The following is a 144179-nucleotide window of genomic DNA, read 5'->3' as shown; positions in this document are numbered from 1 at the left end:
GAGCCTTTACTATCTCAGTTTTAATATTTTAGTATACTATACCGCTATACTACTACTAAACATTAGTAGTTATGCTTGCACCAAATGACTGCATTGCTTTTCAAGCCAATTTTCCATGTTTTAATTAAGGATTAATATTACTGTAATTTTATTTTATTTATGAATCACAACTTTCTGATTTTGTTAAATTGAAAGTCAGAGGGTGAGCTTCCAGCCGTCCATGCCTCAGTCTATTTTATTCCACTTACCGTATTCTAGGTTGGGCAATGGTGGTAACAGGCTAAGTAAATATCCTTCAACCAGAAGGACCTAGAAACCATTTTCCAGGTCCTTCTGGATGATTCTCACACATTCAGTCTAGATTAGATACATAATCCCTCCAGTGAGTTTTTGGCCTGCCCCGGTGCCTCTTCTGGGCTCTAGATAGACAAGATTTTTTTCAGTTTGACGTGCCTGGAAAACTTCCAAAGGCATTCAGAAGGCATTCTGATGAGAAGCCTGAATCAGATCAATTGGATCCTTAGCAGCAGCTTTACTTTAGGCTCAAGATGTCTCAGCTCCTCACCATACTGTATCTCTCAGGCTGAGTCAAGTCACACTAAAGGAAACTCCTTTTGCCCATTTAAATCTGCCACTTCATTCGTTTGGTCACTTCTTAGAGCCTATGACCACAGTTGAGGGTTTAAACATAGATCGATCAATTTAATGTTTTTATCACAATTTCCAGTTACTGGTAGAATATTTCACTTTAGACTGACTGACCAACAGAACAGTCGCAGAGTTATACATCTATACATTACTACTTCAACTAAGTCAAATGTTTTGGAAAGGTTTAAAAGCTTTTTGTTCAGATGATTCCCTCTTTCACAAGTTTCAGACAAAATAAGGCAACTGGCTAACCCTGTCAGAATAATATGATAAGTATTCTTAATTTTGTAAAAATTCAAATATGCTTGGGCAGCTGTCATTGGAGATGTAACGAGCAACCAGTGCTACACTTTAGGGAACAGATGACTATCCTATCTGGGCTAACTCTCTCACTGGCAAAGAACTAAGGCCCGATTTTCTATCCAGAATATACCAGAAGAGAACGAATACAGCCTGATAGCACTCACTGAGGATATTGGAGTACAGATATGTGTGCAAACAGAGGAGCCCTGAAGGTAGTGTTTATCTATATTTGACGTCTTTTCTAAATTGTTCAAAGCTCTGTAAAAATGAAGCACAGTGTGGATTTATTCTCAAGTCTGCCATGTTCTCTTGAGTGCCTGTAAGACTCAATTATTCTGCTTTTAATTAACTGATTAACCACTAAATAAACCAGTTAATTAAGTCATTACTGTGTGGCACTGTGCTGAGGCGCTACTGATGGATGTCTGCAGTCAAAATGAATAAGTCCAGCCCCCCGATGAAAGGAAATGCATTTCTCATTAGTGTCCAAACCAGTTATTTCTCACTGATTCTCAAATTGTGGGTCATAAAGTCAATGAAGGTTGGGGTGTGGCGAGCTAGGAATAATATGAAGTGAAGCTAAAACATTTTTAAGAGGAAATAAACACTGAATGGTTGTTTCAGCAACCTCTATGTGATTAAAAATGTAATGGTATGCATTTTCTTTCATTTTCTATAATAAATAAATATATTTTGACACAGGAACATAAGTTTGTACTTTGAAAATATGTGTGTACATTTATTTAACTCTATAATCTTCAGAATCTTCTAAATTACATCGAGGAAACTAGAAATAAGTGCTGTTAAGGTTAAAGAAGGTTAAAGAAAGGCTTATATTCCAGTCTAATTTCTGGTCTTGTCATCCAGCCACATACACCTCACTATAAGGACAGCCCTCAGAAATTCTCAAACTATCTCACATCGTATTATCGACTGTTTCCACCAGTGTTTCTCCCCATTATTGCCATTTTCTCATCAAGAATAGGAAATAAAAAATAAATTACTCCCAGCCTGAAGTACGGCTTAAAGCCGGATTATTTACGCGTGGCTGATCGGGGAGCAATGTGCATCCGTCTTGGAGTGCATCTTTTTTTAAAAGCAAAGCTGCAGATTATCGGGTAACTTATGTAAAGACCACAGTATTGCCAAATTTGCGTCAGTGCACCACGTCAGGGTCTCCGCTCGGCTGTAACTTTCCTCACTTTTTGTTTCCTCTGTGATGCCAGACACACTGTAGATGTGCATATGCACAAATGGCATTACAAGGCTGTGTGAGTTTAACTGTTGTCTGCCAAATGATGATGCAATGCTGATGATATGATTGCAATGACTCTGTTGTGTGGTAATGACTGGCTCTGAGTCTCTACTACAGACAATGCTCACTTTATGAACTGATGTGACAACCGCCACTTGATTTTAAACGTAAAAATTTGACTTGAGGAAGATGATGGACCATAAGTATAAAGGGGCAGCAAAATTGTATGAGTATAAAACAGATTACTATCCTCAGTGCATAGAGAGTTCGTGCAAATCCAAGTGTCACAAGCTACCTCTCTAATATAATTTTCTTAGCCTGCCTTGAATTTCCCCGTCTTATCTTTCTTTAACTTACTCTGCTACTTCACCGGCTGCTTTTATTGTAAGAAAAAAAAAAGGAAAAAAAAGCGCACAGGCGCAAAACAAAGTGGTAGTGAATAGTTTCATCATGTTTTATTATTTCATTCTACATATGTACATTTATTATATTTATGTTTATAAACAGTGTTGGTCAAGTTACTTGAAAAAAGTAATCAGTAACTAATTACTGATTACTTCCTCCAAAAAGTAATCCCGTTACTTTACTGATTACTTATTTTCAAAAGTAATTAATTACTTAGTTACTTAGTTACTTTTTAAAAACACGATTTACAACCTGAATAGGTGATAAAGCGATAGATCTTTCAGCCCAATTCTACTTTTTCTACATAATCCATCATACAAAATGTAATCAAATGGAAAAGTCCCTTTTTAAAACTTGTTTTATTAGTTTTAATCTTTTAACTTTATGCATCAAGCAAAAATTTAATTATATGCACCATTCTCTGACTGGAAGAAATTTGTTTAATATTTAAACCTATTTTCTGCACATTCCAGCACATAAAATATTGTTTTTGTGTGCGTTTACACTCACTCTTTCAAATAGATGCAAGTAAAACACAGCAGAAAATAAATAAAGTCAAAGACTCAGCGGTCCTTTTGCTCTATTTTCACCTGTAAAGCAGGAGTCGGGTAGGCGGAGGTTTACCCTGGTGCAGGTGTGCCGCAGCGGTCAGTGGAAGAATCCGCGAGTTTCTCTTTGAATTTCCCATTACGTTGTAGCGCACTCGGTGCTTGCTTGGAAGTTTAGGGGGGTTTTTTCGCTGTAAAAAGAAGTTTTCTTCCCACGCACAACGGACACTAATGTTTTTGTCACTTTTTATGGAATCAAACTCAAAGTAAGGTCAGTACTTCCACACTTTAAACGGCGCACGCTCATACTCTCTCCCGCACTCGATATATTATCCATTGTTGCTCTGCACACAGCTGTTTTCACGAACGTCGCACTCGCTTACGTCACTGTTATGAGACATTCTCGCAAAAAAATCACAGTTTTAGTAACGCAGTAACGCAGCGTTCCTACGGGAAAGTAACGGTAATCTAATTGCCGTTTTTGCAATAGTAATCCCTTACTTTAATCGTTACTTGAAAAAAGTAATCTGATTACAGTAACGCGTTACTGCCCATCTCTGTTTATAAATATATGAATCTTAGGCATGTAGACATAGTGAAAATAACCTGATGAATTTTAAGCTCTTGTTAAGAATGAGGAAAAAGGATTATTCTGTATGTGCTGAACTTAGAACTGCTGATCTACTGAGAAAATGGTGTGAAAAGGCAAAACTGTCCAGTGAGCAGCAATTCTCTGGGTGAAATTGCATTGATGATGTCAGAGGAGAATGGCCAGACTGCTTTGAGCTGAGATGAAGGCAATACAAACTCAAATAACTTGCCATTACAACCAAGCACAAGAGCAAAAGAGCATCTCTAAGCCCACAACACATCAAGCTTTGAAGCTGAGAGCAACAGAAGACCACAGCAGGTACCATTACTGTCAGCTGAGAAGAGGCAACTGAGGCTACAGTTCATACAGGCAAAGCTGGAGAACAGAAGACTGGAAGAATGTTAGCTGGGCTGATAAATCTCAAACTCTGCTGCAACATTTGGATTGTACGGTCAGAATTTGGAGTAAGCGTGGAACCATCCTGCCTTGTATCAGGTTCATCCCTTTACAGCCACAGTGTACCCATCTTCTGATGGCTGCTTCCAGCAGGATAACGTGCCATGTCACGAGGCTTAATTCATGGATGGATGGCTTATCACATCATCGATGTGAAGCTGCCGAATCTACAGCAACTGTGTGACACTATTATGTCAATATAGACCAAAATCTCAGAGGAATGTTGAATTTCTCCTAAGGGACAATAAAGTATATTTTAAAAATAGTAACTGGTGTAATATGTCACGTAAAATTTTAATGCAACGCGTGCTTAAAGCATTTTTTTTACACTCTTCTGAATCCTTAGTTATGTACAGATTATTTTATGGGCTAATTCAGCTCAGACAACTTCTTCATAAGGAGTAAAATCCTTCCAACTCTTGCAGGAGTGAGGACGAGCAATTTTAAAGAAATATTAAATAACTGGAGTGAAATCACGATGTTGGTTTTATAAGCTGATGAGTCGATTTGACAGGTAATTAAATGTTATTTAGTCTTCTGCCTGCAGCCAGAGTACATTTTCTGTCAGAAAAGAGACTGTGAGTGACAACCTGTCCCAGGCCCACTCAAAATACATTGTGCTCTTTGTTGTAATATTGATGTCTAACTGGCAAAATGGCAGTGTGGTCATTGACGTGACACGTTTCAGGAGAGCAAATAAATCTTGCACATCAATACATGATTCTTCCTTATGCCTACGAGCACTCTTATACTCCCCTGTTATCAACTCTTCTTTTCTTTTAAGACGCCGTTTCAGTGTCTTTTGTTCTTTTCACACTTTATGCTGCTATTTTTTTTCACTTGCACTGTTTTGTTTCCCACCAAAACAAGATAACATTTCTACTACAACCTCTACTTTTTCTGCATGTATGTCTCAGTATCAATGTTCCAAAAGCTATAACTCATCTGTGTGAAAAACAAGGTTTAACACTAAGTTATTTCTTTAAACTTTCTCTTTCGTGGTCAGAGGTCATGTCAGTTGCACCATTACTCATATAGTTTTGTGATTGATGCATCTGTGATTCAATAAATCTCAGATTTGAGGAAACATTTAGAAAAAGACCTCAAGTTTTGTTTTATTTGGTTTTTGGGGGGGAGGGGGTCATGTTCCCTGTCAGTCAGACTGAGTGTGACGTAGCAGCTAAAGCCATTAACAGCAGACACGCTAAGCTAAATCAATTTCCTTTCTCAATGCATCTAATCACCTGAAGTCAATTGACGTTGGAGGTGACTGACACATACTTACACAGAGGTCACACCAGACTGGTTTCCCAATGATTTTTCTTGTTATTATTGCACTTTTTTCAAGTTATTACAGAGATTCACTGACAGATGACTGAAATGAACAGGTCAAGTTGTGGCTCAGACTGCACGCCCTATCACCAAATTTCCTCAGTAAATTACTAACTCCTGATTTGGAACATGGATATGCCAGACATAATTTCCCTTGAACTTAATTTACACTTTGATCTGTAAAGTCAAAGCTGTAGATCAAGTTCCTTCAAAACCAGATTTTTTCCCTCTTTCACTGCCTACCGATTTACTACAGCATGATGTCTTTCACAGTAATTTGTAGTAGTAGTTTGAAAAGTTTTAAAAATCTAAATGTTAAAATGATTTGTTAATAAGTTTAACAAATGTTTATCATTTGTTAATAATAAAAAAATTACTGTATAGTGTTTACCTGTTTATTTATTCATTTTTAATCTTTTCTTGTTCTATATTATTATGACTATGTTAATTTAATTACAAGATTAATTAAAATCTGACAGATTCAAAAGGTATAACAGGCTGCAGGAGGTGATTGAGGTGGATATGAGACATACAAAGCACTCAGCTTTCTTGTAAAAAAAACATTTTTCACATCCTGCCTCCCATCACTGGCTAGTATTAGGCAACAAATATAAAAATAAATAATTTTGCCTGAGGCTTGTACGTCATGCATAATAGCATAGAAACGTATCATGTTTCAAATCTTCCCCATATCAAAATGTAGCAGCAACAGATGTAGCAGGAACTACAAGTAAATATTGCAATGCAAGATTGAATAGTAAATATATTAACAATTATTTGTTGCTTGCCAAATGCACTAATGATCAAAGCTTTGTCGTTGCCGTAATAGATATAAAAAAAAATCGAATTGCATTTATGTCTTTCTGCTCTTGCAATTTAGTTTGAGGAAGCATGCAATTTCAAGGGAGTAGGCTCATCATTTGCCACTAAGAAGGTCACATCCAGGTCTTTTAATATATCCACGTGTTAAGACAGAGGGAAAGTATGGAGACTGTATCTAGACAGCAATAATCATGACTTCTAGTTTTTTTCTTGAGTAGATATCGAAGAAATTAAGTAACCTTAAGTAGGGTTTTCTTCCTCAACAGACTGTATCTGACATGAATCATTTCTATTTGGTGTTGAAACAGAGGGGAAAAGTGGAACACAGCAAGACGATAAGGAGAGGGGTCTGTGAAAGGATAGATAAGCATAAAAGGATGGCTGGAGATCCTGCTGTGTTAGGAACATTGCATCTTTGGATTAAGTCCACACGTTCACAGGCAGTTCAATGCTGCTGTCAGAGATGTGTACCCCGCCACTATGCCGTGTGACCTGTGATCCAGCAATCATTTCCTCATTCCATTTTCCCCTTCTACCCTAAATGAGAATGTTTTGTGAGTGTTAACGACGTGTATCCATATAGAATAGAATAGAATAGAATAGAATAGAATAGAATAGAATAGAATAGAAAAGAAAAGAATTAGAAAATAACATGTACAACAAAATTGTAGGTTCTTCACACAAACTGTGCTGGAATAAAATATATATATCTCACTATAAAAAATAATGATATTGTGGAATGTATTTAGTGATAGGAAGAGAACTGTGGATTAGAAGGGATTTACAAGCCAGGAGAAGCATTATATTTGATGCATTTGGCTGAAGGCGTGAGTTGAAAATATTTCCAATAGGGATAAGAAATGTAAGAAATTTTCTTGTCTGAATAAAAACTGAGAAATTAAACTTGCAAGACAAGCTATGTCATGAACAAAAAAGCTCAGAGCTCCGTGAGTGAGCCTACTTTTGTCTCTTTGGATTGATTCTACAATGTTTAAGATAGCTGTCTTAGATATTTCAAACATTTTGTTTGCAATTACAGTTTGTTTTGAAATCCCATCTCTCTCACTATCTCTCATTGTCACTTTGGCAGTGTTTGTCAGGTTGTCTGCAGGTACACAATGAAATCGCCCACAAAATGAAAGGATGTTCATCACTACAAGATTATGTGTTTCACAATGGTACAACTGAGCTACAATATAAACCTCATTTTGCATACATCAGTATCTCTGAATACAAAAGCGTGTTTACCTAAAACCACCCACACCAAATCCTCAACTTCTTTTCAAAGTATTCCTCAAAATGTAAGCATTACATTTTTATAGTGTTATTTAGTGTTCATGCAGCCTCACCAAAGACATTCCTTATCTGGTTTTATTCAGTCAACGCAAAACACCTGCAACGAGACAGCTATAGGAACATCTTCTACCCTGATCTGTTGTACCCACAGGAAATTTTGCTGTGAAGTGTAAGAAAGCAGACGCTTCTTTATTATTATTTTTATTCTTTTTAATAGCACTGTCTGTAAACATATTCCTGAAGATGAATATAAACTGACACAAGACCAAGGATTAACAGTTGTTAAAAAGGTCTTTAAACAAAAGTTTACTACAGAAAATTCAATCATCAGTGTTGCCTTTGTTTAAACAATTTCTTTGAAGGTCAAAGGAAAAGTGTGCCCCAGGCTAAATATAACCTTAGGCTAATTATTAATATGAAAAAAGATATATTCAAATTTGTTATTGACTTTATAAAGATTTTTTTTTAAGAGATTGAATAAATGCAGCTCTTAGTAATCAGTTTATTAAATGCCTAAAGGCACAGGAAGAATAATATTAATAAACTATGTAAGAAGGAGGCTGCTGCTATTTTAGTACTACTAATGCAAATAAATGACAGAAAAATAAGATTCATGTTTAAAATTGATTGATTAATAATTAGTTACAATGATTAATAGTAAATTAATTATTACATTTGTTAGTTAGACAACATGATTCATTAATTAAAGAAAATTAAAAACTATAATGGATGATGTATGTGTCATCAAATTGTCATTTGATAAATCTGATAAAAGATCCAACCATTTTAATCAATCCTATTAGCTTGATTCATTACTCCAGCTCTTGAACGGGGTAATAAAGAGCATTGAAGTCTGGAGCAAAACGATGGGCCAGATGTGTCCAGGTGCCTTAGATGTCAATAAAATCTATTTATATTACTTAATTGAACCTTTTAGTCTCTATATTTTATAAAGGGAGCTGAACAGCTGGTTCTGAATGACAACAACAAAACAAGCTTGAGACTTATTCACAGTTGTTGTCAGTAAAACCCTTGATTTCTGAGCCGCTACCTTTTAAAGTAGCAATGTTCATTCCAAATTACACCAGTGACTCAAAATAAGCTGAGAGCAGTCTATAAGTACTACATGAGAGCTCATACTGGTTAATGTTCATGTAATTGTTTTGGTCATAATTAACCCAAAGTATTTTTACTTTAATGAAGAATGTGGCAGAAGCTGTCATTAAAAACAACATAACCTTCAGGCAACTGCGTCAAAAAAAATCGAAAAATATTCCTCTGATGAAGGGAGTTCTGCAAAATCTTACCCTCATTAGGCAACATGAGCTCATCCAAATTACCTTTCATTACTTCAGATGAACCCAAACAACATATCCCTGCAAAGAGTCCCCTTTCATTCCTGGATCCTATCAGCTGTGAATCAGAGCTTGATGATTAATGACAAATCATGACCAGCAATTTATGACCTTTCTATCTGCTACCTGCCAATGTGCTTACAAATTAAAATGCATGTGTACTCCTCAGATGCAGCCTCTTCACGTCATGCTCTGTGTTCTGTACATAACTTTCTGCTTTTTAATCAACACTAATAGCTAACTTCTTAATCATACATATTAAGGAACATTGAGGTCTGTAGCTGCTCTTTAAGAGCAGATGCATTGACTCTATTGAACACAAAGTGTTTAACCTGAGGTACTGTGTTAACTCACACTGTCACTTACAGTTTGAGATATTTTTTATATATTTTTTTTCAGTGAGATTAGGCTCAAATGTCAGAAGGTAACGACACAGAAGTAATTATTACTCAGTAATTATTAAAGTAATTATCCTGGGAGACTCCAGCAGGTGTGGGTGACAGAGTAGCAATGAAGACACGTACTGACTGGGATAATAAAGCTTTACTCTTAAAAAGGACTCACTGGTTTCTTCTTTCTCCTGTTTATCTTGTATTTTCTGCTAAATTTAGATTTCATTGTTATCTTTTGGGCTGTCTAAACAGGGCTTGCAATGCAACATCACTCACCCTTAAAGGAACTAAGACGAGTCAAATGAATGTAAATGTATAGTTTCTATGGGGTTTCTTCAACAATACACACAACAAACGGTTAGTGCATGACAATACTGAGAAAACTACAAAGGAAAAAATTCTTTATATAAAGGTCAGAGGTCAAGCAGTTTCTTTTCCTCCTGTACTACTCCCTCCTGCTCGCCAAGGATTCCTTACCTGTCCTGGGGCTGCCAATAGGAGGTCCCTTGGGTGAATGCAGTTTGTCAGCGTATGATTCCTTTCTTCTGTCTCAGTGTGGTGTTTCTGGCTACGTGGAGGCTGGAGGCAGCTGCTCTTATAGGGACCCACCCCTCCACTTCAACCTCCTCCTTCTGCTGTCTCTCTTTCTCTCTCACTCTCTTTCTTTCAAAAATCCCTCTTTCATTACTTAGAGAGAGAGAGGGATGGACAAGGGAGGAGGAGGCAGAAGATGGGGGAGCAAGGAGGAGTCAGGAGGTAGAAGCAGGGCTGCAAGGAGAAGACGAAGATAGACGAGAGATGGTAGATTAAAAAAAAACAAATGGACAACGTGTGTGGAAAGATGGAGAGGCAAATAAAGCTGAGAAGAAGGGAGAAAGACGTAAAGAGGAAGGACGGAAGACATATGTCTGCTGTGTTGTCATTTTCAGAAAATTGACGTCAATACATTTAAATACTAATAAAACAGAAAATACTAATACATTTAACTCAAAGATTAAAAAGATATAATATTCTTCTTTCAAAAGGTATTCTACAGTTATTTGATACTATAATTACAACTACTACTGCTTCATTAAAAAAATACATAAATAAAAAGTTAATTTCAAAAGTTTAATTGCTGGATGCTTGAGGCATCTTGTGTGACAGAGGGCTCATCCTTGGTATATGTAAACGTGACCCTTCCCATGCCTGCATCACACTTCTGCAAGATGAATTCCATAAATGGTGACTTCAGATAAAAAAATCTTTTTTACATACTCTATGTATATTTAGCTCTTAAACAAATGAAATAATGTGGACACAGCCCCCAAGTCTCTTATTCTGATGTCTTTGCACATACGTATTCAGCTGGTTCAGATTATTTTAGTCATTTTGTGTTTCTTTTAGGACACAGATGCCGATCACACTGTGCAACAGGTTGCACTTCATCCTCCGATATAGTTGTTACTATTAACTGATTCTCGTATTAAACATAGTCACAGTTTCAAATAACATATGTAAAAGTAATCTCTGTGAACCAACAGCTCAGGCTGCTTTAAACACTGTGTTTCAAACGTTTTTTTCTCCATAGACTTGGATCTATCTGATATTAATTAACCAATTAGATCTATTTTAACCCAGCTACAACAGCTGCAGGGATCAGAGGTCTCATTTTCTGACTAACAAGCTATCTCATTTCAATGCTGCAAAGATCACAGTAGGTTCCTAACACACTGCTTGACAGACGAATGAATGAGTCTAATCAGCGTCATCACCCTAAATTTATATTGCTGTTTGCTACCGCTGAGTAACCTAAAGTGAACACCACAGTCCAGGATAGTGCATCACTGTTCTCTCCCAGATCCATCTTAACCTCTGTCCATATCCCACAATATTCCTGGTGTTTATTTTAATACATGGTAAAAATATATAGCACTATAATTACTTTAGCTTAAATATAATATTTAAGCCAAAGACAAAAATCTGTAACATGTTACTATTTCTGTAACATAAAATACAAAGAAAGTAATTCACAGGGAAATAGTGATCCAAACAGTCTTGCTTAATATTTCATTTGAGCTGTTTGTTGTTTATTATCATTATATGAATGAACTCCACCACCTAAGTACTGTTATTTTCTTATAAAAAGAGATAAAACGTCATATTTAATGTGCAGAGTTGCTTTGAGGAGAGGTTGGAGGACATGTGACTGTCACTCCTCCACTATGTTGTGGGAGTGACAGTCAGATGTCCTCCAACCTCTCTTCAGGCAGTGGCAGGACTGCATTACTGTCACTCTGCTGAAAAAAAGAAAAAAATATTCTGGGCTGAAAACAAAAGAATCACGACAAGCGTGTATTTGAGAGCTACTTATTATGTGTCTGTCCGGCCTTCATTATGGGGAGGATGTGTCCTGTTTCTCTCTGATTAGAGCTGCTCTGCTTGGGCCATGCGTTCGCCTGTCGATGGAGGATGGAACACAATGAAACACAGTATCGCAATAAAGAAATAAACAAGTGAGGAAACAAGATACTGTTAGGGTTACTGTTCTGAAAGGACCAATCAAATGCAGGACACGGAAAGAGGCAGGTTGCAGTACCGAAGCTGTGCTTTACCTTTAAGCTAATATGAAATCAAAATCTTACATTAGCATAGGGAGTGAGGATGTACATTAACACAGGAAGCCAAATTAGAGGAAATTAGAAATGTCAATTTAAGACCTAAAAAAATGTAGTAAAAAGCACTTTGAGAAAATTGCTATATGAGTTCAGATCTAATTACCAAAGCACATTTTACTTTAGGCTGGGCCTATCTTGTGACTGATAGGCTGCTACAGTATGGGCTGTCCCTAACATTTTAGCGAGTTGGCGCTCTAAGAATCCTGAATATTAACCCACTGAGGGTATTGTGTGTCGCCCCTCGAAGAGACCAGCAGCAGCTAATTTGTGAAAAACCTGAGCCAGTTGTGTGCTGTGCGGTAGAGGTTAATGATTATTTTCAACATACTCATCATTTTACTCATCGGTGTTACTAAAGGACAAGATCAGAGAGGCTAAGGACAATTACAGGAGGAAGCTGGAGTGGAAACTCCAGCAGAACAGCATGAGAGAGGTGTGGAGGGGCATGAAGACCATCACTGGATTCAGGCCAACCAACAGCAGGGGAGCTGAGGGAGGTGAGAATAGAGCCGACGAGTTGAATCTGTTTTTCAATAGATTCGACACCACAGTGTCTGCTCCCACCCCCACAACCTCACCTGCAGTCAGCCTGGAATCCAGAGCCACACCACTGTGCCAGCCTCTCTCTTCACATGTTGCCTCCTGTGAGATTCCTGACACCCCTCCCCCACCCATCACCTTCACTCAATACCAGGTTGAGATGCAAATGAGGAGACTTCACTCAGGCAAGTCTGCTGGACCAGACGGAGTGAGTCCCCTTGTCCTCAAGACCTGTGCCCCCCAGCTGTGTGGAGTCTTTCATAAACTGTTTATGCTGAGTCTGAGTCTGCAGAGGGTCCCGGTGATGTGGAAGACATCATGCCTCGTCCCTGTACCAAAGACGCCTCGTCCCAGTGGCCCCCAGGATTACAGGCCCGTGGCACTGACCTCCCACATCATGAAGACCCTGGAAAAGCTCATCCTGGACCAGCTGCGACCCATAGTAAGACCACATCTGGATCCCCTTCAGTTCGCTTATCAGCCTCGTCTCGGAACAGAGGACGCCATCATCTACCTGCTCAATCGTGTCTACACCCATCTGGACCAGCCGGCGAGCACTGTGAGGGTCATGTTTTTTGACTTTTCCAGTGCTTTCAACACCATCAGGCCGACCCTCCTGGGTGATAAGTTAGCAGCGATGCAGGTGGATGCTTCTCTGGTGTCCTGGATTGTTGATTACCTGACAGGAAGACCACAATATGTACGTCTCCCACAGTGTGTGTCTGACAAGGTGATTAGCAACACAGGGGCACCACAGGGGACTGTCCTCTCCCCCTTCCTCTTCACCCTCTACACCACAGACTTCAGCCACTGCACAGAGACCTGCCATCTTCAGAAGTTTTCTGATGACTCTGCGGTGGTTGGATGCATCAGCAGGGATGATGAGACAGAGTACCGGGCTGTGGTCGACTCCTTTGTCACGTGGTGTGAGCAGAATCATCTGCAGCTCAACGTGGCAAAGACCAAGGAACTGATCGTGGACTTCAGGAAGACCAGGAAACACTTGACCCCTGTTTCAATCCAGGGGGTCAGTGTTGACATTGTGGAGGACTATAAATACCTTGGAGTACACATTGACAATAAACTGGACTGGGCTAAAAACACCACAGCACTTTATAGGAAGGGCCAGAGTCGTCTCTATTTTTTGAGGCGACTGAGGTCCTTCAACATCTGCCAGAAAATGCTGAGGATTTTCTATGAGTCTGTGGTGGCCAGTGCGATCCTCTATGCTGTTGCATGCTGGGGGAGCAGGCTGAGGGTCGCAGATGCCAACAGACTTAATAAACTGATCCGTAAGGCCAGCAATGTTGTGGGGATGGAGCTGGACTCCCTCAAGGTGGTGTCGGAGAGGCGGATGCTGTCCAAGATAAAGACAATGTTGGATAACACCTCCCACCCACTCCATGACATGTTGGTCAGCCACAGGAGCACGTTCAGTGAGAGACTGAGATTACCGAAAAGCACCACTGAACGACACAGGAAATCATTCCTGCCTGTGGCCATCTCCCTGTACAACGCATCCACTTAACACACTGTTTGCTGCTACAGCTACACATGTTTCTTTTCCAAATATTTATTTATAAGTGACTTATGTATGTATGTATGTATGTATATGTATATATTGTACTATTCTTAGTTAGTGTATTGTCTGTCTTGTCTTAATGTTGGTTTAAAATGGAGCACTGTAACAAAAAATAATTTCCCCCAGGGATCAATAAAGTATTCTGATTCTGATTCTGATTCTGATTTTAGTAAAGATGTAGGTAATTGTACTTACAGCTGTAAAGTGAATTAGCATTGTCCAGTGTACTGCTGGGCCAAGCCCAGGGCTGGACATGCTGATCATCAAGTATAACTTTACAGGTGAAAAACGTTTTCAACCATATTTTTCAGGGAAAAGCAATTTTTTTAAGTAGTTTTATCAGAATGGACTGGACCATCTACATTACGTGCAGAAATTAAAATGTGGCTCTCTGTCATCATCCCTGGGTTTTGTACCCAGGACTTTTTATGGGTTCATGATTCCTATTTGATTTTGATTTGTATTTTTGTATTTGTATATAAGTTTTGTTCCTTGTTTCTCTTGTAATAACTTGTAATGAATAACTGGATGAGGCAGTCGTCCCTTGAAGAACTTTAGACGACACACAGACGCACACAAATATACTGTGGACGTTTGAGTTTCTTCGCCCTGATAGGTATTTTCCTATAAGATTGTGGTTGTGTGTGAACCAAAAGCCTGTGAAATACTTATATACCTTAACACAGCCCTAGTGTTTCCTCTAATGTGAGGTGGTTCATGGACCTTTTCTTCCTTTGAGACACTACCACACAGCCTCTTCTTTTCTCAGTACTCGAAGTCTTGTGTTCTTAATTTATCAAATTCTGTACCTGTGATGAAGCTGCTTTTCTATCTCTGAGAGAACAAAGCTTGACGTATTGATCTTCCAGTAGTGTGTTACTTTTGCACTGCCTGATCGTGCTTTGGATGCAACTGATCCAGTTTCTGCAAAGCATTTTAGTGTGCCATGCGCTGCCCTGTAGGAAACCTTTAATCTAGCCAATATTTGATGCTGAGAAAGCATCTCCTTACTTACAATAAAACTTTTACTTCTTTCACTTTCTCTGATGCCTGGTTTCCCAATATCACAGTGTTACTTAGTCAGCAATGTTCTGCTGGAAACCTCAGGTACAGAAATAATTTTAAGTAATAATAATAATTCTTTAAGTAAACACACCCTTAAAGCCTACAACAATACAGGAGATAAAACCAATTAAAACTGCCAAAAATCTTACAGAGTCCCAATAGTAAATAGAGCTTTTGGATAAATAAAAAAGGGCCTTTCTCAAAATGTAGGCTATCAAGAACATGTAGTGCTGTGGCTTTCATTGTCATGATACATTGTAGATTTTCATGGATTCCACGCTGGACATGCTTCCACGGCACACTTAATTCTGCCAGATGCTTGGAAAAACATCTATGTGGCTTCCAAGACATTTCTTCTGGTTCAACCTCTTTTATTGTCCTCCAAACTACATTTGCTTTTCACAATCTCTTTTCACTTGTGGTTAAAAAAGCATATTAGTCTACCACCAAATATAATGTGTATGCCAGTGTTGCCCTAAATTAACAATCTAGGTAGTTTAAAAACTCATTTTTCATGCTTCTGTAATGGTTGCTCTACCAGCATGAACACGCTCTTTAATCAAAATGGTATTTTTAAATCTAAAATAAAATTATTGTTGTTATTCATGAATTTTGAATAAAAAAAAATCAGAAATAATAGTGAAGCACATTTGTATTTCCATCCATCCATCCATTCGCTTCCGCTTATCCTTTTCAGGGTCGCGGGCGGCGCTGGAGCCTATCCCAGCTGTCATAGGGCGAAAGGCGGGGTACACCCTGGACAGGTCGCCAGTCTGTCGCAGGGCTAACACACAGGGACAGACAACCATTCACACTCACATTCACACCTAGTGACAATTTGGATTAATCAATTAACCTATCCCCACAAGCTGCATGTCTTTGGACGGTGGGAGGAAGCCGGAGTACCCGGAGGGAACCCACGCAAACACGGGGAGAACATGCAAACTCCACACAGAAAGACCCCGGCCTGATGGTGGAATTGAACTCAGGACCTTCTTGCTGTGCGGCAACAGTGCTAACCACCGTACCACCGTGCTGCACATTTGTATTTTTTAATTAAAATTACCATAATTTATTTGAATTCTTGTTTAAAAAACAATGTTTTTTGAATGATGTGTTTGAATTGTTTCTTACATTTCAGACAAGTCCAGTGTGCTGGCTTAAATTTGGATATAATTTTTTTTATTATTATTATAATGTTTTTCAAATAATTTTAAATTATAAACAAGATTTTGATAGATTCCAAAATATTTGTGTTTTTCTTGTTCTTTTTTTTTTTTTAAATGACATCAGAAACAGCAGTATGCGACATTACGTGATGGCAGAGCTTCAGTTCATCCTTTGTCATTTTTTTTTTTTTTTTTTTAAATAAATAGGACAGGGGGGATGAATGAGAGAAAGAGGGGGAGAGAAAGAAAGAAAACCAAAGGGGAGAAGAGACGGTGAGAAGGGGGGGGAAGAGAGAGAAAAAAAAAAAAAAAAAAAAAGAACTCCTGGGTCACCTGTATGGAGAAAAAAAAAAAAAACAAACAAAAAAAACAAACAGAGGAGACAGCAAACAACAAAGAGTAACATAATAATAGAGAAAACAAAGCACCATCACAATAAACTAGCTAGTCATAGATATCAATATTTACTAAATAATAAACGATATTGTGCAGCACGCAAGATAGACAGCGCACAGTGTGCTTTGAGGCAGCAGCCAAGAAAGCTTTAGTCCGCGTCTGTGAATACCCATGTGTGCATACCTGTGTGGATCAGCATGCTTGCATTCCAAAGGTTTCTCCATGTAATGATCTGCTAGGGAGTGTGGGGGGGCCACAGCCCCGTCCTCCAGGGTGTGAAGCGGGTATGGAGGAGATCAAAACTCCAGACATCCAGAGGCCCCCCAGTAATAACAGGCAATCTAACAAATGTGGACAGGTAAATGTCTTCTATGCTAATGGTCCTAGCCTAAGGGAAGCTTTCCTTGATTGGCTGGAAATCACATTATGTTGTGGGACTGAACCAAGCAGATGTAAAGTGTCACGAGTAGGAAGTAAAGCAATATCAAAACAAGAAATTTGTACAATAAAGGAATGCATGGAATACATTCATTAATATCATGCAAAATATAAAATATTTAACCAAAAAGCAAATGATAATAATAAATATGCCAAACATAAAATACAGTATAACTGCTTCCACTGGATGACAATTACAAATGCAAAACCAGCATCGGGAAAAAGAAAAGCTGCATGCTTCAAATATTTCGAGTTTAAAAAATACGCAATTTACCAGAAACCAACAAAAAGCAGACAGCAGCCATCAAAAATACACTCTTTATGATCAGCATGATTACAGGAAGAACAGAACAGAACTGGTATCACACCCCTGCTGATTCAATTACACTGACTCTCTGAACTGCAACAAATTAACTTTAAATTATCATTAACATTTAAGGCTCTTCTTTGTGCTACATATCTCCCTGACCTCCTCCAGACTTACCTTCCCTCCTGCTCCCTGCAGTCTGTATCGATAGATCAAGTGGCAGCCTCAGAGCTATGAGTGCTAGGACCTTCTTCTGTGATGTATTGACACTCTCATTCACACACTGGACTCCTTAACAGAAAAAAACTGCCTTATAATCCTGTCTTTTTAAACTATCTTAATCCCTTTTCTGTTTGACTTTTTTAATTAACAATACTACTTTTAACTCAGTGCTGAGCCATGCTCACTATTATTGTTATTAATAAAAATAAGGATTTCAAATAAGGTATTTTTTCTAAGTTGCCACAAAAGCTTAAAGAGCAGACAATTAAGGTCCTTTCCAAATTTTTAGTTGAGTTTCAACAATATGTGTACTTTCAAGTACCATAAAGCATATGCCTACCGGTCCTTTTAAGGGGTCATGAAAGGATACAGTGTACTCCATCTAACACTGGACAAAAGCTGGGGTCAATCATGGAACTGAATAGGAGCTCAGGTCAATTTGGGTGGAAGCAACTTAAATAGGTTTTGTCAAGTGATCATTTCTTATGAGGATCCATGTCAACCTAGTGAGTTGGTTTACTGTTTCTGGAACGTTTCCTGCCTCCGGTCCATCGTGTTTGGTTTCCTTGAGTCAACAAATGCCCTGTGAGATGGAATCTAAAAGCTGCAGCAGGGTGTGTTTCGTCAATCCTTGTATGCATCCAGACTTTGCAGCACACAATCTCCGCTTTTCTGATGGATAGACATTTCTGTTTGTTATTAAAGGGACAGCTTAAAAGGCAGAAAATACCCTTCAATTCATTCATTTTTGAGTTTAGCTTAGCATAAAGAATGATGAAACAGCCAAGCCAAATCTGCCCAAATGCAAAAAAGTCTTTAAGTACAGCTAAAACTCAACAATAAACATACTATAGCATCTAATTTATTTATTAATATGAATGGCAAGGCATTATACCATAAAATGCAGATTTTCTGGAGGCTCAAAAAGAAACAGTCTGAGGTGAAAAAAAGGTTTATACGGATTAAGTAGATGTGGTCTAATGTATTGGTCAAAGTTGCCAGAGAGATAACTGAGTCTTGGATCCAGCTTCCGTCTCTAATTAACTAGTTTTCATCCCCAATTGTGACATTTCATCAGAAGCTACAGGCGTCACGCAGGCATGCACTGATGCACCAGCTGACACAATGTTGGACAGCAACAGCAGCTACAAAGTACGCGTAAAGGGTGAATCACAAGTTTAGGAGGCTTCTATTTTGCATTTTGTTTTCACTCAGGGATCACTTTAACTTTCACGCACTGCTTAATTATGTTCCTTCAAGGAGCTGGTTGTGGCTAGGAAAGGATTGTAATTTGGGTTGAAATGCCAACATTAACGCCACATTTTAAAAGGCTTAATTCATTTGACAGTGGGATCACTTGGGAATGACGCTGTTTCGCTACTGCTAGGCTGATGCAAGAATCCCAGCTCTGTGGCATGAAGTCAAAACTCTGAGTACCAACAAACCAACAGACAGACAGAGGTTGTTGTGGGAGTAAATGCAGTCTTCTGGAGGTCAATAGGCCATTATTGTGTTTGTCTCTTCTACTCAAAGGTTCATTAGTAGATAGCCATCAGAGGAGAGAGAGCAGCTTGGTCAAAGACTTTTCTCTTATCAAAACACAAATTACAGTGCCAACTCCCCTAATGTTTCCATCCACTGTACTGCATTGTATCATGACACACTTGAAAGTGCCAAATAACCATTTTTATTTCTGTAATATTATTTTTCTTCTTTCATTCATATAAATCGTGATCATCTAAAGTTCACTGTAGATTACTGACATGACTTCACTGCAAAATACTGCACTTTTTAATGCCTTGTCATTACCTGCATAATTACTTTTTGAAGTAATCACAGAGAAGGGAATGAAATTTTCCCCAGATGATCTTAAAAAACTGACAGAGTGGTAATTAGTGCTGACGCAGGCTGCGGTGCTAGCTATGTTGTCAGAAAAATGCCAGAAAGAATGACATAATTTCACTTGATTCAACTCAGCCAAGCTTAGCTCAAATCAAATCAATACTGAATCAGCTCACACACAAATCACATTAACAGAGGGCAGAGAGCATGTAATAATGAGAGCAGACAGAGTCAACAGATACATATATCCTTCACTTCAAAGTCACACTCTTGTCCATCTTCGTTTAACCTAAATGGAGGAAATAAACCTCTGCGACACAGTGATGGTCTACATTGCCGACTTATTTGCCCACCCTTGATTACACACTCTGGCATTCTGACAATCTGAAAGGTGACACAAAACGCTAAATGAGCAATTGGATTGGTTTGCAGAGCCAAGTTCCTCTAGTTGACCGCTAATTAAACCAAACCGGATGAAAGGTAACAAATGAATCTGTGCGGAAGAAATCTGAGAGATTTAAAGAAAGGTAGTATTGTCAAACACAAGGTGGCAAATGAAGACAACGACTGAGAAACAATTAAAGTCACTATTGTGTCTGATCTCAGTGTCCAATTCATGAAGCACATTTTCCTCCACCAAATGAATCAATGTCATTAATTAAATACTCGTTAAGACTTTTCCTGAGGGAAATGGCTGATAGCTAAACAGTAAATTAGACAGAACCACAACAGATGCTTATTTTAGCCTGCTACAAAACAACAAGAGGGAAGGAATCATTTAAAGTACAACAGTCACTTACATTAGCATGTCTTGCTGTGACTGAAATGAAATGATTATTTATTGACCAGTTCCTGTGCTAAGCTCACTTGCATTTCTTCGACAGGACGTGTGAGGTCATATAGAGCATACCTAATAGGCTAATCACCTGTAAGCATGCCCGCAGTAACACATAATTATTTGTAAAAAAAAAAACAAAAAAAAACCTTGTGTGCCTCACCTGTCTATGTTATAGGATTTTATGAAAATTTAAATAATGTATTTATCTACTGGAGATAGTGATTTTTTATTTTAATGCCGCAAATAAACAGATTTAAATCTAGATCAATACAGTGTGTTAGTAGTATCAAGTTTGGTATTTTATCTTTTTATTACTTCTATGTTAGATAATAGACCAATTGCTTCCCCCACCATTGCCCTTCCAAAGAAAATCAATGCATGTGATGTTTTCTGCCATGTAAGTAATGATACGTGTCCACAGGTGTGTTTTGCACTCTATGGATTGTACTGCTTCCCTCCATTGGAGAGGCTTATGATAGGTGATTGACAGACGGCTTCTCCGTCGCATTGTTGCACTTGGACAAATGCCTCTCATAGGCTTTCTGCTCCTGGATTTCAGATCAACTCCAAGATAGAAGCTTCTTTCTAAACTTTGTCTTACATTAAGTCCCGCTATTCAAACTCCAACCTCCTTCTGAAAACAAAAGGTGAGGCTAGATGAACTGTGCAACTGCTAAATCTGTTTTCATTCTGTTTTCACAGGCTTCAAGTCACACCTGATAACTCTGATTTGCCTAAAACTCCACTTTATGCAAGCAAACCACTTAAGTAGGCAACTAGACTATCCAGTTCTCAAAATAAAATACAACAGTACTAGAATGCACTGCAAGGCTAGTTACATCATCAGCAAAAAAGAATGGCATTGACACATCAAGGAGAACCTGCAGTGTTGGTATGACAGAGAAAAATGCTTGGGATAAATTATTAAATGTCCATTTTTGGAATGAATTTTCTGACCTCTTGCAGGAAGTGGCAACAGGAAGTCTTGGTAACAACGTTGTCTGCATTCTTGTTCACTTATACTGAGTAGGCCACTAAAAAGCACAATCTTAACTTCAGCCAGTGGAGCTCTCATAAGACCGGGAGCTTTTTAATATTAAGACCATTATTAACTACATCTCTGTTGATTTTGTCTTCCATCTCTTTTATTCACTTTCCCCCATCTACCTGTCCACTCATGGGGAGGACAGAGAGAGGTTGCAGAAAGAGATAACGGGTCTTATCTTCTCCCCGCCAGACGCTCAGAGACCCAATCCAATCGAGACCTGGTTAAAACAATTCATCGACTTTTACGCAAAAAGCCTCAGTGGGAAATAGGTTCATGAGGGAGGGGAGACATTCTTTTGTTAAAAATTTGTGTCTTGAAGGAACAATGCATCGATTAGGTGAAGGGTGAACAGGGCATCAGCGTATAGAATGAGCAAAGTTTTAAATCTATTTAAAAGAGATTAAAACCAACCAAATGAAAACAACACGTGTGCGCATGTTCTTTTAGGCCCCACATATTAGCCATAAAATGACACTTTACTGATTTTTCCTGGTAACGCAGCTCAGTTTCAGTTTGTGCTGCGCTAGGGAATTGGTTAGCATGTTGTTCATCAATAGGAAAATGTTTAGCTAAGACAGTAGCTAAGTAGCTACTTGAATACCATTTCATAACACCAGGCTGCACATGGATTTTATGCTCCCAAACCAGGTAAAGTAGCAAAAAGTAAAATATGTAGCTGTTGTGTTTTAGGAGGTTAAAAACAATCTTAAAATTTTTCTTCTTTTCTTTTCCGAGCCATGATTTTGTTTGGTTGCTGCTCTGGGGGCGTTTCACAGCACATGTAAAAACCTCTCTGTGGACCAAATGTCACAGAGGTGATTCATTCTGCAAGACGTCAGACCATGTCATTTTCCTACCCTCCAATGTGTCAGAAAGGTTACCGAGACTGCCCCTTTCCTGTCCACTACAGACCACAGTTATTCTTTCATGTCTAATTTAGACACTTTCTATTAGGCCTAATGGTCCTCTTGCCACTACCAGCATTACACCTGATCAAGTGTTCACTGCAAAAACCTCTGGTGTACATAATTTATTAAATAACTCTTAGTAGAAAACAACCATTGCTTAGCTAAAATAATTCCAGTGTCATGATCGTTTTTTGTCTGGATTTGTATTTTTTTGAAAGGAGGAGATCATCGTGTCTGAATGTTATTTTTTAGGTTATCATGAGTTTTGTGATTGAGCCTCACTCATCTGTTAATGTTCTTTATGGCTGGTTTCTCTGAGTGTTCTCTCCGCTTCATTTCTTTGTCTCTCCAGTCTGTCGTTTGTCTCCATGTCTCTATATCCCTGTGTACGCCCTGTCTTACTTTCATAGTCTCTCGCCCTGTGCACGTTCAGTTTTCTCATCAGTCAGACTAGTTTCAGACCTGTGGTCTGTTCCCTCATATCCTCTGTGTATTTATGTTGTCAGTCTCCCTCTGCTCATTGTCTTGTCGTCCACTCACGCTGTGTGTTTTCTAGTGTGAGTTCTGCCTAACCTGCCACATAGCCAAATCGTGGCATCTAGACTTATTTCAGCTGCTTTCAGTGAAATTTTGCAAATTTCTGAGTAATTCTGAACTAAAAGGATGCTCTGACAGTGCCTCTGAGCTCCGCCTCTCTACTAACTTTCACCAACCGTGTCGTGGTAATTTTGCCTGACAGACAGATAAAAAAAACAAACAGACAAGCGGACAAATGATAATGAAAACTCCACCTACAGCTTTGGTGACTGGCTTTTATTTAGCAGAAGATATTAGGGTTGGGGCCAATTAGAGTTCAATTTCACTTCTCTGCAATGGCTGATTTATCAGCCTTTAAAAGCCACACCGTAATGGCCACATCGGGTTGAACTCACGAGCAGATGGTTGAATAAATATATTTCTCCATCATTGTCTTGTGATGGCCCATTGCATCTAAGAAATTAAAGATGACTGAGAGCTGTGATAGCGCTGTAAACAAAATGCAAGACCCATAATTCATTGCAAAAAGTCATCTGCTGGTCAATGGTCAGAGTGTCAATTATCTAGCCAGAGGTTGTTCATTTAAGGAGTAATGCAGAAAATAAGGTGAATAAAAGGAGGAAGCTTAGTCAGAGAAAGAGAAGGAATTTAACACACACCTCAGTTCCAAGATAAATCGGCTTGAGGGACCCAACCGGGAAATTTACGTCAAATGGTTTGATTTGCTCCCTCCCCGGCCAAAGAGCTCCTTATCTGGATGGAGACAGATCAGTGATAGAGCTGAAGGTCTCTATTAATAGGCTGAGGTGGAAGTTTGAGGTGGCATGCTTACCAGCAACAGTTCTCAACCCAGGAGGCAAGTCTAAGCAAGAGAGTGAGGAAATAACTAAATAATATGTCCTCTTAAACAACTGGAAATGATTCATTTTAGTTTATTTGGTCATATTTACTAATTTCACCATAAATATAAATGTAAAAAGGAGAAGAAAGAAGAAAACATGATTTCTGTACATGAATGCACAATTTGGAAGGAATAAAAGATACGTTTTTTTAAAAATTGACTTCTTTTTTTTTAATGGTAAAAGTTACAGTACAGCACTTTGCATTCTTAATATATGATACAAAAAGTGAAATGAAGTATCCATTGACAGAAGCAGTAGTTGTTTTTCAATGAACTACAAAAATTCTCAGGTTTGATCTTTTCATTTTATGCATTTTCAGATCAGGATGTATAGCAAGTCATTTACTGAGGCAATTCATTACCCATCAGTTCTTGGATCCTTTCACACTTATGTTTTGGTTCATGTTCCCACAGTCATTGATTGGGTCAGAGCTTTGGGGAGCATGTTTCTCTCTCTCTGGTCTGATTTCACTGAGCCCTTCACACATTCAAAACAGTCTTTCGAGCTGCCTCCATAGTATTTCATGTTGAGGGCAATGTTCCTTTCTTTGAAAGCTGTCTCCCAGAAGCATTGTGACTTGTCAAGATGCATTTCAGCAAACTCCAGTCAGGCTTTGTCATGTGTGTCTCTCAAAAATGGGGTCTTCTCGAGTCCAGTTTCTCCACAGTGCCCAATTTTGTTCAGAAAGCAAAAATCCTACCATGATCCACTGTTATTCCTCCATTTTTTGCCACTTTGGATCAGTTTCTGGCTTTTGGCCATACACAGAGACGTTAGGAAGGGTACCATGAACCCTGCAGAATTGGCAATAGGGACTTGAGGCTGTTTCAGAGTGATCTTGTAGTCATTTCCTTGACCATATCTACAAATTACTTTTTTCCTCTCTTCTAGTTTTCTTTTTCTCTTTCACACCAAACAGTATAATGTTCAAGTTTAGATATGTTAACTGATAGAACTGGGGAAGATTTGGGTTCAGTAAATTAATCAAATCAATTTTAATCATAACAGTAAGGCTTCTAATTGACCTCTGTCTTTCTGTTAAAAACATGCTCTTACATGAATTATTTGCCAGGAGGAACAATTCTAGAGTCTTACACATTATTCTTTCTATTATTCCCAGCCATTATCATAATATTATATAAGTATTGTAAATTATTTTTCCTACTAGATGACATCTTGTGGACTTTACAGCTTTACAGATACAGCTAAAGAAAGTAAAAGCGTATTTCTTGTAGCAACATCATGATATGCTGCAATCTTTTAAGTTATATCTACAAAATCTTATGTGCCATTTGTCACCTCACTGTTGTGTCATAAGCTCTCGATGCTGTGTTGATGTTGGCAAAATGAGGTTCAGGAGGAGCAGATAGCTGAAAAGAAAGTGTTCGTTCAAGAAGCAGGAAGAGCCGGGAACAGAACAGGAGGAGAGCGAAACGTGAAGAAGGACGGAAGAGGTGAGTCTGTGAGGAAAAGGGGCACTAATAGAGGTCATAACCATTAGCTAAGAAATCTGGATGTGGACAGAAGGCCAAAGCATCAGGGACTTAGAGATACACAACCTAGTGGTTTGCAGGGTTTTACTTCTACCTGAGGGTCAATCCAAATAAAAATGAGAAAAGTGACTCAAGGACAGCTGGTTCAGCAATACTTTAGAAATATTTAATACTTTTAAAATAGTAAATGCTTCTTTGTCACACAGCCCTTCATGGAGTTATAAGCACACACACACATTCACACATTCTCCAGTCTGTTTTCATTCCTCTGGGTTTTATCTGAAAGGGAAAGTGATTGGTATTCAGTAGAGCGGAGAACAGAAACACTCTGTTATCTACCAGTGTTCCCTGGAAGCTTCACTTCTGTCATGTCTCTGCTGTCTAACACACTCACGCACGCAAAACACTCACTGACTTGCAATCATGCACAGATTCAAGTACGCACACTCCCACATGCACGCACACATAGCGGCCACAGCCTGAGTTTGGTAAGCGGCACTGAGCACCTAATCTACAGTTAAAGCCTCTTTAAAGCATGAAAACAGTCTAAAAATGAAAAACTGACTTGGATTTTAAAGCTCAAACAATGTCTTCAAGTAATTGTAGTAAAAATCATTAATTTGGACAATAGTGCAACGGTTAGCACCTTTTCTTCACAGCAGAAATATTCTGGGTTTAAAAGTCTGCGTCAGAATTTGTTTTTTGCACATTACATTGGTGATCATGAGGGTTTACTCCAGTTTTGTACCAAAACAAACCTGCAAAAACATTCATCTTGGGATAATTGGAGGTTCGAAATTGGTGGTGGGTGTGGATGACTGAGGATAAAGCTAGTCCATTTGTGTCTCTGTGTCTTTTTCCAAGGTGTGCCCATTCTCTTTCCCTGTGACAGCTCATCAAGGCGCCATCCCCCGCAACCCAAAGTTAGATACACAATCAAGAAAACTGACAAAAAATCTCTTTGTGTTTTTAGCCAGCTGTAACTGCCTCATTATAGAAAATGTTGTATGAGATGTTGTGGCTTTCCAACTTCTCACTAGAGTATAAAAGTGAACTTTAGCAAGTAATACATGAAGACAACATTATCGATAAATTATTAATGACTACTGCCCTTAAACTAACAGTGACAAATCAGTCAAATTACTATAAACGTTACAACAGTACTGTAAACACCTTTGCTTATGCTGTTCAAACTCACGCATCCTTCAAATATTGCGCATATGTTCCACAATATGAAGTTACTGCTAAAATATTTATAAATTTACATGTGACAGCAAGTCAAGTATATGAAAGATTAATGTAGACAACATGGTATCACCCACTGGTTCATGGACTCGTTTTAAAGCCTCAGTGTTAGCGTTTTAGCCATCAGCATGTTCATTTTTTTTCTTTCAAAAGTGACTATTTGACTATTTGAATTGAAAAGTAGAATCCATGAGCTGCATGCACATGCACATAATTTGTGGGAAATAGAATGCAAAAAAAGTGAAACTGTAAATGCTAGAAATAGGATGCACAGTGATGTAGAGGTTAGCACTTTTCACTCACAGCTTTAAGGTCACTGATTTAAATTCATCAACCAGCTGGGGGCTTTGTTCCGTGCATGTTTGGTTTACTTCTACAGTCCAAAGACGTGTGTTTTTTAACTACAAATTAAACAAATGTCTAAATGTGACTGTGAACGCTGTCTTTCTTTTTGTGTGTTAATCTTTTATTGTCATTTGTGATTCCTCTTGGATGTGAGTGGCATAAATTTCATCATTACATGAGGGCAAATATCTGTGCAGATGTTTGCATGTCTGGCTGTTTTTGTGAAGATACAGACACATCATCTAGGCAATGGGCTTAAAAGAAACTTCAAATAAGTATAAGGGGAAAGACTACTTAATCTCCACGTCTCGCTGTTTGTGTCCATGTCCACAACAGAGTAGGATCGAAGCTTTATACTGGTGACCTGCCGATGGTGTACCCTACCTCTTGACCTATGACCACTGGTATGGGTTTCAGCTCCCTATGACCCTGAACTGTATAAAGCAGACTTTTTTGGATGGACTGCTAGTGAAATTAACCTCACAGCAGTCTTAATAGTTTGTCACATAACTCCAGGTAAAAGCTATAAACACAACAAACACAAGTGAGAGGTCCGGCTCAGTCGTGATTGTGCTGAGGTGAAGTTTGATAGACAATCACCACAGCCATCATTCACAGCTGACATCCCCCTAATGATTTATAACTTTAAGCTCTGAAAAAAGGTAACTGACTCAAAAAAAACCAAACAAACGTCATCCTTATTGAGCTTTTTTTGTATATGGTTGCAAAAAGGTTTTGTTTGTTTTCTTGCTTGTTTTTTGGCTCTAAAGTTAATAATTTTAACATGGAAGTGGTGATGGACTCGATTCCAGAACTAGCCTCTTGTCAGGGACCCTGGGTCGCTCAGACCCAGGGTCCCTGAGCAGTTATGGACATGTGTGTTTTTGGAGTGCTGTCCCTCGTTCTCCCTGCTTGCAAGTATGTGTGTGTGTGTGTGTGTGTGTGTGTGTGTGTGTGTGTGTGTGTGTGTGTGTGTGTGTGTGTGTGTGTGTGTGTGTGTGTGGATGCCGGTGTTTCTGAGAGCACCTGGTCTACAACTTAAGAGTGCGGTGGAGCTCTCTCCAACGCTGGATCATTGCGTGACTTCACTTTAGTCTCTTGGCCATTCAGTACGGTTAGTCTGCCGCATTGTGTGTGTCTTACGGCTGCCTGTTTGTTATCTCCCACAGGAGAAGCGTGGAGACGAGAGGTCAGCGAGCACGGGGTGCTCAGACACTGAGGAGCGGGGACAAGAAACACTGACACTGGGAAGAGGACACGTCACGGGAGTCGGAAACGCAGTGAGGATTTATTGTTATTTTCCATTTCACTGTAAATAAACGCATTGCTAAGCACACAGAGTCCAGCATTTGGGTCCTCCTTCCTCACATCCCCACGGTTGGCCAGTGTCAACCGTGACACCTCTTGCCACCATTCAATCAACTGTAGTTTTTGATACTGATGCATTAGCACAATTTGTCAAGCCGCCACTTTGTATTTCTATGGCATCAGCTGGAAAGAACAACAGGCTGCAGCCTAAGAAACAACAGAACATTCTGCCAATTACATTTATTAATTACTTTTTAATGCAAGTTGCCAAAGCGCTAAATGACCCACTTTATGTGGTTCTAGATTAAATCAGTTGCTGTGACGCTCTGCTCCTACCCTGACCACCACATGCCTGTTCCGTAACTTCTAGACCACTGTGTACCATCAAACCGTGGGTTTAAAATAACCCTGTCAGTGGTTGATGTGTGAGATGAACCAAACAAACTCCTGCAGCTCCCTATTGAACACTGCAGACCCAGGAAGCATCGGCCTGATGAGTCAATGCAGGAAGAGCTGATCATGATACTGCTGCTGTTTTTCATCACTGTCTGCCTGCCTGTTCATGGGCATCTACGCAAAACACATCCACTCACAATTATAGACATGTATACATCCAAAAGGTCCGCAAAGCCAGTGCATATAAACCAATTTTTTATTTTTTTTTTGAATTGTCTAAAATGCAAATTGAATCAAATTTATATTTAGACGGTACTCCAGAGACACTCTTAACTGAAATAATTGTAAAATATATAAAAAAAATGTAATACTTGGGTGAAAATCATTTACAGTTAAAGGTACCTGAAGCCCAGGGCTCAGCAACACCACCAAATGCTGTACTGATGCTTTTTACTGTGGCCACCTTCAGTTGCTGCTTCTTTGTGGGTCTCCAGTAACTCATGAGCATCTTTTGTTGGTTAGAGATCAGGTGACTGACTTGGCTGTTGACCAATGTCGTATTTCTTTGCCTTGATTGTAGACTTTGGCAATGCCGTACTTACCTCATTAACAGCTTTTTTCATTTTGCAAGATGAACCAAAGAAAGAAATTCCTTTCAGGTCTTTCTGTGTTGCAGAGCTGGCCAGTGCATTCAGTTTTAAGGCGGTACCAGACTGCTGATTTGGGAACTCCTAGAGGATTTACTATTTCTCATATTTATTTATTCATTTATTTATGTTTTCCAGCTAAATGACGGCCTCCTTCACTTGCATTGACATTCCCTTGGAACTTTAAGATTCCCAGCGAACAACAACAAAACACAAATTCAACATTTGAAATCAATTGGAGATCTTTTATCTGCTTAATTTGTGGTGGAATAATGAGCAAACAGCCCTCCCCTGAACATGAAACTGCATATCTAATAACTTTTGAGCCTCAGAAAATGTCCTAAACAATGTCCCCAAACAGTTAATGCAATACATTTATTAAATCCCTTTAATTTAATCTATATTCTGGTCTCCCATCACATCCGCTGTAATGGACAACAGAGGAAAATGGTTTTATTGTCCAAATACTTACTGACCTCAGTGTATTGGAATAAAACTATTGGGTAGCTTAATCTGGTTCTGAGTTGATCAAAATTAGAATGCAGGTATCAAAGATATTATAAAGCCTCATACAAGTACAATGCAGTACAGGATGTATGTATGAATGTACAGGTGAATCAACTTAATTATGGCTAGAGCTACAACACAGAAACCACAATATCTCCCAGGCTGTACAGGGAACACCCTCGGGTCCATTTTTACCCACAAACCAGTTTGCTATGTCCATGGTCATTGGTGCGGCTGATGATTAGATTGGCCTGTCTAAGTAATGAGCTCATGCCCATAAAACCGCTAAAGTCATTAACCTAATAGAGCTCACTGTAATGGACGGCCATCTTCTGCCATGGATCCCCGCCACCAAGGCCATAAAGTGCAATCTCTGATGTCTCCTGCCAGAACTCGGCTTTTAGCTTCATACCTCTACCCACCCCACCCATTAGGTCACATCCAGCAATAACTGCATCCCTACCATCCACCGTGGCTTCCACAGAGGCAATAAAGACAATTATATTAAGCGACCATTGAGATCCTATTAAGTTTTGGTTGGTTAGAGTCTTTTGGTGTGGGTTTGCAAAGTGTGGGAGGCTCTGATGCACTGCCACGTGTAACTGACATCACATCTCTCAGGTCGTGACTGTCTGCAGATGGACATACTCCAGGTCAGGTCGTGTCCGGATGTTAAACGTCACTGAATGCTCTTCCTGAGCTTCCTGAGCTTGGGAGTGACAGCCAAAACTGGTTTGTGTCAGAATAATGTGGACTTAAAGCCCTTTATGTAAGGACGTCTGAGACCATCCACTCGTTCACTCTCTATATGCTATATTCTCTATATAATCCACTCTCACTAGTTCACTGAATGGAGTTAACCAAAATGTCAGATGATTCAGACATTTATCAACACTGACCACATAGTGTACATAGCTATATCCAAAATTATTCCTTTTCATCTATTCTTACTTTCTTTATAACAACACTAAACAGTCTTCTAGCAAATTTATCATTCATTATCACTGAAAGTTGGTGCTGTCATTTTTGAGGACCGTATAACATTCACAGAAAGTAGGACATGACGTGATTTTTAATAGTTTAATTTTTAAGGCATTATATAGCGGATGACTGACACATAAATGATCCAGACACTGAAATAAAATCGATAAACGCAGTGCACGTTAACGAGGGAGTGGTTTTTGACGCAGCAAGAGTCTCACACAGCCTTTATTTCGGCCTTAATTGAGTGAGTCTAGAGATCGCCTCGGGGCTAAAAAGTACAAACAGTTTTCAATGTGAAACATCATTTAACAAAAGCTCTGAAGAGAGTGCGTGCTCATGTGTGTGGTTCACTGCTGGAGGGTAGCACCACTCAATGATGTCTCTATCCCGCCTGGACTTCCCGGATTCTTTTGGGAATTCAACCCAGCAGCACTCCAATCACCAGCTGGCTCCTGTAACCTGCTGCGAGTGCTAGATGTCTGCTGCAGACAGCCCAGGAAACAAGGATTACTGGTTAATGTCCAGAGTATGTGAACCATTTAATACATCACATTATCACACCCTGCACAGGGAGAAAGAATGTGTAATGCCCTCCTGATTTTTAGTAACAACTATCACCATGCCCATGAGCAACCTAAGCAACCGACTAAAATCTAAAAACATTTAAAACAGGGTGTCTCTCTATGGGAGCTGTAGGCCAGAGCAGTGCATCTAAATGAAGACAACAACCCCACCAGTGTTATATTAGGTACAATCCTATATACACCGATGTGCAGGGTTGAACCTTCAATTGCTTTCAGACCTGCCTTATTTATTTGTGGCATAGATGCAATAAGATGCTTGAAACATTCTTCAGATATTTTGATCCATATTAACATGATTGCTGCTGACTTGTTGACTCCACATTTATGATGCAAAACTCCCGTTCCACCTCATCCAAAAGTTCCTCTATGAGAATTTGTGACTGTGAGAGGCCATTTGAGGACACTGGGTTCACTGTCATGTTTAACAAACGAGTTTGAGATGATTTGTACTTTTTGACATGGCAGGTTATCCTGCAGCCATCAGAAGATGGGTGCACTGAGGTCATCAGAGGATGGGCTTGATCACCAACAATACTCGGGCTACTCAGGTAGGCTGTGATATTTAAATGATCAGTTGGTACTAAGAAGCCCAGTTTGTGCCAAGAAAATATCTCCGTAAATGCACTGGGTTCCTGACATGTGATTGGCTGCTTAAATATTTGTGTTAACAAACAACAGAACAGGTGTACCTAACAAAGTGGCTGGTAACTGTATGTTCCCAAGCAGTAAAAGGCACATCAGGTGAACTGTTTCTTCTTGATTCTGAGGTGCTATATCAGAACACTACACTCAAAAAATAACTTTTGAATGAACATTAAAAAAAATCATGGAACGAATTTCCATACAATTAAATTGCTTAATTTTAGCATTATGCAGCTCTGTTATTTCAACTTAATGTATTTGAGTTGGAGCTGATCCAACTCATGCAAATTACGTTAGTCCAATAAAAATACTTAATGCTAATAGAAAGCCATTTGTTAATGTGGAAATCCTTTCCATTATTATTTTAAGTTCATTTAAAGAGTTCTTTTTTTTTTGAGTTTTCAATAAAGTCTGGTTAACATAAAACTTTAATAGATTTATAACAACTTTCACATAGTTGTCACTCCAACCATCCTCTTGTCTTTATCAAGGTTTATCAAGGTTGTTTGTGGTTTAACCTCATCTTTGGCAGGTTAAACCATAATAAATAGCAATAGTATACACATGTGTATGCTTTTCTGCCTCTTATATCCCCAGTGATTCTGCTGTGGTTTGAAATCTCACGTGATCTTGGACTCTCACGAGTCCAGGCAACCACTCTAACCACTCTTGCTACATTGTATCATGTAATCTCAACAAGAATAAATAAAGATAAGTTGTTTAATTTCATGCAGATCCTACATGATTTAATTACGTTCACCATAGAAACATGAAATTATTTTTGTTCAAATTACTTGTTAAGAGTCTTGTAAATGTAACAACCACCCATTTTTTGGAGTGTAGGCCAAGCACACTTGGACTAATTCATGAACCATTTGAAAAAAAATTTAACGTTAAAAAACAAAAAAAGGAGCTTTTTTAAAACATAAATAAAAGAACAGTTTTCACCACAATTCAGCGCTACTGCCAATAAGGTACAAAGCATAAGAATAAAAATACCTGATATTGGTGTACCCTTAAATGTACAAAAACTACTTTATTTATTATTATTGCACAATTGGAAATCATGACCCAATCAGGTTCCTCGAATACCTATTGTGTACGCCAAAATACAACAGGTATGCTTGTGAGAATCTCCAACACCCATCTCTCAACTAATCATCACGCACAATGAAAACACACACAAAGCAGGAACATACAAACAAACACACACACAAACCATCTCCTGCACTGGCCTGATTAGTGGCCGGAACAATTACTGCAATCATGTCATCTTAACAAAGGAACAGATAAGGAGTCAGTCCTTCCCCCTCCACCCTCCTCTCTTATCACTCAAATCACCACGCTCATGTTTACCCAGGCACACACACACACAAAGCCAAAGAAACACTGGTGAAAGCATCATTTCCTACAGATGTCCATCATCCTTTTCAGGTTGCTTTGGACATTTCAAGCGATTTCACCTAAAGCTGGGAGAAGAAACAATGAAACAGTTTGACAAAATCTACCTCACACAGTGAATTAATGCAGGACACAAATGTATCAATCTAATATCTGTAGTCCCAAGATGATACTGTACTTCCTGTTGATGATAGGCAGCTGACTTCTTCTGTAGCATTTGTTTTTGGTGATATATGACAGACTGGTGTGAAAGTAAGTTGAGACATTCATATCGTTCTCAGCAATAAAAGAAACAAGATTACTGTGAAAAAGCTTGCGTTTAGGTTAAAACAGGAGTGTGACTGTGTAGCCTACAGTTTCAGAGTTGATAACATGGCATCTTGGATGTTATAGTTAACATTTTGCCCTTAATAACTCTGTCAATTTGTACCGGGTTTACAGAAAAAGGTTATAACTACAGTAAATGCTAAAAGAAGTGAGACAACACAAAACACAAAGGAAGCTTATAAGTAAATTTCAAGGGAGACAGGAAAGCTCAAAAACTACATACAGTATGCTGCCATAATTTCTGCTGTGAACTTTGACTAGCTTGCCTTATTAGATTATTCTGTTATTATATGTTACCTTATATATGTAATCAAAGTAGTTGAATTAGAATACTGCTGTAGATCACATTATACCCTTTAATATAGAGTGTGTGAGCTGTATGTAGTTTAGTTCTCATTATACTTTTGAGTTAACAGAACATATTCACATATTAGTTCATTAGATAAATGTGCATCACTCTGTATCCTTGATCTGCTGGGAATGTGTGACACTGTTTTCTTGACATGCTTAATTGTTGAATCATGAAGAGAAGGTTGTAAGCAGGAGACTCTGTGTCTAAAGACAGGGGAGATAGATAGACCACATTCCACACCCCCACCTTACAGAAAGCAGAGAAACAACTGCCGAGGTCATAACTTAGGCGCTGTAACAGAGAAAAAATGTGATGTTTTGGCTTTTACGACTAGCTGGGGGCCACTAGAGACTATAAAAAGCTGAGCAACCCGTCACCATTTTGAGACATGTGCCTGACCCTCTGGTAGCATCTCTCCCGTCCGGACGTTGTAATGCTCTTATTGTTGAATTGTATGGAAATAAATGATTGTTGATTGAGCATTTATACACCGAGTATTGTCCTTCCTTCAGCCCAAAGATTCAAAGAATTGGGAGATTTCAACAACTTGGTGCCGTGTGACCCGGATCTTTGGTGTGCTGAGGAGGTGCAGATTTGACCTTTGGTGAGATCGTGAGGCGAGGTGAACAGAGGACCGGTCCAAAAATAAAAAGGTAAGCACAGCCTGTTGTATTATAAATACCAAATGTGCATATTGGGCTTTCCAAATTAATCTGTTCGCTGAGTCACATGTATTTTCACAGTAAATTTGTCGGTGTCTGGTTTTTGGCGCAAGATACTAACAACATAAGTTGAGGCTGAATTCCAGTGTGTTAAATAAACTGCTTCTACCGAGATACTAATAACATACTACGTTGGACTAGTTGCAGTAAACTGCTTCTACCGAGATACTAATAACATACTACGTTGGACTAGTTGCAGTAAACTGCTTCTACCGAGATACTAATAACATACTACGTTGGACTAGTTGCAGCCACTTTACCTTCCACATTTAATTTTGTCTAATACTGGCTTCTGTAGCAATAATACATTAGAATTTATTCTGAAGACGCGGCCATTAGTCCAGTACATTGAAGTCGAGGTTTGTTTATTTTGTTTATGGTGTCAGTGACGTCCTGGCTTTTGCCGGCTATGAAATAGAAGTTGATTTAAGGAAAAGCAGATGCTGGCTTCACGGTGCAGTTGAACGCTGGCAACGCGAGAGCGAAACACGTCCGTAGGTTTGGTTTATGATACGGCGTGTTCCGGTGGTGCGGCCGTGAAGTGCAGTATTGGTTGGTGCTAGTTTTAGTACATTTGATAGAGGTTTTGACGGTAGTTTGTGGCGTCAGTCGAGTATAAAGGGCTGCGGTCATAATACAAAGTAAAAATTTAGTACATAGCAACACCTGGTTTATGATGTCAGGTATAACTTCGGGGATGCAAGCATCACTTTTATGATGCGACTTTGCCCCGTGGTGGCGGTCATAAGCGCAGAGAAAGGGGTATTTTGGTCTATGGTGCAGTGTGCTTTAAGAAGATCTAATAGTTGAGCTCAGAGGTTTCTGTGTAAAATTCCCGCTGAGGAAAAGTGTTGTGGGTGAGTGTGAAAGCGCGCTCTGGGTGAGAGAGTGTGTGTGAAGCTGCGAGGCGCGCTCTGGGTGCTGTCTTGTGGGTAAAGCGCGCACTGAGTGAGAGTGTGAGTGAGGCGCGCTCTGAGTGTGTTTTTTGTGTGGAGTGTGAAGCGTGAACACAGTGACAGTGACGGTTGATGTGTTTGATTAGGAGGACATTAGAGCAAATACACATTTTAGGATCAAAGGTTGATGCCTAGTGTACCTGTGGAACATTTGCCTATGGAGTAGCGACCCTCCTGTCCGTGGACGCGTGGCCAGGACCGGCGTCGTCCGGGTGCTGAGGTGGTGACTTGGGGAGGTGAGGGCCCCCGCATAGCCACGGAAATAACACTGGAACGGCCGTGTAATCACGGGTTCACATTTATTTCCGGACTAGAACAAGACACATTTTGCGAACAAACGTTGAGTCTAGATTAGTAAAGAAATATAAAAAGGTTGAATTCCTCGTTTCAGTGGTTGAAATTGTTGTGTGCCTGTCCCCTGACGAGTGTGAAATTAAAATAAAGAGGGAATTTGGAGCCACATGGAGATAGACGGGCATAATTGGGTGTATTACTCTGTGGTGTAATAAAAATAAAAAGGAGAGATAGTAAGAGGTGTGCAGTGGAGAATTATGGAGGAGTACAGAGAGGAATGTGTTGGGAGACTGGCGTACAGTTTACGCTGTCAAGGTAGGCGTGTTGCCTGCTTATCGGTTTAAAAGTGATGAAAATGAAATTAAAATAAATCTCTTAGTGTGTTAATACAGGAAGCTGCGGACCTGGACCAACTGCCCCCACAAGCACAGCGGCCGAAGCAAAATTATAGGTAATGGGAACCACACCCAGCACGAATCAGCAGCTGTGAAAAAGACAGCAGCGAGGAGAGAATTAGAGGAGAAATTAAGAGAAGTTTTAACACATAAAATTGGGGCCAACGGACTTGTGGAGGTTGGGAAGGCGTCCGGAGCATCACAACAAAAAGGTGAAACAAAAACACACAAGCAGAGAAATCTGAGAGAAAGGCTCCTTTTAAGGTAACGCCTAGTTTGAGAAAAGATAAAATTAACCTGCTTTTATACAAATGCACATACACGCAATGAAGAAACAGCTTACACTCATGAACACGTGAAGATTTTCCAGCAAGGTTAAAGAAAAATTAACATACTTAAATGATGAAGTCTATACATTACTGACAAAGAAACCCTCTGGGTTGCAGGACAACAATTTAACTAAAAAAGAAAAAAAAAAAGGAACACTGGTCTAACCAACCAGGCAAGACGCAACAAATTTAGTGGTAAAAAGAGTCAAATTGTGACATGTTTTCTGTTGATTGATTAATAAAAGTGATTACTGAATGAAAGAAAGTTCCTTTTTGGGCTTTTAAACATGATCTTAAGAATTTTAACATATACCGGTGTTGTCCTGTCAACTTGGTGGGTTAGGAGTTGATTATATCGGGAGACAAAAAACAAAAAAAGGGGGAGAGAAGGCTGACACAGGGCCTGGCCCCATTGTCTCCCCTCTGAATAACACAGCCAACACAACATCATTTTCCTGTTCGTTTGTTTTTGTTTTTTGTTTTTTGTTTGTTTTTGTTTTGTTTTGTTTTTGTTTTTTCTATACATATTTAATTACAGGCTGCTTTGCCGGCCCTGAAAGCCGAGGCTGACTGGACTCCTGCTCTCCCCCATACGTGACACTGACCAAATGCTGCAACAGCTGGACCCACAACAACGACCTGAGAATGTCAACAGACCTGCAGGAATGTGATCTCATGCAGCCGAGACGGAGAGCACTAAACCTAAGGCCCGTTTCACTACACGGGGGAAAAATTCCCAGACTGCTGACAGAGCTGTGACGAGACGCCCGCCAAGCCCGAATGAAAAGTAAGGCCGAGCAAAAGAATGCTGACCTTGATAACTTTGCATTCACACTGTGCAGGACAGTGATGGACCAACACGGATGATCGGGTGGCGAAAAAGGGCGTGACCGAGACAAGAGGAGTAACTGAGGACAGAAGGCACCTCAGAATGGACAAAAACACAGAAGAAGATGCAGGTTTCACCTGCGGTGAACATCGACACTGGAGAAAGGACTGCCCCAATTGGGGTCAGAACCAGGACGGACTGAATTTTGAGCAGCAGCAGCAATGGTCGCAAACAAACTGAAAAGGAGGGGGGGCAGGACCCCAGGGCATGCTTCAGGCCGTGGTTTACCCAGAACACCAGAACAGGAAAGTGATGAACACACACACACACACACACACACACACACACACACACACACACACACACACACACACACACACACACGTCTCCAAACACACAGATTCAGAATGAAGTGAAATACACACAGGAACACGTGCACTCGTTGAGTGAGTGAGAAATGACACACACACACACACACACACACACACACACACACACACACACACACACACACACACACACGGGAATGTTGATTCACTGAGAAGTGATGCACACACATACACATGCACACGCTTGTGCAATGAAGAGTGATCCACACGCACACACACATACACGCTGATGCAATGAAGAATGCTTTGCTTATGCTGATATGCAAAATGCTGCACACAAACATCCCAATGCATAATTTTTATGAGGAGCCATTGATTACCATTAAATACTTAGAATGTGTTATATGTCACCCAGAGGGCATTTATGTAGATTTTAGGAATAAGGTCTAAAAAAGTTTGGTTATGAAAACAATGTCTGTGCGTGATGTCTGTTTATGGCTCAAGGCCTTGACTGAATTCTTTGCTGTGCTTCACACAGCCCTGATGAGGAACAGTGGCACAGAGTGAAAATGATGAATTAATAGTGTAAGTTTAGGTCGGAGTACGGCATTTTCTGTGATTGAGTTTTAATTCAAGGAGGAACAAAAGGTGTTACGGCACCTGAGGTTCTCATTCCCACACAATATTGTCCCGGCAGGAAGCAAAATGTTCCTGTGAATTTCTGGTTGATTGTTTGGTTTTGTTTAGCGCTAGCTTGATTTTATCAGTGAGCTTTGGCTTGTGTTCTTTCTCGTAAGCGAGAGAGGGATAGTTTTATGCTTGGACATGTCTGCAACGGGCCCTAGTTTGTGTTATTTTAGTAGTATTTTGTTGGTTATGTCTGTTTTCGTTTTTGTTACAGTGCACTGGAGAAAAAACATCTGAGAGGTGTGATCCACCGGTGGTGATATGTTGATATTTTGTGAGTTCATGATTTAACAATCAGCTCTTTAAACAAGGCCTGAAAGATTGAAATTTAAAGCGCTATAAAATATTATTACTGTAAACAGTTGCAAAGTGTGCTTCTCCATGATTGTAATTGGCTTGGGAGAAATTCACTTATAGGGAACACTGATCTAAAAGGATTGCACCGAGTCAATCCAGCCCAAAAAACAACAAGGAATTGTTTTCCTTTAAAATGATGACGTCATCTTGCTGGTGATGGAGGCTCGAATAGGTTGCGCGGGAGACTCCATTATCAGCAACATCTGGTATGAATGTGTATGGAGGTATGCATGTGAATGGACTGTGATGGACTGACAACTAAAAGTTTTGACTGACTTGATACTGAGACAATGACTGCACCCACTTTAGGATTAGTAAATGCCAATAAACAATGCATAAACAATTCACCCAGCCGACAAGAGAAGGGTGGATGCTTCGCTTTGTTTTGTTTTGTTTTTTCAGGAGCAGGAGGATAAGAGAGACTGGAGGAGGAGACTCTAGCTTCACATAAGTATGAACTGCAGACTTAACACTGTGGTTGCTGATTTTGAGTTACTGATGTTTGCATCAAGAAAACTGTGCTATATTAACTGTGTTTTGATTAAGGTATCATGTTATATTATTGGGAATGCCAAATGCTACAGTGGAGAAGACTTTTGATACCACTCATGACTGGAATATGTTACTATTAACCACAGCAGGCCACTGTAAAAAGTCAATTAAATTTTATAGAGGAAAATCGCCAAAATTGAACAATACCTATGAATGACTGGCCACATTCAGAATAGAGATATGCAATAATAAACATTGGTCCACATGATTTAGGTTCTCACTTGAAATAGTAAGTTATTAAATGTAGAATATAATCGACAGGGACATTTGATAGGATGTGGTACTGCAAAAGAACAAGAGCAAAGTAAATAAAGAAAATATTGTGTTTAGTTTGGATAAATTCAAATTAAAATGTACCATTACACTCAGAGGATCAATATGAAATAAAACATATGCAAAATTTGTAGGAAGTACATGACTGATAACTGTTCTGTCCTGAGCGTTTGTTTCTAGAGCACCCACTTGACCACACCAACAGTTTCTCGCCACCGAGGAGGGGTACTTGCAAAAAGAATAAAATAAAAATCTGAGTTTAACAAAACATTTTAAATGTAAATATCAAAATTACCTTTCTTTTTCCATGAAATGTGCTTGTGGGCACGCCAGCCATTTTGAAAAGGTGGGCAAAACAATTGGCAAGGCCACACCCCCACACATGTGATATAATTTTAAAGGTACTGTTGCCCTCTCTAAGAAACATCAGGAATTAGAGGAGTGGCAAGTAGAGTATGCGAGCTACAAGCAAAAACTAAAATGTGTACTACAGTGTGCAAAAATGAAATACTGGGTCATCAGGGGGTCATGAGGGACATTTATAAAACTAAAAGTCCCACTAACCTTAAAGTGCACTTGAAAAGCCCACACAAGAAGGTTAACCTAGCTTACCTAGAAGACCTCATCAGGGGGAGCACACTCCCCCTCCTTGAAGAGCTCACCCACTCAACCCGCATCCCCAGAAAACAGCTAACCCCAGATAAGGCAGCGTGATGTATCCCGAGATAACAGGACTGGGACATCTAAATAAAGGTGTGAAACAATCGCCTTCAAAAGGTTATCAATTAACTTTAACCAAAATTAGGACCACTCGGTGCGGCAAGAGTTAATAGTTATTAGTCTCAACACCCAAGGATAACCAGAAGAGCATGACTGATATGATGGAACTGGGATTTTGTTACACTTAATTTTTGCAAAACACAAACAAAACTAAATTGAAACTAAGGATTTTCAGAAAATAAAAACTAAACTAAACTAGCAAACAATTGGTAAAAAACTGATTAAAACTGATGAAAATTGCAAAACTATTACAACCCTGGTCCAGACTAAGATGGTGTTGGACATCTTCAGGGCAGAAAAGGGTTGGTGTGACCAAGGTGTGGTTTGGCTTGTTGTATGTACATTTCAAAATGTTACAGCTCTGGATGGACCAGTTACCAGGGCATGGAAGGATGACAGACTTTATTACATGAGGAGAAGGGACATTTTCGGGATCGAAGATCCTCAGGGATGACAAGGCTGGAGCAACGGTACTCGAGAGAAGAATTTCTGATACTTTCTGAGATATGATGTCACCAACCTTCTCTTTTAATTGTCTAGCTCCAATGAATTGACACATGGGAGTGTGTCAAAAAGGGGGAGTTGAGTTTGAACATCAAACAATGGTGATATGAAAATTTCTATGAGTTTATTTTTGTGTTTAATAAATTAGCTATGGTAAAACTTAAGCTTATAATGTGTTAGACTTAGAAAGGGTTCACTAATTTTTGATTTCTTTTACACACACATAGATTATGATTAGAATAAGTCCTGAACATAATATTTTAAACCAAATTTGAATCATTAGAAGAACAATGGATAACAATATTAGATTATCAAGGCTAGGGAGAGAGGTGTTTTGGTTTTCTGTCTCTTGCAGAGAAAGGAAGAGACACCAGACGGGGACCCGGAGATGTGAGGACCCTTCACAGCAGGGACAGATGTAGGGACTGCCGAGACAGCAACTGGGGTCAAGTGTCATGACGTTTGGGCTCCTGGAGAAGATGGATCCCACAAACACAGCAATAACCATGAAGGGGTTGGCGAAAACCAGGAACACCAGACCAACGAGGTTCAAGAGGCTCTTGGCAAAAAGGGGGACACGCCGGTGAACCCAAAACACACAGATCCTTGTTTGAAATCGGGGCAGAATAATCCCCAGAACTGTGCAATGACTAAAGGGTGGTCTAACCCCGGAGGTCGAAGAAAGAAGCTGAGAATCACCCAACTGGAAGACACTGGTAGCTGCAGCAATAAAAATAAAGGTTAAAAGCTCCTTAGACAGAGGTTCTAGTCTAAGTACATTTGAAAGGTATAAGGTGGCATTAAAATGGGAGTGGAAAACTGGAGCACCAAAATAAAGTTGTGGGAGAATTGGGGAGTGATGGGAGAGTCATCTGTAACTGCTGTTATGGTTGTAAATCTAACTTTGCTTGCATCTGAACTGCGTGAACACAGAGGTCATCCCACATATGGTCCACCCGTTAAAGGGGGACAGAGGGCCTCAGGATCAAGGAAACTTGGACCTTGCAACCCTGGAGTGCATGTTGTAAGTGATCTCTTTCAGAGATCAAAAGGGGGAATTATTAGATTATTCTGTTATTATATGTTACCTTATATATGTAATCAAAGTAGTTGAATTAGAATACTGCTGTAGATCACATTATACCCTTTAATATAGAGTGTGTGAGCTGTATGTAGTTTAGTTCTCATTATACCTTTGAGTTAACAGAACATATTCACATATTAGTTCATTAGATAAATGTGCATCACTCTGTATCCTTGATCTGCTGGGAATGTGTTACACTGTTTTCTTGACATGCTTAATTGTTGAATCATGAAGAGAAGGTTGTAAGCAGGAGACTCTGTGTCTAAAGACAGGGGAGATAGATAGACCACATTCCACACCCCCACCTTACAGAAAGCAGAGAAACAACTGCCGAGGTCATAACTTAGGCGCTGTAACAGAGAAAAAATGTGATGTTTTGGCTTTTACGACTAGCTGGGGGCCACTAGAGACTATAAAAAGCTGAGCAACCCGTCACCATTTTGAGACATGTGCCTGACCCTCTGGTAGCATCTCTCCCGTCCGGACGTTGTAATGCTCTTATTGTTGAATTGTATGGAAATAAATGATTGTTGATTGAGCATTTATACACCGAGTATTGTCCTTCCTTCAGCCCAAAGATTCAAAGAATTGGGAGATTTCAACAGCCTTAAGAGCCTTTTCTTTATTGAAGAACCAGCAGTAGAAATAACCAAACAAACCTCTGAAAACTCAGTTATAAAATGTGAATTATTTTTCTCTGTGGTCTCTTCCCAGCTGACAGGAAGTCAGCTGACCCCTGACCTTTCATTCCTCATTGCCCTAAATGGAAGGTGTTGATTTGAACTGAAAAATGTACACAGTAGGAGTGTTTTAATATTCTTTAAAACTCCTGCCCTTTGCCTAAGAAAACCCCTTAGTGGTCTTAATCATTCTTGGCCCTCCTAGTTTCTTTCTGTAAAATAAGTAAGTAAATAAGTAAACAGACGGGTAGGACATTAAGTAGGGTCCTTGTCCTTGTCCATCCTTGTCTCCTCTTCTCCTCTGACTCCCACCTCTTCTGTTTCTTGTGTCTGCTATTTCCAGTTCTCCTACGTATAAGAGGAGGGGTTTGTTTCGGTAATCATTTGACATCTACTCAGTCACTCCTGCTTAGCATTTACGTAGACACATACGTCATATGAGTGGCAAAGTGAACGGATGGAATAGTGGAGCAGAGTGCTAAAAATGAAACATACGCACGCCTTTTAACTGAGAATAATAAACAATAAGTCCTGTGTTTTCTTATACTTATTTATCAATTGATTTTCTATTATACATCACAATTATAAAAGGTCACAATGAATTCTGTGTAACGCATGCTTCCTGGGCTAGCATGTTATTGGAGAGTCAATTAAATGATGACAGAGGGATTCAGAAAAACTGCAGAGAGATACAAAATGATGAGACAGTGAAGCAAAACAATTACAAATGGACATAAAGAGACCACCATAACATTAACAATTACAAAGAAGCGCAAAACAACTACAAAAGATTAGACAATGATGAGACACAAGAAAAGGAAAAAAGAAACACAAAATTGCCAAAGACAATAAAAAAAAAAATTAAAAAGAGACACAAAATTACCACAGTGATAAAAACACAACAAATAAAGCCGAATAATCAAACAACTAGCAATTAAGATGGTTATGCAGACAAAATATGACTTGAGAAAAACAGAGAAGAGACACAAAAATACCAAAGCCATACAAAAATCAATAACAGACAAAAAATAGGATAAAAAAAAACTTTAAAAAAAAAAAAAAAAAAAGCAAAACAACCTTTTCGTATCATTTTGTGTTCATTGTTGTGTTAGCATTCATATGATTTATAAAACATAATGAAACCTCAGGCAGCTAATGAGAAAGAGGGGAGAGAGGAGATCATCATCAGAAGGTCATATAAATGCCCTTCAGCAAGTTTCCCATTTTACCAGTCTGATCACGCAACTTTGGCTTTGCTGAGTTTTATGGTAAAATAGTTGGTGTAATAAAATGTTTCCTGTACATCTGATTTATTTCATTATGATTAAAGTGTTACAAGTGTCAAAATGATCATAGTGGTTGTCAATCAATATAACATTTCAGCCTCATGGCCTTCATCAGAGCATAAGACAAGTTGGAGGTCCTGTCACTTCCATGCACTTACTTACATTTGACAGGTAGTTGGCTGAAAGAGTCACCTGGTAATTCACAATCTTTGAGAACTCAGCATTGGAGTTACATAATCTCCATTTAGTACAGCATCTTTTTCACAGATTTCATTTCTAAATGTCATTTTTAGCGATGCTTTAGGTGTGTGTTTCCTTCAGCACCGTGGTACATGTATTCTATGAGGCATTAACAACAAGGAAAAAAGAAAAGTCTTTGAGATGCTAGTAACGACAACAGATGATGGTCGTCCTAGTAAAAATTGTCAGTATTGCTACTTACAATTTTGCATTTACTCTGACCTTCTGATAGCTGCAGACCAACAGATCTTGTTAGCTTATTCTGATTGTGAAGGTCATATAATTTAAAAATTTTCTCATACAAAGTTAGAGTTAGTAGAGACAAAAGAAACCATAAAATCAGCTCAGCAAGGTCTTGTCTGTTCTCCAGTGCCTCACCTTTAGTGCTGCCACATCTTGAGGCAGGGCATCCTCTAGTGGTCTGAACCATACACCACTGATTTATGTTGAACGACCATAAACAAGAAATGAAACCCCAGACTTCACTTTTTATTGTTGTTTTTTTGTTGTTGTTTTCTTGTTTGATTTTGTCATTAAAAGGCATGAAGCCTGAGCCATCTTAAGCTACTTTTAAAATATATTATAAGGCAGACACATTGTGAGAAATTTGGTTGGAAGAACATATGAAGATACAGCTTTCTTTCCAAAAAGTAAAATGATTGTTCTTAGGAAGGCTCAAATCCAGAATTGTATTTAAAAGTCTTTTACAGTCCTCACTATAGCCGGTGTCCTTTATCTCATTTTGCAAACTTTAGCTCCACCTAGATTCAACTCCAGAAACTTCCTAGCAGCCACAGTGGAAGCAGATCAACCAAATTTCTTTGTATAAACACATCTCACCCTTTGGCAGCCATGTTCAAATGACCATTCTGTAATAGTGTGATCCCAAACAGAATGGGGACACACAATCACCCCCACTATTTCTACCACTATCTTTGCTGTTCCACATTTCTCCCTCAGATTCAGTATTAATTTAAGTGCCTTATGAGGTCTCTGGATCAAAGGTTTCAACTTTATCCTTTCAGTTTCACAGACCGAATGTAAAAATGAAATTATTCACTTACAGGATGATGTAATATAGTGTCATATTATGCATATCATTGTACAGTAATTAAACTATGGTGTCATGAATAAACAAATAGCTGTTGTTAATATAAGTTTGACTTTTTAAAAATTGATAATAATAATTTGACACAAATTATTATTACCAACAGTTCAGGCGTCCTTTTTTTGCTTGCAGCTCCACCTGTGGCCACTAGGTGTCAGGAATCTTCCAGCACGTTCAAAATCAAAACTGACAGTCCTTTGTTCATTTATGGATGTGAACTGACTTCCGTTATAAGTTTTTAAAATTAATAGTCAATCAACCTCGTTTTTTTGTTTTTTCTTTTTTGCAGATTTTTTTCTTGAGGCATTACACACTAATAATATGCATAGGCCTTTCTGTATATCTAATATAAACTATTCACGTTGATGAAATTTGTTAATTGTTACTGGTTCTGCCTGTTCAGTATTTTCCACGGACGTACTCAGATAATTACCACCGAATTATTTCTCATTAAGGTTATTAATTATGAAGTGCTGTTTGCTCAGTGTTTGGACAGGCCATCTATTGAGCAGGTTCTTACAGAAAAGCTGATCGCTACACTGATATTTGGGTACAACTGTAAAATTATTAACTGTACTGCATAGCTAATATTTGAAGACATTGCTTTCTGTGTTAGCTCTTAAATGTTAACTGTATTTATTGATTTTGCTTTGTTCATTTGTCGCGCCTGAATTTAGAATTTGATTTTGTAACGTTATGTTATGATGTGACTTAGGAACATGACCCGAAATTGCAATGAGTGTCAAAAGGAGTTGTCGTGTTATATTTTGGAAAAAAAAATATCGGAAGTATTCCGTATGCTGCGTTTAACTTGACGGTGACCACCGGAAGTGTCGCGTGACTGACTGAGTGGCCGGGGTATTGAACCGTTTTGGTAAAAAGTACTTTTTTTTATCAACAATTTATCCAAAAGATTGTGGCATTTGCTGGTATCTGCTGTATTCACGCTGGTTATAGTTTAAAGTCACAAGTTAGTATCTTAAGAAGGGAGCTTGTTGTGTGGCTAGCGTGCTGTTAACGGACCCGGCTGGGCGTTTTGATGACGTACTCATGGCTGAGCGAGGAATGAACTTTAAATGATGAATAAAATTAAATTGAAGCCCACTGATGAATTTGTTAAAATCCGGCGCAACTAAAATGAGTTTGTAAAGTTTATACGTAAAGGTAATTGGCATAAAATCATGAAAGCAGGCGTAAACTGAAGCAGCTGAAATTTAGTTGTCAATGTGTTTGGTATTTTTCCTTATTTGACCTTTACTGTCAGTTCGTTATTTTAAGATAATTCAGTGTACTTAGTCGATGTTTGATAGCGGCGGGATAGAACAACACTTCGGGGCTTTTATTATGAAGGGAAAATAATTAAGCGGAAGGGCGGATGCTGCTCGGTGTTTGCAACTCGACGCAAAGGGAGGACAGCGGATTCCGTTGGGAAGCTGCATATCATCGGCAGGCAGTTCTCATCGGATCATTTCGCTTTAACTGACAGGTTAACGGTGTCACATCTGGGATGAATTCCATTAGGTGTGTAGCTCGTAGACTGGGTGTTGTTTTGGCATGTTATGGAGTAAAATGGTAGGAAAGATTCAAAACTTGCTCTTTTCCTGCCGCTGCTCCCCTTCAGTTTGCCTGGCAAATTAGCTGGTTAGCCCCCCTTTTTCTGGCTTTGGAGATAGCTTATGTTTGCTCAGTCACAAACCCCAGCTACTGTAATATCTTGCTTGATTTACATTTCTCCTTCCTCTTCCAGCCTCCACGCCCCGGCGGATTTAAATTAGCCTGGAATATGAACAGAAGAAGAAAATAAGCAGCAGCGGCGGTGGTGGTAGTGGAGGTGGCTGTCTTCCTGCAGGATTTCACCCAGGCTTTTTGTTTTTTCCCGTGGACATGCCTGGTCTGTGGAGCAAAGCTGAGAGAGGCTAGCCGGCCCAGAGTCCGGCTAGCGGAGCATTTCCCGAGTTTTGGATGATTGTTCAGCTGAAAGGCGGATTTATTTTGGACAAGCGCTGCTTTCCCTCCCCGGGTAAAGAGACAGCATGGGGGAGCCGAGCCTGGACGACTCCAATGTCAAGGTGGCTGTTCGTGTACGGCCCATGAACAGGAGAGGTGAGAGGGTGGCTTCAGTCTGCTATGACTGGGGTTGATATCCATACAAAAAACTTTTATTTCATTTCTCACATTGTTGTCCATCCCAGAGATATAATCAGTTGCTCCAGTGTTTCTAGAAAGAGTGGGTAGAATCAGTTGGCTGACACATCAATTTGAAACATTTGGTGTGCACTTGTGTCTTTGAGGCTTCATCAGAATCTTGAATGCATCTCTGTGTGCCACCTGAGTCTTTTTCAGCTGCAACACATGTTCTCTAAAAGGAGGGCTTTTGACATCTCTGTACACATACAGCATGATTGCTTGTGCAGAGAAATTAAAACACTGACACTGCACATGATTCCTAGTTCTTCTTGACATACAGTAATGTCATGTTGGCAGTCTCACACTTTTATGCTGTATGGATTATTCACAGGAACCTGGGCTGACTTAACTGTTCCCCTTTTTCTGTTTTTTTTTTTTTTTTTTTTTTTCCCCTTAGGAGTAGGATGGCAGTCAGAGATTAGCACCCATTAGTGAAATGAGCTGGATGGCACATGTTTGTACAGTGCTGCCATAGGGCTTCCCTGATGGCTGCCTGCCATCCAGCCAGATTTAAAGCTGAGCTGCTGTGTGAAGATCTACTGTTTGGAAGTCTAGACGCTTTGTCTCCTTTACTGGCTGATACAGATGTCCGTAGCTTTTTGGCTTCAACTGTCATATGCTGAGGAGGCATGTTTTTGGTTCATTTAATGTAAATAACCCAAGAAGGCTGACCTAATGATGTTGGAGCAGAAATTTAGGCTTTTGTCTTTGCATCTCTCACTGTCTCTCCTGGGCTGCTAACATCTTAACATCTACATCTTGTTACATCTCTAATTTTAGAAAAGCCCAGATAACAAAAGCACAGTATTGCACAAATCTTTTGTGCATGCTCGAATGCGCCGGTCAAATGCATTCCAGATTTTTTTTTTTTTCCCTGCACTGCAGGAAGGAAGACACAGATGACATTTCCTGGTCAATTTCCAATTTGTGTTTGTGCCGTGGGATACCATGTGTCCCATAAAAGGAGGAGAAAGAGGAAAGCTGCTGAGGTAGAGTGGTTGACCAACAACCGGCAAAATGAATCACGTGTGTCCTCCCCCTCATTTGAACTGGAGATGTCGGTCACAAGATCAAGGCAGTGGATCACCACACTGATCTCACTGTGAACTCTGATGTAGAGTAAACTCTGCAGGGAGAAAGATGATTTTTTTTTTTCTTCACTGATGGCTCTCTGTAAAATTAGAAGTAAGTTTTCCACTTTAAAAAGTCCAGTTTTTCACCAACAGCTGCAAGGTAGTTGACAGGGAGTGAGGGGAATTTACTTGAAGTTCATTTGTCCTGTTTTGTCTTAGATTTCTTCAGTTTGTCCTCATTCAGTTATCCCTTTTCAGTGTGATATCTGACCTAACGGGTACAGCTGATATCTATGAGGGGATTTTATTGATACTTGGAGCACATTCTTTAATGCTCTTATTATTGATTCCATAAATAATAAAGGCTTGTGCAGCATTTTGCTGAGAATGGAGAAAGGCTTACATGTGAGTCAGGTGTGGAAAAAACAAACATAGTTTCTAAAGTCACAGTTACTTTACATGATTGCTTGTAGACTTGTGAATTTGTTACACTTAACAAAGTGAATTTTAATTCAGTGGATTTCCTGAACTTTGACAACATGCCCATCAGCCACAGCCACTTTAGATACACCTGTTCAGTTGGTGGTTAACATAAATAACTAATTAGCCAGCCAAGACAGCAGAAGATTGGAAAAAGATTCCCTGGTCTGATGAGACTTGATGTTTGTGGTGACATTTGCATGGTAGGCTCATAATTTGGCATACACAACATAAACATGGAAGCATGGCTCCATCCCGAGTCATGTTAATGGTTCAGACTGGTGGTTGTGGCTGCTTCCAGCTGGATAATGTAATATGCCAGGTCATAAAGCTTAAATGATCTCAAATTAGTTTCTTGAGCATAACAATGAGTTCACTATACTCAAATGGGCTTATATTTTCAAACCACTAAAAGCAACTTTCAGAAGCAGATTTAAAACTAGATCAAAGCCAGCATCCAGGTCTAGTAGTTAGTTAATGTTGTACATAAACCAGTTCCTGTATGCATCCTCTATCTTCCAGCAAGTTGAACCAATTATTATTTTGGCAAAAAAAGGAACAGGCAGGAAAATTGAGAGTTTGCTAAATGCAGTGGGAATAGGTTTGGAACTGGCAGTGCCACGTTTCCATAAGGGCCTTTTTGATGGTTTCTCTGTCTGAATGGAGTTTCTGTCCACATCTACCAGCATTCAAGTAGTATTTTTTTGATTTCATAAAAAGCAGTGGGCAAGAGTCACTCCAGGAGAAGTGCACTCACAAATCCTCTCAGATCTCAGAAAAATTGCTCTGTGTGGTTTTCCAGTTCACACATTCGCACCTTTGATCTGTTCAGCCACAGCTCTTACTCTGTTCTCCACCATCACACAGCTGTTTCTGGAAACAGTCATGGTAGTTAAGGGAGAGCACTTTCCTCTCAGCTTTCCCTAGCTGGTGTGGTGATTCAGAGTCTGAAATAATAAGCAGGCCCCTTTAACCCAAGGCCACTGTCCCCATGTATCCCAGGTTGAGGAGGAGAGGTGCTGTAGCTGCCTAGCTGGACAAAGGCAGGAAGGGAGTGAGTCTGAATGAGTATTTGCTAACGTTGCATAATCCTCCATGTTCCCATGGCTGTGGACTTCGAAGAACAGAGCAACCTCAGGCGTAGCAACGGCAACACCGCGGCCAATCAGCTTCCTGGCTGATGTCAGTGCTGTGGTGCCAAACCTCAGCACCGGTAGCCCAGGGAAGGCCAGTGGAAAGTGGGAGCTGGTTATGGAGCAACGAGAGGCAGATAACAATGGGTACATTTATCCTCTCAACCATGCTACATCACACTTTCCTCTCTGCTGAGCAGAAAGTACAGCTGCTGCACATGGGGCACATGGGTAATGTAGGCTGCAGTAACAGAAGGAAAAAGTAGAACAGAAAGTTTGCATTCTAAAAGCTGTATGTCTGTGTCAGCCCCCTTGTTTAACGTTTGCTCTTTCTGTCTGTTATGGGCTCTCTGTTGAATCAACCTGCCGTTTTTTCTTGCTTTCCTTTTTTTTGCTTTGTACTGCCCTTGACAGCAGAAGAATTGGAGCGTGATTCAGGTTCTCTGACCTTTGACATTAAGTTTCCATGGCTCTACCCTCATGCCTGAAACAGTAGTGCAAGCTCCACAAAGCAGACAGTTCAGCTTAAAATACATAATATTTCTAATTTGAATGACCACACTTGGCCTCCCCATCGGACGTCAGTTTTTCCAGCATACGGTAAACTTTGGTGCCGACCAGACAAGTTTTGCCCTTCCACCCACGGAAAATCACAAGACCTTTGATTTTGAACATCTTTGTAAGTTAGACTGATTTTGCTCAAGCATAAAGTACACGTTATTTGTCAAATTAACAAAAAATTCTGTAAAATGCGCTGACTTCTTTTAAGTCGAGCAATACAGCCTTCTTGTGCCTATGTGCCTTGGACCACAACTGTATATGGTCCAATCATGCTCGCATCCATAACCCTGTCCGCTTAAGCCAGAAAAGCCTGGAGATGTACAACTACACACATTGGGATTCCCATTTGTATTGTATGTAAGAAATTGTACCATCTAGATAAAGTGACTATTTGCATCTTGTTTGTTAGGCAAAGGCAGCTATGCTAATAATTCAGCATGTAAAACCACATACAACCTATTCACCAGCTACACAGCAATTGGAAATGCCCTTTGCTAAAGCGTGTTTTATTGCTTTATTTAACAATAAAGCTAACTTTTCATACTTTGTCACCAAACCATGAGAAAGGCTACTAATGTCTTCTGTGCACTAGGGTTATAAATATTCTCAAACTGTCTTACCCTCCCAGCTTTTAATTCTGTGAAATTAATTAATGTTTAAAGGCCATTCAGGTACCAATTTACCTAGAAATGGATTAGAATAAGCAAGTTTATTGCTTTGTGATCCAATCAAGTGGATTAATTGTGCAACTGTGGTTCAAAAATTATTTTATGGAATTTGGGAGATATTGTTGCACTCCTCTCATAGTGATATTGAATTGTTGGTTGTGAAGCTATGATTTGGCACATGGTGAGCGAGTGTATGCGTCACCCTGACTTGTTGATTATACCAGCAGTCATGACTTGGTTACAAAAAAAAAGAAACGACTGAAGAAACAGCACTTCTGTAACGCTACTTTAGACAGTTCTTGTTGCAGAAAGGAATTGAAACCACAAACTGTTTTTCCTGTCCTAACACATTTGCTGATGATCGAAACATCCCTACATGTTCTTGCAAGCCTACTGCACAGTTGAGAGGTTATTGACAGTCGTCTATTTCATATACTGTTTGTTTAATAAAAAGTCTAACAGCCCATATCTAAAGATTTGGCTGAAGTATTTACTGAATATGGTGGTAATTTGCACAGCAACAATGTAATAAAACTGCTACTCTATCATGCATATGTACACATGGCCTGAACAAGGTCATATGGTGGTGGTGGAAGGATGGTATTTATTATCAATAAAAATGACCTTGAGCAAATACTGATTTGCATTTTAAGGAACCCCATTGTGACCTCTGATCACAGGGTAATTTTATGATACTTTAAAGAGGCTATCATTACCAGGGAGAACACAATTCCCAGCCATATATTTATGGTCTTAACAAATATGCTTCCCGCTGACACAGAAAGACATCCTATTGATGTGGTATGTAGCTGTGTTATTATTATGATTAAACATTAATTTATAACAAACTGACTAATTATGTTTATTCAGTATTTTGTGGCATGTAACCACAGTCTTAACTATAGTAATAATGTATAATTGTACACACTTGTGATTTTTTTTTATTCTCCTATGAGTACATGTTTTTTTTTTTTTAATTCAAATAAACAAGCAGTTCTGTCCGATGTTGGAAGCCCAGGATATGCTGGCAGCACCTACCATGCGAGTATGCAGACAACTATTATTAGGTCTCCTAAGGACGGCAGATGAATGGAGAGACATACCAGTCTCAATTATTTATTGTTATTTTCCAGTTTGGTTACTTTTACAGCTAGCTTTTTTCTTTTTTATAAATGAAAAAGGCATCAAGATCAGTCCTTATGCATGCTTTTAATTTAATCTATATAGTGTCAAATCATAACAAGTCCCCTCAAGTTGTTTTATATTATAAAGTTATGGATCTTACAGTAATAGCGAGACAATCAAACGCCAAGAATCGACCCACTTTTACTATAGTGTGTCATCTGATCTAGATTTAAGTATAGCCTTTATCAAACATGTCTAATCTTAAAAATAGAGAGAGTGTCTGTCTCCCGACAGACATGCTGAGTTGGAAGTGGGCAGTGGGTGGTCTGAAGGCCAAGTGTTACGTCACTGCACGAACAGGCCACGGTCAGAATGGAACGTCCTTAGTTCTGTATGTGTTTGTGTGCCCAAAATAACCAGGGTATTGATTAGCCAAATGCTTACTCTAAAGTAAAAGGTCATTTTTTTTCTGAGTCTGTGATTGCTTTTCTGCACACACAATTGTTTAAACATAACGTTTGTTCCACAGGAAATTACGGCTAATATCTAATGCAGTTTAACTCCTGCTTGTTATGCAGGGAGGACGTGGCTATCAGAGCAGTGTTAATAAAAGTTACTTGGTGTCAGCCATGTATATAACACTAAGGATTCTGGGTCCAAATATTATGTTTGCTTGTGAATGGTTGCATTGACTGGGATGTGTGAGGTTTTGAGCTTCAGTCGTTTAGTAATAACACTTTGTGTTTTCTGATCCACAGAAAAGGAATTAAACACTAAATGTGTTGTGGAAATGGTGAAAAACCAGACGATCCTCCATCCTGCAGGAGGTAACCTTGGAAAAGGAGACTCTAGGTAAGTCTGTTTAGAGTGTGACTCATGTCAACAGCTGATGTATTTTCTTCACTGGCACCTAATTCCTCCCCCCCCCCCCCCCCCCTTTTTTTTTTTCTTTCTCAATGAGGGCAGCAATGCATGTCTTGTGCAGCAGTGAATGAAAACAGTCATTTTGCATTGTTATGTGTTGACACAATTCAAGAGGATGTGGGTGGAACAGACTTGAGAAATTCTCAGAAAATGTTCTGAGGACATTACCTACTATGACCATTACAGATGTACATCCATAAATGATTTTAGTAATCAATGGAAAAAAGTTGGCTCTTACAACTCTAGAACCTGCTTGAGAATACCCCTATTTGACTTTTATTCTGACAAAACTATCCAGGGGTATTTAAAAGAAAGGAGCAATTTTTAGCCTGGGTTTTTACCAGGAAGTGAAAGTTTTTTGAGTGTCCTAGGCCAAAATAGGCAGCATGTTTTTTTTTTTTTGTTTTTTTTTGGTATTGTGGCAGAGAGTGGAACTCCCAAAGAAATCCCGTACAGGCATAATGTTAACTCCACTCCAGTGGTGTCACACATGTGACCTAGTCATTACCTACTGTAAATTCATCAGTTAAAGTGCAGTATCATGCCTTTTGTGGTGATGTCAGCCTTACTAAATATGTTTAGATCTAGAAAAGTTTAAATCATTAACACTTAAAAACTATTGGTGTTTAGGGTATAGGTTTCAGCACTCACACCAGGGACCCAAGTTCAAGTCATACACTTTATTTGTCATTTTAGAAGGTTTCAAGCTCTGCTGTCTTGACTGCAACAGCTACCTGTCCACACTTTGTCCATTCTAAACAAAATACATGTTGCGGACATGAAAATTAAATACCTCCGTTACAAAGTTGCACGAACTGTAATGTAATTTTGTGTTTATTCACTTGAACAGATTGTTGTTTTGTGATATTTATTTTCTCTCTTCTTTATAAGTGAGTTAACTCTACACAGAAGGGTCCTGCCTGTATTTGAACCTTTAGCTATGAGGCAACATTGATAACCACTGAGACACCATGCTGATACGGGCTGAATAGACATACTTTTAATGGTTAAGCCAAATTGTAAGAAAATAAAGGATAAAATAATATTGATGTGCTTTCAGTGTCTTACTTTTAACGGCCTTAATAGTCACACATCTCATGAGCTGCCAGTAGCCCTCTTTTATTGCCCTCATACAGATTTATAGTTGGCTTTTTTTCTTATTCTTTTTTTTGCCCTTTTGTCTTCTGAGAGGTTTGCAGTGCTTTGGGAATTTTCTTATATCCTCCCTCTAATTGCTGTTTCTCAAGAGGTCTTGTCTCAGATTTGTCTGGAATGTCCTCATGATGTAGTTTTTGGCAGGAAGCAGACCAGCCACCTGTTGGGCCTCTTCAAGGCAGGTGGATTTTAACTCACGCCACTTGTCTCTTGTTTTCCACTCTTGGCTTTCCCTCCCATCTTGTTAACCAGCTGCTGTTGGTGGTAATGGCATAACTGTGCTCGGGGTGTCTGAGTTCCTGTACTGAAGGAATTAAGATGTGTTAGATTTGGTTGTAAAACACAGAACAGGATTGTGTGTGTGCTGTTAATTTGTGTCCAAGTTGTTCCAGACTAATGGTGAGATCGCTCAAACTGCGTCTCAAATTGATGGGAAGTAAGCGATTTTAATTAACCTTTTTTCGTCTAGTCTGATGGTTTGAGATCATCTATTAATCATTCTTGACTACGGATTCTGACTACTGACCATATTGGTGGAAACCAGCTGTGTCAGAAGAAAGACCTCCTTGTGACTGCTGAAGCCGACTGCAGACTGCCAGATCAGACGCGGTGAATAATGGCTTCAGGCTGACGTTCATGAGCAGACAGCAGCAGTGTGTGTGTGTGTGTGTGTGTGTCTGTGTGTGTCTGTGTGAGATATGCCTAGAAGAAAGACTGCACCATCGAGATGCACGCAGACAGAGAGAGTTGTATATATAAAAAGACAGACTTGACTCCTGCTCAACTCCTTGTGCCTGGGCTTCCTCCCTTTTTCTCAACTCTTCTGTTTCCTTAGCAACGCACGAGGAGGTTAACTCTGGGTCACTGCCAGTGACCGTAAAGCCCCTTCCTTGATTGAGGAGAAGATGGAAGAGGGGGGGAAAGCCTCATTTACACGAGCATCTGTCGCCCATAAACTTCCTAGAGGTGACTTTTATGGTGGCCTGAACAAGAGCAGCGCTGCCGCTTCTCCCACTGTCTGTCAGTGACAAAGGACTAACGAAGTGACAGAAGGATGGGCTGAGTGTTGTTTGCAGATGCTGTTTTTATTTTGTTTGCTTGGGTCCAGGTTTCATTGACATGGTGTTTACATTTGAGGATTATCTTTTACTCACCAAGTTTCCTGGTTGTTAAGGTTTCGAAAGACTGGAGTGGGTGCAATAAAGGTTAGGGTGTTGCAGGTGCACACTATTTGTTTAAGTTACTGAGTTATAAAGGTCCTCTGTTTAAAGCTGGGCAGAAGATAACGTCATCTTTACTGATAGCTTTATCTGCACAAACTAGCTTTATTATTATTATTATTATTATTAGACTCTCATTTAAATTTATTTACTTTAATTGGCATTAAGTAGAGTCTTATTACTGCACTTGTTAATATAATTCAAACAATAATAACAATGTTAAACAAATCACTACAGACTGTCAGAACTGTGGCTTACACTGTGTAAAAGCACTTAGTGTGGAACAATAGGCAGCTTGAAAATTGGACAGGACATTTGCTATACAAATGAGCTCAAGGAAGGAAGTTTTAAGTCAGAGGTCATGTGACATGTGGCCTTCACAAAAGGATTGGGATCATTTTGCTGGGCATCTACAGAGCAGTGACAGGTTTATTTAACTTTAGGGTAGCTCAATATGCATTTATATACAGCCCACTAGTACAATATATAATCAGCATAGTGTTGGTGGGCTGAAGGATGAAGGCTGGTGTATAAGATAAGATAAGATACCTTTATTAGTCCCATGAGTGGGAAATTTCATGTTAAGGCTGCTGACCTATTGCACGCTATGGCGGCGCCATCTTACCCTCCGACCATACATACATTACACAAAAACATCACATGGGGAAGACAGGTCAGAGAGGTATAACAATGGAAAATGCACCACATGAGGAAAGATAAGGAGAAAAAAAATAACTCCCCCCAGACTGAGCTTCAATAGGGAGATCAGTTTGAGAACAGAAACACCTCTGCACATAGCACATGAAAAAACTCTTAATACACCAAAGAAACACATGACAAGCAACAGGGATGGGTAAAGGGTGAGAGACAGCCAATGTAGACAGTACATCCGGGCCTGCAGCAGCGCTGGACTCCTTGATCCACCATCGGCATGGAAGGGAATAAGCGTCGAAGGCGTTTGGAGGGGGAGGGGGGATGTGTGTGTGTGTGTGTGTGTGTCCAGAGTTATTCTCAGTTTCCTTAACCTAAGGTTGCTTTCTGACATACCGTTAGCTGTGCAAGAAAACACACTGCCTTGTTATTAATTAAAAAAGAAGCTGAAAACTTCACCTGTGGAAATGTTCACCTTCTAATGTAGTAGACCCCTAATCTCTGCCGTGAGACAGTTTTCAGTAACGTCTCCAGAAGTGTTTTTGTTGGGGGTTGTTGCCGAAACTCAGGATTAGTTCTGTTTAAATACAAATGAAGGATTTTCTTCTCTTAGGTTGTCAGGACCTGTGTTTCTAACCAGGCAGATAGGGGAAAGTCATGGCCACTGATCTGATTACTTGATCTGATATCTAATGGTAGCTTGGGAGCACAACTTTCATTTAAAAGGTATCTGCTCTCAAGCTTACTCCTGATTAGTAAATGCATGCATCCAGATGGACTTGGTGCTGAATGCCTTACAGCTGATGCACAAGCACCTGTCGGTTGTTTCAGTTTAGACATATACCTCCAGTTTAATGTGGGTCAAAGCAGAGGACACTTTTTTTTTTTTTTTTTTTTTCCAAGGCTAAATGATGATTACTTTTTGAAGACTTGTAGCTTATTGTGTAAACCGATACAGACATCAGCATATAGAAATATAAGGATTAGGACTTTTCCAAATGTAACTTATGTTCTCATTCCTGACTGTCTTGTTCAATGTGGAAGGAAAGAAAGGCAGCCAGCAGACAAGGTTGTGTACAGGATGGGTGAATAATAATAATAATAATGGATTGCATTTATATAGCGCTTTTCGAGACCCTCAAAGCGCTTTACAATTCCACTATTCATTCACTCTCACATTCACACACTGATGGAGGCAAGCTACAGTTGTAGCCACAGCTGCCCTGGGGCAGACTGACAGAAGCGAGGCTGCCATATCGCGCCATCGGCCCCTCTGGCCATCACCAGTAGGCGGTAGGTGAAGTGTCTTGCCCAAGAACACAACAACCGAGACTGTCCAAGCCGGGGTTCGAACCAGCAACCTTCCGATTACAAGACGAACTGCCAACTCTTGAGCCACGATCGCCCTAAACCTTAAACAAAATTAACACAACAGAGCTTGTCCTTTCTATTTAGGCTTACTTGCAGCCTCTTTACGACAGCCTGTACTACAATAAAATTATTAAATAATAAAATTATTAAAGCACAAGTTTTCTCTGCTAGCCGTTTTTCAACATTGGACTGAAAAGATGCACCTCAGCACTAAGACGGTTCATTTACAGGGTGTTCACTTGCCCGTTAATGACTGTGTATTGTATTATTATTGTAATTATATTTTAAGTTAAAAATATTTTATTACACTACTGGTGATTTTCTTTCTCCCCTGGGTAAAACCTTTGAGGGAGGAAACAAAAACAACTAACAAAAATAACCAAAAAACAACTTTGCAGTGCGGATACCAACTACAAGTATTTGAAAGGACTCAGCAGGCATTTCCTTATTTTTTCCCTTTCAGTTGTGTGTCCTGTGTGTGGGTCTGATTCAGTTCTTCCTGGGCAGACCACTTTAGTTGTTCAGGGGACCACTCTATGACTCATATGTCTGTGAAGGTTCTCAGTCATCCAGGTCATCGTAGTCAAAGGAGCTTGCAAAGAAAAGCGTCTGGACTTCTTTAAGTTGCTTGAAGACGTTTCTCGGATGAGAGGTGAAACGTCTTCAAGCCAACTTAAAGAAGTCCAGACGCTTTTCTTTGCAAGCTCCTTTGACTCTATGACTCACTATAATGGTGATACATTTTTGATTGAAGTTGGAAATTTCTTGACCATCAAAGATACATTAATGATGTAATTATCTACCTCCCTATTCACTCTGTCAACCAAGGTTAATGAGTTTTTTGTGGGGGATTTTTTTGGTCTTTTTTTCGTCTTATATTAAATCTCTCATTAAACTTAGTATCCTTGGTGTTTTTCCATGTGTCCTTTCTCACCAGAGATGTCCTTACCTCCAGGATCTGCATTGCTTTGCCAGGGTACTTTGCACTTGTGTGTCTGATAAGCAGGCAGCTAACTTCCCTACAGCCACGTCATCAGTCGCTGCAGTTTGCATGATGACCTGAGGCTGTTTGCTTTGGACTCGTGAAGCTGAATGTTGACACACTCTGACAAAGATCTGTCTCCCATCAGATGTCAACGAGGCAAATACAGGCGGCTTGGTTTCCAAGGCGATACACAAAAGTGGCTATGTGGCCCCTTATCTTGAATTGATGCTGGATGAGGTGTGTGTAACACCATATGTCTGAGGGCAGTATACATTGTGCTTGTAAGAGTGGTTTTATTGTGCTCACTAAGATTTGTGTTGGGAGTGAATGCTCTACAGTGTTTGTGTTAATGTCGAAAAGATGGCACTTGAATGTAAAGTAAGGGCGGGTGCTTAACTTGTTCAGTGTGAACCAACCATGTGTTGGGGGTCCACTAATAAAATGTCTGCATTAGAATCAAGATGGAAAAGACTGACACACTGGCTTATGACTCCACATTATTCCTGCTCTTGCAAGTAGAGGTGATACTGATGCATTGGCTTTGTGAATTGGAAGGAAAATGTTATATAGTGTTCATTTTCTTTTTCCAAATAACAATCTAAAAAGTCTGGTGTATTCAACCCCCTTTACTCAGACAACCCTAAATAAAATCCAGTGCAACCGGTTGCCTTCAGAAGTCACCTGATTAGTAAATAGTCCACCTGTCATACTTGAATCTCAGTATAAATACAGCTGTTCTGTGACAGCCTCAAAGGCTTGTTTGAGAATTCAGAATTGATTCAGTTTTTCATTTATATAGCACCAAATCACAACAACAGTTGCCTCAAGGCTCTTTATTTTATAAAGAAGCCAACAATCTGATGATCCCCTATGAGCGAGCACCTGGCAACAGTGGGAAGGAAAAACTCCCTTTTAACAGAAGGAAGCCTCTGACAGAACCAGACTCAGGAAGGGGCAGCCATCTGCTGCAACTGGATGAGGGTGATGTGTGGAAGGCTGGACAAAAGGCATGCTGTGGGGGAACCCCCCCAAAAAAAGATTAATAATAACTAATGATTAATAGCAAATGGCATCATGAAGACCAAGTAACACACCACACAGTTCAGGGATGAAGTTGTGGAGGTTTTAAAAACGTATTCCAAGCTTTGAAAATCTCGCAGAGCATTGTGCAGTCCATTAAAGCAAACCTACCAAGATATGGTCATCCACCTAAACTGACAGTCCAGGCAAGGAGCACAAAGTAGAATTTCCAGTAGTACAACCACACCAAGCCTACAGTCAGAACTACAATGTTGCATATTACAAGCATATTTGTGTTAGAATGGCCCAAAGTCCAATAAATCCTATTGAGAATCTGTGGCAAGACTTGAAAATGGCTTTTCACAGACGCTGTCCCTCCAATCTGACTGCACTAGAGCTATTTTCACAAAGAGAATTTGGGGTGGAGCTTGTGTTGTCGTTGTTGTTATTTTGTTTTTGTTTTTTTGTTTTTATAGGAGGGACAATGTACATTAATAAACATTGCTGTAAATGTATCAGATTTAGCCATATGCTAATTTTTATCTATAGTCACTGCCCAAATCTTAAAAGTAGATACTTAGCAGTTGAGAACTACCCCCAAAAGACTTGTAATTGCCAAAAATTAAAGGTTCAAAAAAGAATTGGCTGAGGAGGGCTAAATACAAAAATTTTATTTTCTTTCCACTTCACAGTTATGGGCTACTTTGTGTCTATCACATAAAATACATCTGTTTGTGGATGTAACAAGAGAAAATGTTGAAATGTTCATCATCATCACTTTATTTCCAAAGCGCTTTAAAAACAACATAACAACTGACCAAAGTGTCAATATAACAATTAATCAGCTATAACTTAATTCATAGAAGATGGCCAAACATTTGAAATGGTAACGGTACATACTAAGGGTAAAAATTTAAGATGGATAACAACTTACTCTTGGTTGAAAGCCAAGGAGAAAAGATGTGTTTTTCAATAAGTTTTAAAAGCAGCAAGAGATGGAACCTGTCTGACCTCCAATGGCAGGGCATTCCATATCTTAGGAGCCAAAACTGCAAAGACTGTCTCCTCTGGATGTATAAAATATCTTTGGGACAGTCAAAAGCATCTAGTTAGCTGAACTAAGAGCATGGGATGGTGTGCAAGGGTGAAGCAACTCAGAGAAATAACAAGGGGCAAGACTATTAAGAGATTTAAAAAAAAAAAAAAAAAAAATTGAGGTCAAAGCTTCATCTCATTGGAGATTTACATTCCTATCAGATCATTTTAGTCATCTTTTGCAGTTAAATGAAAACCTTTACCAAACACACAAACAAAAGGTGTTGGTAAAGGTGGTGTTAAATACCTCCAAACTGTTTCTTCTTCACTGTTAGCTTCCTACATTAGCTCTCCTGCTAGCTCCTGTTGTCACATGTAATATAAAAACAGAATACATCAGTGCAAAAATAAGTACATTGTGACCAGTATTCCATCAGCTTTTGAATTTGGGTCGAGCTGATCTTTTATCCGAATGTCAGATAGGATTTAACCAATAACAGCGAAGTCCAAGCTAACACGTTCATTTGCTTTTAGCTTTAATATTTGAGAAGAGAATACAGAGTTGGGTCCACAGCAATCTTTAATCCATAAGTTTTGTTGTCTGAAAGTGACAGCCATAAAAACTAAAATTAAAATGTGTGAGAAATTGAATTGTTTTGGTGTACTGTGAGCAGTCGATTGAATATTTGACTTTTCCATGAACATCTTGGAGATAAATGGACTTTGTTTGGCCTGTAGTGCAGCGATAAGAAGAGAGCTTAAATGTAAGCACATCAATAAATTGAGCATACTTTACCTGCTTAGCACCAGAGGGAAGCAGGAGAGCACTGGCTGATCGCACAAATATATAAATAGGCTGCGATAGTCACTGCCACCTTTACTATATCCTCTCCCAGCTGTGGATTTTAGTAGTAGTGGTAAACTAACCCTGAGTGTATGAGATGGTGGAACTTAAAAAAAAAAAAAATCTGCAGCCTTAATTTCAGTGTTCATATCAAAGCCAAGCCGCATAAACAGCTTGGTCTGTCTTATTTGTGTACAAATTGCTCTACTGTTCAGTTGCCTGATAATACAAATGATGCAATCTATTTATATTTTGTAGGTCAAGTTTTCTGTCATATTGCTGCAAAGGGTTGAATGCAGGCAGGGAAAGTAACCATCCAGAACTCCGCTGAAAGTGCATCACAGGGATTGAGAAACTGAACTAGATTTACTTGGGCTTCAATTTGGTTTGGGGCTTAATGTCAGCAGTACTTACATGATCACTGCAGACACACTTAAACTACAGTGAGTCTTGAATGTATACATTTTCAGAAGGATTTTTTCTGGCTTTATTTTTTTTTTGGGGGGGGGGACTTGATACATCTAACTGGTTAATTAATTACTCATTCAGAACATCGAGCAGTAAGAACTAGGACAGAAAAAGCAGACTCTCTATATTATTTGACTTTTGCTCATCGGAAGAATAGCAGGTTGCTGTTGCACATATACAGTGAATGTGCAGAGGTTTAAAATGTGCTATGTATAAAACATTGTATGCTGTCTGGAGAGTACAGTTTGTTAATATAGGAGGATAAATTCAGGTCATTTAATCATTTACACACCATGTGAGGGCCAATTGTTCTATAACATACCAACCTGTGTAAACTGTACTAAAACTGTTGTCATGTGCCATCAGTATGTGCCGTGTTGCTCTTATGCTCTTTGTGCTTCAGCTTAACATTCCAGTCTCAGACTCAGGCTCTTTCCTCCTTAAACCCCTTGGCTACCTTCAGCCTTCTTTCCATCATCCACTCCTGTTCCTCCCTACATCGCCATGGATGGTACAGTCCGAGAGAGAGAGAGATAGTGAGAGAGAGAAAGCAGGAATGCAAGAACAGAAGAGAGAGAGAGAGAGAGGAGGGGGGGAAAGCAGCCATGCATTAAGTTATTTTTTTAAATGACGGCGATCAGAGCAGAGGAGTAGGCCGAAGCAGGGAGGGACTAATAGAAGTGCACGAGGCGGGTTCACAGCTCTCCTGACCGTCTCATTCTCCTCGCTCATTGGTCAGGGGGGGTCCCTAGCTTCATATCACGCAAAACATGGGTGACCCTTCTTGCCAGCAGCCTTTGAAGCAATTGTGACAGCTGTCATCACTGTGTATGTCAAAACCTGTCAAGTTAGCTTCATCCTTGAATTGGAGATGCATCTGCAGGGAGACTTCTGAAAAGCCCCCAAGAATAGGATTAAAAAAAAATAAAAATCTGAAAATAAGGGTGTGGATGACAACTATAGTGTATAAAATTACTCCTACCTCATCCCCTTTTTTGTGCTTTAAGAGAGTAAATGTTATTAATGAATTTTAACTTGGGAACTTAAATAAACTTCACTTTTTAGCATTGACAAAACCCTCTAAAACATTTGTAGGAAGTCCTGATTGGATACTTATTGAAGAATAGCTACTGGTATCAATTACACAGCAGATAGGAATCGGTCTGCGTGCATCTGCTCTCTGAATGCAACACATCAGCAGTGAAACGTCTGTGAAATATGAAGTGTTACAGATTGCTGGCTGGTTTGTGCAAGAACTGCAGCTATAGTGGTTTATAAAGAATGTGCATGGGTAAAAGGAAACAGGTGTGAGGATGTCTTTGTGCAAGTGTGTTTTCTCGTGATGCCATCTTTATGAGGGCCTAAATGTGTTTCAGATATTTAGACAAAGGATTAATGCTAATGGGAACAGTTCGGTTAAGCAAGGTTTTCATTGCCGAATGTTAAGCTGTACAGTAATGTGTTTTAGAAGGAAGCCGGTGAAAGGTTGTAGGCCTTGGTGGCAGAAGTATTTCTGAGTGTGGGTTTTTAAACCGCTAGAAATCTCTTTCCTCAAGCCATCGAGTCAGATGATGATCTGACTTGATGCAGCTCTTTGGCTGACAGCTGCCCTCACCCTTTGGGCAGCACCACCACTGCACTAATGGAGGAAGAAGGTGACAGGAGAGGAGAGTTAGGATGAATAGAATAAAGGACAACAGACAAAACCTTATTGCATTTGAAGTGAATATGAACTATGGTAGAAGGAGTCACAGGCACTGCCAGAGACTCCCTCTCTCAGGGAACACCAATCTAATCAGTGCTTGTGGCTTCACACTGAACAATCTTGATCTTGAAAAGAATCTGCAGGCCTGGGTCACACTAGTATGCTTTGAGAGTTCGGCCTGACCCTAACCACAGATTGGTAGTCCTGTGTAGCACTGTGAGAGGTTCAGGGTAGGACATTTTAATAGATAAATCCTGGGACAAAATTCAGACAGTGTCAAATTTAGGATGACTGTCTCATGCTGTGAGCCCTGGTTTGACCCGTGTCGACTAACAAACCAATAGGAATGCAGCGTGAAGTGCAATGCTGATCAAAAGAGATTGGCACTTAGAACGGGTGTGAGTAAACCATATAAAACAAAATGATTGCGATTCCTCCAGAGTAGAAAATCCAGTTGAGTTGCTGCAGTAGAATGTTTTGTGTATGGCCTCCAGCTCTTTTTCTTTCTCACTAAGTAATAACGGCGTCTTGGCACCAATTCAGCAAATGCGTCAAATGCGATCGCTTGCCTAAGTTTAAATGATCCATCTTGTAAAATGTGGCCTGAAGTGAACTTGCATAATTATTGTGCTTAAGCACCTTAGGAGATTTGACAGTTAAGCTGGCTGCTAGTAACCTTACACCAGGCTTGATTTACCAGTATTCAGTCATACTTCATATTGTAATGACAATTCTAAAATGGTTGGTTTTCTCTGCACACTCAGATTCACACATTTTGTTGTGTTTTTTGTGGGAAGTAAGAATTATTGAATTGATTGAACAGTCCACTTTTACTCCAAGATGTGGAAACTGGAATCACATATGTGTCTGCACACAGTTACAGACACATACTCATTTACTTCATGCATATAATAATGTAAAACCATGCTCTAATTTATGTATTTCTTATAATCTGTGGAGCAGGTTGATGTCAAATGTTTATGCTTCTGTAACTTAGTTATTGATTTGCCAGCTTAAGAGCTTATAATTCATTTTCAGCACATACTATTTAAAATTAGGTTAGCCTGTACTGACATTTCCTCATATGCAGAGAAAACCAGATGGAGTTCCCGTCTGTTTACTGGAGGAAACCATTTTGAAGGACATAGCTGTTGGCTAAAAGCTCATGATGTCTGTCGTGTGTATGACTGAGGCTGCTTGTGTATATATTTCCTTAGTTTTTCTGTAAAAGCTTGCACAGATATACAGAGCTGTTCCACTTCTTTTTAAAGGTTAACACACTGCCAGCTTCAGTACCCCTCTATCTCACACATCTAGTGCTATTCTCACACACGCATTCCTGAAACGATTTACTACGCCCTCAGAGATGAATGCAGCGCCCACCCTTTTTTTTTTTTTTTTTTTTAAATGACATCAGAAACAGCAGTATGCGACATTACGTGATGGCAGAGCTTCAGTTCATCCTTTGTCATTTTTTTTTTTTTTTTTTTTTTTTTAATAAATAGGACAGGGGGAATGAATGAGAGAAAGAGGGGGAGAGAAAGAAAGAAAACCAAAGGGGAGAAGAGACGGTGAGAAGGGGGGGGAAGAGAGAGAAAAAAAAAAAAAAGAACTCCTGGGTCACCTGTATGGAGAAAAAAAAACAAACAAACAAAAAAAACAAACAGAGGAGACAGCAAACAACAAAGAGCAACATAATAATAGAGAAAACAAAGCACCATCACAATAAACTAGCTAGTCATAGATATCAATATTTACTAAATAATAAACGATATTGTGCAGCACGCAAGATAGACAGCGCACAGTGTGCTTTGAGGTAGCAGCCAAGAAAGCTTTAGTCCGCGTCTGTGAATACCCATGTGTGCATACCTGTGTGGATCAGCATGCTTGCATTCCAAAGGTTTCTCCATGTAATGATCTGCTAGGGAGTGTGGGGGGGCCACAGCCCCGTCCTCCAGGGTGTGAAGCAGGTATGGAGGAGATCAAAACTCCAGATATCCAGAGGCCCCCAGAACACAAGAGACCATGGAAGACCAACAGAGGGGCAGCCGCGCCACTATTCCAGTAAGAGCTGAGGAGAGTCCCAGATGAGGGCTCGCCCAGCAGCCGCGGAGCAGAAGTCAGGGGGAGTTGCAGTGACGCGCCCGTGAGCTCCGCCGGCCCCCAGCTGCGCCTGAGTGACCGAGCCCCAGGCCGAGAGGCCGGGGGCACCCCACCTCCAAAGGGGGCCCGAGCGAGCCCCAGGCCCCAGGCCCCGACAAGCGGCCGCCAAGGAGTGAGCCGGTGTGTACCCGGACGCCCACCCCCAGACACAAAGAACCACCAACACACCGACACCTGAGGGAGTCCGCCACCGGCAGGGGAAGTGGTGGTGGGTGGAGATAGGCCTCCAAACCTTGGAGGGCCTGAGGTGTCCCCAGAGAGGTGGCGTCTGATACCCAACCTGACATATAGACACAGACATACAGGCACACACAGACACAAACATCCATTCCCACCCTCATGCTCTCATATGCACTCACTCCACACTCAACCAACGTGGAGACAGACATAAAGAGACGCTGTACACACAATCACACTCCCCAAGCGTACTCTACAAACCGGGTCTAGGTACCCTTGCCCCTGGAGGGGGGAATTGCACCCAGACCCAGGTGGTGTTACCCTTTTCCCTGCGGTGGGGAGAGGCAGACCACCCCGACTCCGCAGCAGCAGGGAGGCCCCACACCCCAGACCGCAGTCGGACGGCCAACTCCTCCTACTAGCCCTCCCGCTCCAGCAGGCCGCAGAGAATGGGGGTGGGAGAAGACTCCAAACCTCCCTCCACCCGCTCATTGTAGTGTTGATGCATATGTGTTCTAAGGTGCAATTAAAACCCAGGAGGGCATGGAGCTACCTGCCATGGAGCAGCAGGTAAGCGCATAGTCCCTCCTGCTAGCCCTCAATGACTAAGTGTATTTAAAATTGAGAGGTGGGCAACGACGTCAGGGGTGAGGTATACACCCTGATGGTAAATTGGACTCCGTGATTGTGCCCACCCCCAAGATCCTATATGTATGTGTAATGAGAGTGTGAATAATGTGAATGTCTAAGTTGTGGGATAAAATTGAGGCAGAGGCAGCCAGAAGGGGACGGGGGGGGGGGGGTAGCCTCCTCTGCACCCTGGTGACATACCCCCACTCCAAGGCAGCGCCCACCCTAACACCCAGATACACACCCAAATCCCCCGGGAGGCTGTTTTTGACATGTGACACAGAAGCTGTAAACAACTACAACAATGGCTATGTTTTAAAGTAAATGTTAAAACAAGGAAAGCCTAAAGCAAATGACATTAATCCAGTCTGCCTGTCTGTCCACCCACATATAAATTTCTTTCTCTTTTTATCTCTGCATGCTACACATTAGGGTCAAAATTAGCCTTGAAAGCCCATCCTACTGCATCCTTTTAATTTGCACTAAATGCCGTCTTTCTGTCTTTCCACATGTTCCCGTTGACCTCGATCCTCCCAACATCATCAGGAGTCAGTCCAAGGTAACGGCACACAAATACACACACAGACATTTTCAACACTAATTCCATGGTTGTGAATCATCTGTTTTAAACAAAGGCACCGCTGTACTACTTCAGCTCAGTTTCTGAGCTGTGTGCAACCATACAGGCAGCGATATAAAGTAATGATTTGTAAAACCATTATTGCCAAAATGGTTTGTTTAATTTATGAACCTTTATTTTAATCCTGAGGCAATACTTGTTCCCTAGAAACTGAATGTTTTTTCCCACTGGTTCTCTTTGCTGTGTGTGATTATTTTTATCGTCGTTTGAGACTTGATGGTCGCTATGATTACACAATTTGAGCATTTGAGCATTTAAAAACACAATATACACCTTTTTTTTTTTTTTTACTGTGGTGGCTTGTGCGACTACATATTCCAGTATAACATGTCATGGTGGTGCTGTTTTGTCTGTGTGTTTACAGGTTTTTGCCTATGATTATTGTTTCTGGTCCATGGATGAGACAGATAAGGAAAAATTTGCAGGTATGTAAATTTTTATTTTAATCATTCAAAAAGAAATTGCATTAAAATATCACTACCAGATGTGTTAACTAAATATATACTTCAGTTATACAGACTATGTCTGTTTGTGCCACTTAACTGCAGGTCAGGAGGTGGTGTTCCAGTGCCTTGGGGAAAGTCTTCTCCACAATGCCTTCCAGGGCTACAATGCCTGTATATTTGCCTATGGACAAACTGGTAATTTACACTTGGACAACTCACATATTTATGGTGAATCTTATTTTATGACAGAGCGTCTAACTTAACAACAGGGGTTGGTTACAGTATGTGGCAGATTTCTATCTATATTTTATTGCCTTAAAGCTTTTTTAGGAGTGTCTTTGTGGACTACCACTTGTACCGACTTGCATTTCTTCAGTACAAATAAGACACAGAAGTTAAAATACATGCACATGTTTCAGATATCTCATGTCCCATAATGTGTAGAGCGCTTATCATACTCTTACTTTACATATAATCTTGACCCTGCGACAGCAAGTTGGAGCTCATAAATTGATCCACTGTCTACACATGAGTCATAATGAGTCGAACCTTTTACTTGTTTGTCAGGTGAAATCATTCTTTAATAATTTCACAATCGTACCATCATTACTTTGTGTGTTAGTGGCAGTGTTTTGTATCAGCTGCCACAAAGACAAGAAATTATTTTACATTTAACTATACCTGCTGCAGTCAGTCTCCTGAAACTGGAGTATTTGTCTCCGTGTTTGCAGGCTCGGGAAAGTCGTACACTATGATGGGCTCAGTGGATCAGCCAGGGCTGATACCTCGACTGTGCAGTGCTTTGTTTGAACGGACACAGAAGGAACAGCGGGAGGAGGAGAGTTTCACTGTTGAGGTCTCCTACATGGAGATCTACAATGAGAAGGTCCGAGATCTGCTCGATCCCAAAGGGTATGATTTCATTCCTCAATCAGCCCTTTTACAAATGTGTGGGTGGTTTCGTTTTTCATTTGAAAGGTGTGGCAGCTCTGATAAATCCTAAACAATTCAGTAGTTGCCTTTGGTTGAGTTCCCTTCCACGAGCCAAATTTAAATCAATAGAGTATTAGATTTACAGAACGTTTGTCTTTCGTCTCATATCCTTATAATGCAGATTCTGCCTTTCTAATATTAGTATCCTATTAAACTAGATTCAGCATCTTAGAGCTGACTCACTGTAAAACCCACAAAGGTTGTAACAGCACCAGCAGGTGTAGAATTACATCAGTCTTCGGTGTATTTTCAAATGCAAACTCATTTTTACATATTTAAAAGACTGTAAACACAGGCACTGAAGAATAAGAACACATTTAAATTTATTGTTCAGTTTATTAATAAGTTGATTCTTAGGAAAATGCATGTGAAACTGTTTTGAAAGTGTAGAATTGTTCAAGGCATTCTTCAAGCAAAAATGATTGAAGATATTCTGCATTTGACTTTATTGTATATTGAATATCTGGAGAGTTTGACCTGCATGTCAGGCACAACCCCTGAAATTGTTCTTGGAGAAACATTGATAGAAAATGTTTTATATTTCTAATATTTTAGACGCTAAATGTTTTATTTCCAAATAATTTGAAAAAAAAATGCACATTAATAATGATAATGACAATTCCAATAAACTAAAATACATCTGCTGTAAGTCTACTTTTCTGGTTAATGACCAGCTTGCAGCTCTGCTCTAACATAAACTCAGATTAGCTGATAAATCAGTGAAAGTCTGTCATTTGTTCTGGATCCACCAGCTGCTGTGGTCAGTGCATAAAAAGATTAGCATTCTGCCCTGCAGTCACTGTTTTTGTCCGGTTCGTGTCCAGCAGGTCAGCTGTAAATCAGGACCCCAGGCCTGTGCCTGCTGTCCCAGACACTATAACCTTTGACCTTCACTCACTGCATGACTTTTAACCTCAATAAAACGGACCAAAGACTAGCAGACCATCTGACTGCCATATGCGCTCTGCTGTGGGTCAGATAATGATGAAGTTCTTAGATCTGCGGCAAGTTAGAATTGGGGTCAGAGAGCCAAGTGCTCACAAAGTGTGAACTGTGCACTGTGGACTTCTATTGGTTACCAGAGCAAGCCTAGCCTCTACTGCCTCCCCTGCTTGGACATCATTGTTCAAGCATTGGATGCAATTGGTCACGAGTGACCATGTTGCGTGTCTTTGTTTTAAACCTCATTTTCTTCTATGCCCAGGGGTAGGCAAACACTGCGGGTGAGAGAACATAAAGTTTTGGGTCCATACGTGGATGGCCTGTCTCGACTAGCAGTGGCCAGCTACAAGGTAAAAACAATTCACTGAACAAAAAAACCTTTCATGCATTTATGTCACCTACTACCCCAAACATCCACCATGCAGCACTGCACCACACATCCTGTCTGATCAGTTCTTCAGATTTTCTGTGACACCTGAACAGAGTTTCTTGCTGCCATTTCCTCTCACCGTCCTCTTTGAGTATTTATATCACTTGAAGTACCAAATGTTAGTAGTCTCACCAACCAAATCAAAAATGGTGATAACATTTTGTTTTTTTATATTGTGATTTTCAGGCGATTCAACCGCACTAGTTATAAATTATAATCATTATAAAATATAAAAATAGGCGAAGAATGTGCCGTGTAATTTATGGCCATGTTGACAACTATTCTTTGGAGTGAGGTAAAGCACGTTCAAATAAAAGTGAAACAAACAATTTTATAATTTACAGCTAAATGTCATGGTTACAGTATCTCTGCATCCATCCATCCTCACTCATGAACTTGTCGCTGCATAAGTATTAAAGGTTGGAGTTTGAGCTTTGTAATGATGCTTGTCACATTTTCTCTTTTATGTGACAAAATAGTGGTTTTTATGAAGGCATGGCAAAATATTTTAGCATTTTCTTTTTTTAGTAAAATACTGTCATGTAATCTGTTTTTGAAATTAAAGCAAAATGGGAAACTATGAAAATGATTGTATTGTTTGTTTATTGTGTCTTCTTCCTTCAGGACATCGAGTCTCTAATGTCAGAGGGCAATAAGTCACGCACTGTCGCTGCTACCAACATGAATGAGGAGAGCAGTCGATCGCATGCAGTCTTCAACATTATTCTCACACACACACTCAAAGATTTAAAGTCTGGGGTAAGATATAACAACACAAACACACACATGCTCACACAAGACTGGTCTGTTATTTATAAAGATGACTAGTTAACATCTGTTCCAACTTGGATTCAAACCATGTTCCCTCAGTCCCCATGCCATAATCTCATCCCTGCACCATCAAGCTGCTGCATCATCCACCCACTTCTAAGCTCTCAAATATGCTCTACACTGTCTAGCCACATCAATCACACATAGATTTTCTTCAAAAGGCCTGCAAGGATTTGCTGGGCACGAGAAATCTAAAGCTTTAGAAATGATTGAGACTTTACTTTTTAATCATTATGATTGCTGAACTTTTTTGGGGTGCGATAATGTTTCTGCTATTTTTAATAATATCTAAACCACAAGAAAAAAGAAAGCTACCAAAAGGGATGATGTCAGCTCCGCCATGTGACCAGGCACTCTTAAGAAAAGACTTAAATGACTAATTCTCCGTCCTGACTGACCCACTTAGTCTCTCCTGATCCTTGCTCTTATTTCCAGCTAGAGTTGCTACCAGCAAGTCCTGTTAATAATTCACAGACATGACTGTGAGTTTGTCAGTTGATACAGCCTGCTCTCCTTTCAAGTCACGCCCAGAGTCAGTCACTGAGTTGGCCAGACAATTCGCCGGTAGGTTCATCAAGCTGAACAAAGTCTAACAGACAGCAAACGCATAAACTGTGTAGTCAGTGAGTGAATCACTTAGCTGACACATCCTTCTGCTACTTTTAACACTATATTTTATTTTATTATCCCGTCATAAGTGAACATCAGATTAAAAATCTCTACTGGTTTGTGTTATTCCAAAGAACACAATTTTGACCATTCAGTGCAATTTGAGTAATTTTATTTCTGTTTTTGCCGTGCTGACTGCAATATTTAGGTTGCTTTGTGATCCTCTGACTAGCAGAGCATTAGTCATTAGGGAGTTGGACTCGTTTCATGGCACTGAAACCCTGTTAGGCAGTGGTAAGCAGTATTTCTGAGACCCTGAGAACACCATTTAAGGTAGTCAACTTCAATATTCAACACGTATTTAAGCTTCCAAGTTTCTTCAATCTAAATATATAATCTGTCCCCAGTTTTAAAGAAATAGTGACCGTTGATCTTTGAATTGGAGCTCATCTCCGCCCTCAAATGACGCAGCCTGTGTTGGGGGCAGGTTAATAAGAGGCAACCTTTGACAAGTAGCAGAATCACCTGTTGCTGGATGAGTCATTCTGACACTCAGAATCTTGTCACTGGTTTTCCTTTCAGTATCCTGTCCTGTTTGGACTTTTCAGCCACGCTTTCAACTAAAAGGTCAAATTTGTTTGCGCTTTGGCCATGTGTACCTATCTATATCTCAATGGTTTCCTGATGTTTCTCTGTGTCATAAAACACTTTGCAGGCTGTGTAGTATAATGCAGAGTTTTTAAAATGTATTCCAGCAGTTGTTTTCTGCACTGCAGAGTTGACCCTATTTCTTACCATGTGTATCTGTGTGTTGATGCCCCGACACTCGTTTTATGAGCAGACACATTACAGCATTACATTTGTTACTGACTCGAGTATCAACTCCCCTGCTTTAATAATAAAGTATTTTCCTCTTTTTACTATTCGAATAGCTAGTTAGATGTTAAGACTCGAACAAGACAAAAGTGTCAGGGTACTGTAGACTTTTGTGTTTATCTCCAAGTCTTATATTTCCGGGCTACAGATCCTATCGTTGATGATGTAGTAAGGAGCTAAAATTACTGAATTACAAAAGGTTGTGGCTTCTCATGTGGTAGTGCTATTCAGTCATCAGCTTTGCCTCCCCGCTCTCTGTAGCTGTCTAACATGACTTCTCAGTTCAGGGCATTATTTAAAAAAGGTCTAGTTTTCTGTTACGGATAAACATCTCTTGTTTGTTTAACAATTTGCTCAGTCCTGGGGGATCTACACTTGTGCTGGTGTGAGGCTGATCTGTATCACTTGTCCCTGAGGGTGAGCTTTATCTCATAAGCGAGTCTTTTCAGAATTCAAGTTTGAGTTTACTTTACCTGAGATTTCAAGGTGACAATGCAATGCAGCTGTTTAAGATTTAAGATTGAACTTATCCGCTTCTCAAGATAAGGTTGCTTTGCTTTCCAAGCACAATGAAAACCCCTTTAACAAATGTTTATTTTATAGTAACACATACACATTCTCACAACTACAAACAAACTGCTGCGAAATGTAGTGTAGAAAAAATGTAGAAAAGCTTTTCTGTATGTAATAAAAGAAAAACATGTAACAGAACACATGGCTAAAGTTAGCTTATTATGATTTTCCTTATTTTCTTTCATTTATATATCCTGATAAAATAGGTTACAATAGTGTATTCTCATATTAGTCATGGTTGTATTTCTAACCATGACATCACCTTATATGCTCGAAATCCTTCTTAGCCGAGATTTCAGATTGCCCTAAACTCTGTTTCAGAGGGTTTTTTCCTGCTCAGGTGCAGCTTGGCCAGTGAGCATAGCAGCCCCTACGGCAGGGGTGGGCAACTCCAGGCCTCAAGGGCTGGTGTCCTGCAGGTTTTGGATGTCATTGATCCAACACAGCTGATTTGAATGGCTTGAAGTTCTCCAGACGCCTGGTAATGAACTAATCATTTGATTCAGGTGTGTTGACCCAGGGTGAGATCTAAAACCTGCAGGACACTGGCCCTTGAGGTCTGGAGTTGCCCACCCCTTAACTATGGCCTGTTGTTCAGACTTTGGTTGTTTTTTGTTCTTGGTTTTTCTTTTGTTTTTTGGGGGGGGAAGGGGGGGGGGTGTTTTTTTTTTTTTTTGTTTTTTTTTTTGTTTTGTTTTTTTTTGCTTTTTGTTTTTTTGAGAGTCAGCCATTCAGAAAAGACAGAAACACAAATAACAATATTGGTAATACTGTCAGATATATAGAGCATCAGTTTTTTTGTTTTTCAGCTTCTAAGTTGCTTCTAATGGCTTAAAGCAACGGTCCCCAACCCCCAGGCCACGGACCGGTACTGGTCCGTGAGTCGTTTGGTACCGGGCCGCGAGAGTTGAGGCTTGGGTGTGAAATTTATGGTTTTCAAGGTTGCTATTGTTTTTTAGCATTATTTTTTTAAAAATCTTTTTTTATCATTAATTCTGTTAACCCTGGGTCTTTTCCTCTATGTTATGAATAAATCTTCTGGTTTTTTTGGCACCAGTACTGGTTTTAGTTTGTTGTATTTATCCGCGACACCTTAAAGACTGGTCTGTGAAAATATTGTCGAATATAAAGCGGTCCGTGGTGTAAAGAAGGTTGGGGACCGCTGGCTTAAAGGATGCTAAAGTCGCTTGTTTCAGACAGTAGGCGAACCAGATTCAATAAATCTCCAAGAATAAAAGCTAAAAATCCTCATAGTAGGTCAGCTTTAAGTCTCAATAGTCAAGCTTGTTGAAATGTTGAACAACTTGTAAAGATTTTGATGAAAGTTTAGAATCAGAAAAATGATGAATATACACTAAAAAGAAAGAGCTTGTTTTTGTTTTAATTAAAACCAGTGATGTCAAAGAATAGTTAGGATGGTGTTTGCTGAAATGTTTCTTTGCAGTCCAGAAGAGCCTAAAGGTCACAACACTGAAACTAAAGCAGTAGAAGGTTAAGTATATTTGGCTTCACCCATAGCACAGTGTGAATCATGTAATGAATTTGGCGTTTTGTGTACTGGGGTTACTCTTCTGGTAAGGGAGCAGGTAGTCTCATCTTGTGAAGTTGGCTTGTTGAGTCTGCAAGGCTGCAACTGAAGTGGAGCAGTGTGGACTTGATAGAGATTTATGGAGTTATGTGGGAGTGGGAGTGAACCAGTTCTTTTACAAGAACACCATTATCATTGTATCTGTGTGCACATTCAGCCAAAACCTTTTGGAGGCTCGACATAAGAACACCTGGTAAAGTTCAGACATGTCACACCACAGATCATCAGCCGCTTAGCTGATCAGTAATTGCATGACATTGTATGCGACTTTGTTAAAACATTGATGTGTGCAGAAAAGCAAGGTGGCTTGACAAGTGCACAGTTGACACACACGGAGGACTGCATCTGCTGATATTTAGCTGATGGGCTGCTTTGGCTTGTCAGCAGGTGTTGATCAGGTGTTAGATTCAGCCTTGTCAGCTGCTGACCTGTCACAATCAGGAGTGGATGTGGCATACAGATAGAGATGTGATATCCACCTCTTCAACAGCCCTTGGGAAGACACAGAGGGAAACTGTCATCAAGACACTGAAAGATAACGGTGTGCTCTGGTTGGTAGAATTACAAGAATCAGAAGTATAGAAGACAAGAATGGATATTGCTCAGTTAAACTTCAAAGCATACAGAAATGTGTTCAGGTAGTAGCTGCTTAAAAATCAGCCTCCTTAAGGGTTATTAGAGATTTGTCAGACCCCTTGTGGGTCAGTGTTACGGCTTTCTGAAGTAAGTGAAGTTAATTCAGATGTGCCTAATCATCTTTACTGCAACCCCTGGATATGTTTTAAACCAGCCTAGGAACACCATGGCTTTTTGTTCCATTGCTTGTTACACTGGGGAAAAAAACATCAGTGGAAAGTCAGAGAAAGGAAGGAAAAAAATACATTTACAAATACATTTTACAGTGGACAGAAACACCAACGCAGGTTGCAGGACCCTGCTAGAGCATCTCTAGTGCATAAGGCATCATGGATGCAGCAACAAATGGGACAGTAATCAGACTTTATTTTCCTTTTTGCTCTTTCTGTATCTCTGTAGACGAGTGGGGAAAAGGTGAGTCGGCTGAGCCTAGTAGACTTGGCTGGAAGTGAGCGAGCAGCAAAGACTGGAGCAGCAGGAGAGCGCCTGAAGGAAGGAAGCAACATCAACAAGTAATGAAGCAATTAAAACATGGATACAGAGAAACAGTACATAAACAGTTTTTTAAATGTTTTCCCAATAAAGGTTATATTTCTTCCAAGGTCATTCAAGCCTGACGTTAAAGTATCTCAACACACAAGCAGACAGAGCTACATGATTGCTATCAGTCCATCAGCTGGTCTCTTCTCTTTGTGTTTGCAAGGTCCCTCACTACTCTGGGTCTAGTGATCTCAGCTCTGGCTGAACAAGGAACTGCCAAGAACAAGACCAAGTTTGTTCCTTACAGAGACTCTGTTTTGACATGGTTACTGAAGGTATGATAAACATAAACGACCACCTGAGCAAAAAACATTTTATAGCATTTTTTCCTCTATATTTTACTTTTTTCTTTTTTTCCCCCCTTATGAATTCTCCAGGACTGCCTGGGAGGTAACAGTCGGACAGCAATGGTTGCTACTGTGAGTCCAGCGGCAGACAACTATGAGGAGACGCTGTCGACACTACGTTATGCCGACCGAGCAAAGAACATAGTTAACCATGCTGTTGTTAATGAAGATCCCAACGCTCGCATCATCAGGGAGCTCCGAGAGGAAGTCGAAAAACTACGAGTGCAACTGACACAGGCAGAGGTGAGGGATCTTCACAATCTAAGCAATCACCGTGTTGAAGTATTTGCCTCACCTGCTTGTCATGTGCTTTATTATCGCCAGTCTTTGAAAGCTCCAGAGCTCAAAGACCGTCTGGAGGAGTCCGAAAAGTTGATTCAAGAGATGACGGTCACGTGGGAGGAGAAGCTTCGCAAAACTGAGGAGATTGCACAGGTGAGACGCACAAGAAACATCAAATGTAATTGATTTTGTTTTTATTCAGTGTAATAATTACAGTGCACAGTGTCTTTATTTTCTCAAACTGCATCATTCAGATACTTTAAAAGCTGAAAGTCTGATGTTTTTTGTGTGTGTGCGTGCGCAGGAGCGTCAGAAGCAGCTGGAGAGTCTGGGTATTTCTCTTCAGTCTTCAGGGATTAAAGTTGGAGACGATAAGAGTTTTCTTGTCAACCTTAATGCTGATCCTGCACTCAATGAACTGCTTGTGTACTACCTGAAGGTTTGCATGAACACACAGACACATACAGAGTCCCCATCATGCTTTACCTAATGCCTTCTAAAGTATTATTCCTGACTTTTTTTTTTTTTTTAAACCAGAGTTGTGTAACTGCAGCTTAATGAGCGATCAGTCTTTGTCCTCTAAAAACTAAATTTGATCAGATGTGTAAGAGATTTTTTTTTTTTTTTACACAGTTTGAATCATAGAAACTGAAGTTTAATTTTTCTTAATAGCAAGCTGAAGAAGAACCAGTTGTCATGTGACTTGCACTGGGTTTTGAAAACGCTTAAGAGGAAATTTCATTCATTTATACGAAACCTGAAAGGCAACCAGCTGTTATGGAAACATAATAATGTTGCTGTTTGATGGGCTCGATTAGAACAGATAAAGTTTAAGGAGTAAAATTTAGATCAGTTGTGATTGTAATTATAACTGGAACATCCCATAGATTTGTGATGTGTTCCTCTAGACAGGCTCTTTATTCCCCTTTTGTTTGGGTCAGCTGATTGTAACATGTTGAACATCTCAGGAACACACAAAAGTGGGCTCAGCAGACTCCCAGGACATTCAGCTGTGCGGGATGGGTATCCAGGCAGAGCACTGTGTCATTGACATCACAGCAGAGGCAGCTGTGATTCTCGCCCCCTACCGCAACGCTAGGTAAGGAACGCAAACGTAACACAAACAAAGTTCAGAGAATTACACTGCAAGGTTTTAATTGGGTAACTTTGGATTAAAATTAGGGTTTTTAAAGTTCTAAAGGTGGTTTATTTCTCAGCAGGTTATATTCAAGATAAGAGATCAGCACACACAAAACCACTGCCCACTGGCCAGCTGGCTTCTCTCACCAGCCTCAGTGCACAGAGAGAGAGTCAGTAGCTTTCAGCAATCATTCTAAACCTTGTATTTTTCCCTTATTAACTTGTGACCAGTGGAGTGAAATTTATATCCTGATTCTTTTTTCCCCCCTTCCTGCTGGCTACAGAAACACGTAGTCCTTTTTCTGGTTGACCTTTATGTGGAATTTACAGGTCAGCCTACTTACCTGTTGCTCTCAAATAGTTTGGCACCATCAGTTGAGAAAAGGTGCTAAAAGAGTTCTAAATTGCATAAGGGTATCTTTATGCTACACAAACCTATATACATACTTTATTTCTCCTGTCTCACACTGACTGCTTTATATCTAGTAAGACTGCAGCAAATATGTTGCTAAACTGCTTGTAATATGCATTTGGCTTCTTTTTATTTTACTAAAGTTATAGCTGTCTTTTCTAAAATATACAATTTGTCACCCTTGTGCAAAAATGCCTAGTTTATGTGAACACACTTGTAACTACACTGGGAAACATTAGGTTGACTTATTTAGTTAATAAACGCCTTCGTGTGAGCGTTGCTTATGTTAGAGTAGTTAAGTTTAGTTTTACTCTGTATTTGTCAGGGACCGTTCACAAAAACATTCTCATGAGAGAAACAATCCCTTGTGCTAGATTTAGCTACTACCTAATTGTATGTGCAGTTCCTGGCTGGTACATCGGTGTTAAATAAGCTATAAAATACAAATACACGTCCAACATGTAAGATTACAAAGTAAAGCCAGAGAAGAAAAAGATGTCCTGGTTATTTGGAACTTGCTACATTATACAGGCCCTATGCTGATGAGGCTAAACATAGTGTAGTTAACCCCACCAGGGTTAAAGTCCTCTTACCAAAAGAGATGTTTTCTTCAGTCGGTTGCTTCAGCTTCTGTTTGAGGTTCTTTAAAAATATAAATGCAACTCCCAACTATTGTCACCATTTTTTTTAAACAGGACGTGTGTTAATGGCTCTCCAGTAACCAGTGCTCTGCAACTCCACCATGGGGACCGAATCCTCTGGGGAAACAACCACTTCTTTAGGTAACCGCTGTTCTTTCTATTTAATTTATATTTTAAGTCTTTAAAAAACCTCCCATCAATCGGTTTGGGCTATTTGTTAAAGTTACATAAAATATTTTTGAGTCATGGATGAATGCATTTAACTCACTTTCAGGATCAACCTGCCTAAGCGGCGCTCTCGGGCTGCTGATGATGAAGAGGGTGAAGGTGGCGTGATGAAGAACAGTGGTAGCAGTGAACAGCTGGATGCAGATGGTGATACAGCCAGTGAAGTGTCCAGTGAAGTCAGCTTCTCGTATGAGTTTGCCCAGACAGAGGTCATGATGAAAGCCCTGGGCAGCAATGGTAAGATGTGTTAGGACACTATTGTGGAAAACAGCATGTCTTTTTCACTTCCTGTCTGACTTCTCAACGTTGTGTCAATTCAGACCCCATGCAGGCAGTCCTCCAGTCTCTGGAGAGGCAGCACGAAGAGGAGAAGCGGTCTGCTTTGGAGCGACAGAGGCAGATGTACGAGCAGGAGCTCCAGCAGTTGCGTAAGAAGCTCAACCCAGAACGCCTGTCCACAGGTCAGTCTGGAGGACCAACAATTGGGCAGCAAGGTCCAGGACAGCAATCTCACTATCGCAGCATGGAGAGGCTCAGTATAGGAGGGATGAGCCATTCAAGCAGTGCTCAGAGCAGACTGAGGCAGTGGAGTGAGGACAGGTGAGTTTCTTTGAATTTTAGGAATATGCATAATGTGCTGATTAATACCAACTTGGTTTTCCTAATCCATCCGTTCGCCTGTCTCCCTTCATGTTGTTTTCCACCTGTTGTCCTTCTGCAGGGAGGCTGTGTTGGTGAGGAGTCTTCGGAGGTTGAGGGAGCAGATAGTCAGGGCGAACCTCCTGGTACAAGAAGCCTGTTTCATTGCAGATGAGCTGGAACGTCACACAGAGTACCGAGTCACTCTGCAGATCCCATCAGACAACCTTAATGCAAACCGCAAGGTCGTAAACACAAACATGAAGACCTTACATGTGGGTGACCTGTCCTCTGGTGTTCCCAAAAGCTTATAAGTATGTCTGTGTGTAGAGGGATGCAGTGCTCAGTGAACCAGCGATCCAGGTTCGAAGACGGGGTCGGGGCAAACAGATCTGGAGTTTGGAGAAGATGGAGAACCGTCTGGTTGACATGAGAGAGCTGTACCAGGAATGGCAGGACTACCACTTAAATAATCCAGACGACCAGGTGAGTTAACAGCCATTTGCCACCATGATAGCTTCATTGTAAACTTATTGGGAATCTTATGAAGTCACACATAATAAGCACATCTCTAACATCTACCTATTAAAATTTTCCTTGTCCAGGCAATGTGTCCATATTTACGCCGAGCGGACCCGTTTTTTGATGAGCAAGAAAACCACAGTCTGATCGGCGTCGCCAACGTCTTCCTTTCCTGTCTTTTCTATGACGTCAAACTGCAGTACGCTGTTCCCATCATCAACCAGAAAGGAGAGGTAGAACACAATTTGTCACCAGTTTAATTCCTTAATTTCTTCTTATAGAAGTAGCCCTGACTTACAGAAACAGTCTCTAGACTTGGTATGGTATTACGCTTTTCACTGTGACTCAGGAAGAGTTTCACTGAGATCAGAATTTAAAAGTAAAAGTTTGCATGATATTCAGGGAATTGTGTTGGTAAAATGTTAAAAGATTGATAGCAAAAATTGACTCCAGGAAGCTGATGTAAACTTTCAGCTGATTTTCATGATTGCATTTGAAATCTGAGTGGTGAATGAGCAGCTATAGAATAGAACAGCCAGAGATACAGGAAGTCTTTGGGGACAAGGAACAAATTCTGGGAAAAATTGACATGCTTTTCTCATTTTCAAGTCTGTACTTTTATTCATGAAGTCTATTAAAACAGCTTTGCATCTTTCCCCGTTAAAAAAAAAGTATTTTTCTTATACTAAAGGCTAAAGGATGTTTTCTTGCTGTGTTTAGGTTGCAGGTCGCCTGCATGTGGAGGTGGTAAGAGTTGGAGGGGGCTTAGAGGATAACATGGCTGGAGGAGATGAGCCTGACAACAACCAGGACATTGAAGTTCAGGATCGCAAACTGGTCTGCATGGTAAGACTCATAGCTCATCAGAAAATTTAGTGCATTCAGACCATCTGAATCTTCCCAATACTTCCTGGACTATTAGGTATGTTTAGTTGGCATCTCATTTTTCCCGTTTGTCATCCACAGATTAAAATCCTGCAGGCTACTGGTCTTCCTCAGTACCTGTCCAACTTCGTCTTCTGTCAGTATTCTTTCTGGGACCAGCCTGAGCCTATCATCGTGGCTCCCGAAGTTGACACGTCATCCTCATCACCCAGCAACAAGGACCCACACTGCATGGTGGTGTTTGACAGCTGCAAGGTAAACATGGGAGGGAAGACGAGAATTTCAAGTCTTGCAACAAATCAAGAAGCTTTCCTGAGCGGTGTCTATTTTGATTTCTAGTTGTGTGAAAATGTGTTGTGGATTGGTCTGAATGGCACTTGTTTTTTGGGGGCTTATGTAGGAGCTGGCTGTGTCCGTAACTGAGGAATTTATCGAGCACCTTACAGAAGGGGCAGTCGCCATTGAGGTGTACGGACACAGACAGGCTGATGCTGGAAGAAACCCCGCACTGTGGGACCTCAGCATCATCCAAGCTAAGACACGCACATTACGAGACAGGTAGATATAACAGAAAGAGTACATATAGATTCTTGTTCTGCAAGGAGCACAGGTGTGCAAACAGTGTCTGATTTTGTAGATGGAGTGAGGTAACACGTAAGCTCGAGCTGTGGATTCAAATCCTGGAGATAAACGAGAATGGAGACTTTGTTCCAGTGGAAGTGGTACCTGCCAGAGATGTGCGGACCGGAGGAATCTTCCAGCTTCGGCAGGTGAGGATGACACATCACAACAAAAACAGTCAACCTGTTTGAATCAGAAAACTGGAAAAGCGGGCTTCTAAATATTCTAACTAGTGTCTTGTCTTCTTAATCCTCCTCAACCTTCTCCTCATGCTCCTTTAGGGTCAGTCGAGAAGAATCCAGGTGGACGTGCGCTCAGTTCAGGATTCTGGCACTATGCCCCTGATCGCAGAGATTGTGCTCGCTGTATCAGTGGGCTGTGTGGAGATCAGAAACACCACAGCAAACCAGGAAGCAGATGAGATGGACAGTTATCAGGTAGACCACTCTGTCTACAGTGTGATTTACACTTTCATTGAGTCATAAATTACCTTTGAAGTAGCTGACTTGAAGAAGAAGATGGAGTGATTAACTGAGTTGTTTGGTGGACAGGAAAGAGACCTGGAACGGTTACGGCGGCAGTGGTTAGGTGCTCTCACCAAGAGACAGGAATACCTTGATCAGCACCTACAGAGCCTGGTTAGCAAAGCAGGTAAAAATACGTAGATTAGTATGCAAAATATTGATGTGCACAGGTATTTAACAACTGTTTCTGATCCTAATTCACAGTTACAGCAATTTACACTTTGCAAGTGGAGTAAGGTGAATGAAATGTTTAATGCATGCATGTTTTGTACAGAAAAAACAGAAGATGACATGGAGAGAGAGGCGCAGCTCCTTGAATGGCGTTTGACTCTAACTGAGGAGAGAAATGCTGTAATGGTGCCCTCTGCTGGCAGCGGCATTCCTGGAGCACCTGCTGAATGGTACAGCCCATTAAATGATGTTCTTATTGAAAACAGCTGAAGCCCCTGTGAGCCTAAAGCTGCAGCTTCAGACTGCTTTAAACGCTCTGTATCAAACCGCTTTAAAATTTTAAACGGCTCTTTGTGATGTCAGTGAGCGCAGATATCCCTAATATGGTCATATAAGGCACACACTCTGGTTTAAACACAGAAGTCTCATCAAACCTTCTGTTTGCAGTTTGTAATAACTTGGCTTGAATGGAGCTAAAGTATCTTGTTTGAACTGAGGAGGTGCATGTAGGCCAATTGCAAAGGATTACTGTCTGAGAACAGAAATATCGAGCTGGAAATTAGCATTCATTATAACATTTTAAGACACAGAGGTTTAAGCAACATTTTTTTTTTTTTTTTTTTTTAAAAAGGGTTCCTCTGCCTGGCATGGAGACTCACATCCCCGTCCTCTTCCTCAATCTCAAACGTAAGTCAGTCATTTGCAAAATTGTGCAGAATCTCACAAAGTGTTTATCTTTTTATATAAGTTAATTTGAAATATCTTTGATTCCCCAGCTGATGACCTCAGCTCTCAAGACCAGTTTGAAGTTCCAGAGGCTGGAGGCTGGGATGCTATCTTGAATGGAGAGGATGAGGATGACTTTTTTGATCTACAGATTGTCAGACACTACGATGGAGAGGTGAGGATAAACCTGTAATTCTCATAAAGGAGGCCTTTTCATTAGAAACCCTTGTAGTAACTGAGCTGTTCACTCCACAGGTTAAAGCAGAGGCATCCTGGGACTCCACTGTCCATGAGTGTCCTCAGCTCAGTCGAGGGGGATCATATCCTGAGCAGCGTGTCTATCTGACCATACGGGTGGTGGTCCAGCTCAGTCACCCTGCTGACATGCAGCTGGTGCTGAGAAAAAGGATCTGCGTCAATGTTAACCCGGGCCGCCAGGGATTTGCCCACAACTTTCTCAGAAGGATGTCAACCCGCAGCACCGTACCTGGCTGTGGGGTCACCTTTGAGGTGGTTTCCAACATACCTGGGGTAAGGCCAATGGGAAGAAGCATTGTTTTGCCAAGCATATTATTAAACATGTTGTTAATCTTTATGATGCTTTGTCTCCTTAGGATGCTCCTGGTTCAGAGGACAGGGAGATGCTGGCCCGACTCGCTGCAAGCGCACACAACAGCCAGTCAGGCGATGATGAAGCTGCCATTGAGAAATACCTCCGGAGTGTCCTGAGTCTGGAGAACATTCTGACACTGGATAGACTCAGACAGGTAGGTGGAGATAAATAATAGAGCTGTAGATTGAATTTAAACCCACATTATGAATAGGCAAGCATTCATCCAGTCACACAGCTTTTTTTTTTTTTAAATTGATGATCTTCTAATATTTTCTTCTAATATATACATTAAAATACTGTGTTTTAGGAAGTGGCCGTGAAGGAGCAGTTGACTAGCAGAGGGAAGAGTAACAGACGGAGCATAAGCTCTCCTTCTGTTAACAGGGTAAAGCATGAAATATAGTGGCAGACCATCATAGCACAGATGGCATTACATTTTATTGCAATAAGATGTGATGTTTCTCAATATATATATATTTTCTTGGCTGTCCCTTCTGTCAGCTGTCTGGAAGTAGACAAGACCTGTCCACAACCTGCCTGCTGGACGATAAGGTAATACCCACTGTTCAACAGCACAAAATCATGTGTTTGTGTAACTGCTGGAGTGTTGCCTGTGCAACGTTGGAAGCTCTCTTCATTAGCGTGCATAAAGAGAGCTAGGAGAGCTGTGTTATTATTGCATGAAATCAAAAACTTTACCTCTTTGTATTTAACACTGCATTCAGTTATTAAATAGACCCGATAATTATGTGGTCATTTAATTTACTTAGTTTAATTAATAAAAGAAGAACTTTTTTCTAGTTAAATGTATCTACTAGGGGTGCAACGAAATTCTTATCGATATTGAACCGTTCGATACAGTGCTTTCGGTTCAGTACGCATATGTATCAAACAATACAAAATTTGTAATTTATTTTATCAACTTTCCTTCTGACAATGCTGTCTGTGTTGAGCGCTCAGTGAATCTGCGTTTGACTACTCCGCCTAGGCTGCACTGTCGAGCGCAGATCCACTGAGCGTTCAACACAGACAGCATTGCCAGAAGGAAGAGCGCAGGGGAGACAGAAGTTAAGCTCTCCTTGCAACATGGCAAATTGAACCTCCCCCACCCTCATTCAGATCTTGCGTTTGGAATTATTTTGGTTTTCATGTGACATATGACCCTGAAGGTAAGCGCGTCATGGACTAAAGTGAAACAGTATGTTGGATGTGCCACGCAATGCTCAATTACATGGGTGGGAACTAGTGTGTTAGCGGAGTTAGCTCGTTAACGTGTTGGCCGTCTAGCCCCACGCACGGGCGATCAGGGGTAGCTCGTTAACGGAGATTTCATTTCAACGAGATTAACGCTAACAGCACTAGTGGGAACACAACGAATATGACTGCGCATTTACGCCGACATCATCCTAGTGCAAAGACAAGTGGAAGCAGACAAAAACAACAAGCATGCATGCTACAAACTTTACCCGAGTCATTTAGACAGCCGTTAGCACATGATTCTCCTTATGGGGACCTGATATGTTTAATATTGTGGCGAGCTCAGACAAGGAGGAGACGGAGGTGTCGTTTGGTCTTGCTTCCCGTGAGCTAGCCAGGGAGCACAGCCGTTTATTGACATCTGCAGAAGAACACTGCCGCTAGCTAACTGCTCAGCACGGCAACCGCACAGCAACAACAACAACAACACACAGGGCGCCCTCTGACCCCGGAAGGACACACCGTCGCAGCGAGAGGGCGTCACCCGTCACTATGGCAACATAAACAAAACATAACTGTACAAACAGAACCCCGACCAAGCCCTGACCCCTACATAGCCCCCACCTAAGGGGTCAGTCGTCCCCGACGACCCCATTACCCCACACAAAGTCCTGCAAATGTCCAAGTGCCTTCTTTTGGCGCACCAGCCGGTCACGACCGGCGGGGGAAAAGTCACTTGGGTCAGAACATGGGGTGCCACCATCATCCCACTTCTGACACCAATGTGGCGAGCTCAGACAACGAGGAGACGGAGGTGTCGTTTGGTCTTGCTTCCCGTGAGCTAGCCAGGGAGCACAGCCGTTTATTGACATCTGCAGAAGAACACTGCCGCTAGCTAACTGCTCAGCGCGGCAACCGCACAGCAACAACTACAACACACAGGGCGCCCTCTGACCCCGGAAGGACACACCGTCGCAGCGAGAGGGCGTCACCCGTCACTATGGCAACATAAACAAAACATAACTGTACAAACAGAACCCCGAACAGCCCTGACCCGCTACAATATGCTGCTGAGAATATAGCCCAGAAGAAGTGTATAGTATTGCTTTTATTTTGGAAAGAGCCATTTCTCTGTAATAAACTCTCTTTTCCAATGATGAGTGATTCCTCAATCAGATACAGGGCTTACAAAATCGGTAGCCCGACGTCCCGGGGCTAGCGATTTTTCCAGTCGGGCTACCAAAATCTATCTCTGCCCTGCCCGTCGGGCTATTGTAGGAAGAAAAATATATTGTAGCATCCCTGGCTGAATGATGGTCTCTTATACTGATGCTTCACAGAGGTTTTATTGGAAATGTTTTTATTGAAACATTCAGTGAAGACACCGTAAGAGCTAGGAGCAAAACAAAACCAGCAATATTAATACCATAAGATCAAAGGAAACAAATTTCTCCTGCTCACATATAGCATATACATCAAATTTACATCACTCAATTCATTATATCACCTCACTAACTTGCAACTACACATAAAGGTCAAGGTTAACAACATAAACTCTATTAAATGACATTTTGATTGCATGTAACGTATTCCGTTAAAGGAAACATTAACAAACCTTGTGCCACTGTCAGCCAGGTACTAATTGGCAAAGTAAACGTGCATATTTTTCACTTTAAGGCACACTATTTTACCATATCCTAAAAGAAACGTTACTAACAGCCCTTTAACGGTTTTGTGCCAGTTTCCTGTTTCAAAATAAAAGCATTGATTTCAAAATAAAACCGAAGTGCCTTTCAAACAAACGTAAAAATATTTACCAAATTTAAAGGTCATTTACATATATGTCAATGCTTTTCTCATTCTTTCGGGAATGTAGCTGGGTAATTATGTCATTGGCATCGGTGAGCCACTGTCAATATGTGACATATTGAAATCGCGTTTGAATTTGCGCTTGTTTTTTGCTTTCACTTTGCAATCGCGCGAACTGTGTATAGAGAGCGACAGTACTGATTGGTGAGTGATGATAATTTGCGCACCAATTCCTCTGACATTGTCTTATCAATCGTTAGCTTACTATGCAAACATGACAAGTGAAATCTCCCGCAGCAAGCTTAAACATGTAAGAGGTTGATCGTTTGAACCGGGGCTGCACATAAGTGGTCCGCAGGTGCGCATTCGCTGTCAAAATAAAGAAAAAAAACGCGCACAAGATATGAAGTTGCAACACGTGTTTGCATACATAAGATTTTCTGGAGGAGGACAGACATTTGTTTAGAACTCTTAAAGATGTCGAAGAAGCTCCTTTAAGCAATTACTTTGGTCTTCCTCCACCTCCAAGTCCGAACCACAAAAGAAGCACGTATTCTCGGAAAAGTGGTTGCAGGAGGTGAGCTGGCTTCAAACAAATGATGAACGCACAGAGATGTGGTGCGGAATGTGCCGTGAAAATCCCACTCTAGCGGACAAAAACAGTGCTTTTTATATGGACGCAAACGCGCGTTGCAACTTCTTAGCTGGTGCGCGTCTTTTATTTTGACAGCGAATGCGGACCACTTATGTGTACCCGTGTAAATAACATAATGTTCTGCCGGGTGTGTTGTTGGTTTTCTCTCGATTTCTGAGTCGACAAGCGCCTTTGTTACTGGGACCAGTCATTTTAAGAAAGGCCCCCATTAGAACCCATGAGAAATGCAAGAAATGCATTATTGCTCAGTCTGCAATATCTTTCCCAGAACAAACACCAATTGCAAATAACATACTAAAAATAAACCTGAAAAAATCTGTTTAGAACAGCGTACTATGTTGCAAAGAGTGAACTACCACTGGCAAAATTTAGCAGTCTTTGCAAACTTCAAAAAGCAAATGGCCTAGATCTTGGTTCCACTTGTCTCTTACCCGTGACTTCAGTGGAAATTTCAAATTCAGGATCTGACACAGACTGATTCATGTCCTACACAGTTCTTACAAGTTCATAGAAATTTCTGTTCAATTAGAACCAAGTATTTGAGTTGATGATTGTAATTTTTATACAATGTTGTAATTTGTTTTTCAACAGTTTTTTGATTTATGTTTTTTTGTTTCCTTTACAATATTATACTTTAATGTATAATATTGTAAAGGAAACAAAACATCAATCAAAAAATTGCTCTCTTTTTTTATTTGGGCTACTTAAATTTATTTTGGGCTACCAAAAACTGAAGAGTCCCTGCCCGAAGGGCTACCAGGGATTTTGAAATTTTGAGAGCCCAGAGATATATTTATTTTTTAAATTACTTTTGTTTCAGCAACATTAAATTTAAAAACTGTACTTTTGAGTTAAAATATATATTTATAAGTTTAATAAATGACAAATTAAAAAGGCATGAACATTTTTTTGTATCGAAAAAATATCGAACCGTGACACCAAAGTATCGAACCGAACCGTGAATTTTGTGTATCGTTGCACCCCTAGTTATCTACGTAATACTAGTCAGATTAATCTCAGCACCAAACACTATAGAGTTCAGCACTGAACCAAAGTAACCAACCTTAATCATTTAAATAAGTTTATAATTGAAATAAGTTTATAATTTATTGACAGTGAGTTTTGAGAAAGTGACACAATTTTTCTTTTTCTTAGTCTGCTTATGCTTTATGCTTCAGCCAACATGCTTCAAAAGGCCCAACTTTAATGTCATATTGTAAGGTGCATTAGCACACTGGAACACAAACCATGTTGAAAGACCAAAAAACAATATTTCGAAAGGTTTAGGAACCCTGTTTGAAGTTTTTCAGTTTAAATCAACAGAAAGACCTGTTTGCTTTTACCCTATATTTGCATAAAAAATTTATGATTTGTTTACATATGGGTTACCATGTATATCTGAAAAAGGGGTATTTTCCTGTTGTTGTTTTTTTGGTTTTTTTTTCTTGTTTTTGCTGTTGTTGTTTTTTTGTTTTTTTTTAAGTTAATATGCTTATTTATTATTTAAAAATAATGTGCATTAGCACAGGTAGTACATTGAAAGTAGAAACTAACCAACTTGCATCTTTTAGTTGACAAGAACAGCTATACATAAATTATACTTTGTGCTTGGAGCAGTAATTTGTGTGCTTTTACTTGTGGATGCTGTACGACTCAGATATTTCATCCTTTTAAATCCAACATTATCTCTGTCTGCTCCCTCAGGGTCGATGGGAGAGTCAGCAGGATATCTACATGCCCTCTCAGTTTCCTCGCACCCTGCCCCGCCCAGCCTCCTCCCCTTCCACCTACTCTACCTCCCCGTCTTCATCAACTACTCCCTTCGGCACTCCTCCTCCACAGAACCAGGAACCAGAGCAAGGTAAACCCCTCCTTCTTTTCCCATCTCCTTTCTCTCTTCAATAAAACACTTTGGGCTCTGCTCATTGCTCCATCTTACTCCCCCAGCCATTCTTTTCTCCTCCTTTTTCTTCTGCCTGGATTCATCCACTTGAGCTGCTCACAGATTTCACCTTACTTTCTCTTCCACCTTGTCCTCTTTTGTCTGACGTTCCAAAGATATTTAACCACACCATCTGATGTTTCATTGTTCACATTATTAAATGCTAGATCCTCCATGTCCAGTGTGTTATCACACTATCTACCTGCTCTCTTTGTATTCATTTCTAGTGTAAAGGTCTCCATTCTCTCCTCATCTCCTTGAACAGAGCTTTTTTTTTTTTTAATGTCTGCTGTGATTAATCTGAATATTGTCTGTCAGTTAGTTGATTCATAGTGATTTCATGTTAATGTCAGTTTGAATCATTGTCACTGTGATGTCCTTCAGCGTAATTCTGTTTTGGAAAATAAACAGAATTAATGATGTTTAAATAATTTCTCTTTCACAGTCCAGTAATTTAGAGTGTTTATGAAATCATATCCTAATGGCTGAAATCATCTTTGTGTTAGTTTTTTTGTTTAGTTTTTTTTTTTTTTTTTTTTTTTTTTTTTGCGCCAGCTTCCTCTGTTAGTCTATCCCAGTATTGGGGTTTTTGCCATTTTCTGGACTCACTTTCAACTTCCAATCTTAATCTTTCATGCCTCCTCTACCTCCCGGACCTCCTCTTGTTTCCTTGCTTCCTTCCCTCTCTTCTGCCTCCTCCCTTCTCGCCTCGTCTTCCTCCTTCTCGCCTTCTTCCCTTCTTCCCCCCCTCCAGGTCGTTCAGGACTTGCTGCCTCTTATCTTTCAGTTAAGGCGCTGGTTCCCCAGATGCCCAAACTGCTCAAGTCTCTGTTTCCAGTGCGAGATGAGAAGAAGGAGCTGAGACCTTCGCCGCAAAACCAGCAGGTCAGCAGATGGTCCAGTGCAATTCCCTGGAAGCCTTGTATTGAGTTTGTTACATACCTGCAATAGATATAACATCACTTTTTTATTTTTCATCTTTTATTTTTAAATATTTGAACCATTATTCTAGGATCCTTACCTTACAATATAAAGCGCCTTGAGGTGACTGTTGTTATTTGGCAATTTCAATAAAACTGAAATGACCTGAACTAAATTGTAGACGGGTTAATCAGAATTGATTTCTACTCTTTCTGCCCATTGAAATAGTTTATTGATTGCTGGTGACATTTTTCACTCCATGTTATGAGTAGCTGTAGCTGCACTCATGACCAGAGGTTTTCGCAGGCACAAGTTTGTTTGTTTTTTGTTGTTGTTGTTTTTTTTATTCTTTCTTCAGGGTTTCATGGTTTCAGTAAAATATTGATGAATTATAATTGACAAATTAATGACTAAAAGAAAGTGTGCATTGTGCTGTTCTGTGTGGCATGCTGGCTATCAACTTATTGGTCAGATTTAGACTACTGGTGATCGATTCCTGCCATATCAGTGGTCCTAGCTGATCAGTTTGAGGATTTCTACTTACCCCCCACTTTTTAGAACTTCAAGTTATGAAAAGGAAGGGTCAAAAATGTAAATACTGACTCTTCATGTGCCAGTAGAAGTCGTTGTTTTTCACTATATCATAGAAACATCCATCCATTTTCTTCCACTTATTGGCTGCTTTCCAAGTCCCACAGTCTAACCAAGCCTGATAGGACTGCTCCTTCAGGCTGGGAGTTGAAGATTTCGTGGACGGTAGCCTCTGTCAGACATTCCCAGTGCAACCTCACAGGTCCAACTCGCCACCAGCTGGTGATCAGTTGACAGCTCAGCACCTCTCTTCACCCGAGTGTCCAGAATGTATGGCTGGAGGAGCTAACCCCATTATGACACAATTACAAAATTGATCATCGAGCTGCCTGGGATGTCCTGGTGCCCTTATGGACACCCTTATGTTCAAACATGGTTTTCTGTGGACAAACTGTGGTTTGTACAGAAGTCCAGTAGTAGAACACCACTCAGGTGTGGCAGGCCAGTCACACCCCTCCAGGTCTCACTGACAGAATCCCCAGGTGGAGCACTGCCAAAGATAACTCCAGAGCTGTGTGTTGAGTTGAGCCTCACTATCTCTATCCAGTACTTCTCAACCTTACACATTAGCTCAGGCTCCTTCCCCACTGCTAGCCTTGGTAGCCAGGAATCGGCCCAGCACACACTGCATCCAGCCCTTCCTGTGGGTGGTGGACTTACGAAAGGGTGGGCCCATGGACTAAGGCCAGGCCACCAGGTGCTCGCCCTCTGGCACACTTCCGGGGCAGGAAAATGAAGGAACAAAGTGTATGAAATACACATTTTAGCAGTCTGAAAACTTTTGGCCATGACTGTAGTAAACGATCCTAATAATCATAATGTTGCATATGCAGCATGACATGATGTTAAATACATAGCATTGATTCAGTGCCATTAGCCTGCCACAGCCTGTTTATTTGCATTTCTTTTTTCTCTGTGGTGTCCTTGTCACTCAGCAGCACGTGCCTCGTATAGTGACCTCATCAGGAGGGGACGACAACAAAGGCAAGACCGAGACGGTGAGATTAAATCTCGTCTTATCCTTTACATGCTGTTTGGTTTATCGGTAACTTAATTTTAATCAGGTTTTTTAAGATTTTGTTTGAGATCAAAATAACATGAATACTTTTGATTAGTAATTTTTATTTGTAGTTTAATCCACTTGGTTCTTTGAGGAAAAACGGCATTAGGTAACCACAGTCTGTTTGTTTTCAGTTTGCAGCATTAGAGAATGATTTCACTTTTTTTCCCAAGTGTATTGCAAAAAACAAAAGTTGCCTCCATTAATCCCTGCTGTCCAATTTATCAACTAACAAGAGTCATTGCAACAGTCTGATAATGCACTTTTATAAATTCAGGGATACTAAAAGCAACTGAAGATCTAGTACCCAAATCACGCAGTCCCATAATACAGTTCTGTAGTTCTGTTTATTCTCTTCTTTCTCTGTAAGATGCATCCTTACTAGATTCCAATTCCACATCGGTTCTTAATGTGGTCCCATTGTAAGTTTTAATGAATTGCTCTTTATGTGCAGTTTAAGACCTTTTCAGCGATTCACTCATTAGCGTAATTGCATTGTGCTTGATTTATAGAACTGCACTAAATCTGTGCCGTAGCTCACCCTGTACACAGTAACGTATGCTTTAGCCTGATATGCACCTTGGGGCTCTATAGGGAGTCAACGCAGTCAAAAGATGAGATTCGCAGACCCTAGACTTCTTCCTGTCAAGTTTTATTTTGAAGGTTGATTACTGTTGTTGATTACTCTTTTGTTTTGCCTTGTCTGCATGCTCTTATCTGTCCCCCCTGTTTCCTGTAGACTGCTATTCTACGGCCCCCAGCCAAAGACAGACGGGCAGAGCTCCCAGAAGTCTCTCCTCTTCCTGTGCATGACCCGCATGACACCACCCCTCTCAGCCCCCTCAGCCAGTCGTCAAGCGGCTACTTCTCTGCTAGTGTTTCTACAGCTACCCTGTGTGACGTTCTCCAACCCTCCTCCTCATCCTCCTCCCTCCTGGCTGTCGAGACCACGTTACCCACAAACCCCCAGCAGCAGGGCGCTGACAGGAACGATATTGTGACCTCTCCTTCTCAGTTTGGTGCCAAGGTGTCAGTCGTCGCTTCGCCTGCTTCTCACAACTCAGCCAATCACAATAGCATCACGGCCGACGTCTCCTCCGAACAGAAGCTGATAAACTCCGGAGGAAATGAAGGCTTTGAGAGACTAGAGATCTTTGTGGATGATGATGAGCGAGGTGGTGAAGACGTGCTGCCTGATTGGCTGACAGAAGGAGCATATGTTACAGTAGGGAACAATAAGGCGGGGACGGTGCGCTACATTGGGGTGACACAGTTTGCTGAAGGAGTTTGGGTGGGGGTGGAGCTGGACACTCCTGTAGGTATGTATCCAGTTAAAAGGATCAGCGCAGTCCACCATAGTCCTAAATGTCTGTCGATTGATGGAGATGACCTTATGTTTGCAGGTAAGAACGACGGCTCCGTCGGAGGTCAGCGGTATTTCCACTGTAAGCCGGGTTACGGGGTGCTGGTCCGCCCAAACCGGCTGTCCTCCCGCGAGCGGACCAATCGGCAGACAGGGGAGTTTACCCCTTCTGCCCACGTCCCCATCCTGCGAGGAGAGGCCATTGTTGCACGCCGAGGGGAGAATCGCAAATCCTGGAGCAGCTGAGACATGAAAACTAGGAGCCCACAATCGTCGTCCTCCTCCTCTCAGCTATGCAACAGGCTCATACTCTACAACTGACCTACTGCCTAACCTCCTACAGTTAGATTCTACACTCACTGCATCCATTCATAGAGTCTGGATGGATATAGAATAAACACGGTAAAGAGAACTTTCAAGAACAATTCAAGTAAGATAATGAAAGACTATGCAGGATATTTGGAAGTACGTGGGAGGACCAGTTGTCATGCGGGAAGATGATTAGCAGTCAGTGGGAAGACTGCTGAGACTGAATGAAAAGCAGAACTATTTGGACCAGGAGTGAGGACTGAACCCCGCAGGCTGGATGATGCTTTCTTAGCTGATATACAGGGATGCAAACATGTGGCTTTTTTGTGGTCACACTGGGGTAATTTGGTTGGGAGCAAGGTATTTTTACAGTGGGATGGAAGACTTTCAAAGGACGAGGCTAATGGATTTACTGGCCCCATCTTATTTTATTTTTTTTTGTTGTCGTTCATCTTTCACGATTAATTGTCAGCCTATAATAGTTGTTAAAAGAAGTCAAATGATCCTATTTGACCATAAAGATTTTATAAAGCTGACTATTAGGCAGTGAAGATTGGCGTCACTTTTCTTTGACATTTTATTTATTTATCTCAGTTCCTGAGTACCACAAACCTCAAATCATATTGTGGCAGTAGATATTTGCTGCGTTTTCACACTTGACATGTTTGTATCCCTGCATATGATGCCTCTACTTGATAGTCCAGAATTTAACGCTACGGTTGCCACCTTCCTGAACTCTCCAGGTCCAATTTGCAGACTGACACTTTGACTCTCCCTCTCGGACTCCTTTTTTTCCCATTTTCTTTTGAAGATTGATCCTCCCAGAATGTGCCTTCACCATGGCTTGGTTTGCATTTGTCTGTATATTTAACTCCTTGTAGCCGTGTTTGTGTTGAAGAGAATGCCTTGTGCTAAGTGTGAGGTGATCTCAGGGACTGCAGAGGGGAAAGCACAGTGTGCGTGTGTGTGTAAATGTTGTACAGTGTTGCTCTGTGTGTACGTTAATGTTGTAGTCGTGATGGTGTTAAAGATTAGCTTCGTACAGCAGGAATAGTCGTGACAAAGCCACTATGAAACTGGGAGGCTTTAAAAGTTGATTTTTGCACTGGAGACGTTGGATAAGGAGCTTCTGTACGTGAACAGAACATGTCTGTGGTTATGATGCAGCGACCAGATAAGGTAACGAGAACAGGTTGGCTTTCTTTGGTGTCGTCTTTGTTTTGTTTGTTTTATTCTTTTGTTTGTTTGGATTTTTAATCCCAGTCAGGATATTCCCATGTCCCTGAAAGTGACTGATGATATCCGGACACCAGGAGGCGCTGTTTGGGCAGCACCTTAGTGCTGTGGAGGTGGAAATGGGCAGAGTATGTGCTGAGGAAAAGAAAGTGACTTAAGCTTGAGAGAAGGGTGAATTTGCTTCTATGCATTTGATCTTTTTAAAAGTAAGTTTTTAGTCCTTGTTTCTTTATACTGACACAAATGGGAGAACGAGCTATGAGTACATTTTGGGAAAGTGTTAAACCCAGAGGCAGTCCTGACTGATCTGTGGAAGAAAATTTAAAAGATATCGTAGACATGTGGATTATTACTTTTTTTTAAATTAGGTTTTATGAAACATTCCAGAGGGATGATGACATTTTTACACTGAATTTTATTCTTGTGATTTAATGTGATTTAAATTGTTTCAGTGCACCAAAGCACTATTAGGAGTGAAGATGGTATATGTGTTTGCAGTGCTTTTACAAGTTAAAGGACATCTATTATGCTTTTACTCATTTCCTGTACTGTATGTACTTTTACAGTGGTGAACGATCATATCTAAAATAAATGTTTGCACAAGTAATCCCTATAAGCCAAAATCTAAGGCTTTAAGCTTCTCAAAATGCTCTGTTTCAGACAGTTTTTATATTCTTGGCTCTATATGACCTAATCATCTCAGGTTAATCTCAGGAGCCAATCAGGAAAGGCATCCTGAAGCGAGGGGAATGGAGCTAAAATAGCTTATTTCATTCTATGAATTGAGGGGCTCCACTGAGTCCAACTATAATATAAATATGGGTTATTTTGAGTAAGTTGTCATTTAATCTGTTACATGATGGAAGTCCAAGGAGAAAGGCAAAAATTTGAAACATGTTAAATCTGTTTAAAGAGTTAAAGTGTCAGCCTTTCTTTTTAATTGTGACTCTCCCCCGAGTTTATGCAGCTTTCACAAGAGGCCTGACAAAAGGATGATATTCCAACATAAGTGATACAAAGCAAACTGTATTCAGTCACATGGGAAAGAATGAAAATCCTGGAAATGAGCATAATAGGTCTTCTTTAAAGGGCCAATCCAGTTCAGTTCACATTGAAAATTTTACTGCCTGTGAAAACGTCCTGTAGCTCTGAGGAGGAGCTCTGTACACCTGAGCAAATGACACTTTTCTATAAATTTATACCATGAAGCCACAGATGCATTAATCTCGTGGTGAGACTCTAATAAAAGCTGCTACTGAGTTGCATAATGGGAGATGTTTTTTGGAGGGTTCTGGAGTTTTGTTGGATTTTCCTTTTTAAATTCGGCGGTCCTTTTTGAAAAGGCAACACTAAATCTCTGGAGTAATGTCGAGACTGAGGTGAGGAAGTGTTCGGTTTGTCTCAGAGAGGGAGGATGAAGCACGGCCAGATGGCTTTAAAGGTGGAAAATAATTAATTTTGAACGTTCTTGGGGTATTTTAGCTCTATGGTTCCTTTAAAAGAGCCTCCCAATGAACTGAATAAGTTTTATTGAAGGATGAGGCAGGTTTTTGGTGTCTGTAATGGTTTTCAGGTTCCTGATGTTGATGATGGAACGGTTATCTGGATTACTGTGTGCTTATACTGTAAACACACTATGTCCTGAACACTATCGTCTTTATGGATCCATCAGTGAAGTTACTATTTATGCTTAAATGCTTGTGTGCACGCAGTGATCGCACACAAGCTGGTAAAGCCTTTTTATTTGAATAAATAAATGTTGCACAAATGATTTAATTAAAATCGCTGCTATTAGCGTTGTAAATTTACCTGTAAATGAATCAGTTGATTACTCGTGTCTCATACTGTATGATAGATTGGATCTCAGTAGTAGTGTTTAATTCCCGAATTGACAAACAAAACTAAAGTCCGTGCTCCTGGTTCAGTGGCCCATATATTTTTATGACTTAGTAAAATTCTTCTGAATGAGGCACTTTGTCGTATGAGCCTTGAAGAAGCGATGGGCAGGATATTTTCTGGGTGAAGAATCACTTCTGTACAGGAAACTGATTGAAATATAAGATGAGGCTCCACAGTCTATTTTATTATCTGTGTATTTATTGTCTGGCCATAAAGTCCAGACCTCTGGAGTCCTCTTATTGGCTAGTTTCTGCCTGTTGTGTCATTAGTTAGCAGGTTGTGAAGTGCTCTGTCGGTTAGTTTTCAATAATGTGGTCTGTAACGGTTCGGTGGTAATAAAGGAAGTGTTCCTGTGTGCGTTTGTGTGTGTGGGTGAGTGTCGAGTGCACCTGTCTCTGATTCAGTTGTGTCTTTGAGTCGTTGCCAAGATGGGAAAATAACCGTCAGCGGCCGTTTCACGTACATTTCCTGGGACTTCAGCATAGAGCGGCAAGCCTTCGCCCTCGCTGCTCTACTGGCAAAAAATACTAATTCCCGTCCTGGTGTCTGCTCTGCTTTGTGTGTTTGAGATCACTTCAGGCTTCTGGATGTTCTTTTATGTTGTTGTGCCTCAGAAACCATGTGACCATGTATCTTTCACACACTTTTTTCATATCAACGCTTCAATTCATTTGCACAAACGCCTCCAGATGGAATTGAAGACTTAATTACAAACTGTTTTTTTGTTTGTTTGTTTTTTAAAGATGAAGTGGGTTTTTTCTTGTTTCAGATTACCTGTTTTTCTTCTCCTTCTCCTAGTATGATTATTTAAGATTACTCACTGTTTTCCTCCCAGAAGTTAAACTGTAAAATGTAGAGCTAAGCTCCAATGTAGATGGACTTCTCTTCCAGCACAATCTCCTGTTTAGCTCCCCATAGCAGTGGATCAAGTGTGATGAGGGCATAAAGCAGATAAGAATATAGCTCTGTAGACTGCAGGATGCTCAAGATCCACGCGTCAACAAGGGTCGATTTATTTTTCTTTTTTTTTTAAAGAAGAACTGAACAAAAGGAAGTGTAGCGTTAGTAATTGCTGTTTGGATGAGTTTAATATTCTAGCTTCAATTCAATAGGCTCCATCTCTGCTGCAGTAGTTATAAAGATTAGAGGTAGAGATTGTTTCCATGACACTACCATCAGGACCACATTTAATTCTACTTGTATTCCTGTGATATGGATCCAAGCGTATGTCGGTCTGGACGAATCTTTTGTCCCTCGCAGTTTCTTTTTTTTAAGGTTTTTTGCTTTTATTTTGCTCATTTTCAATTCCATGTCTTTGCATCGTCTGTCGTACTGCCTGCAGCTGCATGCTGAGTATAGGATCACTGGTTTTGAGCAAACCCCCGCCTGCCTTAATGTGGCCTTCAACCTGGAGCCAGACTAGTTTCAGCAGCAACAATTTCAGCTCTGCTCTGTACTAAACTCAGCAGTATTCAAAAGGGTCATTCCAAAACCACAGAAAGCCAGTCTGGTTAAATTTTTAATGGTTTGGTCCACAGGAGCTGTCAGGTTTATTACTCTCTTCCAGTTAAAGGAAGGCTAATGTGTCGCCCCCTAGTGGGTACCATGCCTGACTTCCTCACAGGGAATTTTCTATATAGCTAGACAGTGAAATCTAACCTACCACTGCCCTGCAGCAGCAACCTAACAGCTACTTGGGATGAAATCTTATCTCCGAAATTGTATTTTCTTGGATTTGTGTTGGACAAAAGCATATTTTCCTGCCTGGGTAGTTAGTTTTCACCTTGAAACTACCTCTGGCCTTGCTTATGCCACCTCCTGCTCCGAGGCCCTTTTATAGTTTTTTTTTTTTTTTTTTTTTAACAGCCTTTCACTGCTGGCAGCAAGTTCCTGTTTTCTGTGCTAGTATAAACTGCACAAATGAGCAATATGAGGGCATCGGGTGATGCATTGCCGCCTTGTTGCATGTGCATCATTTAAGATACAATGTCTGCTGGTGTATTTTAAAGGCTGTTATCAATATTCCTCTGAGGTACCAGCTGCCATATTTTTACCGAGCTGAGCGATTGGTGCTTGCCGAGTCAGAGTTTACTCCTCTTGTTACTCCTGCAAAAAACGACAACAAAAAAATATTTTCAGTCGTGTATCTTTTAACCCATTCAGCTGAAAATATTTAAATATTCAAGTGTTTGTTTATTGGGCTTCAGCCTGGTCAGCAGTATTAATAAAGCCCATCTATCATCTTAACTAATCATTATCAGTCACTGCTACTATTGATCCCTTAGGGCAGGTTTGTCCTGATGTGTCATTTGTATGTGTGAGTGCACCATCCAAGTGCTTGTTCGATGTATGTATGTGTGTGTGTATATATATGCTCATATTAAGAATTATAAAAGAAAAAATCTGAGCACAAGTTTGGGTTTTGATTAATTTAATTGTTTTATGTAATTATATGCTGCAATCCAAAGAATAAACATGTATTATAATAAGTTTTTTCTTTTTCTTTTTTTAAAACCATCTGAAGGGTAATCTGATAAGATTAAATAAAATTTAAAAAAAGAGGAATATTAACAGAGTATTTGTTTGTGCCTAGAAGATCTGATGCTTGAAGTTTTTAGAAATAACTGCATTTTGTTTGTTTCATTTGTTATCTCAAAACACAGCTGGCACCACTGGAACTTTTTTCCATTTTCTGGAACTTTACCTGTAATTTTACAGATTTCCTGTTGTGTTTCTTTCATGTGGAGAAACGGGTGTAATGTTGAAACAGCACTTATATAGTATACATAAATTCTTAATACTGGAAGACACCACAACTTTTTTGGGGGGTTTATTATGGACTTGTTTTACTGGTCAGCCCATTTAAGTTCAAATAAGGTCAAATGAATTGAAGTGAGTCAGTCTTGCTGCCAAGTTTTCATTAGACTGTGTAATTTGCTCAGATTATAGCACAGAATTAATCGTGCGTCCTCCGACGAACACTCCTCTGATTTAAAAATGTCACAGCTGAAAACTCAAATATACAAGTTAAGGCGGGATTGTTTACACCACTCAAGGCCAAGACAAAAAGTTATTAGGTACTTTAAAATCACTTTAATTCCAGTCAGATTCATTACAAAACTCATTTAAAGGATACCTCAGCCTTCAACTTGGTGTATTAATTGATGTGGCTCAAACTGCTTTAACTACAACTAAGTCGAGTTTAAAACAGATTTATTTCTTCATGTAGAAAATATCTATTTTCTTAAGACTTCAGAGCTTCTGCTTTTTCCAAATTGGTAACTGAGCCACATTAACAGGAAATACAGAAGCTTAAACTGGAATTATTTTGTTAATACTGTGGAACATATATTCCTTTAACCCAATACACGTCTCTGCATTTAATATCTGGCTTTCTTCCTCTTCATGGCTTTTGTCTCGTCTCCTTCATCAATCCAACCAGTAGCTGCAGATGGCTGCTCCATCCTGAGCCTAGAGGTTTCTTCCTGTTAAAAGAGTGTTTGTCTTTCCCTCTGTCACCAAATCTCTTGCTCATATGGGGTGTGATTGTTAGGGTTTCTCAGTATTTTAGGGTTTTACCTTAACCTCCTAGGACCTGGTGTCCACATATGTGGACATCACATTTTGGGTTATTTACTCAAGTTTGCTCTACAAGGGCCTGATATCCACTTACGAGGACATTATACTGCTACTGTTCTACCATAATTTTAAACTAATATCCTCATATGTGGCCCTGATTTTTCATAAAAAAAAAAATAAGGTAAAAAAAAAAATCTGGTAATTCTTTGTTTTTACATTCATCGGGCCCCAATCAGCCCAAATATCAAAGAGAAATTAAAAATGCATGCCGTGGAAGAGTTTGGGTCTTAGGAGGTTAAAGTACAACATGCTTTGAGACCATTGCTGTTGTGATTTGGAGCTATAAAGAAATTCAACTGAACTCCGAATTATTTATTTATTATTAAAGCAGTAAGACTACAGAACTGAGCAGTTTGCATATTTCGTGTCACTGGGCAGGGCTCAAGTGGGAAAACACATACTTCAAGAGTAAAATGCTTAAATCATAATGGTATGAGTGTTTCACGCTAGTTTCATTGAACTGGGAAAAGGGAAAAAGCTTATGGACAAACAAGTTTTCCTATTTTCTGGTTTCTTTTCTTGTTGTCCAGCCCACTGCACATACTCATTAGTTTTCTCCCATGGTTCCAGGCACAGATCACACTGTACGCATAATGCAATTGCGCAAAGCTGTTTTACAGATCTTTTATATCGGTGGGGTTATTTCTTTTTCCCCAGTTCCAGTACCACAAATGACTACTTTGGAAATTAGGCAGAAATCTAATCACAACCTCTTGGCCCTCAGGAAGCAGATGACCTTATTTGGATGTCAAATTCTTTTACTTGTGCTGGTTTTATTTTCAGACTGTATAGTGACAAGAGCAGGCACTCAGGTCAAACCTGATGACTTGAACGCATTTATATCTTAGTTTGCTCACTAGTTAGATTTCATCCAAAGTCTCAAATGCCTTAAATATTCTGTAGTGAGATGTGCAGGTAAAGAAAGCACAGCAGCACACTGATGGAGTCTGATCAGTTTTTATTCCCTTGTAAATAGAATATCAATAAAAACACACCTTAAATATAACATAAGGTTTATCCAACAGATGAAAAAGTAACAAAAGGCCTATGTAGAGTTTCTACATAGCGATTACAGAACAGTCTACTGTCCAAAAAAGGCACTAAATCCTGAAATAGAAAAGAAGCAAATAAACAAAGAAAAATCAATTTAAACTGATACAACAAAGATCCTGCTGAGGTTTGATATTTTTCATTTTACAGAGATTTATTGAAGAGCTTATTGCCACAGTGAAATGGCAACCACTGCTTGTTTTCCTCCTGGCTGATTACATGAGAACATCAACACCGGAGCGTCTCCATTTCACGTTGACCACATGGATGATAGATGTGTTTTTCACCTTAATTTAAAAAAAAAAAAAACAACCCAAAAAACAGATTTTTTTTTTTTTTAAACTCTTTAAACGTGAAACTGCATATCACAACACTGAGCAATGAAGGAGGAATGAAAGCACCTCACATGAGAGGCATCAGTCTCAACCTTAACATGCACCCTGATTTTGTTAAAGGAAGCATCGCACATCCAAACTTTCCTGTTGAATAAAGTATTTGCTGTACTATGTGGACCACCGGCCAAAGTGACGGCGGGATATGGCACAGGTAAAGACGAGTCAAGGTGTAGTCAGTGCCAAACATATGCACAGGTTTTTGTTCCAAAAAAACAAACAAAGAAAGAAAAACAGTTCAACAAGGCAACAGAGGACTGAAGGCAGATGGAAACACGCAGCACGAGCAAAGGCTTTTCTGTTTCTGTCCTACTGCTTTTTATTTTATGAGAACTTTAACTGTATTAGGCAGTTTCTGGCACAAAAAGAGTCCATTTAGATCAAAACAGACAAACAAAAGCACAGTAAACACCAGAAAAGACTGAGGTTTCTGTTATTAGAAGCAAATATGGGTTCTTTATGTAAGAAGGTTTAGCTTATTTCTTAACGTTTAAATCAGTGTTTACTCTCACTTTTGTAAGGTCTCCTGGTGGTGCTTAACAAATTATTGACACAGATCCACCTCAGATTTATCTATCCAATCGTTTTAATAGACCGCGATGGGTAATCAAACTAAGACTGTGACCTTGCCTTTATTTTTCATTTGCAGTTTTCTTTCCCTTTTTCTTATGTACAAAATAGCTAAAATGACACAAACTCACACTAACTGGCTGCTTCAGACCTCCAAAATGCAATGTCATGAGAAGACCATGAAGGCAAAAAAGAATAATCTCAAAATAGCACAATGGCCTAAATGAATCCATAGATTCATTTCAGAAAGGCTTCTGCTTAGCAGATTAAAAAGAAAAAAACTAAATAAAAAACGATCTGTAACCCTTTGATGGGTTTGTAAATTTTGGTGTAAATCATTAAATGACAGAAAGCTACATAACTGACTAATAATGTCTCAAATGCTTAAAGCAAAGACACCCAGGACAGCTCTGCTGCCGCACAATTAAAGAAATCCTCCACCATGCAACAAAGTTTCTCAGACATTTAGCCCGAAACACTGAAATCCACCAGAATGACAGAGAGACTATTTCGTATTTTATGGACCCTGGTGGACGTTGGAGCTCATAAATGAGTAAATTCCCTTTAAACGTGATATTTACTGGCTCTAGTTTGAGGAGAAATTTCCCTTTTGAAAAGCCGCTGACGCTTCTGTTGTCAGCCAGCGTGAATCATCTTTACGGCCTTGTCACAGTTTGATCCAGACGGGACTGACACAAATCAGCTCGACAGTTAGTTTGAAGCTTTGATTCACATTGAAGCAGCTGTGAACAAACCTGCGGGGAGTAGCTTATAGCTGAATGGGAGGGAGCGAGGTATATATGTTGAGTTTTTAAACTCTGAACTAGTAGCTTAGCCTGTAAAGCACCTGGTGACGATGAACCGGTTTGAATGAAGCCGCTTTAGTGTAACAGAACATCATGTTATTAACTCGCCTGCATTAGTACGGTTAAAAATGTACAGCCATTGTAGAAGTCTTCTTCATGCACTGATCCTCTGTTAGTGCGCTGAGAAAAATGAGGCACTTAAGCATGAAGCTGAGGTGTGCTGCACCTTCATAAGCATTTAGGTTTAGCCTTTGAGAAGGTTTTAGTGTCAGCTGTAAAAGGTAAGCAAATGTAAGAGCTGGACTGATAGTGTTGAATGATAGTGTCAGCAGTGATCCCCCACTGAGCTGCACTCACTTTTTTTTATTTTGTTTTAAAGGTTAGTAAGTGTCTGTCTGTGTGCGTGTTGCTCATACTGGAGACTGCAGTCATCCTTACTTTTTTTTAGCGTGTTTTAACCCATTGTTTTGCTTTTCTCGCCTACAAACTTGAGCTCATTTTCAGCCAAAGCCAGAGTCAAAATTTTGTCAAAATCTTCAGTTAAAATCCTGGATCCTTCAGACATACTTGTGACCGTATATCTTTCAATTATCTTAATGTTCATCAGCGGAACATTAAGCAGCTGAGGAGCCATGTCTCCTCCTTGACTCTGGTGGAACAGGACGTACGTACAAAGCTTGGATCACTATGACATTTCTGTTAGTGTAGTTGAAACGCTCCGAGCACGGTGCTTAGTGTGCAGAACATTTTGGGAGTGCATGACTAGGACGGCGTTTAAACCAAAAGCCCCAGAGCCCTTACTCACTTTTGACCGGTGGATGATTTTGTATTCACTACAAAACTGATCTGGAAATTATTTTAGGGTTCTGGAGCTTTAACAATATGAACCACGAGCAGTTTAGTAAAGACGGCATCGCTGTGACGTCACCCACATCTGGACTTCTTCGCCATTATTGTCTTGGGTGTTTTGAACCCACATGTGAAGACCAAGGAGTGTATCTGACTTAGACAGTTAAATTATGGCTTATTAGACGCTTCCATGCCTTCAGCTTTTAAAAATACTTCTACAATGGCTGTACTAACCTTAAATATCCTCAATTTTACCTCAAATATTTACTTGGTTTTTTAATTATTAAAGGAGATTTCTTCTTATGGTGATTTCAAAAGAAATAACCTCCTCTGGCCTGTCAGTCAGTCTTAGTGACTAGTGAAATATATCAACAAGGACTCAAAGCACCATAAACAAATTAAGTGTCATTCAAAATGAAAATACAGCTTAAAAGTGACAGTGTGTGTTTTGAACACATGGCATATCGAGCACAAACACAGATATACCTGAAAAAGAATATAAAAATGATGCATTTGCTTGAAATAGTTTTTAACACATCTGATGCGTCTTTGATTAGCATATCTCAAACACACAGTTTCATCCATGATTATCATACACTCAGAAAATACACAAAATTTTAAAACTTAATACTTTGGCTAATGTTTCACTCGTCTTTCACCAACATGATAAGACTCATACTGATAGTTTCTCTCATTTGAAGCTAATATGTCTATATAGTGTACAAAGAAATGGATTTGGATAGATATACTGTATTTAAGTATAGTCTGTGTGTCTACGCACACACACACATATTAGAAAGATGGGTAACAAATTAAAGGAAAAACCCAATGTCGTGTCAAGGTGTTGGCCCTTCATGCACTGGAAATTCAGTGATTCTCCAAATTTCTAAAACTCTACTACAGGGATGAACAGCATTCCTCCAGAACATATTCCCTCATTTGGTGTTTTCAGAGTCCTCTCTAACTAGCCCACATTCTCCCATAGGTGCCCAAGTGAGTGTAATTCTGGTGACAGTCTGGTGACTTCACAGCTTACAAGAGTCTGCTTTCTGTTTTCAAAAGTTGTTTTCTTGGCTCATTTTTTTCTGTTCATCGGCTCACACAAAATAAGCACAACCCAACACTGCCAAACTGGTGAACGTTAAATAGACCTGTATTCATATAGTGCTTGCATACTATGGGCCTTTAAGAATATGGTGCAAACACTCGCGCTCTGATAGATACATCGGGGGCAATGATATTAGCCACTTACCGATCTATTGCATCAGCACTTACAACAGCAAACACGTTTCAAATGTCTATGTTTGGTACAATGCAAACACAAAAACCAGAGTGTAAACAAGTAAATAAATAGCTACACAACAAATGTTAGAGAAAGAAAAAACATATGGGCCAATATAGTCGGAATATCAGGTTTTTTACATTACTAACTATCATATCAGCACCCGTATTGAACATCTCAAATGTGTTAATATGGGGTTCAGCATCTTGCCCAAGGACAATTCAACGTGCAAACTGAACCACTAATCTTCCAATCAGTTTATGAATGGCTCTCTCAGCCACAGCTGCTTTCCAAGCACCAAATGTTTACCAATCAATGGCCTCCAGCCAGTGACATTAACACCAAACATACTTGCTTTTTCACCTCAAAAGATAACCATTTAAAAAAAAAAATGAAAATCAAAAGATAGACCATGTTTAGAAAAACTTAAAGCACGTCTGAAAGCTATATGCAGACTGCATGCCTAAAGATACAATGCACTGCCAGCCTGGAAGAGAACGCCCTTATTAGGAAAGTAGAGTTATTGTGACCTTTCCCTCTACAGGGACAAACAGGCCCAAACTGGATCCTAACACTGTAGGTTCAGTTTCAGTTAAGTGGTTCAGTTTCCTTTAATTTATCACCCATCTGTATTTATTCACTTTACATTTTAATCTTTAGTATTTAAACAGCTTTTTGACACTACTGACTTCCTCTCAGCTGAATGATATGTGTTGATTATTAATTATATAATCCAGCAGGTAACTGGGTACGAATGAATAAACGTCACCCGGTCACAAGGACGCCCAGGTTTCTAGTTTTCATACAACTCTCTCACAAAAAACAAAACAAAAAAATGAAATAAAAAAAAAAAAAAAAACTTGTTATTGATTTGGAAGCAAAGTAAAGCCATACAGGATGTAAATTCTCACTGGAAACTGAGGCCCTAATTAGTTTAAACGCTACTAAATTCACAGTATTTAAATATTTATAAAGGGTAATTTCACTATTGTAAATAGAAATAAATCACATTTAAGTCCAAATTAGTGCCTGAAAACCTTAGGCGGCTGAATTTTCAATATAAACTTGCAGCATATAAGTAACCACACGAATACAAGTAAAATCTGAATACAAGTAAAAACAATAAATTCTGAAAGATTTAGTAATGATAAAATTGCATTATCGGTGTTTCAATCATTATGGCCTTTGCTGCTTCTACACATTGAGTTTATCTTATCAGGCAGGGGAGGCTCATACTGTTTTTCTCTCTTTTTTTTTTCTTAAACATTTTTCAGACATTTTGGGCCCAGAGACAGATTACTTATATGCTGTTACCCTAAGATTAAATATAAAATTTTAAATATAAAGAACTGTGATGAAATGTGCTGCAACACTTTATAACTATCAGTTAATATAAACTAAAATGAACGCATTTATCTTTTGAGGCTGTTAAGTTGTGTTGTGATCACAGTGCAAGACCCTGAAATGTTTGGAATTCCATGTCAAATACAGTGTTGTCCTGCTGTGAAAAAAAAAGCAGTTTTCCAAGAAAATCTGCACAATGCATGAAAGTCCTGTTTATCAGCCTTCTATGGAAGATTTAAAATGCCTCAACATAAACAATCAACAAAGAAAACGGACAGCTACAGCATGTGTTCCCTTATAGGTGCGTCCTATTTCACTTTCTTTGCTGAATTTGTTTTTAGGTACATTTTAAATTTTCCACAGGTTGCTGGGGAACACTAACAAATAAAAGCTTATTGTTAATATTATAATTATAATACAATAATAATGCCTATACGAGCGTAGCAGAGCAGGTTGGTGGTTGGAGGTAGGGTTGGGAGGTATCTCAGGGTTGGACTTTACACGACTTTTGGTCATTTTTTTTCCACTTATTATTACATTCCTATAAAATCTGCTTGCATATAATGACACCTGTTTATCGCTCTGACAGCTGTGATATCTGCCCCTCCTTTCAGTCGTCCTCCAGAGTCTCCGTCTTGATGTCATTCCCCACGCTGCACCCTGCGCCATCCCCCTGATTGGTTACCACCGGGCTGCTGTCACTCACTGCCGCCGCCTTCTCCAAACTGACTGGATCCTGGGCCTCGGACAGGGCACTGTGAACTGTGGGCTCGTCCTGGAGAGAGGGGGAAGGAGGGGACCAGGAAACACCTGTTAGTCTGGAACCTTCCATCTGAGGAACCGCGCCTGATATTAGGGAGCGACCAATAAGAGATGCGGCCCTCTGTCCAGACACGCCCCCTCTACCCAGGGCAGAAAACCAGCTCGGAAGCAGTGTGGGAACCTGAGTGAGGGGATAAGAAAAAAGAAGGTTGAGTGGATCTGTAGCTCCGTGTGGAATCGCTGATAAATGTAAGGCGGGTGTAGATGTGCTCCAGCTGTACCTGGGTTGGAGAGGACAGGTCAGCTCGACTGAAACTGAACTGCCTTGCTGAAGGTCTCTTATCAAATAAGGACACCTCACAGCCCTGTGAAAAACCAGCAAACAAGTTATACAAGGCAGAGGCAAGTTATCGGTGTCACCATATATTTCTGTGATTTTGATCATTCACACACTGGGGCCAAACATTAATTTTTATTAAACATACAAGCACTATGAACAAATTCCCACGCTAAGTCGACTTATCGGAGAGATTTCTCCTCATATTGGAGCAATACGAGCGAGTTACATTTGTGTTTTGCTATTTTTTCATGTGTCAAACACTTTTTATTCCCTAAGTATTGACCGACTGTAAATAAAGAAGATCGTCAACACTCTGTTGTCTCTAACAATCTGTGGAGTGATTTCTGTTCGAAGGACTGTGACAAACATTTCAGTTTTCAAGACCAAATCCGACCCTGAACTTTCTTTCTTCTGCAAATACTTGCTAAATGTAGTGTCCCTGTAGCACTGATTACATGCAATTGGTTTCATGTGGGAGAACACTGCCTTGAAAGGATCAGGTAGACCATTTGATCCAAAGGCTTTGGGCTGATCAAGTAATTTGCTAACGTTACAAACTAATCATCCACAGATTTACAGAGCAAAGACGCAGAACTGCTACATGCTTTCTACATAAATAGTCAACATTGTGACAGTTGTCATTGTAGTGATACAGAGTTGTTGAAGGCACAAGATATATGGTACATACAACAGTCCAACACAAGTGTTGAGAAGCAAAAATCTAGCACAAACACAAGCTGTGCACAAGTGAGCAACATAATCACAACAGCAACAGCTGTGGGTGTCATTAATAACAATGGCTTATTGAGGTTATGCCGAGCCCCTTGAAAAACAATTATGGAGACCAGGACAGTTCTCATGGGGAAAATCAGAGAGGCAATTAACTTTAAAAATACAGAGTTCCTGCTTTGTTCTTTTTAGGGGGTTTGTGTTTCTATGTTCAGACATTAAGATGTAGGAATTCACGTATATAGTTTACCTGGTCAGGGAAGTCGTTGCCATCCACGTCGTCGCTGTTGGACTGACCTCCTGGACTCTGAACCTCGATGCCATGACTCTCCAAGATGGCTGCTTCTTCAAAAACACAAACGTCATCATAGCATATCGACTCAGCTACAAAACAGCAACACACTCAAAATAAGGACAACAGTGATTCAACTATTCAGAAGCTGCTCTTCTCGGAAAGAAAACAACATCCTGTTTCCTCTTCAGGTGTGCGAGAAATTTAACACTGTCTATTGTGATGACCAGCAATACTAGTGTGAACTGGGTGACACAGAAAAAGAACCTCACACAATTAGGATTTCTGTTAAAGTGAAACACAAGCTCTTGTGCGTGCTACTTGCACATAATGCTCTTAAGCACATAGATACAGCACAAGTGATTTCCTGTGGGTTCTTTATTTATTTACACCAAACCATAGTGTAGTATACAACATCTAACGTGTATCTCTCTTTCACTCCCACACACACACACACACACACACACACACACACACACACACACACACACACACAGACGTAGACATTACCAATATTAGCACGCCTCTTGATATCTTTGCGGCGGTTCGCAAACCAGTTGTAGACCTTCAGGGATGTTACCCTCTCCAAATCAGACAGCTTCTTTCCTGTAAAACACACACACACACAGTCTAGGACATAACTAGCTTTACAATGCAGTTAGAAAAATTAAGTTTGGGATCCTGCAGTTCTTCTAATTAATAAATACATATTAAGCCAAAGAAGTAGTTAACATATTTATACTAAATAGCAAATCTAATAATTTGTTTCCCCAATCACTAATACTTAATTTGGGATGCAATTCACAACCTTTCGCCAGTAAGACTGTACCTGGTTTCTGTATGACAGCATTGCAGGCAGTGGCAATCTCCTCTCTCTTGGCTTCATCGGGATACTGGTTATCATTGAAATAGCTGCAGATACACATTGCACTTTGTTACTTTCAATTCTTCTTACATCAGTTCTACAATTCTACATCAGTACCCCTCCTCATCCTCACCCCTCCATGACAGCCAGACACTCCTTCCTCCAGGTAAATCTGCTCCCTCGTCGCAGACGGAAGCCCCCGGGGGCCGAACCAAATGTAGGAGGAGCTTGATTCCAGTCCATCACCTCCTCCAGTGGTATGGGGGTGGCTCGCATTGCCAGAGTAGCACCTGGAGCATCAAACATGACAAAAGATCAATGAGATTTACTAGGTTCTGTAAATTAGTAGGTTCTGGAAGTCAGTTTCGTGCCATTGGAAGCATTTACTGTACATTACCACAGCAATCCTTGTCTAAATCAAACTTTTGTCTCTGTATAAATCTTTAGACACATAATACACTGATTAATGATCACTAACTTATATGTCATAGTTGGTCACATTGATAGAAAAATGTCAGTCAGAGGTGGTGATGATGTGAATAACTAATTTCTAACTTAGACGAGGCTGAAAGGACTTTAACATTCTGAACTAAATATATTTTAAAGCATTTATTTTTCAATATGCAGCTGCAGAGAGGAACATGGATTCAAGCCGCTCCAGGATCTGTATCCAATTTAGATCCAGTCATCTGATCTGTTTGAAATATCTAAAATCTAGCTGATTAGCATGTAGATAGCTCTATAAAACTTACACATTTCTTTTAATATGTTTACATTAATGTTAACATATGTTATAACTTGAAACAGCTACTATCGCTTAACACTTAGTAATTGTAACTCCTTACAAAGATCTCTGCTATGGTTGTAAGAGTGCCCAAATTATAAATGCTTATACTGAAAAACATTAAAGAAGACTTTTTGTAAATCTTATTAGGCATTTCTTACCCAGTAATGGCAGAAATAATGAACTCCACCATAAAACATAACTTTGTTTCAGCCCACTGCTGGTCAGAAACTATTCAAAAAACATTTTTTCATTCAATAAAAACTTCCTTTTGACAGCGGAAATGTGCCAGAGTCTGTTGTTTTACTGTGTAACTAATAGCACAGAAAATGTGCAATAATGGTGTTTTTCATCATGTTAAAAAATACTGAACAGTGTTTTGTTGATGCTTGTAGCTTGCTGGCAACAGCATAGTCTTATTATTTATTATTGATCTATTACTGGCTGTAAGCTTCTTTTGTAATTTTAAATATTCAGTATTAGTTGTTGACTCGTGTCTAAACATCTCTGATTCTGATTAAGCCTAAAAAATAAAAAAAATCTTTCGCTCTTGCTATAAAAAAAAAAAAAAAAAAAAAAAAAAAAGACAACACAGTGAGTCACACACTCAAAGCAGCACACTAGTTATTAAAAAACTCCCTCCTACTGTTTTATTTTACAGTATTTTTTCCACAGGTGGAAAAGTTACAGAAAAGTTTTATGAGAAATGTGGAGCTGTTGGAGAAATTAGTTGTTACCAGGATTGGTCTTCTCCAGCTGGTACCAGCGGAAGAACGCTCGCTTCTTCTGCTCGCTGAGGTCCGATCCCTGCTGTAGGAGCCAGTGGGAGATCCGGCTCTGACTGATCCCTGGAGGAGCGGGACCAGAGTCACACTTGTGGGGGTCTGGTGCTTGTTCACACACCAACATTTCTGCTTGTGTTTTACCAAACAGATTCAATTTATACTCACCTGTTACCTGAGCAACCACAGCCTGGGATATACGTCGGTTCGCCAGGAAGGATTTAATCTCTTCCTTGATCACAGCACTGTCCCTCCTACAAGAAGGGAGAAGAAAAAGGTACAACACATTTAAATTTTCAACATTACAAGCCTGATATTAATTAACACACGGCAACACAACAATCACTATTCTTATACCAGATATAACTGTCTGCAGTTCAAATATACATTACAGGCTGTTGTACCTGAATGTGTGCTGCTGTAATATTCCTTGCTCTCCTTCTCCTTTGATTTCATTTTCACACATCTTCAAATCAATACTGCTGATTGCTGCCGTCTGGCTGCAGACTACAGATGAGAGGCACTAGACTGGATGTGTGTACTTGTGTTCATTTTGTATGTGTGAGTATTTGTTTGGCAGCAATCATCGCATCATATTCATATTCAGAGTGAGCTACAAGCAGCCTTGTCAGGAATCAGGACCCTCTGTATTAACACATACCCTCTGCTGCTGCAAATTACTGTACATGTGTCTTTAAAAGCAACATGCACCTATCTGAATTCCAAATTATTATTGTTTTTGCAGTAAACTAAAGAAAATAGTGTTATAATCTTTGTAGCACTAAATGCAGTTGGTTGGCAAGAGTCCCTTTTCCGTCACTCATTACCAGGGCTGACTATCAAAATATCATACATGCAGGTTCCTCCTATGCTGACTTTTCCAATTGAGTGTACATGCAAGTATTACATGTATGTATTTCAAAAATACCGGTAAAACTATTTTATTAAAAAAAAAAAAAATTCTAGGTGTTATATTATTGAATCAAGGGAAGGCTGGTCTACTGGCATTTACGGCATGGAGTACCAGACTAAAACACTTGACAAAGCACTTGTCTGCTGTGCTTTATGATTGCTAGATGTAGATCTGGCAAACTAGCCAGTTTCTCCTCAGCCTTGAAGTCTTTCATTCAAACTAACCCTTCCAATAAACCAGAAATATCACCTTTGTGAGTCCTGTAAAGGGAAATAAAATCATTGCTGTCTCTTGTAGTCAACATTTAATACAAATTAAAACAATAAAAAAAAGCTGTTTCCTAATCTTGTTGTCTGAATGCACACCCTGAAAAACAACCTCCAAAATAACTTTCTAGAACATCTAATCTGCTCTTAGCTGGTGTGCCCTCGTTTTACCTGCCATTTAAAGGGCTGTTCTTACCTCATCAAGTCCTCCACCTTTTCATCAACGTCTATGTCCTCTTCACTAGCTTCAAACGCATACCCTGGTGTGGTTACAGTAGCGCTAACCACCCCAAGAGGAAACCGGGGTGGTGAAAGCTTCCCATTGGTAACGGCAACCAAACCGTTTGGCACTACTGCTGTTATGGTATTAGGTGAGGCTACCGGAACAGGCAGAGGTGGGGAGGTGGTGTCAAAGTTGTTATTAGGGGACAATGAGAGGCGGTTGTTGGGAAAACTTGTCTGAGTGGCGGTAGAAGTCATGGAAGAAGAGGCGGCGACAGTGCTGGAAGACGAAGGTGGCATATAGGAAGGTTTATGGGTCAACTTGTGCCCATGCTGCCGATCCAGGTGATCCAGGGTGTCCAGAGCATGGAGAACCTCTGCCTGGGTGATGCCCGTCCTCCGTAGCCTCTGGAGGAGGTCAATTTGCTCGATGGTGAAGCGAGGCTCCTCACACTGCTGGAACATCCTGTACGAGATTATTTTAAAACTGTTTAGTAGAGTTGTCTGAGCTAACACTGGTATAAATTTTAACATAATATAAAAGTGTCATATTGCAATACCTTTGCTATAGCAACGCCATGCATTTACAGTCCCTTATTTCAACAACCTCCAACAAAAGCAAGAAAACTGTTTCAGCTGAAGGTGAAAACAACAAACAAACAACCAGTCTAGGAAGGAGAGATGCTGGTAGTCCGTGATGTGCAATCCAAATGTAAACAAATGAATTAACCAAGCATTGCCAGTTGAACTCCATATGACGGGAAGAGCAAATGGCAGATGGAAATAACTGATGCAGTTCTGGTTAAACTAAAGTGTTAAGCATTTAGTTTATATTTAAAATCTCCAGAGAAAACACTAAAAAAGAAAAGAAAAAACACTGGCTTACATTTGACTTATGCCATGTCACTGCATATAATGCTGTGTCATCACTATTGCACTATAATGCCCTGCTGCTGCTGGTAGCTTGCTTCAATAGATTCACACTTTGGATTAGGTAGTGTGTCATCAGTGATAGCAGCTCACTGGATAAGAGAGATTGAAAACGCCCTTTATTTGGGTACACTTCTATATGCTGTTGCCAGCAAGCTACAAGCATCAACAAAACACTGTTCAGTATTTTTTAACATGATGAAAAACACCATTATTGCACATTTTCACGAAATATTGTGACATAATTTTGAGGCTATATCGCCCACCTCTAGCTGACAGTAATCAGTGCCCACTGCACAGTAACACTATCCTCATGACTGCTGTGAAGTGTTTGCAATGCAGGCATGCGTAGTGCTTCTATGTACTGACAACAGAACTAAACACTTTAGAGGTGTTTAAAAAATGCATACCTTGAAATGACTAGTCAGAAAAATAAATGCTTTCCATAAATAGTGCAAGTTTTATGAAACAAAATGAAAATCACTAGTTTTTAGCTCATTGCAGACTTTTTTCTGCACAATGAGCTTCACATCTGAAAGAATCACAGAAAAAAAATGCCAGTATAGTCACATCTGGTAACTTCCTGCCTGCAGATTTACAACACACACACACACGCACACACACACACGCACACACACACACACACACAATAAGACGTCACCACTCAGCAGCTGCTGTCCAGATATGAAGCGCATTCCTACACATTTAATAAGCATTTTATTACAGCTGATGAGCTTTTGGTTCCTCTAATCATTTTAAAGTTACACAAATATGTTATTCACCCAATTCACTGTGTGCTATTGTATGATTTTTAAATCAAATGCATTCCCCCCTCAATGCAGCCCTGGCGCATTAAATTTTAATTCTTATCTATAACTGCACAGTGAATTTGTCACTTCTGAAAAAAACTGTCATAACAGTCACAAGGCTGAACCGAGGGAGGAAAGCGGGAGAGCAAGCGAGGAAGATAAACAGAGAAATAAGAGATAAAACATCTGTCTCAGTGCTTTTCTTTCTGGCGCAGAGAAGAAAAACAGGCCACAGCAGAAAATCAAAGTCAGCAGGCATATCAACACGTACAGATATAAGAGAGGGAGGTTGCGGGTGAGTGTGTGTTTGCATCTTGGGAAGAATGCCAAGAAAAATCTACATTTCAGGCAGCAAAGCTTCATACTTTCCCTTCCTGCTGCAGAGGATGACTCATACTGAAGTTAGACTGATACACAAGATCAATAAAGAAAACGTTACCACAAAAATGATTATCTAAACTATTTATATACTTCATTTAATTTGATAATCACTGATCGCGATCACCTGTGCAACATTTTGTTATGCGTATTCAAAAATCAAACATATCTTCAGTTGTTTCACAGTCTGTTTGCTTTACTTGGCTGGTTTTTTTTTAGGTTTTTTTTTACTTCTAACACAAATTCAACACAAAAGGAAACATCTGTATTCTTTACAATATGCCTTAACATCAAGTACCACTGGTAAATCAGTTGATCTTTGTGCATACTAAAAATAGATGTTTATTTTGAGGGGAACTGTCTTTCACACATTCACTGCAGCGCTGCACTTGTTCTCCTCATTACTCAGCGGAGCTGTAAGTGAGAACGTAAATGTCCGACTCAATCAAATTGAGCATTAAAAACTCTTTAACTTGCCAGCTCCCTAGTGCAAAGTCCTTGCGACATCCCATTGCGCCTGTATGAGAAGTTAAAAAGAGTAATTGTCTGGAGAATTTGGAGAGAGCGAGTGGGCGCCCTCCTACACGCTCCACCCAGGCATCACCCTCACCTGAACCAGGACTGCCAGTAGTGACAACGCTTCTGGAGCAACTATATAGTGCCACGTGCCCCATGTGAGAAAGGACAATTAAGGACAGATAAAGTCCAGCATTTAAGAGTGAAAAATTTTTAGGTGTAATATCACTAATCCACATGAAACTGGAGGAGACGTGGGGTCCAACCGAGGAAGACATGCTGACTAAAACAGCTTTAAAAGAAAAAGGTTGAAGAAGCTTCTAACTAAAAACATCTGAACCTTCACATTCTGGAGATTCAACCTCAGTTTGTAACCTAAGATTAACATTAACAATGGAAGATTACCAAAAAAATGAAGCCAAGGACTGACTTTAGATTTTTATATTTATTCCACTTTTAAACAAAGAAAGATCCAGTCAAGGCATTTTCAAAGATTTCATGTACCGTAAGTGTAAACTAGAAGAACTCATCAAAGTCTGGCTTTAAAGTCTCAAACTGAACCTCTCTTAACATCCAGCGGGTCAACAGTGAACTGCTCAGGTGCAGCACCAGGGTTGGCATTGCATTTTAGTTACATAACAAAGAAGCATAATTTCAGGAAGAATAGAAGACTCTTGCATTGACTATAGCTTTTCTTTTCTAATTAAAGTTACAAAATGCAAAGAGCAGCTCTGAATCTAACCCTAACCTGATCACTGGTTGCCAGCGGGACTTTAAGAGGTTTAAAAAAAAAAAAAAAGAAACCTCACAAAAAGTTTTAGCTAACACAGATTTTTTTCTACTTGTTGTATTACTTCTCTGCAAAGTCAGGAACAGACAGACAGAATTTTAAACATGTGACAACATGTGATGAGGAGGCAAATGAGAAAGTAATCAGATAGAGGTCAATTAACAATGCCTAGCAGACATGAGTGAATGCCACCAAAAATCCACCTTTCCTTTCAGCAGAGAACACTAACAGTAAACCATATTAAGGCAGGAAACCAACATTTATTCGCTGTATTTGAAACTGTAGCTTCCATATCAGGTTTTCATCCAGCCAGCTGAGGTTTGCCATTAAAATGTTAACACCGTCTGGCAACCACACTAACTTTGGTAAAAGGATAACACAGATAAAGCACAGACAGACAAGGTACCTTGTTAAAGCAGTCCAAATGTAATCTTCAACAGTTGTAATCATTGTTAAAATAAGGAAATAGCAGATGTATCCAGTAAATGTACACTAGCACTTTACTGAAGTGGATTTTAATGTACTTGTACTTTAAGTATTTTTTGCGCTTCTACTCAATATGATGCTCTTTGCCACATTTTGTACTCCATACAATTTATTTTAAAGCTGCATTACTTAATATTCTGGAGCTTTTAAAAATATAAATTACGTGATATTATGCTGTATTATTATCGATAAAGCTACTCAGTGGCATATAAAGTATTTAAAAGCATCTCCAGCTAAAGCATTAAAATTATATACACATCAAAGAATCAATAATTGTAATGTGATAATATAGCGTCTACGATTCTGCCGGTATATTTTGATGGTAAACCTTTAATACCTTTGTGTTACTTAAATAATACTCATAACCCTACTTAAATAAAGGGTCGGTTTAATACAAAACAACGCCCATTGAAACACTGAAAAATCTTTCCCAGTGTTTTCTGCACCAAGTTCCCGCACTGTATTTACTTTTTATCAAATATTCTGATTTTCTGTGGGCCCCTCCTGCCTTGTTCTTCTTTTGTGCCACCCCATTTAAACAAAATCAGAGAAAAGCCCTTCATAAGATGCCACAATGTCAGTAAAATAATATCCCTCTGTCTAGCTTTTAAATGGATGTGTGTAGCTTTGATAGTCTTTGTCACAAAACCAGCAGATAAATAACAGGATATGTGTGCAAGCACAGACAGATTTACCGATAATTGAATAGTATTTGGCACTGGCTCATGCCTGCTAAGCACTGCATGGAGTACATGAAAACACACATATGCACACACTTCCTTTTTGAGGTGCAGACAAGAACAGTGCCTAATATGATTGATTCATGCTGTATGTAAAAAAACAAAAAAAAAGGAAATCAACGGTTGCTCTTTTTAAGGAAGTTCCTCGTTTTCATCATCTATAATTTGCCACTCTCCTTGTGTTAAAAACAGAAGCAAGCGTGGCAAATCTGTCAAGGTGTGCTCCAAGATTGCTGGTGTCACCCTTAGTGACCTTCAGCATCTAGAACAAATGTTACGGACCATTTTGAACCCTTAGCATCCTTTGAGTTGCAAATGCTACCTCCAAGGTGAAGGTTTGCTCTCTCTCTCCAAACTTAGCTTCAGAGAATGAATTCATATTCTTACTGATTCCATCTGCTATTTCTTAAAAAAAAAATTTGAACGTTTCCCTCTTGAGACTGTAGGATACCTGTCTCTTTGGGGCATTAAAGTTTTACTCTACAGATCTTTTTAACTAATAATCAGTCAAAAATAAATAAATAAATCCAGCTGTCTCCCTGAAAAAAACCAAAAACAAAACTTCACACTGTGGGTTATGACTTTTCTTTCTTCAAGTAGAGCAAATAAAGTCAAAGACATTAGGAAAGCTATTACCATTCCTGAACCCAGTGACCTACTTAAAGTCCTATCCAGACGTGGCATGAACTGGTAGCAGACATGTGCCAGCTGTGCACATGCACAAAGTCCTTAAATTACAGCAGGAAACTTTTTAACTGGACTCTAAACCTGAAACGCAAGACAAACTAGTCGACTGTTGTCACCAGATGTTATACTGTAACAGCCAATCTTAAGGTAAATCCGATGCAGAGGTCCGTCTTTAGATCGTCAACTTCAACGCCGAATCGCGTTAAAGAAAACTGGATTTTATTTTCCTCCTGCTTCGAGGAAAACACTGACTTCTCGATAGAAAATGTCCTAATACGTTTTACATATAATGGATAACAATACATGAATTCGGCATACATCTTATAAACTAACTCCTAGTAAACACAGTGGAATAGGGCAATTATTATGACTTTCATTATTCAGCGTAATTACGACGCTCTGCTGGAATACACAGTGCACCGCATTAGCGAGCATTGTACAGCAACTGGAAAAGTTGACATTATTTTTTATTAAGTGACTCTTGGAGAACTACACACCCGCCGAATGAGAGCCCGAGTCGTTATTTTTCAGACAAAACCGCTAATATCAGTTTTGATAGTGTGAAACTTAACCGCCGCGGGAAAACACCGCTGCGGTGGCACTGGGGATTTTTTAAGGAGTTTGCAGTTATCAGACAGAAAAAAGGAAATGCATCGGGCTCCTGGCAGGACCGTTTGAAGACAGCAGTAGTTGGAGCTGGAGGACTTAACTTACCTTATTATTCCAGTCCAAGAGCCTCCGCGGATGTTTGTTTTACCATATATCTATCGCCTCGGGGCGCAGGGACACACAGACACTGACAGTTTTCCCAAAATGTCTCCTCTGCTTCTAATTGGGCTTCAATCCGCCGTCAGACAGATTCGCCTTTTGTCCGGCAGACAGGCGCCATGTTGACACACCGACGCAAAGAACGACGGGAGTCGCAGTTTACTGAACGTACAGTAAATAGAGTTGCCAGTTTATTAGAGACACCTGGCTGCAGTTATGATTCAGTACAGTGGCAGAGGGCTGTTGCTTGGAAGCAGTGCTGTGGGATGTTTCTAATAATTTGGTCTGACATATATTTTTGGTTATACTTCTAAACAGGTTCAGAGCCAGTTTACCCATTTGTTCTACTTTTTTTATGCTCACTAAATGTATTAATTTTCATTGCTGTTTGTGTAGTTTTAGATTCCTTTTTTCTCACACTGCATTTCTTTGCTTTCCCTCCCTCCCCTTTCCCTTCCCATTGCAGTATGTCTCACACCTTATTTAAGAACTGCACTCACATTTGTTCTTGTTCACCTTCACACGGGTGAGAAGTTATGCTATATTTCCCCCTATGTTATGTAGTTTAACCAGTACCTTTATTAATCTTTCTAAACATAAAACCAAGCAACACAAAGCAACAGATAATCCACAAGATGGGTGAAGAAGAGAGTGCAGGCAGGGTGGAGTGGGTGTGACAGAAGAATAACAGCAAGAGTGAAAGGGAAGGTTTACAAGTTGGTAATGAGAGCTGCTATGATGTATGGTTTGGAGACAGTACCACTAACAAAAGACAGGAGGTGGCAGGAGTTGAAGATGCTAAGGTTTTCCCTTGGCGTGATCGGGAGGGACAAAATTAGAAATGAGTATGTCAGACTGACAGGTTGAGCTGCTTGGAGACAAAGTTAAAGAGGCAAGGCTGAGATGCCTTGAACATGCGCAGAGCAGGAAGAGTGAATAAACTGGTTATAAGAGATGTTGAAGGTGGAGCTGCCAGGCAGCAGGAGAAAGAAAAGAGGATGACTAGAGGGCAGGTTCATGGATGTAGTAAAGGATGTAGTCTGATGTGACAGAGGAGAATGCTAGGGATAGGGTGGAGGTAGCTGATCCACTGTGGCGACCCCTAAAGGAAGCAGACAAAAAATGAAGAAGAAATTTGAAACCCAGTAGAAGCTGAAAGTATAATCTTGCTTCTTGTTCTGTTTACACACTAGGGAGTACATCCCAATGTTTACATTCCCAATTGCAATTATTTCTAAGCTGTAAAATAACTTTTTATACACCGAATCCTAATTTAACTCCTAATTCAGACCAGATGCTCATTGTGTGAATTTACAGGTGTAGCGTACGCATTAACTTGTTTAGGAAACTACAAATATAACAAATATAAAGAACATGGATCTACAGACTAAGCAGAAAGATTGAATTGGAAAGGATGTGCAGCCTAATAGAGATGGAAATGTACTAACAAATGGAGAGCGCGTCTTGAGAAGATGGAAGGAGTACTCTGAGGAGCTTATGAATGAAAAAATCGAGAAAGAGAAGCCTGGACAAAGGATCGGGAATTATAGAGAATTAGAAAGAAGGGCAGATATTAAGAGGATGAAGAGTAGAAAGGCACTTGGTCCAGGTGACATACCTGTGGAGGTATTGAGATGTCTTGAAGAGAGAGCAGACATCTTTGACTAGATCACTTAACGCAATCTTGGAGAGTGAGGAGATGCCTTACTCCCCAAGACACTTCTTCCCCAGGAATGGAGAGGAAGCGTCCGATGCTGGAGAAGATGTGCAAAGCTGTAGTATTTACTGTGGGATGAAGATGATGAGACAATGTTGGAAAGAGCTGTTGAAGCTAGATTAAGAAAAAAAAAAGGGTATTCAGACAGCAATGGACAGTTGCTTTTTAATGCACCCTGGGTTTTTAAAGATCTAGGGAAAAAACATACTGTATTTGTATAGGTGCTAATTTGAGGTTTCTGGTAAATATGTTTAATTCTAACCAGTGTAAATATGTAGTGAGCTAACATTAAAACACGTAAAAAAAAAAGCCATCTTGCTGAGATGAACTTACCCAAGTTAAAGAGAGAAAACGTGGTTGTGGCTCTTTCAAACTGCTTAATCAGTAATGAATTTACCCCAAGGGGTACATATACGGATATAATCATTAACCTGATAGTAAAAAAAAAACCAAAGTGCTGTAAATCCCAACCACCAAAAATAGGAATGCGTGCAGATCGGCGATTAAAAACAAAAAAATGAGCCATTAATGTTCTCCCCAAATCTTATACAAGCTTTATCCTTTATGATATTAAGAAGCAAACAAGCTTATATCGTGAACATTTATGAATCTGTGCAACAGGTTTCACTTAAAAGGGATGTTTCATACAGAGCTGTCACTTTAAATTAAGTAAATTTACACAGAACCTCCCCCATTATGCCAAAATAAGACCACATCAGACCTCTCCTGGGATTCTAAATTGGAATTACATATGAAGATTTATAACTCAAGCTATTTGAGTGCAACCTCTTATGTTTAAATCTTATTCTAATGCTGAAAAACAACAACTGACATTGCAAATACACAAATCTAACAATATTTTATTTATTGGTAGAAATCATATGAGTATATGGTACAGTATAAAAGTATTCAGAAAAATGTTAATACCACTAACAACTAAACACAGTAACTAACAGGTACAGACAGCAGACTTTCAAATGAGACGTGTGTGCGTGTGATCAGGAGGGAACCCAGATGTTGCCGTGTGTGTCGGGAGCCTGGCTGTAAGGAATGTTCCAGATCCAAGGCTGATCTGAGAGCAAAGAAGGAAAAGAGTGAAGTAAAATTCAAAGTGTTGATACTTTGATTTACCAGATAAAAAGGAACATTATGCAGGACATAGAGTCAGGACTGGTGGGTGCTAGATCCACACTGATAGGGTTTTCAGAAACTATTAATGTGGATGAAAACACGCAAAAACCTCTAGGACTAAAAAAAATATAAAAATAAGTCAACGTTGAAGTATTGAAAACTACAGTTCCTGGAGTCTAGTTCCAAAGCAAGAAAACACCCAATACCTTTAGTAGTGTAGGATGTAGGGGGGAGATCGAACGGCACTGGGAAACCCGAGAAGGACGCAGAGACCGGAAATGGATTTTTGTCAACAGAGAATGTCTTCATGCCCTGTAGGGAGACATCCATCATGTAACTACACATCGGGTCTTTTATAATAATGATAAAAGGTAATAGAAATTTTTTTCTTCACAATTAAATTGTATGTTGCTCTTACAAAGGCGGACGGCAGATAGAGGACTCCCAGCTCATATGAACGCACCATCATCTGAGTGTTGTTCTTCTCTAGCGCACCCCATGCTGCCTTGGAGAGATTCGCACTGAAACCCACCAAAGAGACAAAGTGAAACTTTTTATTACAGCTCAGGCGACCAGGAAATGATCAGACTAATGGCAAATACAATGATACAACACAAGATGCAACCATTACACAAGAATATGCTATCACTGATTATAGAAAACAGAACAACTAATTTTATCAACCACATCGTTGTATTACTATTTATATAAACACAGGAAAAGATAACTATAAACGCATACAACTCTTAATTCTGCAACCCACAAGAAAAGCGTATTTCTAGTCTAGCATGAAAATGTAATTCTGCCTGTTTTAGCAGTAAATGCTATATGAGAAATAAAAGAACAGATGCAAAGACACACACTAACACAAACCTTGTGACAAGGAACCAGGCAAGCTGAGAGTAATCTTGAGATGCCCTCATGTATGTCTTGATATGTGGCATGGCGTGACTCCTCCCCGTTGCTTCTGCCTTCCAGCGGCTAAAAACAACCACACACAAGAATCCGCGGATCACTTAAAAGATGTGTGCAAACTGTACCAAACTTTTTTGGGTGCAGGAACTGGTTTTATTTTGTTGTATATATCCATATTGTTGGACATAAACTGGTTTGTGGCACAAAAAAGGTTGGGGACCGCTGTTCCAAAACATACAGAGAACGCAAAAAGCAAAAGTCAAGGCCTAGTTACGGCCCACCTCATGCATGGAATAACTCGGACACCTGGATGTCAAATATAACCCAGAAGATAACAGAGCAAACCATATGTGGCCATCAGTTCAATGTTTTTCCTGTTTTTGGGAATGTTACGTTATGGCTAATCTAAATACATTTTCTCATATCTCAATAATTGCCTCAATAGGCAAATCCCAGTGTTTCTGCTAGACCTGAAAAACCATTATAACTCTGGTCATTTAGCTGTGTTAGCTGATCACTGCTCTTAAAGTACAGCTGCTCAGCAGCAGCTCTGAAACTTCCAGACTTCAGGCTTTCCACCTCATTAAAATCTCAACTAAAAAACTTTTCCACTACCAAATTTCAGACTAGCCCCAACTTCGAGATTATGATTTATGTGCAGTATTGACCACCTCTTCAGATCAAATATTGGGTTTAAATGTTTCTCATTTGTTTAAAGCGTTTAGTAATGTTACATTATTAAAACTGTTTTTAAGCACCTCAGTCAGTTCATCTGTTTTAATTTCTCCCCGATGTTCTTCAACACTTTAGTTGCCATCTGTTGTGTTTGTGCTACAGTAATAAATTGTGGTCCCATATGCACACTGAAATTAGATACAAGCTAATAATCTTAGATAATTCAGTAGTCCAACTCAACTGTTTATTTAAACTGGTATGTGCAGTGAGTTATTTGGAATCAGCCGCACTATTTGCTTTCCTTCTGGTGCTCCTGAACTTCTCTGATTCTTCTGAGCTGAGTTTGTTTTTTTGCTTTTATTTACTGATTTGTTCTGATTTGTGATCAACCTGAAAGATTCTGTGTTAAAAACAGATGTGACAATAAACAAAAAAAAAAAAAGGGCTGGAGACTGCAATCATACTTGCACACTAGAAGTGACTGATTACTGCTGCGCCCTAACAGCAGGACTGAATTTTGCTTTGGTAGAACTTACTGAAAGTAAGAATGGAGCCAAAGTTGTTTCTGAGCTGTCTGGATACTGTAGGGAAGAGAGCCTCCAGCTGGAGGACAAAAATGTTTAGATTACAAGTAAATTCACAATAATAAAAACAGAAATATTTAAAAGCGCAAATTGAAAATACTAAAATTAAAAGTATTCTGAAGAAGTTTAGTTTTTATATGAGTTATACTGTATTTGAAATGTGAGTAAAAAGAATATTTACCTGGATATCCCTCTAAACTTGTCCTCACATTTTCTGCTGATGGATAAAGCTGCAAAAGAAGGTCCCATTAAAAACTTGTTTTAGAAATATAGAGCTTTGTAACTTTTAATAAACTGTGGTCAAACATAGCAATTGCCTAGTAATTATTAATGCTAAAGAACACAAAAGTCATAAAATGAGCTAAGTGGCTCAATAATGCAAGCTGGAGAAATATCTTCTCAAAGTTTTCTAACAAAAGGAACGACCGGAAGTAAGAGTGGAACAACAAAACCCTGACTATATACGAAGTGGGCAACTGCTTGATTGATTATTTAGTGCTAAAGTTTTCAAATATATAAGAAAAAAAAAAGTCTGAAAACCTGAGTGAAAAAGTTTCCTGTCTTAATAAACTCAGTGACTACAGCAGACAGTTCTTTTAAATCTGATCATGCAGCAAACAGCATTATCTTTGCTGTAGTTGGACAGACCAAGTGCATAGGAGGGTCTGGGCGAAGAGAGGATTTTCCTAGTGTGGTCAGGGTGCGCTGAAATTCCCCCGCCAACCACTTAGATTTATCCAATCCCATAGAGCCGATGCTGGAAAACTGGCCAATCACTGGCCACCTTTCCTCGCCAGGAATAGGATTTGTATGCTCGTACAACAGCTTAAAAACAAACAAACAAAAAAAACAGAACAAGGGAAAATCCAGTCATATGTTTTGCATATTATAGCCATTTTCCTTCTAATCACTTGCATTTTGCAGAAAATTATCTATTCTATAAACATTATAACCCAAATTTTTAAGAGCAACACCTCAGTGGTGATATAGTTACACAGTAAAGTTGAAGGGAAATCGTTACCTTCCTCAGCCTCAGGTGGCCCCAGCGCTCCATATCTGAACCTACATATCTTCCTGGGGTTGAGCCAACTAAATATACCCTGATAACAGAAGACAAAGGTAGAACAAACTGTAATCTGGGCATTATTGCACTGATTATATTGTTCTGTCTCTTTGCATCTCAAAAAATAAGATAATAGGATATAAGATAAGATTGGATACATTGTCAGAGCTGGGAAGCTTCTTCGTTACAGAAACCAAAACTTAAACTACTTATAATAAAAGTTAGACTTATACTCTAAGCCACTTCATTTCATTTATTTCACAAACTGCTGCTCTACTGGGATTTTCCCTCACAGCCATATCTTTCAGCTTTATAGAGAATGATCCAAAAATGAAAAAAAAAATCCAGTGACTGGCAGTTTGAAAAAAAGAAAAAAAGAAAAAAAAAAGCCTTGTTGGTGCTAGAGGTCAGAGCAGAAAGACCCCAGACTGCTTTGAGTTGGTAAAAAGGCATCAGTAACTCAAATAGCCACTTGTTACAACCACGAAATACAGAAGAGCATCTTGTGTATACCTGGTCTCTGACAGGTCATGCTCTTTGATTCTCTGGATCCACTCTTCAAGTTCTGGAGCGCGGTACGATGCCAGATACTCCAGCAGGTCCCTCTTAAAGAAGGTGGGCGACTCACCAGCGCTTGCACTGCTTTCCTTTGGTAACCGAGGGAACAGAGGGCTCATCCACATCCTAGGTTGGGAAAAACTGATTTGAGGGCATTTTCACAACCAAGCGACACATTTAATCACAATATGATTATTATTTATAAGTCTCTATACTTTTAAAGTGGCTCATAAGAAGTAGGGCTAGTAGTCCAACTTGCAGACTCCAAACCCTTCTTGAACTAGAAGGGCTCTTTTTCTCTGGTGATAAACCACATTGCTACCAAGCGGCATCAAATTTGGCTTGGTAGTCTTCCCATGTCCTTGATAACAGACAAATAAACCACAACAACAACAACAATAAATAAAGAATAGACGTACCCTTGTGTTTTCTGGTACCAGTCAGCTCTGATGAGATTAGAGGTCAAAATGATGACTCTGAAGCCTTCCTCATACCACAGCAACATCATTTTCCTGATGACACACAGCAATACAATACAACAAAGAGCAAGCTAAAAGGCCTATAATATCTGCAATGTGGATCATATAAACGTAAACATATTTTCAATGGACTGTTTGCAGTCTTGTGAAAAGTCACGCCCTGATTAAGTAGCTTGTAAAACCACTTCCAGTAGCAATGACTTAAAGCATTTTTTTTCTGTATGACTTTATCGGTCTTTCACATCATCATATCTCACACCATCTTTACTATAGTGTTTATCGAAGAGCTTTTAATGCCACATAGAATAGAATTTAATACAATTTCTGACAAGAAAACAGCCAAAATGACAACAATGATGCAAAGCCTGATATGGTTACATAACAGTCATGCTAGTTTGTAGTCAATAAATTTAGATTGACTTTTTATGCTCATTTACATCTGTATTTTTATGCTTTTTTTTTTTTTTAATTCTTCTAGGGTAGCTTTGCATGACCAGGGTAGCTTTGCATGACTCACATTCACTTTGTGTATGAAACAAACAGTTTTAGCTCTTTCCTCTTTAAAACAACTTTCTTCTTATTGATTTTTCCTCACAAACAAAAGCACAGCAGGTGTGTTGGGCTTCTGTGCTTACAACCTGGATCTGTACAATGTCATAGACATTGGAAAAAAACAGTCTAAAATGGAGTTGATATGTGAACCAAAGCTTTAGATTGCTCTCAGCACCCCTTTTAGACATCAACAATGCTTACGTATGGTGAGTTCCAAAAGCAATGTCCAGCTTGGCCTGCAAAAATTAAAAAATGATTACAAATAAAAACATTAGCTCAACCTAAACGGCAATCCAAAGTGGAAATAATATCAACCATTTCCCTTTGATAAACAGCTGTTTCCTGTGTGGGCCAGCCTGTACCTGGCAGAAGCGCACATGTGGAAAGGGCTGAGCCTGCTGGATGAGTCGAGCTTTGGCCTCCCTCTTATCACCATGTACGATCAGAACTGGGCGATCCCTAAAAACATAAACACAGAGTTTAGCTTTCCCTGCACCATTACCTTCCTCCACCCCAGTGTACTTTTCACCGCTCAATGGTCTGACTCATTTCTCTCATTTTACTGTAATTTTTAATTTAATAACGTTTTTTTTATATGAATATCATCAGACCTGAGATCTGGGAGTTATAGTACAGTGATAGGAAAGAAGAAGCAGAACTTACCTAAACTCTGATGGGTACTGCTTCACCATCCAGGCAATATCAAAGCAATAGTTAAACTATAAAGAAAGAGAGTGGAGTTTATAGCCATACTTTTACTTCTTTGCAATGTCCCAAGTTTTTCACCTGACACATGAAAAGTAAAGTCATCAAATTCATCCTTAGGGATCTGTCGCATGTTTCATTGTAACCCATCCAACAGCTGCTGTTTACCACATATTTCCGCATATTACCGCATACACAGTATGGAGACCAGGGCTGTGGTTGGCTAATCGGGTTTGTTTAGGAAGGATCCTAACTGAGTTATACATCTGAAGGCATTAAGAGCCAGTTGCATTTTCTAAGAGCTTAAGAAATGTGTGTCAACACCACCTTTATCAGCTCCTTAGGCAAAGAACACACTGGACCATCGCTTATGAAAGGATTGAGGATAGAGGATAATAAGGTCATTTCACAATTTACCATCAGTCACCAGCGTGACTGATAAGTTATGTTGGTGACCTAGATAGAAATTAATAGTGTGTTTTCAGTTTTGTTCATAAACTGCTGATATATTTTAAGCCTTTAACGGCAGCCTGTTAAACCCACAGGTGAGCTATGAACATTAAGCTGCTGTAATAAAATCTGCTTCTCAAGAAGTTATGATCTTGCGTCAAGAGCGTAGATTTTTATATATAATAATAAGATATTTTCTATTATATTTAAAGTGCATTAGTTCTGCCCTCAGCTAAGGCAGTGCAGTATTTTGACTTCAGACTTCAGTCACAGGAAGCTTTAATAAAAACAGGAGCTACACTGGAACCATTCCACTGGGATGTGAAAACATGAGTGGACAGGATGAGCAAATAATCTCAACGTGGCAAACATTTCATTTCACTTTATAGCCTGTTTCTTCCACAACACCTACTGTCATATTATTAAGCAGGTTTTTGTAAGCACAGTTGGATTCTCTGATCACCACAGTTGTTTTTCCCCCCAACTCCTTATGAATTCTCCTCCACACATCTTCCCTGGACTTCATTTTCCACTGAGGTCAAGGAAAAGTGATTTGGAAAATACACAGGGGTAAAATTTTTCAGAAGCCCAGTAATCGCTGTTTCGGTCTGAACACAGTGGATGAGAGAAACGATTTCCAACCTTTCACTAGAAAGAATAACATATGTACAGAAAGGTAAACATTTTTTTTTAATGTTTTGGGGCTTTTTTGGAGTTTTGTAGGAGATGTGACTTTAACAGGAAGTCAAGCAGACATGCATTTTTTTGATTTGCTGCCCTTTTTTCTGAGTGGACTTTTTCTTTTGAGAAAGTGGATTGCCATGTGTGAACTATCAGGGATAGATGGTTGTTGCTTTTTGATTGTTTGTTTTATCACTGTTGTTTAAAATGAAAACATCTGTGGAAAGAAAAAGAAGGCATAATTATTTTTACTCACCTGAACCGATTCTTTCAAGGTGCCAAATAATGGGGAAAGAATGTCTAAATAAAAGGAAAAAAAAGTTTGGATTATAAGTTAAAGCCAAACCATTAAGCCTGAGGAGTTTGCAGCAGAGACATGTCCAAGGGGAAATCACAAAAACAGCGGAAGTGAAACTAAAACCAAGATTTCAAGAGCTGAGCCGCAAATGGCAAATATAACTGCCAGTTTCCCTTTTTTGTTGTTTTTCTTTGCTCGTCGCATTGTTCGCTGTGCCTTTGACAAAGAATTTGTCACTTAGCAGATGGCTGCTCTCTTGGGTCTGCCAGATGTTGCTTCCTTTGATGTTTTATCTCCCTGATGTCTGCAAATGACTGCTGAAATGGGATAACTAAACTTCTCGCTACATTACTCTAAGGTCTTCACCACAAGGGCTTTAAAATGGTCATTTTTGTGAACTGGTACAATGGTTGTACCATTGTACCAGTTCACAAAAATGGAGACAATGGTTTTTAACTTTTCCTATTTCCATTTGATATGTATATGAAAAAAATGCCATCTCACCATGGTAAAGAAAGGTTCAAAAAGTTATCGCATCCACTCCTAAACTTTTTCAAATAAATCCATAACTGTGAGTAAACCTGCTAACAAACAGAGAGGAAAAACAAACCAATCACATAAGCTCTTTGGTGAAGGTAATAAAATGAAATAAAAAAAAACTTTCCCTGCTAGTTTGAAAGCTCTAACCGGTAACCTGTCTCTTCACCAGTGTCTGAAGCTTTGTTCTCTCTAAACTCACCCCGGATATGCAGAGCGCCATTGTTGTACTTCTTTTCCAGTCCTGTGACTTTGTTGAGGTAAAACCTGTAGGTGTCATTTAGTGGAGGAAGACGGGATTCAAAGAAGTCATCGGGCTCATCGATGTAGTAAAGTCGGCCGTGAGGACTTGGAGGACGCTCGCTCTCCACCTTTGGCTTCTTTGTTTTGGGGTTTGGAGGCGCCTTCTTTGGCAAGTCACTCAAACTCTTTCCCTTCACCTCTCCATCATCTTCATCACTATCAGAGAGAGCCCAGCCCGTGCTATCTGACGCCACTTTCTTGCGTTTTCCAGCCAGTGAAGGGCTGGTTTCATACTTCACTGGGTTTAACTGGTTCTTAGCGGCTGACTGCCTGGCTTCTGAGCCAACAGCGAGAGAGGACACCGGTGGTTTGGCTGGCTCTGGTTTCACCTCCACGGGTGGTGATGGAGTAGCAGATCGGTAGGAACTGTGACTGGACTCAGTGGGTTGACGGGAACCAGATGTTGCAGTCCCTGAAGGAGGAAGAGCCTCATCGTCATCATCATCACTGCTGGAGATGGTCCACTTGCCGTGCTGACTGTCCTGAGACATGCCTGAATCATAAAAACAGAGAAGCCAAGTCTATGTCACACACAGAGACACAAATAGCTGAAACATCCACTTTGAGCTTCCATTATAAACATATAATCTATGAAATTGGCAGTAAATATACAATTTCAAGTGAAGCTTAAAGAATTTTAGAAATCTAGTGGGAATCATTACTGACAATGAGAATGGTTTGCAACTGAGCAAAAGTCTTTATTTTGCCTTATCTACACTACTGGGCAAAATTCTTGAGCCAGCCCTCATTTCTTTATATTTTGCTTCCAGTGGAGCCAAACTCCCTTGTAATTCTTTTACAAATTGAGCAATACTTCTCCAGACTCTCTAAAGGTGTTTTAAAGTTTTTCTTTTTCACTCTTCTTCATCCAGTCTTTGTACCTGACCATGTTTAGAGGAATGGTTAAGCCACTGATCCATGAGTCACTTAATCACATAAGAGCACATAATTTAAGGAATTACAAACAACTTAGCAGTAGAACAAATATTAAACTGTATCTTTCAGCACTTTGTTACTGACACCTATTCACAAAAACACAGAATTTACTCCCATTTCTTTAGTTTAATCTATAAAAAATGCCAAAGATAGCAGCTTGACAGGGATGAAATAGTATTATTTCATGAACAAGAACTATTCCAAAGAACTATTACCCAAAAACCTGGGAAATCTCAGCATAGTGTGCAGTGTTCTTAAAGAAAAATGAGGAAACTGGACAAGGGGAGGATAAAAGAAGAAGTAGCAGGTCTATAATTCTATTTGCAGTAGACGAACATTATCTAAAAATAAATCCCTTAAAAAAAACAGAAAAAGGCCAGACACAGGCCCCGAGAAATGTATCTGGACCCTCGGGTGATCCATCTATTCACTGTGTTCACTCAAGCCTCATCATAAATGGTCTCAGCCTAAGGGTGGCTGTCAGGAAGCCATTCTTGAGGAAGGGAAATGGGAATAAAATAAAAATACACAGGAACTGTAGTGAAAATCAGTGGCAACAGGTCTGTGTAGAGAAGTCAGTGAGTATCTACAGCCATCTGTAAAACACAGTGGAGGCTCTGCAGTGGTTTGAGGCAGCATTTCAGTAGTGTCGGGTATCTTGTCAACACGGATGGAATTATGAATGGAGAAAAATACCATCAGATTTCGATCCAGCATGCAATACCATCTGGAAATTATCTGATTGACATCAGCTTCTTTTTGTTCTGCGTGACAATGATCCTAAACACTGTCAGTATACTAGAGTAAAGGTATACCTGGATATGAAAACACACAATAAAGGACATTAATTGGCCTTCCTAGAGCCTGGACCTCAACATTATTGAAGCAGTGTGGGATCAATTTGAGAGAAAATAGGACAAAATGCAGCCAACATCAAAAGAAGAGCTTTGAGTGTTTGTTTCTGAAGACTGCTTAAAGAAAAGACAAGAACGCTTCCCGAAAGAGTTCAGGGTGTGCTGAAGAATTAAGATAGAAGAATAAAAAATATTGACTTTCACGCTCATTAGATTTTACAAACTCCACCGTTGCCTTATACGCTTGCATTTACATCCAGCTGTTTCAATTAATCGCTCTACCTATTTCCCATTTCACTAGCAACATATATAAATAATATTAATAATAATGAAGATAAAAAAAACAAGGGGTGGGTCCAAAATTGATATACAGTACTGTAAATAAAGACAAATTAAAAAACAAAACAAAAATAAATAACAGTACAGAGCGCATTTCCTGTGATCACACTGTTGTATTAAAAACAGGTAAAAGCAGGCCTCATGCAGTCGTGCAAAACACCACGATCAGACTACATATTTGGCTGGCATAAGAATGAATAAGTGCATAAATTCACACAGCAGAGAAAGCAAGACGGCATTTATGAATCAACAGTGCAGAGGTGTGCAGACTGTGGCTGAAAGCGGCACTGCTGTACTGAACGAATGCACTCTTTGTTTTACCGGATCAGATCAATGCGCAGTGGCGCGGGTTGTTTCTGCTGGAAGAACAGACTCTTATCAATCCACCGCTACCAAACTTTACACAAAACATTCATAAAGAGAAACCACGGTGCAGGAGAATCACAAGCAGTGCGAGTCCGTGTGGGAACTTGCGCTCTGTCATTTAGTTCCGCTATAACGACACCGGATCCAGATGCAAAAGAGTTACAGGTAATGCATGTTGTAGGCACCAAAGATTGTATGAGGTTCATTAATCTTTCTTAGTTAACAATAAAAACCTGTCTGAATACGTTTCTCACCTGTGACTGTGTATAGATGGTTCTGTTTTGTTTGAGGTGGCAAAATTACTGTTACTGCTATCCAGAAATCCAAAAGTCACTTATGCCTATTATATGCCTATTAAGTGCAGATAAAACACGACAAAAATACACTAATATTTCAGTGAGATATAAAGTTAAAGCTAAATGATCAAGGATTAGCCAGTTAATGCAATCTTGAAGCACTGTTTAAGTATTGTAATTATTCTTTGACAACATCGTTAGTCGGCATGTTAGAAAAGACAGACCCTACACAGGCCTAGAGCTGAAAGATGAAAAAGAAAAACATTGTATTGAACAGAAACTATTATACATATTAACATCAATATAACATTAAAATAATTTTATGGGTCATATTTCCTGCAAAAATACCAATTTTCTTTATCTTCTTGACCTTATAGTTATTAATGAAAGCCAAGAGAATCGCAAAAGGGTTGATAAGATACAAACTGTAAAGGTGCGACTTTTGACTCTTGGTAAATCTTCATAGATTTTAACTAATCTAAGTTGGTAAAAATGGAATTATGTGAAATAATTTGATTTGAACAACTGCATAGCAGACGATTGACCATTACAACCAGAAGAGGGCAGTAGTGTAACTCAAAGGGATGTCAGCTGCCGTAAATCGCAAAGAAAGGCGAAGAAGAACGACTCGGCTCGTTCTCTCTCCTGTGTCTGGAGTAGTGTTTTCTGTGCTGTGGACCTCTTGTACATGCCAGTTAACTTCAGCTGGGTCTCGTAACCACCTGTGTGGAAGCCGGATTTTGCAGTATGGCGTTAAATCTCACCATCAACACAAGCAATCCTCCTCTCGGTGAGTTACACCCTGAGATCCCCAAATAACGTGACTTTCTGCTATTAGCCGTGTGTGTGCATGAAAGGTTGCGAGTGACATCAGCTTTCTTACACCTGTGTGTCATACTAAACTGGAAAATATATAATTATAATATCAAAAATCAGTCGTTGTGATGAATCTTGTTAAGACAGACATGAAGATGTGAAAAAAATAAGTTGGAGTTTTATTTTGTAATTAAAACGACTTATATTTGATCATTGTACACGACCCGAATTTAATAGCAGATGATATAAAGTGTTAAAATATCGTGAAATGAGTAGTAGCTCTTGTTTCAAATAAAATATGAAGTTAAGAGTGTGACTTCATCCATAAATCAATGGAGATTGGTGATCTGTAGATGCATACAAATACTAGCTAAGGCTAGCTAGCCAGTAGGCACTTCTGAAACCAAAACCACAACACGTGAACAGTTCACGAAATGTTCTTTTTGTTCAAAACAGCGGTTCTAACTCTTATCCACCTGCTTCCACTGTAACATCTACATATCATGAGTACACTACACATAAAAAGTCTTTTTGAACTTGGAAATGAAACACGTTGGTTGACACGTTGACATTAGCTAAAGACCGGCCGGTTAGCTCAGCTGGGCAGCTTTCGGTTTTTATAAGCTGCTGAAACTGAATGCATTGTGGCAGACCACTCTGACACGTTCAATCAACTGTGGAAAATAATTTATAGGGATTATTTTTGTGAAGTTATTTCCAAAAGCAAGCTAATGAAATGAATAGCGTTCATAATTGCTCAACAGCGCCCCTGTGTAGCTATTTTTTTTACTGAGCACAGCAGGCTGATGCAAGCCTCCTGAAACGTAGTAGAACTGGATGGGGATGATCACTCCTGCACTGTGTTCTTTCGGTTTTTTAGAAATGCAGGTGCTTGGAATGTATGCGAGGGCACAACAAATTCAGAGAGAAGCTTTCCTTTATAATGGTGATATGCCGGAATGCACCTGTAAACATACAGTTACAGCTGTACATACATGCATATTTATACAGAGCATGTATACACCAGCTGTAGACAGGCCAATATATGACTATATAAACCTTACAATAAAATCTGTAGGTATTTAGATACTTTCTTTACAGCTTTGCCTCTGTACATGAAAAAATCAAGATTGTGATTGAAGTTCAGACTTTCAGCTTTAGTTCAGGAGGTTTAACAAAAGCACTGGTTTGGGTTTATTGCTGTTTTTATACATAGTCCTCCATTTCTCAAAATTAGTTGGACAGGCACTTTTCATGGCCAGGTGAGGTCTGCTCTTTCATTATTCTATGACAAAGATAAGTACACAGTAAGTATCACTTATTTGTACTTCAAGAAGTTGGACTCTGTTGCCTTATCTAAAATCTGGAGGAAAGGGAGTACTATTTATATTTTACAGTATATACAGCGGACAATTAAGCTCTAAACCCTGCTCTTCTTTTGGTCTTTACAACTTACATCATTTTTAAGGACTTGTGTTCCACAGTATGAGCAGACACCCACCACACAGCTTTAGATTTTCTATGAATGTTAAGCCATTTTCCAAGGGAACCATGACTTTACAATATTCTACGAAACGGCGAGGGTCCACTTTCTGAATCACTCCGGTCAAACTGGCAGTAGGAATTGTATGTTGCAGTCACTAGTGAAGTGTGGTAAAAATCCTTAGAAAATATTCACGGTAGCTCTATGAATGTTTGGCATGCTCATCAAAAGATTACATCAGTTATTCAAAGGAACGTCACCTCTGTGTATGAAATGTTCAGCAACTCTGTCTCATGGGCTTGTTCAGTGTAGCAGATTACAGAATTTTGGGGGTTATCTATTTGAGTTCTTTACCAAGGCTTGTTATGAGCTCAGAAATAAAAATGAATTTTTATTGGCCTCCTAGATTAACTGTGGCATACTGTTACAATATTAATGTGAAATTGTGAGACCTGTAACACAACTAATAATGTAATTTTGTCTGTATGTGAGCTTATGCCATTGTTCGGTTTGTTTAGTTTGAAAACAAATGAAAAGAAATAAGCAGATAAAAGGTCTGGAGTTGAATGTGGATTCAGTACAAAAAGCGTTTGAAGCAGACTGAACTTAAGGTAGGTGTTGTGCAGAGTTACGGGAAAGATTGCAGCTTGCGTGCTTTGTGTCACTGGACCAGTTCACCTGGTTGTCAGATTTCATATCTGTTTGAGTGTGCAGGTATGCAGTGATCAAATTTGACTGTTTTTTGGAGCTGTGCTTTGGAGTGTGAGAGTAAAAACACTAAAAACACTGTGTTGTCTTGTCTGTCTTGCAGGGGCACTTCTGACAGCTGAACATGTGAAGAGCAGTGTGCAGGTATCAGTGGAGGAAGGCAAAGACACGCGGCTTCACATCTCAGAGTAGGTGCCACAATTATCGAGCTGCAGGTCGAGTTTAATTTACATGCTGTACAAAATAAGAGATGTGGAGTTTACATTAGTTTATCTCAACTGTCTCTTCTCATTTTCCTTCTCTCAGTTCAGTCCAGTTCAGCGATGACAACTCTATCTGTCGCTACTTGGCTCGGGTTGCTCCTGCTCTTGGCCTGTATGGATCCAACATGATGGAGCAGACTGAGGTGTGTATGTTTGTGCATATCTGTGATGTTTTGCAATTGTTCTGAATGCTCATTTAATTTTTTCTTCATGATGTCTTCAGGTTGACCACTGGCTGGAGTTTAGTGCTCGCAGTCTGTGTAATCAGCCAGATTTGACTGTGGCACTGGCTGAACTGGACAAGGCTCTCTCACTGCGGACCTTCCTGGTTGGGCATGCCCTCACCCTGGCTGATCTGTCTGTCTGGGCTGCTCTCAAAGGTCAGTAACATCCAGGATATAACAGCTTTTTTCTCTGACTGATTTTAGTGTGAAATATATGTAACTAAACATTTTAAAATCAGCACTACAGATTGTGACTCTTTATCCACAGATCATGGGGAATGGCCAAAGCAGGGCAAATCCTTTTCCCATGTCAGCCGCTGGTTCTTCTTCCTGAGCTCACAAGTTCCTTTCACTGCTGTAGGCAACAAGTACACCAGTAAGAAGGCTTCAATGAACAAAAACAAAGTAAGTGTTATTTTGTCAGTGTTCATTGTGGCAAACTATGATTGTAAAACTGGGTGAGCATGACCCGAATCCTTAACCTGAAGATGCAAAGAAAAAAGAATAGATGTTAATGTTTATAAAGCCACCAAACATGTTGTTTTTTATCTCTTTAAACTAAACTGGTACATTAAACTTTGATGTTTGAATGTTTAATGCTTGATTATTATGTTTGTGACCCATGTAAGATTAAGATATAAATGCACTTTTTAATTCCATTCTTGACTGATTGTGTCATTTTCACAGTTGGAAGGGAAAAAGGCAGATGTCGGGAAGTTTGTGGAATTGCCAGGAGCTGAGATGGGCAAGGTGGTGGTTCGGTTCCCTCCTGAGGCCAGCGGGTACGACTTGAATCTGGAGTTTAGAAGAAACGTTTGTTAATTTACTAGCTTTCCTAACTTTTTCTCTGCCTCCCTTGGACAGATACCTGCACATCGGACATGCCAAGGCTGCCCTGCTCAACCAGCACTACCAGGTCACATTTAAAGGCAAGCTCATCATGCGCTTCGATGACACCAACCCTGAGAAGGAGAAGGAGGACTTTGAGAAGGTAAGATATTATTTATTTATTTATTTTGTTGTTACTTGGATAAATAAATATAATAACAAAAAAAACCATGAAGTGTAAGTTTTGTGTTCACATTTCTTTGCTGTGCTGCTCTTTAGGTGATCCTGGAAGATGTTGCCATGCTCCAGATCCGTCCAGACCAGTTCACTTACACCAGTGACCACTTTACCACTATAATGAAGTTTGCAGAGAAGCTGCTTGCTGAGGGCAAAGCTTACATCGACAACACCCCACCTGAGCAGATGAAGCAGGAGAGGGAGCAGCGTGTTGAGTCCACCTGCAGAAACAATTGTACGGCTTAGGACGGGACGATGATGATGACCTGTCAGTGAATGCTGAAGCCTAGCAACATGTGATTTTTCTATACAACTCCTCTCTGTGTCTCTCTCTTGCAGCCGTGGAGCAGAACATGAAGATGTGGTCGGAGATGAAAGCGGGAACAGAGTACGGTCAGACATGCTGCATGAGGGCAAAGATTGACATGAACTCCAACAATGGCTGCATGAGAGACCCCACCCTCTACCGCTGCAAGAACGCAGCCCACCCTCGCACAGGAAACACCTACAAGTATGTGGCTTTATTCTATTATTAGTCTGAATTGTAGCATTTATATACACAGAATAAAAAGAAAAGCGTAGAAAGCAGAAATTAGCATTAACACGAACAGAGGAAGTCATGTTATTCAAAAACTGCTCTGGTATTAATAACAATTTTTATTTATTCCAGTAATCAAAATCCTAAAATTGATGAGGAATTAATCTCTAGTTTCTGTGGCATCCAAAATGTTGACTATAATTTGCACTTTTTCAATTTGTATTAAAGAAAATGTGTGTTGCATACTTGTCCTGTGATTTTGCATATTGTGTTGTAGGTTTATTTTAGTTGGTCAAATTGATCACTTTTGTTCTTTTTTTTTTTTTTCATTTTGCATTAACAAAAGAGAACAGCATGAAACCAAGGTTGTTGTTTTTTGTTTTTTTTGTTTGTTTGTTTTTTTAAATTTAAATACGTGGAAATTTCTGAGCTTTATTCACAGCCTTTGTAGTGGCTCTTCACATTTATCACTTATCTCATGAGGTCTGTCTAGATGTTAACTGTCCACCTGGTAAAAATGGAGACGCATGTTTTTTTGTTTTTTTTTGTTTTTTAGATGCATGCTAAAGTAACCAGCAATGCGCACTGACAAAAAACAAGCAATCATATAGAACTTGGCAATAAACGTAATCCATGCAGGGGTTTAACCCTTTTCATGCATGAATTCTGACAACCTCAATCAGGATTTTTTTTCTTAAGTATTTTTATTCATCTTTAGGCATGAAACAAAGATTTTTGAACTTCATTTTTTAAACATGTACTTTTCAAAGAGTTTTTTTTTACATATCCACTTAGGTGGATAACTGATGTGTATGGAGTGACACATCAGTGTCCAATGCAATGGTTTATGTGCAAGTATACCATCAACACTGACACAAATACAAGGAAAAAGCCTTTGAATAGCTGTCCACTGTAGTGACCGCTATGCGTGAAAAGGTTAAAATGTTTTCTAAAGTTGACTGGACCACTCAAGTTGAGTTAACGGGTTGGTCATTACAGCAGCAGTCGGTCAGTGAAGGCTTTATTGTTGAGCATAACAGAAGTCACTCTGAATTTGCTGTGTTTTTGTGTACCTTGGAACAAATCACGGCGTGTGTGTAGGGATGGGTATTGATAAGATTTTAACGATTCCGATTCCATTTTCGATTCTGTTTAACGATTCGATTCCTTATCGATTCTCTTATCGATTCTTTTTTTTTAAAAAGGAGAACACTAAGGTCGATTAGCTTAGAACTGTGTTTTATATCTTCTCTTTGAACAAGATAGAAATTTAGGAGTAACATGGCCTTACAAACCCAACAGTGAGATCTTAAGAGATCCAGCCTACGGCTCTTCAATGGGGTGTCACAGGGTCCCCAGGAAAAAAATTGTAAATGTAAAATAATAAAATAAATATTCTTCTGTAGCAATAACAAAGTAAAACATAAATTATTCTGTAGCAATTACACAAGAATATCCAGTAATGTCCTGCCTACAATTAAACACATTCACTTACCAAAGTGAAATTGGGGGCATCTGCTGTGGCAAATGGGTGCAAGCCTTTGACCACAAACTTAGACACTGCTCGGTGACATTCGTCTATCCAGGCCTGAAAGGAGACGCTACCGGTAGACTGCAGCGAGAACTGCCAGCATCTGAGCCAGCCAGACTCTGTCTCTCTCATCACGGTTATCTAAATGCACAGTAATAGCAGGTTTTGTAATAAGGTAAATCGCGCTAACATAATGTGCAATGCTAATTGATTAGTTACCTGCAGTATTAACGGGAGAGGACGTGGAAACGCTACCGCTGCTGCTGGGTTGAGCTTCGCTAGTCCGGAGCGGATCAAAAACACGACATTCGTTGAAAGCAATCGCGTGTTTTTTGAGCAAATGCTTTTGCATGTTCGTAGTGTTTCCTCCCTCTGATGAAATCTCTACTTTGCAAGTATTGCACGTTGCCCTGTTGTCATCCTTTCTCATAAGTTGTAACCAAACTTTTGAGCGTTTGCGCCGCTCAGGCGCCGTGTTTCCTACTGGGTAAAAGACGCTACTCAACGTGATGACGTCATTCGGGGCGACTGGAATCGATAAGGGAATCGTTTATAAAAGTGGCAAACGATTCCAAGGAATTGAAACAGTGGGAACCGGTTCTCAACAAGAACCGGTTTTCGATACCCATCCCTACGTGTGTGTGTGTGGTAAAAATTGAGCACATTCAGATAATTAAGTTTGATAATACATCTCATCTTCTTTGCTTTCAGCATCTACCCAACATATGACTTTGCCTGCCCCATTGTGGACAGCTTAGAGGGCGTTACCCATGCTCTCAGGACCACTGAGTATCATGATCGTGATGAGCAGTTCTACTGGATAATCAATGCTCTGGGCCTCAGGAAGCCCTACGTCTGGGAGTACGCCAGACTCAACCTCAACAACACGGTGCTCTCCAAGAGGAAGCTCACCTGGTTTGTTGATCAGGGATATGTTGATGGATGGTGAGTTTGGCTTAGTTTGTTTTGCTTTTTATCTCTCTCTCCCTTTAAGTGCTCTTTTGACTTTTTTGGGGGTCTTGTCCTTCAGGGATGATCCTCGGTTCCCCACTGTCAGAGGAGTGCTGAGAAGAGGAATGACTGTGGAGGGTCTGAAGCAGTTCATAGCAGCCCAGGTGCATTTTAAAGAAGATGCAATAATCTGTGCTAAGTGAAAACCACAATGTTGATGCAAATGAGTACATTCTTAAATAAAAATGTGCTTTTTTTTTTCTATTTATTAATCCCTGTTTTTTTCCCTAGGGTGGATCAAGGTCTGTGGTTAACATGGAGTGGGACAAGATCTGGGCCTTCAATAAGAAGGTACATTTAAAATTTTGTTATATTTCATCTGTGTCGAAATTTTTGTCAGTAGAACATTTAAAATGTTTCTGATCATGAATTTTAATCAGTTGTTGTTAAAGCCTGTTTAGCTTTGCTGCAGCAACACAAATAAATGTATTTATTGGGCTTATATGAGCACAGTGAACATAAGTTTGATATATTAAATTGCACACAAAATAACTTTATTTCCTGCTTTGTGAATTAGTTTTGGATTTTTCTTCAGTCAAAACCTGACTTATATGTTAGAGATGTCACGTGTGAGCATAGAGGTATAAGTGTAAATCTACCAGCGTTCAAGTATATGTAATGAATCTGTAGTAAAAAAACAGGCTCTGCAAATTCACTGCTGGCATGGCTTTGCTCTTTTCATTCTCTTAAATGCTTTCATTTGCCACCTCCTCTTCTGCCTCATTACCCCCAATCTCAGCCTGCTTATTAACCCCAATAACACAGAAAACCTGAAAAACCAAACTAGTTGCTTCATTTCACGTCCCACATATGTTGGTATTCATGATTTGATGTCCTCATTTTAAACTGTCTGGACGTCAGTGTTGCTTCCTCTGTGTGGTCTTCCTTGCTGGCACTTGCTGCTTCATCCCAGAGTCAGGAAGAAGGTGTGAACCATCAGTTTAAATGTAAAGAAAGTGAAAGCAGTTTTTTTTTTTTTTCTCAAAAAATAAACAAAAAACAAAGTCGGTTTTAAACGTATGACCTATACAAGGATTTATATTCAAGGGTGGTTAAATTCAACAGCTACCAATTGGCAGTGATCATGTCGCAGTGAGGTCGATTTAAAGACAGCTGTCTCTGTTTTTGCAAAGGTCTCATGTGCATGTTCAACTAACCAGCTGCTCCTTGCAGTTGTCAGATAGTTACATTATTCTCATAAACTTTCTTCATGCTAGCAAGGGGATGTTTTAAGGTGGCTGTTTTTTTTTTTTGTTTTTTTTTTAACAGGTATTTAAGAGATGAGTTTTGTCTAATTCTATTCTGCTAATCAAGACTTTGTAACTGTGAGCAGCTGTCTGCTTTTAATTCACCTTTTATTTTCCTTTTATTATATAAATCTTCAAATATGGAGCTTTTTAACAGACAGTTTACTCACCAGTGCCTCGTACTGTTCCTACCATTCCATCCTAGTGTCTTTGCAGGCATTTGGGTTTGAAAGCATTTGATTTAGCTTTACTTATTTACTTATGTTTTAAGCTCAACCAAAATCAAGTTAGAAATAGGGCATTAATGGCCAACACAATAATGAGTTGTAATGATAATGATAATAGTAATAATAATAATTGTTACCTGTTACATATTTGTTAATAATCACTTTCATTTTTGTTTTGGACCACATGAATCTCAGTGAATGTGATTCCACTGTGTGCTTTAGTCTTATGTGCCAGAACAGGTTAGGTCAGTTTTTAGGAACTTTACACTGTTGGTCTGTTTGACAAGGCTAAAATATTTTCCTGTTGTTGAAGTAATATACCTGCCATTTTTAGGCGTTTTTGAATAGTAGCCATTTTTCCACATTGTGTAAAATCAAAACATGACTTCAAAGCTGATTTCTAGGTGTGTATTGTATCTTTGGACTGTACTGCAGTGGTTTTAAAGGGTTAATAATCCAATATAATCCTTATTCATCTTAAACTCGACCATTATGTAGCTAATCAATTCACCCACGGTAGCTCTTGACCCTCCATTAAATAAGCTTTATTCTGATTTCTGTTAATAAGGGCAGCCAGAATTTAACAGCATGTGGGAGGAGCTTTTATGCTGACAGCAAACTGATGACCATATTAGCAATATCCACAATTACTGACATCATAGAGACACATGCTTAATGGCTCATGCACCACTGGTAGATAAAACAAGGCAGAATAAGTCTTCTTTTATTGAATGTAATGGATAATTACACCAAGCTTAGTGAAATAAAGTAGGCTCCATATTAGTTTATTCTTTAGTTGCTTAATTACTCTCATCACTCAGCTTTCACTTCCTCTTCTGCTTCCCCTGTTTTGATTTCCCTGTCGTCCATTTGAAAAAATTATAATTCACTATTTTATTCATACATGCATTTGTGGTCAGGGCGTTGGATGTTGACATAAGACACAAACCAAATCAGGAGAGTGTAACAAAGCAGCAAGGATAAGTTCTGTGAATGGATCATTCTGTGTAAATGTGTCTGTCTCTTCCTCTCTCTCTTCCTCTATCGTATCTGACATTAAACAGCATCTCACTCTTCTGTTTCCAAGCTGCCCGTTAGCTGTCTGAAGGTACTCCTCCACCTCCTGCTCCTCCTGCTCTTCCTCATTGTCACTCTCCCTGCTTCCATCATGTGCTGGTTAATCTGAAAGCCCGCCAATGGCTTGCGCTATTTTACCAGCCCAAACAATAGGATTCCAAACAATAGGTTGACACAATGCAACAGACAATTTTAAGTCAATACAAAATAAGGTTTTTAAAATAGTGGTTATTTAGGGTCACGTGACTGTTGGCTTCCCTTCCCAAACATTCTGAGTAAAGTAAATATGGTTGTTTTTATTCTATACATGTTTACACAGATTGAACAAATGTCAAATCTAAAGCATATTCACTGAAGATACAGGAAATGCTTCAATATATTCCATATTAACTGCCCTGAACAGCATGTTTATAACCAAAAAGGCAGTTTGTCTTTATCTTCCTATGAATCTGTTGTCTCTTTTTCATCCTTTACGCCACTTCAGTTTTATTTATGTATTTTTTGTGATGAAGAAGTTGCCCTTTCATATAGTTAATCATGCATTACTGAGTGAGAACACCCAAGTCTTTAATTTGTGAACAGGTCACAGGTCTTCCAGTGGCAGATTCATAAAATGGTACATATTGGTAAGACAATTTGTAAAGGGCTTCATACAGAATGTGTATGAGATCTTGATTTTTATGAAAATAATATGTGAATTGTTACCCTGACAACTTTCAAAACCATGTTTTGTTTTGGGTTTTTTTGCTTTTTTCTCCCCATTTTAAGATTACATTCAAGCCCACAAGGGCTGATATTCTAATCAACCAAAGTTGTTGATCTTTAACATAGTAAACTTGCATCAGAGAAACCCGTGTGCCACTGAAGCACATCAGTGATGGTTGCAACTTTTCTGAATGTTTTTGTTATATTAAAAAAGATTTTTTTAAATAGACAAAATGACTTGAAACTTTTTAGCAGTAGTATCTGTGAGAAATGGTGACTTTTATGACTAGATCTTCAATAAATAACTTTGTGGAACAACATGAAAAGTGTGTGTACGATACGTTATAATCAGTTATGAAAACGTTTTTTCAAATCCTTCAGTTGTCATTTACATCCAGGCTGGCTGGTAAAATAGTGGAAGCGGATAGCGACTAAGTAAGCAGCTGAATAAAAGCTTGTTTCCCAACTTGCATACAGTCATTATTCACTCTTGAAATCATCTTTTTTTTTCCTCCTCTGGCTTAGTTTTATTTATCGCTTACTGAGCTGAAGCGTCTCTGTCCAGATTTTTGTTTCTTTTTGGAGAAGCCTTCAAAGTTGCATCATATTTTGCTTTTTTCTTGCATTACTCAGCTTTTTGTATGTGAAGTGCAGATTTTTCTTTTACTGACCTCTGCGTGTGTATATGTGTCTCTCTCTGTTGGTGTTTTAGGTTATAGACCCGGTAGCTCCCAGGTACACAGCTCTATCCAGCTCCTATGTGGTGCCAGTGTCTGTCCCAGAGGCTACAGAGGAGATGAAGGAAATTGCCAAACATCCCAAGGTTTGAGGGGATTTTTTTGTTTTGTTTTTAACAGCTTGCCGCCAATTTTGATTACTTACATATTTTTGTCCAGTTTGTCCCATCAAAACAGCTGTCATTTAAATCTCATTGTAACTGATTTTTAGGGG

The 144179-nt window shown here is 39.8% G+C and overlaps 5 protein-coding genes across 16 annotated transcripts in view; 2 read left to right on the top strand and 3 right to left on the bottom strand.

Annotated features, from left to right (window-relative positions):
• pnoca (prepronociceptin a) overlaps positions 1 to 10032 on the bottom strand; it is a 17545-nt gene extending 7513 nt beyond the window's left edge. The window contains exon 1 of one of the 2 annotated variants that reach the window (XM_085410805.1): positions 9882 to 10032. The gene's annotated coding sequence lies outside the window, so the exon portion shown is untranslated. The remainder of the gene's footprint in view (positions 1 to 9881) is intronic. The other variant, XM_085410814.1, reaches the window with a different exon arrangement.
• A 36263-nt stretch (positions 10033 to 46295) lies between these two features.
• kif13ba (kinesin family member 13Ba) lies at positions 46296 to 99444 on the top strand. Of its 7 annotated transcripts, none has more exons than XM_085417825.1 (39): positions 46296 to 46365; positions 47239 to 47594; positions 53477 to 53570; positions 67613 to 67625; positions 68071 to 68131; positions 68255 to 68347; positions 68884 to 69064; positions 70350 to 70437; positions 71142 to 71276; positions 76030 to 76142; positions 76334 to 76445; positions 76548 to 76760; positions 76842 to 76952; positions 77104 to 77238; positions 77768 to 77898; positions 79047 to 79133; positions 79267 to 79457; positions 79541 to 79820; positions 79942 to 80104; positions 80190 to 80345; positions 80465 to 80614; positions 81102 to 81227; positions 81348 to 81521; positions 81667 to 81824; positions 81904 to 82036; positions 82169 to 82324; positions 82439 to 82538; positions 82686 to 82812; positions 83214 to 83269; positions 83359 to 83483; positions 83564 to 83839; positions 83923 to 84075; positions 84229 to 84306; positions 84423 to 84473; positions 89287 to 89443; positions 90279 to 90409; positions 91972 to 92034; positions 92836 to 93415; positions 93500 to 99444. In XM_085417825.1, exons 2-39 carry the CDS (start codon positions 47525 to 47527, stop codon positions 93703 to 93705), a joined length of 5427 nt encoding a protein of 1808 aa, XP_085273951.1. In that variant the 5' UTR covers positions 46296 to 46365; positions 47239 to 47524; the 3' UTR covers positions 93706 to 99444. The 7 variants fall into 7 exon arrangements, with proteins under 7 accessions (XP_085273951.1, XP_085274323.1, XP_085274232.1 ...); XM_085418197.1 differs by lacking the exon at positions 46296 to 46365 and adding an exon at positions 46887 to 47012 and having other exon boundaries at positions 90312 to 90409; positions 91975 to 92034; XM_085418106.1 differs by lacking the exon at positions 46296 to 46365 and adding an exon at positions 46887 to 47012 and having other exon boundaries at positions 90312 to 90409.
• A 2427-nt stretch (positions 99445 to 101871) lies between these two features.
• LOC146678203 (homeobox-containing protein 1-like) lies at positions 101872 to 119046 on the bottom strand. Of its 3 annotated transcripts, none has more exons than XM_085417505.1 (10): positions 118841 to 119046; positions 112765 to 113256; positions 111558 to 111643; positions 111345 to 111455; positions 109957 to 110113; positions 109788 to 109870; positions 109469 to 109564; positions 108917 to 109011; positions 107879 to 107962; positions 101872 to 107778 (listed from the first exon to the last, which is right to left on the bottom strand). In XM_085417505.1, exons 2-10 carry the CDS (start codon positions 113253 to 113255, stop codon positions 107446 to 107448), a joined length of 1536 nt encoding a protein of 511 aa, XP_085273631.1. In that variant the 5' UTR covers position 113256; positions 118841 to 119046; the 3' UTR covers positions 101872 to 107445. The 3 variants fall into 3 exon arrangements, with proteins under 3 accessions (XP_085273631.1, XP_085273711.1, XP_085273788.1); XM_085417585.1 differs by having other exon boundaries at positions 108917 to 109008; XM_085417662.1 differs by having other exon boundaries at positions 108917 to 109005.
• A 2409-nt stretch (positions 119047 to 121455) lies between these two features.
• On the bottom strand, positions 121456 to 132151 carry tdp1 (tyrosyl-DNA phosphodiesterase 1). The gene is made up of 16 exons (XM_085417395.1): positions 131993 to 132151; positions 129442 to 130035; positions 128661 to 128704; positions 127232 to 127287; positions 126931 to 127027; positions 126770 to 126804; positions 125957 to 126049; positions 125493 to 125663; positions 124938 to 125016; positions 124565 to 124741; positions 124098 to 124146; positions 123869 to 123935; positions 122616 to 122723; positions 122161 to 122263; positions 121949 to 122054; positions 121456 to 121683 (listed from the first exon to the last, which is right to left on the bottom strand). Exons 2-16 carry the CDS (start codon positions 130031 to 130033, stop codon positions 121610 to 121612), a joined length of 1851 nt encoding a protein of 616 aa, XP_085273521.1. The 5' UTR covers positions 130034 to 130035; positions 131993 to 132151; the 3' UTR covers positions 121456 to 121609.
• An 803-nt stretch (positions 132152 to 132954) lies between these two features.
• The window catches only part of eprs1 (glutamyl-prolyl-tRNA synthetase 1), a 24847-nt gene continuing 13622 nt past the window's right edge, over positions 132955 to 144179 (top strand). For 2 of the 3 annotated variants that reach the window (XM_085417317.1, XM_085417358.1), the window contains exons 1-13: positions 132956 to 133123; positions 135444 to 135528; positions 135647 to 135746; positions 135827 to 135983; positions 136096 to 136232; positions 136515 to 136609; positions 136692 to 136818; positions 136935 to 137127; positions 137232 to 137403; positions 139673 to 139906; positions 139992 to 140076; positions 140204 to 140263; positions 143941 to 144051. In XM_085417317.1, coding sequence (XP_085273443.1) covers positions 133081 to 133123; positions 135444 to 135528; positions 135647 to 135746; positions 135827 to 135983; positions 136096 to 136232; positions 136515 to 136609; positions 136692 to 136818; positions 136935 to 137127; positions 137232 to 137403; positions 139673 to 139906; positions 139992 to 140076; positions 140204 to 140263; positions 143941 to 144051 — 1599 coding nt within the window. In that variant the 5' untranslated portion in view covers positions 132956 to 133080. Of the gene's footprint in view, positions 133124 to 135443; positions 135529 to 135646; positions 135747 to 135826; positions 135984 to 136095; positions 136233 to 136514; positions 136610 to 136691; positions 136819 to 136934; positions 137128 to 137231; positions 137404 to 139672; positions 139907 to 139991; positions 140077 to 140203; positions 140264 to 143940; positions 144052 to 144179 lie in introns of all 3 variants that reach the window. The other variant, XM_085417236.1, reaches the window with a different exon arrangement.

This window comes from Rhamphochromis longiceps, linkage group LG1 (assembly GCF_057381845.1).
Source record: "Rhamphochromis longiceps isolate RC_006_pf linkage group LG1, R_longiceps_female_GT1.1, whole genome shotgun sequence".
Taxonomy (NCBI): domain Eukaryota; kingdom Metazoa; phylum Chordata; class Actinopteri; order Cichliformes; family Cichlidae; genus Rhamphochromis; species Rhamphochromis longiceps.
This window is presented reverse-complemented; position numbering and strand designations above follow the sequence as displayed.

Bases quoted from the DNA above. Each gene is read 5' to 3' on its own strand.
- kif13ba (XM_085417825.1), top strand. From the start codon at position 47,525: ATGGGGGAGCCGAGCCTGGACGACTCCAATGTCAAGGTGGCTGTTCGT. The intron at 81,825-81,903 runs GTAGATATAACA...CTGATTTTGTAG, and splicing joins ACACGCACATTACGAGACAG to ATGGAGTGAGGTAACACGTA. The intron at 93,416-93,499 runs GTATGTATCCAG...TTATGTTTGCAG, and splicing joins GGAGCTGGACACTCCTGTAG to GTAAGAACGACGGCTCCGTC.
- LOC146678203 (XM_085417505.1), bottom strand. From the start codon at position 113,255: ATGTTCCAGCAGTGTGAGGAGCCTCGCTTCACCATCGAGCAAATTGAC. The intron at 111,644-112,764 runs GTAAGAACAGCC...CCCTTCTTGTAG, and splicing joins AAGGTGGAGGACTTGATGAG to GAGGGACAGTGCTGTGATCA. The intron at 107,963-108,916 runs GTAAACTATATA...GGTTTTTCACAG, and splicing joins GCAACGACTTCCCTGACCAG to GGCTGTGAGGTGTCCTTATT.
- tdp1 (XM_085417395.1), bottom strand. From the start codon at position 130,033: ATGTCTCAGGACAGTCAGCACGGCAAGTGGACCATCTCCAGCAGTGAT. The intron at 125,664-125,956 runs GTACGTCTATTC...TTCCCAACCTAG, and splicing joins TGGTACCAGAAAACACAAGG to GATGTGGATGAGCCCTCTGT. The intron at 125,017-125,492 runs GTATACACAAGA...TTCTGTTATCAG, and splicing joins CATGACCTGTCAGAGACCAG to GGTATATTTAGTTGGCTCAA.